The sequence below is a fragment of the Notolabrus celidotus genome, chromosome 6 (genome assembly GCF_009762535.1).
Source record: "Notolabrus celidotus isolate fNotCel1 chromosome 6, fNotCel1.pri, whole genome shotgun sequence".
Taxonomy (NCBI): Eukaryota; Metazoa; Chordata; class Actinopteri; order Labriformes; family Labridae; genus Notolabrus; species Notolabrus celidotus.
In genome coordinates, this window is record NC_048277.1 from 23,560,394 (window position 1) to 23,686,398 (window position 126,005).

General features: G+C 39.2%; 14 protein-coding genes and 1 non-coding gene across 38 annotated transcripts; 6 read left to right on the forward strand and 9 right to left on the reverse strand.

Moving 5' to 3' along the window:
* Positions 1-9,027: 9,027 nt before the first annotated feature.
* Positions 9,028-21,795, reverse strand: kif23 (kinesin family member 23). Of its 11 annotated transcripts, none has more exons than XM_034686354.1 (24): positions 21,644-21,795; positions 21,309-21,372; positions 21,050-21,178; positions 19,955-20,060; positions 19,686-19,822; positions 19,484-19,593; positions 19,236-19,406; positions 18,996-19,040; positions 17,536-17,648; positions 17,123-17,244; positions 16,926-17,028; positions 16,750-16,829; positions 16,524-16,643; positions 16,263-16,419; positions 15,046-15,207; positions 14,772-14,938; positions 14,499-14,672; positions 14,150-14,353; positions 13,574-13,927; positions 13,139-13,372; positions 11,740-11,828; positions 11,566-11,644; positions 11,286-11,356; positions 9,028-9,562 (listed from the first exon to the last, which is right to left on the reverse strand). In XM_034686354.1, exons 1-24 carry the CDS (start codon positions 21,655-21,657, stop codon positions 9,547-9,549), a joined length of 3,021 nt encoding a protein of 1,006 aa, XP_034542245.1. In that variant the 5' UTR covers positions 21,658-21,795; the 3' UTR covers positions 9,028-9,546. The 11 variants fall into 11 exon arrangements, with proteins under 11 accessions (XP_034542245.1, XP_034542247.1, XP_034542248.1 ...); XM_034686356.1 differs by having other exon boundaries at positions 13,574-13,906; positions 21,644-21,794; XM_034686357.1 differs by having other exon boundaries at positions 13,574-13,906; positions 16,269-16,419; positions 21,644-21,793.
* Positions 17,379-17,475, reverse strand: LOC117815152. Its single transcript, XR_004631730.1, has one exon. It is a non-coding gene; the product is annotated as a Z30 small nucleolar RNA (small nucleolar RNA).
* A 1,197-nt stretch (positions 21,796-22,992) lies between the features above and the next one.
* On the forward strand, positions 22,993-27,638 carry ddb2 (damage-specific DNA binding protein 2). 2 transcript variants are annotated; one of them, XM_034686365.1, is made up of 11 exons: positions 22,993-23,191; positions 23,284-23,423; positions 23,506-23,618; positions 24,669-24,860; positions 25,293-25,459; positions 25,802-25,901; positions 26,038-26,215; positions 26,514-26,659; positions 26,818-26,973; positions 27,058-27,103; positions 27,224-27,638. In XM_034686365.1, the coding sequence occupies exons 2-11, from the start codon at positions 23,291-23,293 to the stop codon at positions 27,550-27,552; spliced, it is 1,560 nt and encodes a 519-aa protein (XP_034542256.1). In that variant the 5' UTR covers positions 22,993-23,191; positions 23,284-23,290; the 3' UTR covers positions 27,553-27,638. The 2 variants fall into 2 exon arrangements, with proteins under 2 accessions (XP_034542256.1, XP_034542257.1); XM_034686366.1 differs by lacking the exon at positions 25,293-25,459 and adding an exon at positions 24,963-25,108 and having other exon boundaries at positions 23,011-23,191.
* A 57-nt stretch (positions 27,639-27,695) lies between these two features.
* LOC117814824 (protein FAM180B) lies at positions 27,696-30,455 on the reverse strand. Its single transcript, XM_034686368.1, has 4 exons — positions 30,272-30,455; positions 28,417-28,609; positions 28,201-28,256; positions 27,696-28,108 (listed from the first exon to the last, which is right to left on the reverse strand). Exons 2-4 carry the CDS (start codon positions 28,487-28,489, stop codon positions 27,761-27,763), a joined length of 477 nt encoding a protein of 158 aa, XP_034542259.1. The 5' UTR covers positions 28,490-28,609; positions 30,272-30,455; the 3' UTR covers positions 27,696-27,760.
* A 1,019-nt stretch (positions 30,456-31,474) lies between these two features.
* On the forward strand, positions 31,475-35,797 carry kbtbd4 (kelch repeat and BTB (POZ) domain containing 4). 2 transcript variants are annotated; one of them, XM_034686618.1, is made up of 5 exons: positions 31,475-31,654; positions 33,321-33,794; positions 33,869-34,010; positions 34,192-34,298; positions 34,395-35,797. In XM_034686618.1, exons 2-5 carry the CDS (start codon positions 33,333-33,335, stop codon positions 35,253-35,255), a joined length of 1,572 nt encoding a protein of 523 aa, XP_034542509.1. In that variant the 5' UTR covers positions 31,475-31,654; positions 33,321-33,332; the 3' UTR covers positions 35,256-35,797. The 2 variants fall into 2 exon arrangements, with proteins under 2 accessions (XP_034542509.1, XP_034542508.1); XM_034686617.1 differs by lacking the exon at positions 31,475-31,654 and adding an exon at positions 31,747-31,854.
* Positions 35,798-36,566: 769 nt separating this feature from the next.
* On the forward strand, positions 36,567-43,572 carry rapsn (receptor-associated protein of the synapse, 43kD). Its single transcript, XM_034684740.1, has 8 exons — positions 36,567-37,571; positions 38,275-38,613; positions 39,286-39,444; positions 40,332-40,430; positions 40,529-40,651; positions 40,751-40,804; positions 40,977-41,176; positions 41,351-43,572. The coding sequence occupies exons 1-8, from the start codon at positions 37,347-37,349 to the stop codon at positions 41,421-41,423; spliced, it is 1,272 nt and encodes a 423-aa protein (XP_034540631.1). The 5' UTR covers positions 36,567-37,346; the 3' UTR covers positions 41,424-43,572.
* Positions 43,573-43,872: 300 nt separating this feature from the next.
* Positions 43,873-48,895, forward strand: LOC117814563 (zinc-binding protein A33-like). Its single transcript, XM_034685960.1, has 6 exons — positions 43,873-44,265; positions 44,560-44,655; positions 44,855-45,085; positions 47,628-47,650; positions 47,727-47,845; positions 47,926-48,895. The coding sequence occupies exons 1-6, from the start codon at positions 43,873-43,875 to the stop codon at positions 48,474-48,476; spliced, it is 1,413 nt and encodes a 470-aa protein (XP_034541851.1). The 3' UTR covers positions 48,477-48,895.
* On the reverse strand, positions 48,622-60,434 carry ighmbp2 (immunoglobulin mu DNA binding protein 2). The gene is made up of 16 exons (XM_034685959.1): positions 60,218-60,434; positions 58,966-59,048; positions 57,270-57,439; positions 56,987-57,182; positions 56,793-56,890; positions 55,459-55,622; positions 55,145-55,345; positions 54,921-55,068; positions 54,656-54,830; positions 53,261-53,443; positions 53,050-53,168; positions 52,871-52,965; positions 51,960-52,083; positions 49,305-50,123; positions 49,011-49,210; positions 48,622-48,899 (listed from the first exon to the last, which is right to left on the reverse strand). Exons 2-16 carry the CDS (start codon positions 59,040-59,042, stop codon positions 48,705-48,707), a joined length of 2,964 nt encoding a protein of 987 aa, XP_034541850.1. The 5' UTR covers positions 59,043-59,048; positions 60,218-60,434; the 3' UTR covers positions 48,622-48,704.
* A 2,003-nt stretch (positions 60,435-62,437) lies between these two features.
* chid1 (chitinase domain containing 1) lies at positions 62,438-67,484 on the forward strand. The gene is made up of 12 exons (XM_034686495.1): positions 62,438-62,959; positions 63,179-63,322; positions 64,230-64,362; positions 64,621-64,665; positions 64,776-64,882; positions 64,970-65,031; positions 65,129-65,218; positions 65,322-65,423; positions 65,587-65,736; positions 66,538-66,618; positions 66,712-66,754; positions 66,856-67,484. The coding sequence occupies exons 1-12, from the start codon at positions 62,855-62,857 to the stop codon at positions 66,952-66,954; spliced, it is 1,161 nt and encodes a 386-aa protein (XP_034542386.1). The 5' UTR covers positions 62,438-62,854; the 3' UTR covers positions 66,955-67,484.
* gatd1 (glutamine amidotransferase like class 1 domain containing 1) lies at positions 66,804-70,285 on the reverse strand. Its single transcript, XM_034686498.1, has 7 exons — positions 70,103-70,285; positions 69,799-69,875; positions 68,471-68,576; positions 68,254-68,361; positions 68,072-68,163; positions 67,888-67,981; positions 66,804-67,796 (listed from the first exon to the last, which is right to left on the reverse strand). Exons 1-7 carry the CDS (start codon positions 70,149-70,151, stop codon positions 67,681-67,683), a joined length of 642 nt encoding a protein of 213 aa, XP_034542389.1. The 5' UTR covers positions 70,152-70,285; the 3' UTR covers positions 66,804-67,680.
* A 419-nt stretch (positions 70,286-70,704) lies between these two features.
* Positions 70,705-76,205, reverse strand: cd151 (CD151 molecule). Of its 2 annotated transcripts, XM_034686496.1 has the most exons (9): positions 75,914-76,205; positions 75,160-75,345; positions 74,921-75,005; positions 73,333-73,524; positions 72,606-72,680; positions 71,775-71,879; positions 71,508-71,663; positions 71,336-71,422; positions 70,705-71,202 (listed from the first exon to the last, which is right to left on the reverse strand). In XM_034686496.1, exons 3-9 carry the CDS (start codon positions 75,002-75,004, stop codon positions 71,143-71,145), a joined length of 759 nt encoding a protein of 252 aa, XP_034542387.1. In that variant the 5' UTR covers position 75,005; positions 75,160-75,345; positions 75,914-76,205; the 3' UTR covers positions 70,705-71,142. The 2 variants fall into 2 exon arrangements, with proteins under 2 accessions (XP_034542387.1, XP_034542388.1); XM_034686497.1 differs by lacking the exon at positions 75,160-75,345.
* A 24-nt stretch (positions 76,206-76,229) lies between these two features.
* Positions 76,230-88,576, reverse strand: cracr2b (calcium release activated channel regulator 2B). 4 transcript variants are annotated; one of them, XM_034686492.1, is made up of 19 exons: positions 88,240-88,576; positions 87,288-87,366; positions 83,548-83,801; positions 83,359-83,470; positions 83,111-83,255; positions 81,162-81,308; positions 80,957-81,047; positions 80,769-80,864; positions 80,498-80,685; positions 80,323-80,394; positions 80,128-80,182; positions 79,237-79,316; positions 79,020-79,140; positions 78,675-78,780; positions 78,501-78,582; positions 77,857-77,971; positions 77,102-77,203; positions 76,900-76,976; positions 76,230-76,536 (listed from the first exon to the last, which is right to left on the reverse strand). In XM_034686492.1, the coding sequence occupies exons 1-19, from the start codon at positions 88,240-88,242 to the stop codon at positions 76,452-76,454; spliced, it is 2,010 nt and encodes a 669-aa protein (XP_034542383.1). In that variant the 5' UTR covers positions 88,243-88,576; the 3' UTR covers positions 76,230-76,451. The 4 variants fall into 4 exon arrangements, with proteins under 4 accessions (XP_034542383.1, XP_034542382.1, XP_034542384.1 ...); XM_034686491.1 differs by having other exon boundaries at positions 78,675-78,801; XM_034686493.1 differs by lacking the exons at positions 87,288-87,366; positions 88,240-88,576 and adding an exon at positions 87,165-87,273 and having other exon boundaries at positions 78,675-78,801.
* tmem138 (transmembrane protein 138) lies at positions 88,235-91,283 on the forward strand. Of its 4 annotated transcripts, none has more exons than XM_034686499.1 (5): positions 88,235-88,394; positions 88,963-89,468; positions 90,107-90,278; positions 90,383-90,458; positions 90,556-91,283. In XM_034686499.1, exons 2-5 carry the CDS (start codon positions 89,341-89,343, stop codon positions 90,666-90,668), a joined length of 489 nt encoding a protein of 162 aa, XP_034542390.1. In that variant the 5' UTR covers positions 88,235-88,394; positions 88,963-89,340; the 3' UTR covers positions 90,669-91,283. The 4 variants fall into 4 exon arrangements, with proteins under 4 accessions (XP_034542390.1, XP_034542392.1, XP_034542393.1 ...); XM_034686501.1 differs by having other exon boundaries at positions 88,984-89,468; XM_034686502.1 differs by having other exon boundaries at positions 88,245-88,362.
* A 291-nt stretch (positions 91,284-91,574) lies between these two features.
* Positions 91,575-94,637, reverse strand: tmem258 (transmembrane protein 258). The gene is made up of 4 exons (XM_034686504.1): positions 94,504-94,637; positions 94,073-94,182; positions 91,812-91,940; positions 91,575-91,720 (listed from the first exon to the last, which is right to left on the reverse strand). Exons 1-3 carry the CDS (start codon positions 94,504-94,506, stop codon positions 91,814-91,816), a joined length of 240 nt encoding a protein of 79 aa, XP_034542395.1. The 5' UTR covers positions 94,507-94,637; the 3' UTR covers positions 91,575-91,720; positions 91,812-91,813.
* Positions 94,638-96,633: 1,996 nt separating this feature from the next.
* myrf (myelin regulatory factor) lies at positions 96,634-119,589 on the reverse strand. Of its 5 annotated transcripts, XM_034686485.1 has the most exons (27): positions 118,966-119,589; positions 113,444-113,487; positions 109,508-109,598; positions 109,061-109,372; positions 107,912-107,973; positions 107,050-107,269; positions 106,750-106,850; positions 106,472-106,586; positions 105,453-105,648; positions 105,277-105,353; positions 104,000-104,119; positions 103,794-103,899; positions 102,619-102,819; positions 102,243-102,351; positions 101,953-102,062; positions 101,712-101,872; positions 101,538-101,610; positions 101,358-101,440; positions 101,173-101,241; positions 100,685-100,752; positions 100,461-100,535; positions 100,145-100,375; positions 99,884-99,977; positions 99,577-99,639; positions 97,961-98,066; positions 97,737-97,811; positions 96,634-97,596 (listed from the first exon to the last, which is right to left on the reverse strand). In XM_034686485.1, the coding sequence occupies exons 2-27, from the start codon at positions 113,460-113,462 to the stop codon at positions 97,477-97,479; spliced, it is 3,057 nt and encodes a 1,018-aa protein (XP_034542376.1). In that variant the 5' UTR covers positions 113,463-113,487; positions 118,966-119,589; the 3' UTR covers positions 96,634-97,476. The 5 variants fall into 5 exon arrangements, with proteins under 5 accessions (XP_034542376.1, XP_034542374.1, XP_034542372.1 ...); XM_034686483.1 differs by lacking the exon at positions 113,444-113,487 and having other exon boundaries at positions 106,771-106,850; positions 118,966-119,588; XM_034686481.1 differs by lacking the exon at positions 113,444-113,487 and having other exon boundaries at positions 103,809-103,899; positions 118,966-119,588.
* Positions 119,590-126,005: the final 6,416 nt, after the last annotated feature.

Sequence of the window (126,005 nt, forward strand, 5' to 3'; positions counted from 1 at the left end):
TGTCACTGAGGTCGTTGTTGCTTTGCAAAACAAAGTACTGTCAAACTTGTTGGCAGAAGGAATAAAGGCTGGGGTTTTTTCGCCAAAGCCCATTTTTAATGTGCATGCAGGTATTAAAACCTTATCTTTGGTTACACATTGCAACTATAACCTTAACAGCTCTACCCAGCTTTAAAAAAGAAAACACACACACACACACACACACACACACAAAGATCACACAGGTAAGCAAACCTACTTGACAATACTCACCACTTGTAGGCTGACTCACTGACTTTATCACTCTCTATCTCTGTCTCTCACATATTTTATTTTTCAGCCTGTCTCTGAAATTAATCCCTGTTGAATTCATAGTCTACACAGTTTACAATGTATCACAAAATATATATTCATGTCAAGCACACTCATTTTTCTGAAATGCAAAATGTTACATTTTCCACAGTTGCATGACTCAACATCTGGTAGTGATAACACAAAATGACTTGAAAGTGTCTAAAACCTCAAGTTATAACTGAAGAATATTGCTGCTGTCAAGTGGATCTTGTTAAGTCATGAATTTGTGTCATAATTACAGGAAAGACTTGGCGTTCAGGTGATAACTGAATGGGAACACCATTACTAGGCACCCTTACATGAACAGATAAATATGTGAATTTAATCTAATGTTAGGAAAAGATGAGACCCCCTGGAAATATAACATTACATCTGCATGACCAAAGGAAGGTTGTATGGGCATTTCTGAAACACATCATTCAAAACATCATTAGGCATGTCACAACAGGTCAACTCAAGGCTTTCAATAGAACATTTGACTTACCATGTCATAAGAATACCATAGCAATGTGTATTCTCAGCTAACATTACAGTAATAGACAATATTTTGCCAATTTTTACAAAATAATGAGGCATTAGGCGATCAAAAAAATCATGTTTAGAAAACTCTATGTCTTAATAATAATAATAAATTTTATTTATAGGCGCCTTTCTGGACACCCAAGGTCACCTTACAACATAGCAATAATAAAAGCAACACTCAACAGTAAATAAATACATACATTAGAATAAAGAATACAATACTAGAAAAATGAAAGGGGAGGGGAAGTCATATCTTGTGATATTGGCTCGTGTAAATTAAATAGTAAGTCCATTTGAGAAAAACAGGGCTGCTGACATCATAAACTCAAAGGCTAAAACACAAAGGAAGAATCTTTAACTAGTGCAGTTAGCTAATAATACTTAGCTTTTTGAGGTAATGCTTAATTACTGAGGTAGGTACAGTATGTAGTTAGTCAGGCATGCTAACATTTGCACATATATATGACTAGTCAATTTTCATGACGTTTCTATAAGTCATCAGTCACATTTTTCCAACTGTTACACCTTGTTGAGTGCAGCTGTCTGGGTCAGGGCGAGCCATGTTTGTCAACCACAGAAAAGGGGAAGAACTGAATAAAAAGCTGCGGCTACAGATGGCAGTGCACCATCTTTTCTGCTTATGTGGCTTCATTTTATCCCTACAGGCCCTCGTGGTATTTTGAATTGCCCTGGGTTATGTATTCACTCGGTCATGTAAGCTAAATGAACCATCCATAATGTAAATGAGAAAGAAAGAGAGATTGAGAGAGAGACAGGGATGCAAATGCAGTGGAGCCCCTGGTGCTGGGAGGAAAGAGAAAGAGATGTCAGCATTTTCCCACATTTCACTTTCAAATGAGCCACAGCTGACTGGAGAGTAAGACCCGCTCACTGCTTATACCACAAAGTGCAATTACATACCAAAAGATTGAACAGTTAATGAATCTAAAATTCCTAAAATCAAAAATTTTCACTTTGTAATGTAAATATATCTGATTTGATATATTTCATCTTTGTCTTGGGTTCGCATGTGTAGAGATGACTCAACAGTGTCTGCTCCTTAATTTGCAGAGGTGCTGACTCTCTCTTACAGGCTGGCAGGAGTTATGTGCTTTTGTGTTTATTGTGTTTGAACTCCCACCCCCTCGTCCTTTATACCCACTTAGCAAACAAAGTCCCAAATGTGCTGTTTTCCCATTTAGGAGACGGAAAGCACTTCTGTAAATAGTCAATAGCTTTCCAGGGACATGGGTCATGTTTTGAGTGCAAAATAATCACTGTTGGAAATTCTTGTCTGCCTGTTAAGTCAAAACACAAGGTAACTGCACAAAAACATGGTTGCTGTCTGCACTCCATCTCAATTCAATCAGTAATTAAACGGCATATTTGCACTTGGCACTGCAAAACATGATGGAAGTTATTTTGTGTCCTCGATGAGAAATATTTTCTGGCATTTCGCTGCTTCCAAAGTGTTCCAGCCAATTTGATATTAGATAAATATTTGAGCTGGCATGCAATGAAGCGTATGTCAGACGAGCAAAAAGCATTGGCACTATGGATGCGTTTAGCTTCTCAAAGGGAGGAAAAAAGATGAGGGAGAGGCCTTGTCTGTTCTCTATTAGAGTCAACTCAGTTCTTCTACAAACAGACAGGATGCTAGCCAAACAAGCTTATTCAGGGGGGTTCTGTGTGGACCGTGTTAGCTCAGCAAATCCAGCTCCACAAACATGCTTCAAAGAATCCTGCTATCTCTGTGTAGCCTTTGATGTGGGTATTGATCATGCTGCGGTCTGTGAGAAAGAGGGAAGCAGTGGAGGTTTTTGTATTGTGTTCTGGCTCAGATTGAATAGATAATAGCAAAAACATGCACTCCCATCACGCCGCGCTGTGCTCAAGTTATGACAGCTGCACGACTCTTTTCTGGCTCTGAGGTGGATGCGATTAGGAGTGAAAAACAAGGGAGGAACAAATCAGATCATTTGCCCTAAGGACAGGTCACAAGGAATTATGGTTACCTCGGTGGAGGAGCCACATCCAAAAAGAGTCAAAACAAGAACTGACAGATAAAAGCACCACACCTTCAGGTCACAGAATTTACAGTCTGAGATTTTTTCCATCCATTTTTAAAAGCCTGAAGACTTTCTCGTCCTGCAAGGTCACCCTTGAAACACATTTTTTTCATACTTCCTGGCGTCGCACAACAGTGGCAGGAAAAGCAAGACAAACAAAAACAAAGCCAACACTTCCAGAATGACACAGTCACGCTGTATGCTATAGAAAGACAAACAAAGTCTGTTCTTCTTAGCGTGGTTAAAACAACCACCCACAGCCCTGCTCCTGTCTCACACTGAGACCATTAGTCACAATGATTTCTCTGCCAGCTGTCCTGGTGTTTGCTTAAGCTAGCCTCGCAGGCAGGTTGAGCCTCATTTGAATTCTCACTCCAGTTTATTAGGCATGCATTGGATCATTAGCATCCAGTAAGGCAGATGCAGATGTGCTCCTCAGGTAATGTTCGAATGCAAAAATTGGAGCAGCCATTAATCACCAGGATAAACACACCATGAAAATGGCATGCTCTGTGATTTCTCTGAACCCATGCTCATCGTGTGTTTTCGCTTTCCAGAACAACTGCCCTGCTAACCTCGTCGAGATCCAGGACTCTAATCTTATTTGTGCACATAGATGCTGTAATCTCAGACATGAACGTCGCAACCTAGCCATAACTAATCAATAAAATTACTCCGAAATGCACTGTCTAATTGGCCATAATTGGAAAGTGCAATGTGCAAGGTGGTGGGTAAAGTAAGCAGACTACCTTGAGATAAACAGCTATATGTGCATTGAAAAATGATTTTGTGTTGAGTTTGTGTATTAGGACGTGACTGAGCTTTATGCAGATATAATAGATCACGTGGCACTACTTCATGCTCTTCCAAATGCCACCTATGATTGTTCACAGATAAGCTGGAACCAGTGCGAGTAAATTTGCATGAAAGCATTGGCAGGAGAAAGGCTTCTCTCTGCAGCAAACAAGGACTCACAGATATCAGTTTAGCCACTCATTAAGAGGTGTTTTTAACGCTCGTTTATTTGTACTTGCAAGAAATGAAGCTGGAAGATTCATGCGATGTGAGAAAGTTGAGTCAGTCTCCACCACATAGTCATCGTACATCATCCTGCATTGTGCCATTGTCACTACAATCATTTCTGGCATCTCCTCTGCTTTCATTTCATCAGCAAACTGCTCCGAGCGCTGCTTAAATAATCAGCAAACTGCACGCAAAGCCTGCTTTCGCCATCGCGTTAACTAGATGAGATCAACAACTTGTAAAATAGAGAGTTGGATTTTTCTGTGAGGGACACATTGTGGTTACAACGAAAGTGAGTCAACGGAAATCGGTCATGGCATACTGTCACCACAGTAAGGACCCAGCCAGATAAAAAGTGCAGCCAAGCCACATATACTGGGCAGGGAGAATACACTCAACTGACAGCTGCAAGCACTTAGTCAGCCGCCAAGAACAAAAACAGCAAGGAAAAAACACTATTCAGCTCAATTTGGCGAAAATGAGCCTACAACAATGGCTTCCAATATTTTCAGTAAGAAATCAGTCATGTCTTGATTTGCTATTGTCAGAGGTCAACTTTCTCAGGGTTTTGAGTAACCACAACAACAATGAGTAGATGTTATGAGATGAAGTGCACAATGAAAGATCTTGCAACAATTTATCTAGGTTACAAAAAACTGCCTTATTGGCATAAAATGAAAGCAGGTAATATGACATATATGCCAGTCAGTGGATGGGATGAGCTGTTCTGAACCACTAACCACATGCACTTAAGTCCAAACATCAGATAAAAAATATATAAATAGATAGATACATAAATAAACTAAATAACTAAAAAACTAAACCAAGCTTAGCTAAACTAAACTCCTGGAGACTCTGCAAGTTTGTTACTCTTTGACCCATCTGCTCGTCACAGCCGTACCAGCAGGAAAGAGAGCGTGGGAGCTTTTACCTTTTATTAACAGTGAACACGGTGCCTCATGCCTCCACTGTGCCTTTTAGTATGCATTAAGGCAGAGGAGCATGAGGTGAGCTAGCAGTGAAGAGGAGCCGGGCAAAAAAAAAAAAAAGTGAGATGAGTCCCGAGAGGCTGAGAGACGGGCTGAATGACAATTGACTTGCTGTCAACACTCATCTGCATTCACATATCTTTGTGGGCCGACACGTTTAGCTGGCAGGCAGCCTCGGCCTTGACATATGAAGACGTGGTGTACAGACACCGCTCAGAGCTTTGATTTGCAAAGCTCCGCTCTCATGCAGTATTTACTTGTGTTTCCCACTAATTGACTTTCATTGTCCGGGATTGTTATCTCCGCCACTGAAAGGAAGCAGAAAACCTCGTAATGGGTTTTGGTTTAAAGGACAGCTGTGGTACTTGCCTCAACATGCCCTTCAAATCAGCAGCCATTCAGTTGTTATGATACAGCTTTGGAGGCAAGTGAAACCGCCACCATTCTTCAGATGCTCTCTAGAGCCAAGTATAGAGTGCTACTGGATAGAGTTACACTTTCATCACACCTATTTAAACTCATGGCCACTTTTCACAGGCTGATTCAGTACAGCGTGTTAATCATGTGAACAGAAACAGGTCATGAACCTGCTGCTCAAGACAAATGTATCAACTCAAAGCAGAGCATTTAATGCTGCTACAGTCATTTTGTTTCAACATATAATATATCCAAGTAATAAATGTGAACTGTGTCCGTCATGTTTACAGATCTACAGCAAGCAATCATCTTTGAATTTTCTGCCTGACAAGTTATGAATTTGGTTGTTGAAGCTACAAGAACACTCATACAATGTTGTTTTAAAACAGTCCAATACTTACATCAAGATGCATCAATATTTACTCTTGTATTTTAAGCATGTCCACAGAATAAGGTTGGTTCTAAAACACTGTTTAAATGCTTGAAATCATTTCTGCTTCTGTTAGTATGAATCAATTAAATCACTAATGTGAAGACTTTACAATGAATTTAAATGTTGATCATGTGATTTTATAATGGTAAGCAGACTAATATTAAGGTTTTAATGTGAATTAAAATGTTAAAAGTGGTAAAATGGTAAATGGACTTGTACTTATATAGTGATTTTCTAGTCTGTCTGACCACTCCAAGCGCTTATACACTACTCGTCACATTCACCCATTCACTCACTGATGTTAGAGGCTGCTATGTAGTGAGGGACCCTCAGTGTTAGCTAATCTCATTCGTTCACATTAACACACCTCTGAACAACAGTGTCTTGCTCAAGGACACTTCGGCATGTGACTGCCGGAGCTGTGATTGAACCGCCAACTCAACCGACTCTACTCACTGAGCCACAGACGCCCAAAAGTAGTGTAGTAATTAGATGCAGTTAGCAGAAAAATACTTGGTAGAAACAGAATATATTTAAGTTACCTGAATATAAAAAACTTTTTTTTTTGTTAACTTTATTTCTAGATAAGAGGGGATCCCCTTCCACGGAGGGTGCCATCTTACACTGCCATGTTTCTACAGTAGCCCAGAACAGACAAACTCGCAACACTGTATATATCTAAATTGTATTTTATCTTTATCTATTTTTATTTTATTTTACTTATTGAAACTTCTTCTTGATTGTACTTATGTCTGGGTTGCTGTAACAACTGAATTCCCCCCCCCCCCGGGGGATCAATAAAGTAATATTTTATCTTATCGTAACACGTGTTACTAGTTGGCCACGCAAAATGCACAAGTTGGAGGACAAAGATGAGAGTGGTTGTTTTGTGCGAAACAATTTGTATTGATGGTAAAAACTTGACATATGGAGGATCATACTTCTTGTCCACGAAGGAGACTAGTTTCACCAACGGGAGGAGTAAGCAAGGGAGCGTTTCCATCAAGAATCTTTGCCAGATATCGCCAAATACTACCCACTGTACCATAAAGTTCAATAATAATCCAACTTGCAAGAAGACCGATAAGAACACTGTTGTTATGGAAGCACTACCAGTAGTTTAATCAGAGGGAGTATTTTTTTCTTATATCAGTATAATAATCTTTAAATCTGTTATCTTGTTTGAATCTTTAGTTTTTAGATTATTAGAAGTATAATGTATAGGAAGCGGGTGGTTATGCAAGATAGAATCTGGTCAGTATGGACAAGACTGCTCATCTTTGTGTCTTACTCAGTCGAGATTTTATTTTGTATAACCCCCCACTCACTATACCTTATCCTTTACTTACTTAGAGTTTGAGGAAATGATTGCCTCATGAAGCGTTTTAGATTCATATAAGTATTTCATCCTGCCTGTGCCGAAAGGCAGCTTAAGACCTCTTTATCAGAACCATTCAAGCAAAGAGTCAATACAACACTGCAATTAGGCTTGCTCTTTTAAAATCTAAGATGCTCTAATTGACTGTGTATTCAAGTAGAACATCTAAATTCCCTCCAGCAAGTTTAATAACATTGATAAGCATAATGCATAATTATGAGATTGACACTCTGAAATGCAGAACGATGTCTGCTTGCTATAGATTTGTGTTAAAAGTGTTGGCTTTAAGACCTGGGTTTGTGCTTATCGCTCGCCTTTGACTTCAGTTTTCATTTATTTTCCTCAAGTGTCTCTTTGAATCTAGTAATGTTGATCAGGGGCTCAATGTGACTTTGATAATAACATCTTTATAATGCGCACGCCTTTGCCTGTGGAGGGCTCGCAGCGAGGAGCTGAGGATAATAGCGTGCTGCTGCACATCAAACAGAGCCTGGTCAAAAAGCAAAGCACTCCATATCTCATAGGAGTGAATTTAATGGCCACTGGTTGCTCCTGCCTCTTGACCCTCTCCAAGAGGCTCCATGTTAGTCACTCTCCAGTGCTTTCCAATTGAAACACAGCCAGACTGGTTTAGATTAGATTTCAACTGTCTACTCAATGCCTGGATGACTGTTCCACGAGCTCTGGCTGGTCATTAGAGTGGTGACGCTCTGTTGAAGTTTAAGAGATTGTGAAAGTGGACACAAACATTTGATAAAGTTGGAGGTTTCCAGCAGTTTTCATGGGGGTTTTCTTACACTCCTACTGTCTGTGGTCTGATTTGAACCATCATCAATAATTCAGTTTACTATGTGGAGCTAGAGCAGCAAAAAATACATAGTGGCTTAAGGTAACAAGGTAGAATGACTGTGGTACTGTATTTAAGTGTTATCTTATAATCATTATAGCTATTTTACCTTTCAACATATCCTCATTTTAGATGGTTGTTATCTTAAAATTCAACCTGCTACATTTAACAGACTGGTGTAGTTGTCAAGCTACTTTACACATCACATCTGGCATTAAGGCTTGTTTGAAGCGAATCAGTAAAGAGAGTATTTCATTGAACAGTTTATGTATAATATGCAAAAGCTTGCAAGCTATCATATCCAAGCCGCCAAACTAAGTCAACCCACTGCAGGGAGGGCCAAGCTACAGTCAGATGTTTTTCTGACTGGGACCCAGCTGACTTGACTTGAAGGCAGCCAACCAGACTAATTTAATATGGATTTATATACAAGGTGTCTTGTTTAACATAATGAATATCTAATCAAGCGTGAGCTCAGAAAAGCAATTTCTGCAAAGTAATTGAAAGCAGACTTTGTTTATATGACTGAGAGTATTGCTACACTCTTGGCACAGGACGGCCCAGAGCTCTAACTCAGCATTAAATCTTTTTCCAAACATTTTTTTCTGAATTGTTCAGTTTGTCCTTAAAGGCCTGTCAACTATTCTGCTGGGTGCAAAGGAGTGGTGATTGATTATTTTTAAAGCTGCACCTGAGTTCATAAACAACCGCAAAGAAACTACAACTTATCGCAGATGATACCTGATATCTGTTTGTGTTTAGTGATTTATTATGGAAGTAATTGTGGTCTTGGTAACATGTGAACAGATGAGTGTAGTATGATGGGTGCTGTCTTAGAGCTGAATTAGGATGCCTATGGCTTCTTGGTGTTCCTGCAGACCAATCCAAAGTCAGTGAAAGATTTTTCTGCTGTCCTGTGCTCCCATCTAGTGGTCTGACACTATTATAACAATAGTAAGTTATTGGAAACTTTGATGCACTGCACTGAGATTAAGTTGTCTATAAGCACAACAAACTGATGCAACAAAGGAATTTTATTCCTCAGTGTACTACTATGACAGGAGAGATCATATTTTGCAGTGATGGAAACATCATCATATGGAGAAAGACATTCACAGAGAACCAGATAATCATTCAAACTCTACTTGCAGCTCCATATTTAACCATTCAAGAGGAGAAAAACATGACACAGCCAACAAAAATCAGTGTTGTGGCAGCTTCACTATCTCTCCTAATGTGCCAAGTAACAAATGTGACTACCTTACACACAAATGTGCAAACACTCTTTTCAGCAGCAGACTACATGTTTGCTGCCATCTTTAACTGAATCAAACAACACTTTTTTTTCCTCTATTGGTTCCATAACAAACATATAAAATATAGTTTACAAAAAAGCTTTGGTAACCCATGTATAACATGTTTGCATATATAAAAAGCATGGAGAAGGTTTAAATATCATCACGAGAGCTAAATATAAAAAGAGTTCAGACTATTGCACAACAGCCAGGTGAGGGCAGACGGAGTGTCCGCTGCATTTAGGGTTTTCTGCGTCTGTAACAGAAGAAGAGAGTACATTTAAGCACATTGGGCCTCATTCACTAACAGTGCATACACACGAATATGTGCTTAAACCGTGCGTACGGACGTTAGAAGAACAAATCTGGAATTCATCAATATATTCTTACTTTAATTTATTCTTACACTGCGAACAAAACTACGACTCATTCAGACCATGCGTACACACAAATGATGAAGACCAACTTTCTCAGAAAATGTAAACACATACTCTTTTAACTAAATGCATGACACATTTAAACACAACACACAAATTCATTGTTCCTCAAATCAAAAATATTGAAATTATTTGACCTCGTAGATTTTAAAACTGCACAAATTGTGTGTAAGGCAAGGAAAATCTCCTTCCAGGAAATATTCAAAGATTGTTCTTTGAAAGAGAGGGGGGTTATAACTTAAGAGGGAAGTTAAGATTAAAGATGATGAGTGTTTGGACCACAAGGAAAAGTTTTTGTATTTCAATCTGTGGTGTAAAACTGTGGAACAGTCTCAATATGGAGCTACAGCAATGTTAGAACATAATCCAGTTCAAGAAGAGGTTTAAAGAAATGATTTTCGTGAGGTACAAGGAGGAAGACAAGTGTTGATAATCACAAGGGGTTTACTTTTGTTTGTCGGTGGAAATATAAAGATAATATATGAAGATTTGACTTGTGGGAGTGCACTAGTATAATGGCAGATAATAGTGAATAGAGGGGTAGGATTAGATAAGTTTTAACTTCTTCCTACTCCTTTTCACACATGTAAAGTAAATTGTTTCACTGCTTGCTAATATTGATTTTGTTTCTTTTGTATAACTGTTTCTTTTTTTTTTTTCTTGTATGTTTGTATGACTCTTTCTTCTTTTCTACTTGTATGCTTTTTTGGATTTTTACTTTTACATGTTCGAAATAAAGTCATCAAATCAAGTCAAATCAAATCAAACTACTTTCAGTAAAAGAAAAAAGCCTTTAATAGAATTCAATAATAAAAACGGTGAATTGACTAAATATATTACATAACCTTGAAATTTACACCTTTTAACCCTTATCAATACTTAGAATGTTGAATCTTAAATTAAATACTTGGTTTACAATTAAAAATATGACGACAATGTACACATTAAAAAAAACATGTTGATCACTCCCACAAACAGTGCCATGAATTAGCGCATCGGTTGCCAAAACCAGTTGATATACTGCTATTTAATCTAAATTCCATTTGTAACATTGCATATATCTAAATTGTATTATTATTTTTTTATTTTTTTTATTTTACTTACTGAAACTTCTTCTTGATTGTACTTATGTCTGGGTTGCTGTAACAACTGAATTCCCCCCCGGGGGATCAATAAAGTAATATCTTATCTTATCTTATTAGTTGGAGCCTATTGAAGCCTTAATACATTTTTTTTTATTTGCTTGAAGACATTCATTTTAAACAACAGCACTGTGGGGATGCGTTTGGAGGCAGGAGCTTTAAAGCTAGGGTTGGTAGTCGCGGAAAACTAGCATGAATTTGAATGTAGCATTTCCTCAAGACTCCGTCTGAGAACACAATTGGCTGGTACGCACCTGTTATGAATCTGACGTTGATTTTGCGTATGCACTTATTTTATGCACAGAGTACGAACATTTCTATGCATTTATTAGTGAATGAGGCCCATTGTACTGCAGTTAATGTTCTTCCTTAATGTGATCTGTAAATAATAGCAGCTTACTTGGTAATCCCATGATGCTCATAGCCAGGACCCATCTTTGATCCAGCTTTCATCTCCACAGCTACTGAGCACTGCACACAAAAAGACATACACAGGCCTTAAAAACATTATCGGAAGTATTTATCTAGTAATAATCTGAATCATGATGCGACAAAAAAGATGCATCAGCGACAGTACAATAAAGATAAACATTTCACAGGCATTGACAGAGACTTTACTATAAAGCAACAATATACCCTTATAGTAGTAAGTTGTAAATTAATCAATGTTGTCATCCTACCCTTGTTTCCACATCAGTCCACGCTCCATCCGTTGGAGCTCCATTAGCAGGTTTCCCCTCTGAGGATTTTCTTTTGCGGCTTCAGACACAAATGTAGAATAATAAGAGGGAAAGTTAGAACACCACAATAACTTCTGGCCAATGTGCAGCTAAAAACTTGTCATTGGCTGTTACCCAGGGACTGTAGTGAGCTCCTGTTTCAGTGTCTCAATGTCTGTAAACTGGACAGACTGCCCTCCTCCTCTGGTTCTAATCACCTCACCCTGAGGGGGAAAAATACAAGTGTGAGGAAATAACCAACATTAATAAACAGGAACATTACAAGGAGTGGTAGAGAGGGGGCCTAAATTCCTTCAAAGATATGTTCAGATACTTTGTGTAACTATATCAATTAATAAATTAATAAATGTCTGAGAATGAATTTTGAATTTTATAGTAGTTTGCTTCAAATCAATAACGCTAAAGGATCATTGTTAGTTCTTAATGACTTCATCCCAGACCCAAAATATACACCTGAAACCAAACTTAAAGCAGTGAAGAGCAAAAAAATGTAAAGAGATGGTTTTAAAATGATCCCAGAGTCTATCCCAGCTGTGATAATGTCAGGGAGCGCATGAATCACTAAAACAAATCTGCAGGTGCTCTGGCTCAGACAAACTGGAAGGCTTTTGAAGAGATGTTTTTAACCACTTTCCCAGACGCCATATTGTGTCATCAAACATACCCCTTCTAGTCCTCCTGGAAGAGCTGTGAGAGAATTTGTAATGCCGACAGTGAATCAGGTGAGTAATGTTACAAAGTTCTCCTACAGTGTCTTATTCACTCCCAGAGCTCTCCTGTGGTTTGGTGGGTGTTTGGGTTGTCATGAAATCTTTGACTCCTTCACAGTTGAGTCACTTTTTTATCAGTTTACTTGAACTCTTTTTACTGTAAATGTTAAACTTGCTCTTGTATACCGTAATTACATCTGTAACCACCTTCAAGGGTTGAATGGCGGTTAAAATTTGAGGCATGAGATTGTCTAAAAACATAAGCTGCAATTGTGAGAACATTTACTTTGTACAAGGTCTCTTATTCATTTCAAAAGTGTATTAGAAAAGAGAGATGACCTGTTCTTAAGGAGTAATTACCAACTTAAAAGGAGCAAGGTTATATGTACCTACTTATAAGTGCATTTTAAAGATAAAAACCCCTGTTCCCTGAGGCGATTTTGAGTGTAGGTTCCAAAAAGTACAAGTCAAACTTTCTCGTCAGATGAAGAGTTGTTGTGTAGCACCTTTCTTTTGCAGAACCCCAAAACAGCATGATTGCACATAGCAATCTGGACTATTAAATCATGTAACTAAAATGAGATTAAGACTCAAACACTGATGTGATCAAACATACACATGGCATCAATTACACACTGCAGAAGATGCAGTGATGGATACCTCACTCACGACTGATTTGTTACAACAAAAACCCAGAAACAGAAAAGCAAGGAGGTGACACCAAATGGATTCTAGGAAAAGATTTTGCTTTCTGATTTTTGTCTATTATAACCATGTGTTGAGTTTCCTCTTGTGTTCATTACCTTAATAAGTTTGGTCTCTATCTCGCCATCAGAGGCGACCTCTTGGTGTGTGAGCACATATCTGTCACACTTAGACAGGGCCTTCTCACTGGGTGCAGACACCTGGATAGCATTGGGAATGACAGGCTGCAACACTGTACCCAAGTCCAAGCTGGAGGAGGGCTTATGGTCCACCCACTTCTCCCCGCCAGCAGAGCGGGAGCGCCGGTGTAGCGGCCGCACAGGGGTCGTTGTCTGTTAGAATAGAAATGGAGAGATTTTTTAAAGCTAGGGTCCAAGGATTACTTCAAACACTCAAAGAAGTAGGTGTCAGTAACTTTGGAAGAACCATCATACTTCCCTAAACAGCAGAAGGACAAAAATCTGCACTACACTCAAGACTAAAAAGCCACTTCAAATTAAACTTGTGCTGCTCCCTGGAGCTAAATCACTGACCATGTAGCTTCTCTCAGTTATGTCTAGATCAATTGCTGGGGATCTGGCCTCTTCCTCCTCTCTACCAAAACACACAGCTCTCCTCCTGGCCCGGCTTGTTGAGGGGCCTGCAGGAGACTGGGTTCTCATGGGTGTACAGGGAGATTGATGGCCCTGCCTGCTGTCCTGGGCCTGCCGCTGCTCCCATGAAGAGATACAGCTAGCAACAGACCAAGAGCTACTAATGCTGCTGCTTTGGACAGGATTCATGTGAACCTCCTCAACTCTAGTGGCAATGACTGGCCCTGGCACTGGCACTGGTATTGGGCTGGCATGTGGACAATCAACAGGGCACTGGGGAGAAATGGTAAAGGACTGCAAACATGCATGATTAGACAGTAGAAAGAAATAAAAATAATTAAATGGAACCAATACCGCTGATGGAACAGGATTAGAGAACAATTTGTTACATTGGACAAACATTGTCTAACATCAGAATACTGAGTGTGTACGGATGGTAGGTTTACTATATTAAGGAAGAGACAAATGAATAATCAGCAGGGCAGAGGCTGTAGTAGCATACAGTCAACAACATACAGGGACAGGAGAGGGGGAGGCGGATCTCTTTGCAGGAAGTCGTTCCTCTCTGGAAGGCCGTTGTGGTTGTGTCTGACGTGGCGGAGGATCAGGGCGACCAGGAGTCTTGCTCTCTGTCACGATGGCCTTTAGCTGCTTCAGCTTCTCGTCTTTCACCCAGAGCTTGTTCTGCATCTGCAGCTGCATGGCATTAACGCGTCTGTCCTGCACAGCCAGAAAAGAACGTGTATGTGAAAGATCAGTTTGTTGACACTGATCACTGGGAAATAATATATTTAACAACCATGCCTTAAACATGCTGTTGAATACTACCCGAGCCAAAATCGGTGTCTTAATTGCGGTTACTCACACATTCTTTTTCCCACTTGTGCTGCGTGTCTGAGACCACGCCGTGCATGCGCTGCTCCATGCGCCTCTTCTCTGACTGCTCTTTATGCAGCCTCTGGTCTCGAGTTCCCAGCTCCTGCTGCAGTAAACGCTTGTCGTCCTCATAGATTTTAGTTGTTTTTTGCAGGATGTCGATCTGGAACAGAACCCCAAACGGGACAATCAAGACACTGAGCAACATACTGTATAGACAAAGAAGCAATCTGAATGATGCTGATGGTTCTGTGTCTCTCACCTTGTGTTCCTGCATTTTGGTTCTCTTTTCTAAGCGCTCAATCTCTGCCTTGTTGTTCTGGATGATTTTGTCCTTTTCCATCAGCTTCCCATTTTGTTCATGAATAAAATTGTCGTTGGAAATGAGATTACTGTCCAGTTCTTGAAGCATAGTCCTCATCGTGTTGGCTAAAATAACATGAAAGTAGAGACTGTGTAAGTGAAGATGAACAGTCAAACTCTTCCACTTTCTGATTTCCTTCTAAACTGAAAGGAGCTAAAATGTGAGTGGACACCTGTTTGATTGTACTCGTCGATCATTATCTGCCTGATCCTTTGTCTGTTCTGCAGAGATTCGATCAGTCTGGGCAGGGTGATGTCATCGTGAGGGTCAGTCAGCTCACAGGATGGTAGAGGTGGGAGGCTGTGCACCAAGTGGCTTATGATAGTTGGCACATCTATGGAAACAGAAAAAGTCAGTCAGCACAACTCGAAACTCTTTTTTTTCTGCGATACTCCAGCAGGATTGACAAGAGTGCATATACATGACTAAATGGGGGGGGGGGGGGGGGGGGTTAACAGCTTAAAGGGTAAAGGAAAAATGTAATTCCACGTTGGACGTGGGATAATCTGCAAAAACAGGTCAAACTGGCCACATTACATAAACAGCATCTCTGCTGCTGACAGGAAGAAGCTGAACAGACTGGTGAAGAAGGCCAGCTCTGTCCTGGGCTGCCCACTGGACCCTGTGGAGGTGGTAGCTGACACGAGGATGATAGCAAAGCTATCTTCTCTGATGGACAACACGCCACACCCCCTCCAGGAGACTTCACCAGCGGTGTCTCACGGAGAGATACTGCAGGTCTTTTCTTCCTGCAGTGGTCAGACTCTATAACTAATAATATATATATATATATGTTGTAAGATATGTTTATTTTTTACCTCTTTAATTTAATTGCTAATAACTTTTTAATAATTGATATTTTATAGGCTCTTGTTTGCTTTATACTCTTTTGCACTGTCTACTTTGCTGCTGTGACACTTAAATGTCCCTGATTGTGGGATGAATAAAGGACTATTTTATCTTATCTTATTAATACCACTGAACAAATTTAAGATTATCATAAAGAATGTGAGGCATGGGGTTGTTTTACTTGAAAGGCAGTGTATTTGAAAATATTTGGAAAGGCTGTAAGGTTGCTGCCTTGGCCAGGTCTCTTGAAAAAGAGTATTTTTTTTTTATCTCAATGAGACTTCTTGGTAAAAAATTCCATGAACCAGTGCAATAAAAGTGTACAATCCCAATGGGTTTTGGTTTGACATGTTTATGTAATTGATGTAACTAAATGTTTAAATTGTGTCTCCTATTTTATTGCTTGTTTTTATTATCACTAGAACAGTATATTTAAAATGTCTTATACACAGGAGTCCCTACAAAAATCAGCTTTATGTTCAATTTAGTCAGACATTAAGACTCTTTTAGCAAAATTGGCTTACACACTGCATAACTCACCCCTACCTGTTGGACCACGCTCCTCCAGCTTGCGAGTCAGCTCCTCTTTGAAGGCCTGGTTTCTTTGACGGCGGCCCGGTGTGAAGCCACAGATGGGCCTGTCCACTGGCCGAGCCACCTCCACCTCCTGGGTCATCTCGGCAAACCTCATCACCAGCTGGAAAAACAGAACACAAACCTTGTGTGTCAGATACAGAAAAGCAGTGAACATTTTAGTTCAAACTATGTAATGGACCTGAGAGAGCTGCTGAATGAACTTACCAATGTTTCCTCGTAGTCGTCTGCCTTGGGATTAACACAGACAACCATTCGGACTTTTCCCTCTCCGTCAAAATAGTTTTTGAACAGATGAGTTACTTTGGAGTCTCTGTAGGGAACCATCTAAAAGAGAGAAGTAACATTACTACACAAACATCGGACATGAATAAATGCACTGTTCTTATCACACATACAGTATGTAGGAGGTTTACAGTTTAGTTAGTCCTACCCTGTTTGTACCACACATCTGGTTCTCTCGAAGTATCTCAATGCACGTCCGCAGATTCAGCAAGGACTGGTTGATGTTACCTGCAAGTTAATAATAAGGTTTTATAAGGGTTAATATCACAGGAACTTCATTAACAGAGGGAGAGGGAAAGGAAAAAAAATAGTTGCTCAACCAACCTGCTTCGCGGATACGGGTGCCTTCTGCCCCTGTCCTTCCAGTGCGCTCACTTCCTGCCAAGTCCACCAGGCACAGCTGGCTCACACTCACCTGGTTTTTATCCTGACAAATAGGGTGAAACAGTTATTGTTTAAACTGGTGCTTATAATTAATCACAATTAATCATTCAGCAGCCATCTGGTCAGCTACAACAAACCTGGAGGATGTTGTCGCCATCTGCATCAAGAGGAGCCTGAGCCAGTTTGATGATGAACACACTGTGGGAGCGACTGGACTCTCGGTTCAGACGAGTGTTTGCAACCTTTCTCTTCTTCTGACCTGAAACAGAGTACAAGCAACTAATTTCAAACAATGCTTATTCATAGGTAGCATCTTAACAATCACATCTTATGAAAGTTTAACTACTTATATAGGCACATAGCTCCAAACAGATTAATTTAACTCCTACTGACATGCTCAGAGAGAAGATTAACACAGGTCATTTCCTGGTCAGAGCAGACCCGGGGGGCAGCAATACCAGGTCAGTCACATCTACAATCATCATCGCAGTGTTTCTCTTTATTCTATTTTATTCTGTTGTGATTTTAAAATGTAGATCTGACAACTTACCTTTCCAGAACACTTGGAACGCTTCCTCAGCAGACTTCACTTCCACCTCCATACAGCCTGCCACATACATGTTGTGGTTATGATCCTCTCTGAGGATTTTAGACTGAGGTGGTCTGCGTCGAGAAAATAACAGTTAGATACTGTAGATGTGAATTTTTATGCAACATTTAGTACCAAAGGTGGGGGTGGGGAAGGTACCAGCCATGGAAAATGATTAGAAAGTCAACAATCATGTGGTGCAGTGCAAAGCAACAAACAGCGGGTCGAGGGACATTCATGAGCATAGCCATGACAAAGACTACAAGCATCAGCAAGGGGATGTAATGATTTGTAGGACTAAACAGATACTCTCAAAACTGGAGACAGTAGCTGGTGAGGCCTGTGAACTGTCGTTCAATTCTCAGGTAGAGCTGGGTAATGAACATCAATTTTGTCTGTGCCCTGATTCAATGTGCCCGTAGCACAGATAGAGTGCCAAACTTTGGTAATGAATGCCTGGAGCCATTCATAACTCCTGTTATTTCATCTCAATTTATTTTCTTGAATTTGAATTGAACCTTCGTTTGACTGCAATTTGTTCGTGCACACTTCTTGTACAGTTGATAGGTTTTGAACACTTCCACCCCCTTGCTTTGGGACTGCTACTAATTTTTTTTTCATTACTCATTAACTATTTTGTTGTTATGATCAATTATTTGATACTAAAAAAATAGCTACACCCGAGTAGAAAAACTAAAATGGACATGGCATTCTTGCTTCACCCCATGATTTGGCATCTACATTAAAACTTAGAATTTATATCAACATTAGCAAAAGAATTATACCCAGCATAAGTCATGCATAACTTTTGTCGAATTTGTGATTTTGTTAAATGAGTTTCCTTAACATTTAGTAACTTTAGGCGTTTTTCGACTGCAGGAACTTTACCCCGGAACTAGGGACTTTACCGGTGAATTACAAGTGTTTAGATCAGAGGAACCAGGGTCTAAATTTAGTTCAGGGGTAGTTAATCTCCCCCTGAAAAGCCCCTGACCTTTTCAAAGGTCCTGGGACTTTCAGCTGAAGGTAACAGTGTTTGTGGAGTTAACACAGTTGTTGAAACACAGAGGGAGTTCCTGGGAATGCATACTAGTTCAGCTATTTATTAAGATTTCAAAAGATTATTTAATATACATTTTTTTCTCCATACGTCACTAGCCTGATTTGCACAATCTACCTGGGACTTCAGCCCGTGGTCGAAACGCAGACAACAATGGGGGCACAGAACCTTTTAGTTCAGGGTAGAGTAGTTCTGGTGGCTAAAAGACCTCGGAACTCTTGGTCAAAATGCACCTTTTGAACATGTCTCCAGTATTGATGAGGATCCATTCATAATCTAGATTGTGACTAAGAGGCAAAGTTCATCTAAAAATAGAAAACTAATCTGATGTTTGGTGTTCGAGTATTCACTGTTCACATACATGAACTCAGTGTTCTGGCGCACTGGTGTGCCTCCACCATTCCACCTAGTAAAAAGAAAAGACCATAATTTTGTCCTCCAGCTACTCTGACTAACATAAAAAAAACTCTGGAATCCACTACACTTTAAATATTATACTTCTACATCTGTCAGACTATTACACACTGTTAAAACATGTCTTTCAAATTTACATTTAAAAATGTGCAGTGGGATTGTTTTGTGGAAAGTTTCCTGAACTCACTTTGGTTTGATCGCATCTTCCTGATTTTCCTCCAGTAGATCGTAGATGTAGTTATTGTAGATTTCTATGTAGGACACAAAGATGCTGTAGCTGCTGTCCTCATCAATGCCATCTGCTTCAAAGTCTTCCTCTTGCTTTATCATGTCAGCAATTTCAGGATCGAACTTTTGTCTGAAATCAAAGAAGCAAAATGTCATATATCTTGATGTAACAGTTACACTGTCACAACTCACAGGACACAGACTTACCTGGAAGAAGTCTTTTGAACTGGTAAGTTGTTTTCTCGCCTTTGGCGCTCCAGCAAAGCATCTACTTCATTCTGGACCTCCATACCATTTTTGTCATCCGTCTTAAAAACCTTAAAAAAGAGGGTTGAATCTAATTACAAATCTAAAAGCATGATTAAATATTATTTTTTCAAAAGATGCGTCTCTTCCCTTAATCTCTTACATATCTCTTAGCCTGGTAAGGCCCTATGCTCTTAAAGATCATGTTGAGTGAGCGAGGAAGAAGACCCCCCTGGCCTGGAGAGCCAGTCATGGTGAAGGTCTTTCCGCTTCCTGTGACCCCATAGGTAAAAAGCAGGCCTACAATAAACAGAGAAGAGAGAGTCAACATCATAGAATAACCTCTCTGTGTAAATCAGCTCTTTTTTAAGTAGCAAAAGCCTAAAAATATAATCAATGTGGCATCCTTCCAGAGCTAGCCAGTGGTCTTACCATTTTTTCCATGGAGGAGGTCGTCGACAAGAGGTTTGGCCACGTGCTCAAACAGCTCGATCTGAGACACTGACACTCCAAATACTTTTTTGAAGGAATACTGGGTCTAAGAAGCAAAACAGATTAGTTGGAGCATTTAATGGAAAAATTCACATGGTGGAAAGTTGACATTGTATGTTGTGTTAACATACAGTATCTCACAAAAGTGAGTACACCCCTCACATTTCTTCTAAAGCTGATGCACAAGAAAGCCCGCAAACAGTTTGCTAAAGACAGCAGACTAAGTACATGGATTACTGGAACCATGTCTTGTGGTCTGATGAGACCAAGATAAACTTATTTGGTTCAGAAGATGTCAAGCGTGGGATGCGGCAACCAGGTGAGGAGTACAAAGACAAGTGTGTCTTGCCTACAGTCAAGCATGGTGGTGGGAGTGTCATGGTCTGGAGCTACATAAGTGCTGCCGGCACTGGGGAGCTACAGTTCATTGAGGGAACCATGAATGCCAACATGTACTGTGACATACTGAAGCAGAGCATGATCCCCTCCCTTCGGGAACTGGGCCACAGGGCAGTATTCTAAAATGATATCGACCCCAAACACACCTCCAAGACGGCCACTGCCTTGCTAAAGAAGCTGAGGGTGAAGGTGACAGAGTGGCCAAGCACGTCTCCAGACCTAAACCCTATTGAGCATCTGTGGGGCATCCTCAAATGGAAGGTGGAGGAGCGCAAGGTCTCGAACATCCACCAGCTCCTTGATGTCGTCATGGAGGAGTGGAAGAGGATTCCAGTAACAACCTGTGAAGCTCTGGTGAACTCCATGCCCAAGAGGGGGAAGGAGGTGCTGGAAAATAATGGTGGCCACACAAAATAGACACTTTGGGCCCAATTTGGACATTTTCACTTAGGGGTGTACTCACTTTTGTTGCTGGTTGTTTATACATTAATGGCTGTGTGTTGAGTTATTTTTAGGGGACAGTAAATTTACTGATTGATGATAATAATGTATATTTTCATATATCATTTTCCCAATAGGTGCTTTGATCATAAAGGGAAATTGCAAACACTACACAAGGGTTACTGGATGTGTTACCTCTTTGTACTCTCCATTTCGATTTGTTTTGAAGCCTTCAGGGGCGTGCAGCTGGATGGTGGAGCTGCTGATCACCTCAATGCAGCATTCCTCATCCCCCGCACCCAGGGGTCGTACACGGCAGTACACCTGAGGAAAGTAAATCAATCAAATATGCTCAACAATATGTTCATTCCCCCCTCCAGACGTTTTCATATAACATGCCGAAGGAAAGAATTGATTTGCTGGCTAATTCATCATCATCTCAAATGACACTCACTCCAACTGGGTCTTTCTGGTTGCTGGAGGGCTTTTTTGGAGGCCTTCGGGGGGTTTTACCCTTCCTAGAAAAAATAAAGTTCACAGTTCATGAGTACAGTCGCTACATTGTTTGTGTCAGCCTTTACATTGAGCCACGATGAATTAACAAAGCCACGGACTGGACGGATTCTTAGCCCCCGGCTAACGGTTAACGGTTAAGCTAACAAGTCCCTCCTTGTTTTGTTTCCATCTAAAGATGGTTAGCTTAAAACTTCAAGATGGTATAACACCAATATAATCGGCGTGTAGGTGTACTTCAATTTGTATCAAAATATACATTTTAACACTACTTACGCTTGTCGTATCATTGTAGCTCGTTGCACCTTTTAGTTTTCCTGTTCCTGAAATTTTGAACTTCCCTCCGCATCGAATCAGAGGACGCTGTTCAAAAGGGACCGGCAACAGCCAATCACATTTCACAACAACTGATCACGTGTTTCCGACTTCCGGGTTTCTATGGGAACTACAAAAATGCTAAATATGTTCATATCATACATAGCCAAACGATACATACATACATACTGATTGATTTTACTTAAAATACAGACAAATTATGAATAAAAATAGCAACATGGAGGCGTCATAGATCGTCTATGGTAGACGTGGTGACGATTACATCCTTTCCTTTTTTTTAAATAACGAGGGACAATTACAATTAATCATTTCTAATGAAAGAAATGGATTTTAGTTACCTATTCTGATTCAAATGTAATCTTCATAGGCTGTGTTTTCCCAATGCACTTTTTGAATTTGCCCAAACAAATTCCTTTCACCCATCTGACGTCAATTCGTAGTAGTCACATAAAAACACCAAAAATGGCGTCCGTAGGTTTTTTGGTTTTTTTTTTACTTTATTTTAGATGTACATAATAACCAATGGGTACATTCAGAAGGAGCATCATACATAAACAATCATTAAGGATAATCATTAAGGATGTTTTTTACATTCTATGGTAAGGACACAGAAACAAAACAGCTTTAGTTGTTAATTTAAGGCAAATGAGAAAACTATACATACATAGAAATAACTAATAATATAAGTTCAGAATCAGCTTTATTGGCCAGGTATGCTTGAACACACAAGGAATTGTTCTTTGGTAAACTTAATAATAATAATAATAATAATAATAATAATAATAATAATAATAATAATAATAATAATAACATTAATAACAATAATAATAATAATAACAGCAACTATAAACACAAAAGAATAACAAATAGGCATGACTAATATGTACAGACAAAAATAATATATGATATAAGTTGAGTAAGGAAAGGGAATAATTTTACAGTTCAGTGAGGAATTATTTTAGGGAATCGTATATTTTAAGTGCTTTTGCTCCTTTCATTATTTTCAATGATTTTAGTTATATTTGGAATTAATTTAGAAAACCAACACATTTTGGGGGAATATTTCACAGTTCTGTTTTTATGAATGAAGAATTTTTAGTGGCACAGGATTATGTTACAGCAGATTTCATCACTTTTTTTTTTCTAATATCAAACCGAAAGTTATGTCATTTATTGAAAGGGAAATTATAATGGATTTAATTTTTACTTTTAACCATTCATGGATATCAGACCAGAAGGTTGTCACAGTTTGGCATGAGAAGAAAACATGGTTCGTCGACTCAACTTCATTTTCACAAAGGGTACATAAATTGTCTGCTGAGTGTGTTGGTGGAAAAACACTTCCCCCTGCCGTCCACTTGCTGTGTCGAACACACCGGTTACAAAACATTGGCATTTTCAGCCACTAACACTCACGTGTACTGCTGCGTTATGCAAACACTGAAGTGAGCGCTCTGAAACTGCAGAACTGAACACCGTATATCAAAGGTAGGCATCTTTCTTTTACCTTATTGATGCAGACGATTATGTGTCGACTCCAGTCCCCTTGTAAGAGTTTAACTGAGTCGCCATTTTTTTAGGGAAGCAATGAAAAACAGACCGACGAAGTCAGATGCACTCGAATCAAAGAGTAAAGTGAAGAAGAGGACTAACCAGAACGCCCCATTAACTCTCTCCAAGAAGCTACGAGCCATAAAAGATGGAGAGACGTCCAAACAAGGTGAGGAGCTTTGACAGCTTGTTGACGCTTTAAATGCAATGTGGAAGTCATGACAGCTGAGTTTGATTGCCGTGTTTTACAGGGTCGCCCCCAGTTAAGTCTGCTGGAGTACAGAAGAGAAGCTGGCACGGGAGCATCCTACACTACATTTACAAGAGCACGTTGGGCCAAAGTCTGCACTCACAGATGAGACAGGTGAGACTGCTGCTCTCAGAGGGAGGAAGCACTGTGCAATAACAGACGATGCTATAGGTGTCTGTGAGGTTGGAATAATTCTTATCGTCCATCACTAGTGTACACCATCCTCTGCAAGTGTGCATGTTGTATATATTTTTAATATGCAAAAACATAAATTCATCTAATTAGGATGTAAAAAGATTCATAGGCAACATAAGCTGACACTTGTGTTCAGGAGTGTGTCCTAGTGTTGTAGTCAAGACCACAGTAACCAAGACCAAGACATGTCCGTGACCAGAGTGCACCGAGACCAAGACAAGACCAAGACATTTAGGGAACAAGACTGAGTCAAGACCAAGACCAATGCAGGGCAAGACCGAGACAAGACCAAGACCATATATATAAATGAAAAATCATCATGAGAATTAAAATAAAAGACTTCTGTTTATTTTATTTAGGTTTGCTTTAAATACAATTAACGGCAACAATAAGGTCGGCCGTAACAGGTTTGAGAAAGGGGGGGAGGGTTCTCTCTTATCACAGTAATGACAGGGACACGGAGAGCATCGGTGATGGTCTCAACCAGTTTTGATATAAAATACGGAGTCCGCCCAGTCCGAGACCGAGACAAGACCAGGCTTCTTTGATAACCCTACTGGGGCACTGACTAATCAAGGGGTGGTCTGAAGTGTGTGCATTTACACATGAATAAATAGCATTTCTTTATTCTAACATTTGAGTATATGTTGTTTTCCTCTAAATAATTTTTTACTCAAAGAAATAACTAAATAGAGTGGTAACATCTGCTTTTATAAAATATTAAAGAACTTAAAAAGAAAATATATGTTCAAAGCTATAATTTGCAGTATCATGCAGCAAAAGGACATTTTTCAAAATTTTCAAAACTTTCTGGACAAGACATATAACAATCATACCTGCTTACATAATTCCTGATGCCTCACTTCAGATAGCCTGTTTCCTTATTTTCAAAGTCAGGTCATCAGCTCAGTAATGTGTCTTGTGTGATGTTGTTGCCACTTGTACATTTAACCCTGTCGTCTCCTCCAGTGTCTTCAGGAGCCTTATGTCCGCTCGCTGTCTTCCTATCATTTCCACGGTGCCACCAGCCCCTTTGATCGCAGGATCACTTGTCTGGAGTGGCATCCAACTCACCCCACCACTCTGGCTGTGGGATCCAAGGGTGGCGACATCTACCTGTGGGACTATGAGGCACCTACAAAGAAAACATTTTTACAAGGGGTGGGTTTCTGCATGATAGTCTGGATTGTTTTACCACACAGTTGATGGTCTAACTATCTATATTTTTACTCTACAATACATTGTCATTGGTTCTCTGTGTAGATGGGGGCTGGAGACTCAGTTACAGACATGAAGTTTAACCAGTTAAATCCCACTCAGCTGTTCACCTCCTCTATTGCGGGTACCACAACCCTGCGAGATTTCAGTGGGAAAACTCTCACAGTGTTTGCCAGCACAGACACACTGAAGTAAGACTCAGACATGGCTGTTTGTTTGTTTGGTTTTTACCTAAAGTGAAAAGGGATTGTAGGTCAGACCAGCATCAGTCTTCTCACCAGGTGGCTCCTGATGGTTTACAGTTCAATGTTTGCATGGTAGTGAAGCACGAACAGCTGCCCTATGATAGGCCTGCTTTTGTGTTTGTGTGCACAGAGCGGAGCAGGAGACTTTATCGGAGAGATGAAGTTCTGCCCGACGGACCTTTCCAGAGTCTATGTGGCTTCTGGTCAGGGAACTTTGACCATGCAGAGCTTTGAGGGCCACACGCCCACACTTCTGTCCAGAACTCAAGACTGTGGCCATGATCATCACAATGTTTGGTGAGAAGACTGATGCTCAGGCCAGATATGCTGTGATCTTGTTACTGTTGTGGGAAAGTAAGAAATTCATGCATATATCTCCAAATTTTCTGCTTTTATTAAATGAGGGGGAAGCTTTTTTAATACAATCTGACATAGACAACTGATCTGGATCATTTGATGTTTCTTTTTAAGCCTGAGATTTGAAGCCTTCAGAGAAATCATTTAGGTTCTAGGGAATACATATACAGTATTTACCATTTTTTGTCATAGTTTTGCAGATTTATTTGATTTGTTTGATTTCTCTGTCATCTTCCTCTCTGTAATATTTGATGTATTCACTTTTTTCTCTGTTTGTTCCAGTTTCTGGTACTGCTGTGTAGATGTGTCGGTGAGCAGACAGATGCTTGTGACAGGAGACAATGTGGGACAGCTGTCACTGCTTAGTCTGGAGGGACAGAAGGTATGTGTCCATTCCCCAATGAACTGAAATATTCCAGCGCCCATGTTCTTCCATTCCTCTCTGTACTGTCTTTTTAAATTGATTCAGAAGCAGTGCACTTCATTCAGAATGTCTTGGTTCTGTTTTGACATTGTAGATTTTTAGCGAAAAGTTGCACAAAGCCAAAGTGACCCATGCTGAGTTCAACTCTCGCTGTGATTGGTTGTTGGCGACGGCCTCAGTCGACCACACGGTAAAGCTTTGGGACCTAAGAAACATCAAAGACAAGAAGAGCTTCCTCCATGACATGCCTCACGAGAGAGCTGTCAACTCAGGTAACAATTTCATGCTTGAATATTAGGTTTCAACTTCACATTTTTCCCCCAACTACTGATTTTATTTGAACCGTCAGTTTGCAAGCTCTGTGACTATTGGCAATGTAAATGAAATAAATGATGAATTAATTTCCACTTTGTTTAGCTTTCATAATTTATTTGATATAAAACTCCCTTTATTTGTAACAACAGACATCAGTCTACAGGGAGTTCAGTTTGTGCTCCAGTGTTTATGAACACAAATTGTTGAGAAAATCTGGATTCATTTGATAAAAATACAAATGTCCTCTCCTCTTAGCCTATTTCAACCCATTAGACTGCACCAAGCTGCTCACCACAGACCAGTACGACCAGATTCGAGTCTACTCGTCACCTGATTGGTCAAAGCCTCAGCATATCATCCAGCATCCTCACAGACAGTTTCAGCATCTCACACCCATTAAGGTTTGTTACTACTCCAGATATGTACATGTACACATCATGTCTGGGCTAACAACACAACTCAGTTTGATAGCAAAAAAACAAAACACATGCATCATCACATGTCAGCATGTTTAAAACCATTGAATGCTTACTTTTTTTGCATTGCCAATCCTCTACAGGCCACGTGGCACCCTGTCTATGACCTCATTGTGGCAGGCCGTTACCCCGATGACCGGGTTTGCCTTGGAGATGAGAGGACTGTCGACATCTTTGATTCCAATACAGCAGAGCTTGTCTATCAGCTGCAAGATCCCAATGCTGCAGGGATTAAAACTGTGAGTTTGTTTTTAAAGACACCATTACTACATTGAAAGATATGGAAACTGTACTAGTTAAACTTAATAAACGTTTATTTTCAGGTCAATAAATTTAATCCAATGGGTGATGTGCTTGGATCTGGAATGGGTAAGTTCTTCAGTGAACTTCATTGTGATAGATGTTTTGTTATCTGATAAGTTAGCTTAAACCAGATGTGTTCGAGGAAGTCAAATTGTCTCATTGAACTTTTTAAATGTCCACCCGCAGGTGTAACAGTGCTGGTCTGGGATAGAAACGAGTCCTTGATCAGTGATGAGAACACAGTGCAGAGTGAAAGTTCAGCGGAGGGTGTCAGAAGCCAGAGGAGGAGTCAGCCGCGCTCTAGCAGGGACAGAAGAGCTCCTGCTATGGATTCAAAGCTTAAAAAGAAGCTGGCTTCTCTTGAAGATTCAGAGACCAAAACCAAGACCAAGACCAAACAAAAAAAGCACAGATGCAGAAAAAGTGAAAGATGCAACAATGTGTTTGTTCTGTTTACTGTTTTTTGTTTCTCAAACATCAGGGATTGTTTGAATGTTCAAAACTGTTTTAGATAATCTTTGTAAACCAGTTAAACACTGGACCTCTGGTATGTTCTCACCAGTTTTCTGTATTATAATAATAAAACGTTTTTTAAATGAGATTAAGACCTTATTTAACAAACCTTTGACCCCACACACAAATACTAATACACGTTACATGAGGATTTAAGGAAAGCGATTTATTACTCACACCTTCACCTCACACAGAATGTCAGTGTTTGTATCAGTCATAACTGAAGAGGTTACTTCCACGTAGTTCATGAACTGTGACATTAGCCAGCTGGAGGAGCACTCCACCCCAGGCCTCCCTCTCCTCTCCTCCCTCCTTTTGCAAGGACCGGTGGGCGGAGTATACCATGCTCAGGACAAGACTCTCAAACTGATCCTGAGTCAGTGGCCTCTTCCTTGGACCTTCAAATGTGGTCACCATCTGCCTCATGGAGCTGAGACTTCTGGGAATGTTGTCATTGATCTGAGACAAGAAAGCTCGCCCCTGCCTCATCGATGCCAGCTCCTTATCGAGGAGGACAATGTTGTTGTCCCTGTCAAGCTCTACTCCACTCAGCAAGATCTGCATACATAATAGACAAAGAAATACTCGTCTCTTATTCTGCAAGAAAAAACGCAAGCAGACTTCTGTTAAATCTAACACAAGAAAAGTACCTCAAACATCAGGTTTGCATCAGAGACTGGGGCTTGATGTGTGTCTGCAGCAACATCTAAAGTAATAAATACCAAATGTTAAAGTGATATTATTTAAATAAATCAATGCAAATCAGATGCATGTGTCTACTTCACTAAAAGCGCAAATTCAACAGCGCATGCAGTAGTAACATGTTGCAATGCCAAAATGTCATTGCTGTTAAAAGATCTTCTTACCTTGCAGCACCTGATCAAACCAAAGCAACAAAATGACCTGAAGGCAGGTTATAAGTTGTATTTTCATGTTCATTCTTCTCTCTGTGATTAAGTCTGGATCATGCACATCATCCCTCCAGTCTCTCTTTTCCCTCACTCACTTTTGTGAGTCCAGGAAGGAGCAACTCAGTCGGAATACCTTGCATATTTCCTCCTTGGAAAAAAAGATCAAAAGCCAAGTTAGCTCTGCTGCAGAGCAGGGTTCAATATTTTAAAGAGTTTGGGACTTCTTATCCCAAACAGACCTTGGAACATTCAGACCACAATAGCATCAAACATTTTAGCCTTTATTTAAAAACAATCACACAAACATTTAGGCCATTGCATAAATTATACATTGCTGCCAGTTTATTTATGCAAAACAATACCAAAGGGAAACATCCATAAGGTCAATTTAAACTAACAAATGGTAAAGATCCTTCTCAACATTTATTTATTGTGAAATTTAATTTTTTAAATTGGATAGGATATTGATCAACATAACCTTTAAAATCCATGCAGTCAGTATAGATATTCACATTCAATTCTGTGGCAAAGTTATTATCTTTACCACATCATGCCCTGGAGTCTGTAATTTAACTAATTCTATTATAGGCTAACTCGGGGGTTCCCAAACTTTTCTGCCCGGGATCCCCAAAATATAGGTGCCAAAGACTCACGACCCCCACTGTACCTCAAAGTTATTTAATGTGGCTTCATTTAGCTGCTCTGCAGAAAATTGGCCTACCTATATGAGCATGTGTGTTTCCTGTGCCGTTATGAATTAACCTACTGCTACTGATGCTTTGATAATTAACTGTTCACTAACCCTAAACTTAGGAGTCATCTGGCAACAAAGAAAGGCAGAAAACTCATTACATTTTCTATTTTCAAGGTTTTATTTCAATGTTAAATACTATTTTTGTCTATATTCTTTACTATGATGGGTAAAATGTACTATTTTTAGATAACTTTTGTCATTCAACTTCTTTATTTGTTTCAGTATTTCTTTGTTCACCACAAGTTAACAAATTATATATAAGTAACACAAAACCAACAAAGAGAAGACAAAATAAATAAATACAAAAAATACAAAAATAATAATAATTAACAGTACAAACAAAAAGGAAGATAAACATGAGAAAACAAGGTAAATAAACACTGAAATTACTATTATTATTATTATTATTATTATTATTATTAATAATAATAATAATAATAATAATAATAATAATAATAATAATAATAATAAATATTCGTTTTTAGGTAAATAAAAAAAAGAATTCTGGAAGACATGTAACGACCCCCCATTTGCAAGAGTACCCTACTGCAGGCAAGATGGCGCCGCCACAACATCCACACCGGAAGTCCATACCGGAAGTCCATACCGGAAGTTACAAAGCTAAAAATGTTGCAATAACAATAACACCCACACCGGGAGTCCATACCGGAAGTTACAAAAATAAAAGCCTTCAAAAAAATAAAAGCCTTGAAAAACAGGAACGTGAACGCAAAATAAAAGCCTTCAAAAACACGTAGGTTTACGCGTAATTCTATGAACTTTTTTGCACTTACATTTTAATCGTATCAGTATTATTGACTAGTTGATTGACTCCAAAAGTGTATAGGCTGTTGAGAATTCAAGTTACTTAGAAGCCTGCACGAATCACTAAGTTATAGTGTTAACGTCTCAGCCATGCACAGCCTTTTGTTCCGAGTGTGTGTTGAAATACTTAAAGCTGATTATGATGCTGCCGTGATGACATCTGCATATGCCTCTCTTGTTTTGTCTGGGTCATATGTTATTTTATGTTGTGTTAGCCTGACTGTACCTCACCTGCCCACCAGTTCCCTGTGGTGTGTGTCCTGCCCATAGGTCCTGCCCCTGCACACCTGCTTCCCTTTGACTGATTCCCCCAGTGACCCCTCTTCCTTCCTGCACAGCTGTTCCCCACAGGTTCATTATGATAACTGTGCAGCGTGCAGGAGTCTCTTTCCATGGGGACTTGTCACATTATCTAAGTTTGCTGTAGTGTTTGTTCCAAATTACCTTGCATGCTGTCTGCCTATGTGATCACATGTATAGATTAATGAATGAATGAAATACAGATCCAGAGTAGATCCACAGTCACGAGAGAAGAGCAGAATGTTATCTATGGTGCAGGGGCGAGTGGAGGAGGAAAATGTAGAGGTGTGTGGTGACTGTTTCTTTTTTAACATAATTTGTAACACGTTACAATGACACAGTGACAGGGGTGTTCATTAACCACAAGAACAAACGGAGGGAATGGTTTCTCCTTCTATTTTGAGACATTAGATGGGCGTAAACACTCTGAGATTGTCAAACAGTTTTATTCAGATTGAATGCTTGATGCATGTACACCAATGTCTTAACAAGATCACTTTATTTGGCGTCCATGAAAACATTGAAGTTGGAACCTTCAATTAGAATGACTAGAAAAACTGCAAATGTATACATAGCTACTGTTTCTTTCCATCCAACCCCTACTTGAAATGTAGAATTATACTTTATTTTATGTTCTTTTAATGTTATATGTATGATGTCTTAACCCTTTTGTATTGATAATGTTGTACTTGAAAAAGAACAATGCACTTTTGCTATTACAAACTCCAAATCAACATAAAATATTAGGACTAAAATATTTCAACTTGAGGCACCACTGTCAGCCACTGATGATAGATGTACAGTACACATTTCTGGGGAGCCTCTGTTGTTTTTGTGGTGAATATAGATCTCTGTGTACAGCTTGAGTGTATTTTCCCTCTTACTTACAGTCTTTTCCTTCTCATCCCCTCCCCCCACACACACTAACACTCTACATTATTCTGTTCTTCATACACAGCGGGATCTCTCTCACTCACTCACTCTCTCTATCACAATTAGCTTTCTGCTAATTGATTTAGCAGCGACAGACTAATGCAATCAATACGCTACACGAAGAAGAAACTTCCAGTTCGAAGCATCCGGCATTGGGTAGAGAGGGGGTTAAAGAATCACTTCCGGTATGGACTTCCGGTATGGACTTCCGGTGTGGATGTTGTGGCGGCGCCATCTTGCCTGCAGTAGGGTGCCTCTCCCCATTTGTGTCTCGCGACCCCCCCAGGGGGTCCCGACCATAGACTGTAAAGACCATAGACTGTCCCGACCCACACTTTGGGAAGCCCTGGGCTAACTGATTTCTTTACTACATGATATCTCGTGAGTCAAGTGAAATACAGAAACATTACACGGATTTAAATGAGTTTTTCCATCTAACAACTGCAGTACCACCGCTTCACCACTAGGAGGCACTAGTTGATAGCATCGGGCCATTCCTGTCTGCGTCATAGCTGAGCGTTGAAAAAGTTTATTTACTTCCGGGTTCAGGTGCAGCTGAATGATAAAATAGTGGAGAAAAGGTAAACGTGCTTGCCATCTCGTTATTTATAAATCGTTGAAAAACTGTCGTGTCACTTAAAATCCTGCCGTTAACTACCAAAACGATGTAATGGTTGAATTTTCCCTCAAAAGAACGCAAGTCAGCCAGCTAGCTGATATGGATGCTAATACCAGCTAATCGTCACTATAAACAAAACATAGCCCGCGGTAGCAAAGCAGGACCAACCACGCATGTGAACTGCTGTAAGAACTCGGGTTGAGTGTTTATCTATTCTAACGCAGAAGTTAAATAAAGCTTAATAAGGCATCGCGAACGAGATCTCGATTTTCCTTTTTAAAGCATCCCAGGAACGACACTAGCATCCTCTGTTTATCTCTGTTTACATCAGTGTAATGTCAGTATTACCAAGCTCTTTTTTTCTGTCTGCTTCTAATGTACTGATTTAAACCCCCCTTGTTAGTCTTTATCTCTTTTAGTTGACATAAATGGGGTGGACATCTCTTTTGAAGCATCTGTGGGTATAGAGTAATAGTGTGAGAGTTAATACTAAAGCAATAAGAAAATACATCAGCTGCACAGATTTAACGGCAATATTTTTATTTTGAATATTCTGTTCAATTCACATGAGTATTAAAGGCAAGGCAAAGCAGCTTTACTTGTATATCGCATTTCATACACGAGGGCAACTCAATGTGCTTTACATTAAAACATTAAAAGCATTGGAAACATTCAGACAAGCATACAAGAGCACAATTAAAAAGACAAAAAATGAGCTGAGATAGGAAGCAGTGGCAAATAAAAAAGTCTTAATCTTGGATTTAAAAGAGGTGAGAGTTGGAGCAGACCTACAGCTTTCAGGGAGTGTGTTCGAGATATGTGGTGCTTAATGACTAAACACTGCTTCACCATGTTCCGTTCTGACTCTTGGGTCTGAAAGCAGACCAGTACCCGATGACCTCAGGTTGAGGTGGTTCATACAGTAGTAGCAGATCAGCAATGTATTTTGGGCCTAAACCATTCAGTGCTTTATAGACCATCAGCAGGATTTTAAAGTCTTTTCTCTGACAGACAGGAAGCCAGTGTAGAGATCTAAGAACTGGAGTGATGTGGTCTACTTTTTTGGTCCTTGTTAGGACTCGAGCAGCAGCATTCTGTATGAGCTGCAGCCGTCTGATGGACTTTTTAGGGAGTCCTGTAAAGACCCCGTTACAGTATCCTAGTCTGCTAAAGGTAAATGCATGGACAAGTTTTTCTGCATCCTGCTGAGACACAAGAGAACATGAGGGATCCCTATCGGAAAGTTTTATAATATTATATTATTTTTCCCAAAAAATGGTCACTTCCCATGTAAATGTATCAGATTTTTAACACTCCACTATCTGGTAGTTTCCACTACATCTTGAATTTAAATGAACAATATAGGTAGGAGTTAGTGAATGGTTTTCTAATGTAAATGCATGCTGCACGTTTCTGTCGCTTTCACAGGTGCGCAAAAAGATGGATTCAAGCGAGGACGGGGGCCTCAGTGTTGGGGGCTCAGTGGGAGAGGAGAACTACTTCCTTGGATACACCTTCACCGACCGCTCCCACTCCAGCCGTGTGGTGAAGAGCATCATGGATCTTTGTCTGGAGGATGGCTTGTTTGCTGATGTCACCATCACCGTGGACAGCAAAGAGTTTCACCTGCACAGGCTTGTGCTCTCTGCACAGAGCAGTTTCTTTCGCTCCATGTTCACCTCCAACCTCAAAGAGTCCCACAACCGTTCTATTGAGCTGAAGGATGTCGGTGCCACTGTCTTTCAGCTGCTGGTTGACTATATCTATCACGGTACGATTAAACTGAGGGTGGACGATCTGCAGGACACCTATGAGATGGCAGATATGTACCAGCTGACTGCGCTCTTTGAGGAATGCTCCCGTTTCCTCTCAAGGACAGTCGAGGTCAAGAACTGCCTCCAGGTGATTAACAAGTCTGACACTCTCTATAATGATTGTGTAGTTTCAGTTTTATAATTCCCAGTTTTTTTGCTCAGGTGATGTGGCTCGCGGACAGACACAGTGACCAGGAGTTGTATACTGCAGCTAAGCATTGTGCTAAAATCCACCTTACCCAGCTGCATCAGACTGAAGAATTTCAGAACCTGCCTCTCTGTCTGCTCTTGGACATCATCAAAGGTATCACCCATCGATTGCTTATCACAATTCTTTCTAACTAACTCTATGTTAACATGCATAGTCATAGTCCAGTAAACAGAAATAGACCTTTTACAGAGCCTCATTTTAGCTGAATGGTTAAGGCATTGAGCATCCCTTGCTTCTCACCGTCTCCCCTGGTTTTGTGTTTGTCTGTGTCCAGATGGAGTTCCGAGCTCCCAGAATCCAACCTTGGCCATCGAGTCATGGATAAACCACAACAAGGTGGAAAGAGAAGAGTTTTCTTGTATCCTTCAAGAAAATCTGAAGGTAACATTTTTTCAATCAAGGCTTAGTTTTTTTGTTAACAGTCTCACACTCATTTTGTATGTTTTACTCATATTTGACCCCCTCTCATGTCTTTAGGAAATAGGTGAGAACGTCCACATTTACCTGATTGGTAAAGAAGAGACGAGGACTCATTCCCTGGCTGTGTCACTTCACTGTGATGAGGACGATTCCATCAGCGTGAGTGGACAGAACAGTTTGTGTCATCAAATTACTGCGGCCTGTAAACATGGAGGTGACCTGTATGTGGTTGGGGGGTCCATCCCTCGCCGCATGTGGAAGTGCAACATGCACACCATGGACTGGGAGCGCTGCGCCCCACTGCCCAGAGACCGCTTACACCACACCATGGTCTCTGTCTCCACAGAGGACGCTATCTACTCGCTAGGAGGCAAGACACTACAGGACACTCTTTCAAATGCTGTCATCTTCTACACAGTGAAGGACAACATGTGGACAGAAACCAGCCAGCTGGACACTGCAGTGTCAGGGGCTGCTGGGGTTAACTTGGGAGGTACTATCTATCTGCTCGGAGGGGAAGAGAATGACATGGACTTCTTCACGAAGCCATCTCGACTTATTCAGTGCTTTGACACTGCCTCTCAGAAGTGTCAGATCAAACCTTACATGCTGCCGTTCGCTGGCTGCATGCACGCTGCGGTTCACATGGATGTTATCTTCATCGTGGCAGAGGGAGACTCCCTGGTGTGCTACAACCCTCTGCTGGAGAGCTTCACCCGCCTGCGCTTCCCAGAAGTGTGGAGCTGCGTTCCTTCATTGTGGAAGGTGGCCAGCTGTAATGGCTGCATTTACGTCTTCAGGGACAAATGTAAGAAAGGGGACGCAAACACATTGAAGTTTAACCCAGCTACATCTGTGGTCTCTGTCATCAGAGGGATAAAGATCCTCCTCACAAACTGGCAGTTTGTTCTGGCCTGAACTCTCTTCGGGATGTTCACAGTGTGGTCTTTGAAATCAGCACAGAGAATCAGGGAGGACTGCTGGATAACTGACCATGACTGTACTGTTCAAACATCCTGCCCTTTATTTGTTTACTTAACTTGTTTCTGACTTCATTATCAGAGCAGTAAATACAGCTCAGTGTGTGTGTGTGTGTGTGTGTGTGTGTGTGTGTGTGTGTGTGTGTGTGTGTGTGTGTGTGTGTGTGTGTGTGTGTGTGTGTGTGTGTGTGTGTGTGTGTGTGTGCCACTTTGTCGTCTCATTGTGAATCTCTTTAACACTTTGTAGTGATGCTGTAACCAGTGATGAAATAATCGACATTGTGTCCTGTGCACTGCTTTTTTTTTGATACGCATGAACAACTTTACTGAACATAAAACTCAGAAAATGTAATGATGTCAAACATGCATCAACATGTTTTCAGACTTTATAATCATTCCATTTCTTGTCCAAAGATTGTATTTTTTGATGTACATGTTCATGTTAAGATGTCAAATATACATGTATCACAGTAGCTACAAGTTCTGACTTTTTCTTTTGTACCTCGTGGTCCTTATAGATAGATAGATAGATAGATAGATAGATAGATAGATAGATAGATAGATAGATAGATACTTTATTCATCCCCAACAGGGGAAATTCGGGTGTCCAGCAGCATACAGTGTGTGCCATACACAACCAAGCACTCTCAAAGTCAGGCAGTACAGTAAATTCCATCAACAAGGTAAAGTGAATAAAATATGTTAAAAGCTACTATCAGTAGTATTAATAGAGTGCACACAAGCAAGATCCGTTGTAAAGTCTTATCGCCGCCAGGATGAACGACCTCCTGAACCTCTCAGTCCTTCAGCGCATGGAGAGGAGCTCCAAATATATTAACTCTGTCTTGATATTAAGTGTACTAGAAAGGATTTGGGAGCTTTCATTTGTGCAGTTTTACAGAAATGCACCTAGGAATGAACTTTGTTGCTGTTGAAATTTCCCCCAACAAAGACCCCTGACAGTATCTTTGTCTCAGTCGTACATCCTCTGAATGGTAGGTGGTATGTGTTGGTGCTAAAGGTGCCTGTTTTGTCCTTTGGGGGGAGAGGGGGGGGAGTGGAAGGAGAGAAAGCTACTACAAAGAGGCCAAAACTATGATCCCATTGATGTGTTGCAGGAGGCTGCGCAGCTGAAACCCAAACCCAGTAACATGTCAGACTTTGTGAACTATTCTAAGCATCAGTTGCTGACGCCAAGACAAGGGGTGGGGGCTTCTAGGGGCACATAAGCACCTCCATAAGAACTCCCAATAGGAACTGACGACCACTACGAAGCACCATCTGACGCGCTGTCCCTTACTGTTGGGCAATAAAGTTGTTTATAGCTCCTGTATCAGAGTTCTCCGTCCCACTTGTGTGAGCCTCCATTTGTGGATGTGTGGAGTTTTAATTCTCAATAGGGTTGCGATGTAAAAAATGTGTCGTGCAGTGTTTGGTCAGTGATTGAGGTTTGGTGTAAAGGTGGATCGTGAGGAGCTGAAGTGACCTTGGGACTGCTTGCTGAGGGCAGGACAGAATTCCTGAAGGGACACATGGTCTAGAGTGACAAGGCCATCTGCTGTAGCGCCAGCACTAGGAGGAAGGTGGAGGGGGCCTGGACACTGGGGGTGCTGAGAATTCCTTTCGCTGGGGTGTGGAGGGAGTAGGTATTCTGGGATATCGCTGCTAGCAGTCCGCTGAGAAACGTGTTTCTTTGGCATATTTGAAACGGAAATCCGAGGAAGAATTCTGAAACGCTCGATGCTCGGAGGGGATCATGCAGGGTTATATGTGGAAGGTATATTTCTGGCTGTAGAGCTCTCCACGCAGTGACTGGTGATAATGGTCCTGGTGTATTGCTGTTTTACTGGGGTGGATCCAGTTTCCTCTCCGTCTCAGCACAGCCGGAGCTGAGAGTGTGGGGTCTGGTAGGCCTTTCTGGCTCCGACCTCTCAGAGGATCATCTTCAAGGGATCTTCTTTGGAGTTGTGCTGTGCATGGCAAGGATCTATTTTCTTGCTGCCTCACTGAAATTGCATGGCCTAAACTGATGAATATTTTTATGAGGCGCCTAGCACCAGAGATGGGCCAGGACCAAACCAAGCAGCAGATAGAGAAGGGCCTGAGGTTGTACCAGTCCAACCAGACGGACAAAGCTCTGCATGTCTGGACAAAAGTGCTGGAGAAAACCTCTGATCCTGGAGGGAAGTTTCGGGTGTTGGGGTGTCTGATCACAGCTCACTCAGAAATGGGAAAATATAAAGATATGCTCAAGGTAAGCCTCCCAAAGAACAGTACGCCACATACTACAGCTGAATATAGCTCAGTTAACCAGATATGAGCAAAGCTTTGACTGCTTTTTGGCTAAATGTTTCTCCAAACACCTGTTCTGCCTTTGTGTATGAGTTTTACATTTTTCTTGCTTATGTATTTGTCACATTTCTGATCCTGTGATTTTGTGTTATGCAACCAGCAGTGTGTGTCTGCATGTGTGTGTATGTGTGTGTGAGGGAGAGAGAGAAGGAGGGAGAGAGAGGCTGAATGCTTTTAAATAACCCATCAATTGAATATGTCATCATATTGATTCAGGTCAGGTACAGTTCATCTTGCATCAGCGTTTTAACATTTCCTCCATGCCCAAGTGGTTATTGAACAATAGGAGGTCAGAGGTCACCCTCTTGGTTCCATTTACAGTGATCTTGACATGTATGGGTTAATTTGTGGCTTCCACACGATGCAGAGTAAATAAGTATCCTGCAACCTGAGTAACAGTGTGGGGTGTCTTGTTGACATAATCATCTTGTGTGGAGCAGCACCCACTCTCTTTCCCCCATCTCTAATGAGGGCTTCATAAATTAGAGGCCTCATGTTTTTGAAGAAATGCATTATTTTCCTTTTGGTTTGTCTCTTTGAATCTAACATCTATGTTTTCATTGACAATTTCCCTGCAAATGTCCTATCTCGCTCTGTGTTCGCAGTACGCCCTGGATCAGATAGACACAGCCAGGGAAATGGAAGACCCAGACTACCTGACAGAGGGCTACCTGAACTTGGCACGCAGCAATGAGAAGCTATGCGACTTTCAGAAAACAGTGTCCTACTGTAAGACCTGCTTAAACATGCAAGGTACCACCGTCAGCCTGCAGCTCAATGGCCAGGTGTGTCTCAGTATGGGCAACGCCTTCCTGGGCCTCAGTGTTTTCCAGAAAGCTCTGGAAAGCTACGAGAAGGCCCTGCGCTATGCACACAACAACGACGACAAGATGCTCGAGTGCAGAGTCTGCTGCAGTCTGGGGAACATCTACGTTCAACTTAAGGTGCTTGCTTTTTAATCATACTGATTACTATCATTTGAATGTGCTGCACTGAAAACACAACAGTCCAGTCTTTCTGTTACATTCAAATCTTGATATCAAAGATAGTCTGCCAAAATGACAACATTTCCAAGTTGTTAAATTCAAAACGCTTTCATCCCTTCAGATTTCTTTCGTATTTTATCTAGGCAAATCTTTCACTAGTTTGCACATGTGCCTTCATTACATAATCAATACTGTTGTTGCCAATGCATTTGCATAATATGACAACACTGCAGAGCATCTGAGCAAATATTATCATTGGTTGGCTCATGCAGTACTAGGCGTTGTAAAACAAGGGTGGAGTGAGTACGCTGGCTGGCTGGGGGCTTATGTAGTACCCTTGACACCAGAGATTTGTAAGAGTAATCCCTTGGCTTCCCAGGGAGGATTGGTTTCAATGGAATTGTGATGAAGTAGTGTTTGAAGAATGCACTCATATTTCAAGTCATTTTAAGAAGGAAAACACACAAAATGACATCTATCAAAACAAATGACACAGGTTAGAAAAAAAACGTCACAGAGTCAGATTTACAAACAAATGTGCATGTCAGTGGAATTTAAATAGGAAACTGCTATTTATGGACAATATCTGGACATCAGCGGTTCTTACTCATCAATAACCTCTGCCAACAGGACTATGAGAAGGCCCTGTTCTTTCCCTGCAAAGCAGCTGAGCTCGTCAATGACTACGGCAAAGGTTGGAGCCTCAAGTATCGAGCCATGAGCCAGTACCACATGTCTGTAGCCTACAGGAAACTAGAGCGCCTGCCAGACGCCATGGAGTGCTGTGAGGTATTGTTTTATAATCGTCCACCACATGATAACTGTCCTCAGAGACAAACTTATATAACTGTCTGCAGAATGTCATAGTTTTTGTTGCCTCACTAAGTTGTCGTCCCTCTTCGCCTTTCTGTTCTGATTTGGTCGCTGCAGATACAGTAGATGTTGTGCTGCTGACAGGTGCAGGCGCCAGTTGTTCTGTTGTACGAGGCCTCAGACCTCGACTAAAATATGCTCTCAGAGGCGGAGGTTTAAAGTGTTAATGAAGAGGGTGGCTTCAGTATTCGCCCTGTTCTAATTATGTACTGAGGGTGAAAAATAACTTGATGTCATTGCCTTGGAGTGCAGAAGTATAGTAACAAAACAGCGGGATGCATTTCATATTTATTGCATTTGCCAAACACATTTGGCCCAACAATTTACACATCTCCTCATATTTAGAATACCAGAGTACAAGGTGAAACAACAAATGTCTCATGTTTCACATTTCTCCTCTGGCTACTTTACATAAAAACATGCTGAAACTGAGGCATCACATCACTGACTTTCTGTTTCAAAAACTGGTTCAATTTATAAGAGCTACTAGTTTCACAGGAATTTCTTATCTTTGACTACTCCCATCATCAGTAAAATTAATAAAATAAGTACTATGTGTGGAAAGAAAAGTAAAAAATAAGGTAGCGTTAATAAGATCAGATGAACACCAGAAATAAATAGATAAATAGATTATTAATTTTTACAAGACTGCTGTTTCATGTCAAGTTATCTGCTACATATACCTGGCTAATTGGACAGTTTATTTCCCATCATCCTGTCCACAAGATCCAAAAATGACTTTCCATGATTTTATTTTCCATCACTGCATTTCAGCAGAGTCATTCTGTCTTTTACTTTCACAGGAATCTATGAAGATTGCTCTGCAGCACGGTGACCGTCCTCTGCAGGCTTTGTGCTTACTGAACTTTGCAGACATACACCGCTGCAGGCGAGACGTTGATGTAAGCTATCAGCCTTTATTTATTTTTCCTTTCTTTGTTTATTCCTCTTGCATCCATATTATATGGTGGGCTATATTCTATTTTCTTCGTCCACCCAGAAAGCATTCCCTCGATATGAGTCTGCTCTGGCTATCATTACTGAGATTGGAAATCGTCTTGGACAAACACAAGTCTACCTGGGAGTTGCAAAGTGTTGGCTTCAGCAGAAGGAATTTGACAAGGTGCCTATGATTTGATTTCAATCTCACAGGAGAAATATGGTCACATTTTTGTTGAATGTCATATTTATGACACACCCTCCTGCGCTGTTTATGTTCCAGGCTCTCGATTCCCTGCAGCGAGCACAGGAATTGGCAGATGGAATGGGAAACAAGGTAAAAAATGCTCCTCAAACATGTTGAGCAATCGACTATTAGTGGTTTACAGGATGATTAACAAATTAGAAAAACGGATCAGTTGTAATTATTTATAAATCATACAAAGAACCAAACAAAATCCTTACATGGTGTCATATTGTGTGTCTTTTTTTCTGATATCCATCTCAAGCTGTGCACGCTGAAGGTCCACTGCCTGTGTGAAGGGATTTATCGGAGCCGGGGGCAGCAGGAGGAGCTCAGAGAGCAGGTGGTGAAGTTCTTGCAGTGTGTGGAGGAGCTGGAGCTGTACTGCGGCATGTGTGGAGAGTCCATCGGGGACAGGGACCAAAAACTGCAGGCCTTACCCTGTTCCCACATCTTCCATCTCAAGTAGGCGCTCTTGAAATGTGTATTATTTCTGACACACAGACTTTAGATATCATAAACTATGGGGCACTTTAAATTTGATGCTCTTCACACATCACTTAAAATACGTTTATGTGGTAGTGAAATGTGTATTTTTAAATGAAGGCTATTCAACACCACTCTGTTTTGCCCCTGCAGGTGTCTGCAGACAAATGGGACAAAAGGTTGTCCTAAATGTTTTAAGTCCTCCATGAAGCCAGGATTCGTCTGATTGTAAGACTGTTTGTGCGTTGGATCTACAGACACAGCGTAAAGCTTCCCAGGCTGTTGACTGATCTCAGAGCAGCAGGCAGCCTCAAGATGAGCTGAAGATGAGTGAGGAGATGGCAGAGGAGGGAAATTCACTGCTCTGTGCGAGGGATGCTGAACTGAAGCAAAGTGTGTCAGAGTGCAACTCCGAGGACACATTAAAAGCAGCGTGATAGTGTACTTGGATGGGAGACCGCAGCTCAGTCTGAGAGTCACAGCTGACTGAGAAGGCATATCTGACAGTGGTACTTTTTAATATAAGCTGAGAAGAGAACTTTGTCGTCCCTAATGATGGGCAGTTTGTTGCAGAATATATATCTAAAGGGAAATGGACCGTTGATGGAGAATTTTTAACCAGTATTTCTTGTTTTATGCATAAAGGTTGTTCAGAGAAATCAAGAAGAAATGATCTTAGAGGGAAATATCCAAACATTTTAATAGTGATTTTGTTGTTTAACTTTTTACATAACTTCCACTTTTGCAGTACACATCATTTTCTGAGGTTTTTATCAGAGCAGAGCCATTTTTGACATTATCTGATTTAATATATATGCATATATTTATTACTGTATTCATGTACATTGTATCTAATGTTAATTTGTTTGACTTATTTGAGGTGTTTTATAAAACCTAAAACAAACTAAAGTCTCTTAACCATTCAAAACTAGTATGTCTTCACAGAACAGGTACATGCAGCTGTTTTTGTTGTTGTTGTTGTTGTTGTTGTTTTCTTGGTGACAAAAAGGAGCAGAAATAACTTGCAATTCATGTCTGGGAAAGTGCACTCTTAAGTCTGAGAAGTTAAGAGAGAAACTTGTTTGGAAAGGATCTACTTCGACCAATCACACACTTGTCAAATAATGATTTAGAATGGATACATGCAGTACGTTTTAGTGTAGTGTCTTCTTATATGTAGTCATATATACATATGCATTTACTGGTAGTATCTTATTATTCACTTTCAAAGGCATTGCTAATCTATGTGGATATTAAGCGCAAAACCAGTTATTGTTGCATGTTTTATTCTCAACGCCGAGCAACAAAGTTGGATTATATCAATCCATGTAACTGTGTATTTACTTATTTTGGAATAATTATAGTATTTCTTAATACTTAATACTCATTGGTTTAGCATTTGTATTCCTTATATATTTATTGATTTATTTTTAGGTATATTATGATTTTGGGGGGAAAAAATCATATAAATATCTTATCATATACAATTAGTGTACCTCAAAACATAATCCACTAAATTTCTAATTGTTGCTTCAGGCGCCAAAATGGAGTTCTTCTCTATTCTTGAAACAGGCTGATTTGAATGTGGACACCTCTTTATGAGCTAAAGCAATCTAAGACCAGAAGAGATAAGATGTATCACATTGTCAAAATGGGTTGCCAAAACTGACACAAATCAAAAGTTCCCCACTGGAGCTTTAAGTTCACCAAAGTACTTTTTCACGCAGCATAAAGGTGTAATGTTTGTTCAAGAAATTAATAATTGTTTGTTTCTGTAAGGGAAAAATCATATTTCCATTGTAATGAATACCCTATTAACATCAAACAGGACTTGATTTAAAATACGTCTCTCTTGCTCTCTATACGTCAGGTTGACAGAATGAGGAGAGAGAGACTAACACTGCACAAGCACTTACTCTATGTTTCTCATTTTGAGCACACATCTCTACCTGACCTCACTTCTGAACCACATCTGAGGTCTGTGCATCCAAACTAACAACGATTTACTGTCTGTTTACCTGTAAGTACAGTTTATGTTCATCTCTTGTAAAAGCATATGACTTTATCTACACTTTGTATTCTTGGTTCTGGGGTTTGAATAAGATATTTACTGAGAGTCCAGCCTCTCATCTTTAATGGTTTAAACTACCTCTGTTTTTGCCTCCTCCTCAGAGGATTAATGCAGTAGTAACACATTATTTAAATACATGTAGAGTTGTTATGTTTTTCTAGATATCATGTTGGTATATCCGTGATTTTAAAGATATAGACTTGGACGAAAATGCATTGTTAATATATTTATGCATTAAGTCAAAACATGTTACTGTGTCTAAATGGATACCTTAAATATGGAAAATAAAGTGCGCCAAAGTTAACAGTTGTGACTTTTCTCTGATGTCACTGCTGCCTCTTGTCTTTTTTTGAATATGCATTTATTTAGGTAACATAATGAAACTACATTTATCACAGGCTTAAAGTGAATGTTTGTCTTTTACTGTGACGACACAACACCAGATGACAGATTTAACACTCATTCATGAAACACTTGATGGTCTTTAACCAGTTGTACTAGTTTCCCAGCATTTACCATAAGTCTCAACCAAGCCTACAGTCACATACCTGAAGAGCAGGAAGAAAGGTTTCTTTTTCTCACCTTACAGGAACACTTCAACCTGATGGCAGCAACAAGTTCACACTCTGCCGAGGATCTACTTTGTCCTCTATGCAATGAGATTTATAGCGTTCCTGTTCTCCTAAATTGTGGCCACAATATCTGTAAAGTGTGTTTACAGAAAGACTCGGAATGGAAAAGATGCAGAGAATGTCCTGTGTGTGGTGTCAAGTCTGCTCCTGGGAGGCCTCCTATCAATTTGCAGCTAAAGATAGCTGTAGATGAATATCAAGTGCAGAGGATCCGCGGGACACCAGAGGTTTGTTGCATTCACACCGAGAGGCTGAATATTTTTTGTCACAACGATGAAGAGCCCATCTGTCTCGTCTGCCAAACATCAAGAAAGCACAAAGTTCACGAGTGCAGCCCGGTGGAAGAAGCAGCACGACAGAGAAAGGTATTGTTAAGTAAATCAAAAGAGGTAGTCACTTTACATTCACTCCAACACAAAGAATCTTGTTTTGGTGTTTTTATGTTTCTTCAAATAACTACTTGATCAATGAGTCTGTACAAAATTAGAAGTGTTAAAATCAGGAGAAATGTACAATGTATGTCTAAAAACTGTAAACATTTAAAATGGTAAAAATGTCAAAATAAACCTGAGATAAGTAACTAAAAATATGAAGATAATTATTTAATGACTTGTTTTAGCTTTAGACTGAAACTTGTGATTCTATTGTGAAAATTTCAGAAAGAAATTTCAGCCATGCTGGAGCCCTTGAAGAAGAAACTCAAAATGCTGAACAAGAAAAAGGAGCAGTGGGAAGAAACAAAGAACTACATACAGGTAAAAAGTCATCAGCTGTGTTGAGACTGTACCAATTGTCAGTGTCAACACAAAAAGTATGTAAGGGGAAATGTTAGCTATTTTAATTCCTGTGTCTTGTTAACTTCACACCTGGCTCTCAGAGAAAATCCTTCAACACAAGCCAATAAGCATTCCTGTTTTGTATGGCCAAAAATAACCTGCTCCTTCAACACCACAGACCCAGGCTACTCAATGTGAGAGAGCCATCAAGGAGGAGTTTGAGAAGCTACATCTCTTCCTTAAGGAGGAGGAAAACTCCAGACTGAAGGTGCTCAGACAGGAAGAGGAAGTGAAGAAGCAGGTGATGTGTAAGAAGCTGGGAAACATCAAGGACCAGATCAACAGCCTCTCTGCCACCATCAGTGATATAGAGAAAACACTCAGGGTGAATGATTTACCTTTTCTACAGGTATGCTACTGCCATTATTTATACATTTTACCTACACACTAACACCTAAACACAAAGCCATTTAAACTTACGCAATATCATCCTAATACCTGGAGACTATTTATTACTATTACTGAACTGGATAACTGAAGGGCTCTTATTAAGGGTGAGCATTGGCAAGAACTTCACGATACGATACGCATCACGATACTTGGGTCACGATACAATAGTATCTCGATATCACAATATTGTGATATGTTGAGATATTCTACACAGTTAACTAAGAAAAAAATAGAGATTGTGTATGTGTAAATCACACAATATTACTCAAAATTGAAAGGACAACTTAAGTCAAAACTATTTAATTGAAAACAACTTTTCCACTTTATTGTTTTTGAAATACTGAAGTCGTATTATAGTTCCAACTTGGCTAAAATATGAATTTTTATTTTTACAAAAAATCAATATTTAGAGTTGAAATATCAGTATTATATCGGAGGTCAAGGTATCGCGATATATTGCTGTATTGATATTTTTCACACCTCTAGCTCTTATACTACTTAAACCTCATAAGTGGTTGTGATCCAGGAACATGAAAATAAATCTTTTGAAACAAGACAAAAACTCAAAATTCAACAAAAATTGCCAGAACTGAGTTCATAGTTGAATTCATTTGATACTAAAAAGCCCTGTCAGACTATTAGGTGAAACTGAAAATATCCAGAAATGAAGCGTAAACAATTTTTAAGTGCAGATAAATGTTTGGTATTAATCATCCGACTGTACATACTTGTTTCTGTTTAGTCAAAACCTCACAACGGTACATTATCCCTAAAAACTCTACACGTCTACAGCCATGCTACCTGCTTATTAGTCATACACTCTGCCAAGGGCTACATACTTAAATCCACATACTAACAAGCCCATTGAAATGGTCCAACTCTGGGTCCAATGTTAGCAGACTGACCATCATAAAGTGCATCTGAGGCTGATTATCAAGACTTTGGCGGATTTCTTTAGGCATTCACCAAAATATTAGGCACAAGGAAAGTTTGACCTAACATCACTGGCTTTTCATTTAGGACATGTTCGCAACAAATCATGAAACATTTTTAATTATAATCATGCTACTTGCTATGGGGTGCCGGTAATAAAGTTGTGCACACTATTTCTCCACATTTAGCTCCAAAACGTCATTACAATGTAGAGTGTATTTTCAAAAGTCACTTTTTTTTAATCACATTTAGAGGAATATTTGTAATCTTCTTCACATTTAATTTTGTTGTTAAGTTAAAATCATTGTTAAATCCAAATGCTAAATAGAAATCTAAATGTTAAATGTTAAATCTAAATGCTAAATGTTGCTCCGCCTAAATATTTAGCTGATATGCGGCAGTGTAAATTTGCATATCGCAGAGCAACAATTAACATTTATATTTAACATTTAACCTTTATATTTATATTTAATATTCATATTTATATTTAACATTTATATTTATATTTAACATTCAGATGTATTGTTGAATATTTATATTTGTATTTACTATTTATATTTATATTAAGCATTTATATTTATATTTAACATTTATATTTATATTTAGCATTTATATTATATTTAGCATTTAGATTTATATTTAACATTTTGATTTATTGTTGAACATTTAGATTTAGATTTAGCATTTGGTTTTTATATTCATATTTATCTTTAACATTTAGATTTATCTTTAACATTTAGATTTATCTTTAACATTTAGATTTATCTTTAACATTTAGATTTATTGTTTAACATTTTGATTTATATTTAACATTTATATGTATATTTAACATTTATATTTACCTTTAAATTTATATTTATATTTAACATTTAGATTTATCGTTGAACATTTAATTTTAAATTTTTTCATTTGGATTTAACACAATTTTAACTTAATATATTTTTCACAACAAAATTAAATGTGCAGAAGATCACAAATATTCCTCTAAATGTGATTAAAAAAAAGTGACTTTTAAAAATTCACTCTACATTGTTATGACGTTTTGGAGCTAAATGTGGAGAAATGTTGCTGTTATTTTGTGTGCACAACTTTACAAACGGCACCCCATAACATACATGACTAAGTAAAATATGATGCTAGCCTACGTGATTTCAGACAATTAAATAGTTTGACTTTGGTGATGTACAATTTAAAAAAAAATTCTAACATGTTTTTACTCTTCATGTTGCTTTAATAATGTCTCTGTGCTACCACTTATTGAGATTGTTAATTGTGGAATAATTCGTTTTTTGATAACTTATCTTGAGGACCCTTAGCAGATTGGATGGTTTAACATAACTGTCTTTACAGAACCTTGACAATTGTTGTACTGTACAAGGCTTGTGGGACCATTTCTTAATTCTGAATAAAAGAGCTGCCTTGTAATTAAACTTTTATATAACTTTTAAATTATTTTGTGGTTATGAGCAGTGTGCTGATTGGAACTTCTACATGAAGTGTATTTTACTGTTCACTTCAAATTTTCTTTAATGATGTGTATTTATTCCATTTTCTATCTCTGGTTCAAGGACTACAAGGAAACAAAGAAAAGGTAAGTGGAAGCCACTTTCTGTTTGAATTAGCACTGTCTCATAGGACAACGTTTTGAATATTTACACATGTTCCAGAGTCAAAATCATCGTCCAAGAGCCAGAGTGTATCAGAGATATCTTGGTCAATTCTGCAAAACATTTGGGATTACTGAAGTACAAAGTCTGGAGGAAGATGGCTGATGTCATTAAACACGGTGGGTGAAGAGATGACATCCTTCGTTTATAATTAACTTTGAAGTATTCTCCTTGTATTGAACTTTGTCTACACTTTCAGTTCCTGTCACTCTGGATCCAAATACAGCCCAGTCCAACCTGAGGTTCTCTGAAGAGTTGACCTGTGTGCAGTACAGCAATCAGCAGCTCCTACCTGACAACCCTGAACGATGCACCAGCCGTGTGTGTGTGCTGGGGGCGACAGGTTTCACGTGGGGGAAGCACAGCTGGACCGTAGATGTGGGCCAGGGCAAAGACTGGTACATTGGAGTGGCCCTGGAGTCCATCAAAAGAAAGACTGCAGTCTTCCTCGACCCTGCAGAGGGATTCTGGGTGATAGGCCTGATGAACGGAGACTCGTACTGGGCTCAGACCTCGTCTCGTATTAAGCTTGTGTTGAAGCAGAAGCCTGAGAAGATTACTGTGAAAGTGGACTATGACAGAGGGAAAGTAGTCTTCATCAATGCCACTGACCTGACAACAATACACACATTCATTGATAGATTTACAGAGAGGATTTACCCCTATTTATCCCCTGGACTGTATGATGAGATCAAAAACTCCAGCCCACTGAAAATCTGTCCTCTGAACATACGGGTGGAGTTGGAATAGACTCACATGTGTTATGGACACAAGAAGAAACATGCTGTATAGTTTAAATATCATCAGTGTTTCTCAGGAACTTTAGTATCTAACTGTCAGATACTGTATTAAATGACAATACGGACACATATTTGATCAACAAACAAACTTACAATTCTGACTTAAAATTGTTTAATCTTTCAAAACACATTCTGCAATTCTGTACATTCTTTGAGGTTTTTGTTTTTTTAGGTGTTATTAACTGTCATCTTTGTTTTTGGGTCTCCTCTGTGACACCATATCCTTCAGTTTAGAGTCCAGTTTCCTTTGCAGATAGGCCTTTTTATTGGGGTCCATTGATTTGTCTTTCTTCCCACTCCCAGCATACAGAACGCCTTCTTTGCTTATTCTCATCCGAGCATGAGACTTGGCTTTATCTCCACAGCCGTGAACCTACAAAGGATTAAAAACATAACAGTGAAAAAAAACAAAACATTTTCAGCTGTCTTTTCTGGTGAAATATCAAAAACTATCCAAGTCTAACTGAGTCTGTTTCTGTCTTACCTCTGGGATATGATGACTGAGACAAAACTGTCTGCTGCAGAACAGACAAAGCTGTCCAAGTGTAAGCACAGAAGCTTTACACTTCACAAAGCTGCACACACTCTCTGCTTTCTTAACAGCATTGATGAGCTTGTCAAAGTCATCATCTGGAGCAGCTGCAGCAGCAATGTCACAGGCGCCTGCCTTCGTTCGGTTCTTTCCTTGAAGAAAAAAAAGAGAGAGAGGTCAAGTTAAAGTGTAGCAGAGAGGACACGTTTCAGAAACACTTGAATAATAGATGTTTCTTCAGCAAACCTTTTGCAGACTTTGACTTCTTTGATGACTGGCCCGGAGCTGGTAGGATGTTGCTCTGTTGCTTTTTCAGTTGAGCATTTTCTTCCCTTTTCTGCTGCTCCCTCTTCATTCGCTCCAAATGTAACCCTTTCAGGTCTAACTGAGGCTGACACGCCGGTTCTTGTGGGGGATTTGGGAGTTTTTCTTCTTCCTGAGCTTCTTCTGCTTCTTGTGTTAGCTCCTCTGCTTGTGTTGGCTCTAGGGGCCTTGAAACACTGATACACCTGTCTCTACCCTCGCCTTTACTCTCGTGCACAAGGCCCAGCTCTTCAGCGATCTGATGGACCAGCAGGCGGTCGTGAGAGTTAAACGAGGATGGAAACTGGAGTTCACTTTGATTTGAGTCCTTGAGAAAGTTTTCCACCTGTGCTCTGATCTCAGCTTTTCTGTTCAGCTTCTGTTCTTCCTCTTCCTCTGCTGTTCTGCCGGGGGTTGTGCGCTTCTTTGTAACACTACTTTCATTATCACTTGATGTTTTCAGTCCTTGCTTTGCTTTATTGGCAGGTTGCTGTTTAACTTTCTGTTTGGTAGAAACTGAGCTGCTGGAAGTGGTATTTGGCTTTGAGTCTTTGTGGTCGCGGGTGTGGTTCTGTGGCGCGATGTCCTGGATGTACTCGAATGCAGTTCTGACCTCCCCAAACTCAGTCATGTGACTAACGAGGGACTTCAGGAAGGGATGATTCTGGACAGTTTGTGTGTCACAAACCACAGTGATGTGACGTCTGGCACGGGTGACAGCCACATTAATCCTCCTGTCCTCTGCCAGAAATCCAACTTCCCCTAAAAACATAATGAAAAGTATAGAATGTAAAAGCTTTATACTACAGCTGATTCATCATGCCAAAATCATAATAAGGATTATTTCAGTCAGGATTGAGGATTGATGATTACACAACCACATCCTGGCTTCATGGGAATTTAGATGGATAGCAGATGGAACAACAAACACATTTTTTGTGAATGAGTCGTAGACGGTAAACAATACTCGGATCATTTTGTTGTCCTCTTTTTATTATTATTTGTATTTTATTCATATTTAGTCCACAATCTGCTTAAATCCAGGTAAGTGTTTCTAAAGAGGAACCAAAGAAACTTTAAATCTCTTCTTAAAACCCATTTTTACAGACTTGCTTTTATGTGATTTTATCTTCCTAACCACTTTTACTTCTATTTTATTATTTATTGTTTTAATTTATTTTTTCAATTTATTATTTAAATTTTCCTAATTTATCCTGAACACTTTTTTCTAATTTTCCCGATATGATGTTGTTCTCTTATTCTGAAAACCTCTTTTATTGTCCTTTTAAAAGTGACATATTATGCTCTTTTTCATCAAAATATATTGGTTTAAGAGGTCCCCAAAAGATGTCTTTAAAGTTTATTGTAAAAAAAAAAAGCACTTTTTTGGCATGCCTGTAAACCCCTCTTTTTCAGCCCTGCTCAGAACAGGCTGTCTTTAAATGAGAATGAGCTCTCTGACCACTCCCCCTCAGGAAGTGGATGTGGCCTCAGCTCTCCAGCACGTTGATCTAATGTTTACATGTTGGCTGAATATACACTCTGCTCACAGACCCGCGTTACTTCAATCCTCTGAATTTGATCCAGAATCTGAACCTGACAGAGAGGCGCCTGCAGCAGGACCTTTCTGAAGGATTGGTCACAGATTTAGTGTTTCTTGTTGTTTTATTTGTCAGTATGTAGACGTGTGTCTTGGTACACAGCTACTAATATGTAGCTATGTAGCTATGCTAACTAGCGCTAGCACTTTTCCATGAAAAATAAAAATCATCCACTAGATCTTCAAATCTGCAGACGTGGGGAGTAAAACCGACCTTTGTGTTTATTAAGACAGCCTACAACTAGCATGCCTCCCTCCTAAGCTCCTTGTTAGCACACATGTGTGCAGGTAATGAAAAACGGAGGAGGGGCTGAACAAGCTCCAAGCTCTGACTTCCGTTACAGACCGGATGATGTTGCGACGTATGAAAAACACTGAAAACTGAAACGGCTCGTTTCACACACATTTACAGTAAGGTGGAGAAATCAGAACAGGGGCAGAATGGATTTTTTTCATTTTCGGGGGGGTTTGTAGACATGCCAGGGACACATATTTCAGGTAGAGAACCATTAAAAAGTCGATTTTGCATGATATGTCACCTTTAAAGCTTTTATTTACTTATCCATTTTTATTTATTTATTTAATTTTGTATCCTTAAAAAAACTCTCAACAACGATTTACTGGTCCACTGTCCCACCACTTCATTCTGTTTAATTGACGTGCATCCCTTTTAATCTCTTGCGTTGCATTTTGTTTTGCATTGTTTATGTTCCTCCTCCCTGTCGTTTGAAATGTTTGCTATGTTAGTGAGCCATGCTTTGTTTGTCAAAGCACTTTGTAAACATTTGCTTTTAAAGAAGCTATATAAATAAAGTTATTATTATTATCATAGAGAGCACCACTGTAAAGTATGTGCTGGATTTATAACACAAAGCAAAGCGAGTATTATTGTAATTTGATTTTACTTATCTTGTTTTCATAGTTAAAACTGTGTCTGAAATATGGCGGTATGCTAAGGTAGAAAAACTGACAACTTGGCAACAAAAAGTAATATTTACCTTTTCTGTTGGATCGAACGAGTGACAACACCACAGCCTCTTTCTCTCTGCCCTGAAATCCATCCACTGACTTTATCTCCAGCTCGGGATGCCTCGCAGAGAGTCTCTGACGCAGAAGATCCACCTTCAAGAGATCAAAACTTTTAAATCTGCTTCCCTGAAGCTGCTCTCAAACAGCAGGATCAAGGTGCAATATTTACATTCGTGGACACACAAGACACACATCAATCTGCTTAAATGTCATTTCTCTTGTGCCTCTACAACACTGTGGCCAATGTGAAATCATACACTAGTGCAGGGGTTCCCAAACTTTACCATGCCAAGGCCCCCCAAACAGCATTAGCTGCTGGCTGGGGACCCCCTTTGAAAACCCACAGGCAATGCTTCAAAATATGTTTAGAAATATCAACTTTTAGAATGTATTTTCTTGCTTTTATTCACTTTCTATAATTATTACATTTGTTTAGCATTAGAAATTATTAACAAGCGTGTTGTAAAAATAATAATAATAATGAAAAAAATTCATTTAAAATTAGATTATTTTTTCCCCCTTTCCTCCACTTTTCTGATGCCCCCCTAGTGCCCCATGAAGGCCCCCACTTTGAAAACCAATGCACTAGTGCACCAATGTTATGCCAGTGTGGATGCAATGTGTAAGTACGAAGAAGTGATGACAGTGGAACTTGGTTATGACACTGTTGCAGACCTCAAAATGTGTGAGCAGCTTGGATTAATTCAAGTCCAAAAATTTTTCTTATTTAACTTAGCATTTCCAATTCTAGGATGCTAATTTATCGTTTGTTGCATAAAATGTGAATCTTTGATTTTAGATGTCAAAAATAACATTTTACATTATGGCTATAACACAATGCGATTTAGGATACATAACCTTCCTCAGATCAGTGACTTACTTGTAGATTGTATGGAGCAATAACAGCTATGTCCTTAGCTTTTAGTCCAGCGTCAATCAAAGCCTTTATGTGCAGATCAACAATGTCCACCTCACCTGATAATAAAGTAAACACACTGTTAAAACCCACCACACACTGACTGTAAAGAAACCATGCTTTGTTACATTAAACTGACCGACCTTGATTGCCTTTGGATTGCTCATCTGTGACCTCCATCTCACTCAGACCACAGCCTGCAGTGTCAATAAGAAGCAGAGGCGTACTGGTCTCTTCAACACTGGCGACTCCAGGTAGATCCCTTTTTACATCAGACACACAAACCGTTACTTTTAAAATCAACTGTCATCAAAATACAAGTGAGATACTCTTCATACCAAAGTTCTCACTCACTTTAACAAATGTGCCTCCACAGAGCTGTGAGCTGTCAGTCTTCCTTTGTACATCTCTTTAGAAGCCCACTCCATGATGGCGCTGTTCATGCGATACTGAACTGTGAGCATATGGACAACAGAGTCCCCAAACATCTGGATGAGTCTCTCCATGAGGCTGAGGGACAAGCCTTTAGAAGCAGCCCTGTGGAGCACAAATAAAGATGGTAATGAGCAGAAAATGCATGAACATAAAACAAGACTTTTGAAAAATTATTCCTTAATATGCTTCTGCAGAATTTGGTAAAGAGGAGTTTTACTATTCTGTCCATTCAGCTCAGAGCAGTCTACAACAGGAACTGAAGCTGTCTAGCCTGGTTCTCCTCTGGGATTCCAAAATCTGACAACTAATCTTGCCACTTTTATTCTTTTTTATGTTCTGTTATGTTCCACTTTGTTTATGTACTGATTGTGCTATGAGTCCTTCACTTTGTGCTGTTTTTGTGAGACCCTTGTATCAGTAACATTACCTGTAAATAGGCTTGATAAAAAGGGGAAATTATTGATGTACAAAAAACTTTAACTTTAACGACAGAAATTGAATTGAAACATTTCAGATTTAAAATAGGGTTGAAGAAAAAAACTCACAGGACACACGTTAGACATTGACTGTTATTTTTTTTAAAGAATATACTCTACCAGTCAAAAGTTTGGACACATCTTCTCATTCAATGGTTTTGATTTATTTTAATTATTTTTAACATTGTAGTTTAATACTGAAGACATCAAATCTGGTTTTGCCATAATATGGATTACAACAGTAGTCAGATAGGGCCATCCATTGTGTGCTAACCCTACCTCTGAACAACACAACTGATGGTCTCAAACACATTAAGAAGGCAAGTCATTCTACAAATGAACTCTTGACAAGGCTCATGTTAATTAGAAACCTCTCCAGGAGACCACTTCATGAAGCAGACTGAGAGAATACCAAGAGTGTGCAAAGCTGTCATGAAGGGAAAAGGGGGCTACTTTACAGAATCTAAAATATAAAACATACTCTGGTTTGTTTAACAATTTTTTGTTAATTAAATCATTCCATATATGTTCTTTCATAGTTTTGATGTATTTGGTATTAATCTACAGTGTTCAATAATTAAAATAAATACAAACCCTTTGCTCCTGTTTTAGCGTTTTATGGTTTGTTTTTAATTATTGTTTTATTGTTTTTATTGTTTTATTATCCTGTGTTTTAATTGTTTTTATGCGTTGTTTGTCTATTTATGTACTGCACACTGTTCTGGCTGTGGTCGTTTTAAAGTGCTTTATAAATAAAGTTGAGTTGAGTTGAGTTGAGAATGAGAAGGTGTTTCCAAACTTTTGACTGGTAGTGTATGCAGAGAAATCCCGCCCTTACGTTTGTGATTTGATTGTTGGTGGTAGCTGCTTGTAATCTCCTGCCAGAATACACTTGCGCGCTTTGAGCAGAGCAATCCAGCAGCTGCTCTCCAGGGCCTGAGCGCACTCGTCTATCACCACCCAATCAAAATGCTCCGTCGGCAGGAACTTCAGAGGGCCGTCATCACTTGCTCCTGCAGACACAGACAAGTGCTCTCTGATTGCCTTTCCTCTTCAGCACAACAAATGCAATCACATTTTATTCACTGGAGGGCATTACTGACCTGTGTTGGTTGACAAAACAACATCAGCACTTTTTAAGATTTGCGTGATGGCTGCTGCTTCCCTGGTCTTCAGTTCTTTTCTCAGCTCTCCTATTTCCCTTTTGAAGTTCCCCCTATCTCCTTTGTCCCTCATCTTCTTCATTCCCATCTTGAAAAAGAAAATCATATTATAAAACATTCAAAACAGCAGAAACTGCAGAAGAAGCACACATTCAAATACTTACAAAAGCTTTATCCATGTCTTTACGAATGTCAGCAATGATGTTTGCATTGTCACTCTGAGCAAGGATGGCGTCAAGTGAATGTTTCTGTATGGACTCCAGCAGCCTGGCAGGGTGACCCAGCCTCAGGACCTTGGCTTTGCACCGAGCTAACCTCTCCACTAAATTATCCACGGCCACGTTAGAGGGGGCACAGCACAGGACCTGAGTGAAAGCAGAACTCTGTTTAATCTGAGCTGATGCAAAGAGAACTGCAACTAAAAACAAAGCACAGTAAATCAATGTGAGAAAAAACAACACAAATCAGTTTCTGGCACCTTCTGGCCTTGTTTGACTGCCTGTAGGATGGTTTCGACCACTGTGGTGGTTTTGCCGGTGCCTGGTGGTCCATGAATCACAGCCAACTCTCTCTGAGACAGAGCAAAGGACACAGCATCCTTCTGGGAATCATCCAGGTTGGAGTTGAAAAATTCTACTTCATCTGTTGAAACATAAAAAAATACCCATGATCAGTCATTGTGGGATTTCTGCTGATTTGCAAGGTTTAAAATCTGTGTCATATATATATATAAAAAATATGCTGCATAGGGGAGAACGGGGTTGGTTGTCACACTCGTTATATCTTGCTACAAGAGGGCACTGTCTCTCAAATTGGGGTATGGACAATTCCAGAATTAGGATCAGAGCTCACCTACATAGTGTTCTCTGGAGTAAGACAGCTGAACTTGAGGTGAGAGGATTTTTTGTGTTTTTCATGTCAAATTGTAAATATTCAGCTCCTCAGTATTTTTCTTCTAGGCTTTTAAACGATGGGTTTATAACAAAACAAGTGTTACCCTTACAAAGTGTGAGGGGAAAGCTATAGTTTAGATTTTTATTAGCTAGCTAACTAGTTGTTAGATGGTTGATAGCCTTGATGCTAGGAAAAAATTCCAGTTGGGGTTAGTCGTCACATTCTCTTTGGGGTTGGTTGTCACATGTAACAACCAACCCCAATGTTGTCAAAATCATGCATGGTGAAATGAGTTGGAGTGTGCAGACCCTACATTTGCCATCCCTGTAACTCAGACAGTGACTGCATGTAGCCTAGATGAGTAGGCCGTTATTGTTAGGCCTATTTGTTTTGTTCTTTATGTTGTTATATAGGCTGGCCTAAAGATGTGTTTCCTGTTCATGTTCCTTGCTCATTTCATGTTAAAATGCATTAAGTTATGTTGGCCTATCACTTGTCAGTGCAATTAAACTTTCAAATTACTTTCTGCCTTCTTGCCTTTTTTAAAAGATTTTTCCCATTGAAATACCATTGTGACAACCAACCCCATAGTGTGTGACAACCAACCCCATAGTGTGTGACAACCATCCCCATCACGGGGATGGTTGTCACAATGTGTCAGAGTGTCTTTGACAGTTAATTGCCTCTTTGTTACAATGAGTTGGAAAATGAGAGGGATACACATTTCAAGTCAACACATTAAGCTTCAATTTAATGTAGGAATGACTATTGAAAGATGTTTTGATGATGAGCAATCATCAAAACAGTAAAAAGTGTGACAACCAACCCCGTTCTGCCCTACTTGTGTAAAATCCACCATCAATTACAGTTTCACAGAGCAGTTTCCATGATCATTTTCTTCTGTAAAACCTGACTTACTTGGCTGTGATTGAGAAGAAGGTGTTGTGTCTCCAAAAAGAACATTTATAAGATTGCCAGCTGGACCATTGGAGTATCCATTTAGTACATTCAGGGCCCTGCAAGCACAAAACACAGTGAAAATAAGTTATTCCACAGTCTAACACCTTACCTGCATGTGTTATTACAGTGACTACATTACAGATGTGACTCACTTTTTCATTCGTTTGTAAGTGACATCATTTGCCAACTTCAAGAGGTTGTAGAGAGCATCATCATCAAAGCTTGTGCCATCCTTTGAATCATCAAAAGCCACACTGATAGCAGCCTGGCTGACCCTTGTCACTAGTCCTGTGCCAATCTGTGAGGCTGCGGTGCATTCGCCAGTGTCATACAAGCCAACTATGTCCCCTGTTAGAAAAGATAGTGTTAGCATCAAATGAAGCAAAACACTTCAGTAATAGAACACATGAATAGAGCAGCCGACGTCTGTCTCACCAGGTCCAAAGCTGTTGCTTGGCAGAGATGAGAAACCAAGATGCTTTCTTGGCTCGAGAATGACAACTGTGCGACCATAGAGGCCTGTGGATTGACTTCCTATCTGCAGTTTCAGCAGGCAAACACCTTTAATTTGAAGATCCTTGAGAGAGCTGTTCTCCTGCCATATCCTGGAGGAACAGAACAAGACACATTTCATTTCATAGTGACACAGCTCTCACTACTGATATCTTAAGTAGTTTGTTGAAATACCATCAAAAGTTAAGGCCAAAGACACAATTCAAACTAATACTATAAATTATTAACAAGAAAGAAATTAAACATAGCGAGAACCTGGCTGTATACTTAGTTAACCCTAACTCTATACACCTGTGATGACATAGAGTGAGATTTTCTCCAGCCAGCACCCCTATTTGTACTTTCTACCAGGCATCTGATAAAGTTCTTTAGACCAGGGGTTCCAAAAGTGGGGGTTGGACCAGGTTTGGATATTTATTATTATTTATTTTTGTTTATTTACCTTGTTTTCTTAAGTTTATCTTCCTTTTTGTTTGAACTGTTTATTATTATTATTTATTTATTAGTATTATTGTATATTTTTTGTATTTATTAATTTTTTCTTCTCTTTGTTTTGTATTACTTATATATAATTTAATTTGTTATCTTGTAGTAAACAAAGAAATACAAAAAAAAAAATGCTATAAAAAGACAAAAGATATCTAAAAATAGTAAATTTTACCCATTATAGTAAAAACTATTGACAAAAATATTAGCTAAATTTAAATAAAACCTTGAAAATAGAACATGTAATGAGTTTTCTGTCTTTCTTTTTGTCAGATGACTCCTAAGTTTAGGGTTAGTGAACAGTTCATTATCAAAAGCATCAGTAGCAGTAGGTTGATTCATAAAGGCACAGGAAACACGGACACATGCTCATATAGGTAGGCAAATTTTCTCCAGACCAGCTTAATGAAGCCACATTAAATCACTTTGAGGGACAGTGGGGGTCGCGAGTCTTTGGCACCTACATTTTGGGGGTCATGGGCTGAAAAGTTTGGGAACCCCTGCTTTAGACTATCTTTATGAAGCTATAACTTTTAACTACAGAAACAAACATATATCAACCTGAATAAATATAAAGAAAAGAAGAATTACAACATCAGTTTGGGTGATATTCAACCATGGAATCTGATGTCTACCTTAACTTAGCACAATTGTATCTCTTTCTTATTGTGTATTATGTTGTAGCTTGTTTTTTCAACTTTGTGTACATGTGTAACCTTGTTTTTTTTAAATGGAATATTTTTGCAAATGCATGTCAAGGAAAAAAATACTTTCTACTCGTTTCACTAATCTATTGTAATCCTCAGAAAATAACTACATCACGTTCAGTGATGACTGGGAAATAACGTCATCAGAGTTATCAAAACTTAATTTTGCAGAACTCTGATTTATTGAAGCTTCCAGTACAAACTCCTGTTGCAGATTTAAAAAGATGTGTTTTTCTTGAGAGAGAGACGCTTTGGACCGGTGTTGTGGAAACAATTACATCCTGTGTTTTTGGAGCATGACCCTCACTAGAGGCTAACCCCACAATAACAGGTTATATTTCCCAAACTCCCTTGAACAGACTTTTTTTTTGGAATAAATTGCTTAACATTCCCTCTATATAATAAGTGGATGTTGTTTTACATACCTGGTCTCCTCTATTTCAGCCTCCCTCTCCTCCTGTAGGAGCTCGAGTGTCTTTGACACAAATTTTTCAACCGCCATTACTCACTAAAAAGAAGCCAGTCCAATATTAGTGTTAGAAACAGTGATCATAAAGACACGTCAGTTCTTCTTCACTTTAGATATCAGACACAGCAGATCCAAGTCATGATTTCAGCTTCTGTTAACTATTATTATACTTAGCATGCCAAACTTTTATTATGAAACTTGATGTTGTAAATCAGAGATAAGGAAGATTTGCAACAAGGATGCATTTCACAAGTGGCAGGATATAACTCATTGCACTCATTCATGCCCAGACTTGTACTTCAGTTGCATTTTCCATCGTATGCTGAGCCAACAAAATGTGATAAAACAGATTATTTTAAAGCGCAGTGAATAACACTACTTTTGTTTTGCCTGCAATATACTTTGAATGTTCTGTTACGCAAGCTTGGTTGTTTGAATACATGTCATAGCTCCATTAAGACAGTTCTCATTAGGGTTGCCAACTTTCTCACTACTAAATAATAAGGGACAGGTGCACGGTGCCATGGTGGTGTAAGCATGATGTGTGAATTCAGCGTGTATTCATATTCTGATTCAACTGGAAATGCAGAAAGTGTGTATAGTCCCTTTAATCCTTACTGTATCATTATGTAACCTCATATGAATAAACCTCAAAGAAACCACAATCTGGCTCTTTACATAAAAAAAAATGGAAAAGAAAAATAGAATGCAAAAGAGGAGTATGACTCAACAAATGGATACTGTTTGCTACTCTTGACTGACTCATAAGAGAGAAGTCCTTAAATGACAAGTCACAGTTTACAGATATTTAAAGTTCATTTTTGATCAGGTCTGTGCTGCATCTGTTACTTGAGTCTGACCATTTAATGGCCATCAAAAAGAAAATCCTCTGTGATTGGATGACAGGCGGTGTGATTGGCACCTGATCTAGGATCTGATCTGAGCTAGCATCTGTAGAGTGCAGTCTGCTGTATTTATAAGAGTTAATAATCAATATACGGGACAACTGAGGTTCCGGATGAAACAAACCAATTAAGCCCAATATACGGGATTTCCCGGCTAATACGGAACAGTTGGCAACCCTAATCAGCTCCATTTAGACAGTTCTCATGTGGTCCAGAAGCTCTGACATGTTAGCTTGCTAACAACATTGCTTTCCTATGATACAGATTAGAGCTAAAAGTGAGCAAGCGAGAAGTGACACTTACCCATAAACAGTATCTACGAACATACAGACCACGAAATGACAGCAAATGGTGTATGATCTCTTTTACAATATCTTCTGTGGCATATTTTATATCACTTGAAGGTATGTATAGGCATTGCAGTCTCTCTTTACTGTGCTAGCTTATTAGCATTCTGAGCTACACTGCCCCCTAGCTGCTCGGAGGACTTCCTCCTTCTTCTTCTTCTTTGGAGTTTATTGGCGGTTGGCAAACAGCTTATAGGTGCATTACCGCCACCAACTGGACTGGACTGTGGACCAGGAGATTCCAGTCAGAAAAATAATTGAATTAAATCAGACAAAACAAACAAAACACAACCCAACACAACCCAACAAAAAATACTAAATTTGTTTAACTAATCTACAATCATTTAGAAACTTAATAATTCCGTTGTATGACTGTCTTGAACAACCCTGCCAATGAAATATGGTTATGCTTTGACAGCTTCAAAAATTCAAAAAGGTCATTCCTCATAACACTGTATCTTATACAATTAAGTAAGACACGTTCCACTGTTTCAGGTTGATCACAATGTTCGCAGTTCCCCATTGGGTGCAAACTTATTCTATTTTCTTTTTATTGTGCCATAGAACATTGTCATTACAATTTCACAATATTCAAGATATAAGTACATAACAAGCAAAATACATTCTTCTGAGCTCTTTGAATACAAACTTATATCTACATTTTAGCCTCTATGGACTTGATTTCTCTTTTTGAGGCAAAACAAGAACTATAAACATCCAGAGAGAAAGCACTAAAAATAAAATAAATCAAGCAGTATCAGCACTAGGCCTAATAAACTTTTGAATAATACCAATAAAGTATTTCACCGACTTGTTTTTGAATGATGTGTACTTGCCTTCCCGTGTCCACATCATCCCAGTACTATAATAATAATGGATAATGTGCAATTTCCTAAACCCAAATACCTCTTCTCCCGACCTGACTGTATATATTTGTTTTTATATTATTATATATTTTTATTGTCTTTTATACATATTTTCTACCTGTTTTTATTTTATTTGTATTTATCTCATGCACCTTCAGGAGCAGCGCTTCTAATTTCATTGTACACCTGACAATGACAAACAAAGGCTGTTCTATTCTATTCTATTCCACTCTTGCCATATTGTGTGTGTCTGATATACCTTTCACATTGTTGTGTTTTTCAAAGCTGTGCTGTACCACAAATTGCCTCTTGGAGGACATTAAAGTTTTCTAATCTAATCTAATCTAATCTAATCTAATCTAATCTAATCTAGACAAATTAATTTCAAATTCTGGTATACATACACCAATTCCAACACAACCACTTGCGCTCTTAGATCCATCTGTATATATTTTAAAGGTGGCATATTATGCTCTTTTTCATCAAAATATATTGGTCTAAGAGGTCCCCAAAACATGTCTTTAAAGTTTATGCTCAAAAAAACAATTTGAAATCAGATTGTGGCATGCCTGTTTAGCCCTCTTTTTCAGCCCTGCTCAGAACAGGCTGTTTTCTCTGTGACCACGCCCCCTCAGGAAGTGGATGTGCCCTCAGCTCTCCAGCATGTTGATCTAATGTTTACATGTTGGCTGAATATACACAGCTGCTCACAGACCCGCGTTACTTCAACCCTCTGAATCTGATCCAGAATCTGATCCTAACGGAGAGGCGCCTGCAGCAGGACCTTTCTGAACGATTGGTCACAGATTTAGTGTTTCTTGTTGTTTTATTTGTCAGTATGTCGACGTGTGTCTTGGTACACAGCGACGAACATGTAGCTATGTGGCTATGCTAACTAGCGCTAGCACTTTTCCATGAAAAATAAAAATCATCCACTAGATCTTCAAATCTGCAGACATGGAGAGTAAAACCGACCTTTGTGTTTATTAAGACAGCCTACAACTGGCATGCCTCCCTCCTAAGCTCCTTGTTAGCACACATGTGTGCAGGGAATGAAAAACGGAGGAGTTGAGTTGTATTTTATACAGTCTATGGGCTGAACAAGCTCCGAGCTCTGACTTCCGTTACAGACCGGATGTCGTTGTGAGGTATGAAAAACACGGAAAACTGAAACGGCTCGTTTCAGCACACATTTAAAGAAAGGTGGAGAAATCAGAACAGGGGCAGAATGGATTTTTTTTTCATTTTCATGGGGTTTGTAGACATGCCAGGGGGAATATTTCAGGTAGAGAACCATTAAAAAGTCGATTTTGCACGATATGTCACCTTTAAGGTAACTATAATAATTGCCCCTCAGATACACACTTGTTTTCACTCCCCTCGTCACTCTCTCTAAAGCACACATTTTATTTTGAAAACCCTCCGGGCGGAAGTTGATGCAGCCTGGTTGACGCTTCAGAAACACGTTGAGCTAAGTTGTCAATCAAAGGGACAGTCAGAAACCCCGGTTGTTATGTGAAAATTCAGGATGTCTGTGACAGCAGAATGAACGAGGCGGTCTCTGCTCGGTTTTCTGTGTGATTTCAAACCACAGGAGGATATGCTGTGTTTTATCTCTCAGTATCTCGTTCAGGAAGGAAGCTCTTGCACTGGAAACCTGCAGACCTGAGCTAACCCATTTTTTATATACCTGCTTTACGACTATTTTAATTGCAATTTTTGGGGAAATGAGAGCGACATTATTCCTGCTGCACGCCATCACATGCTGCTGGTTGGTCGGTGGCACACTTTCAAAAACTGATGCAAAGAAGTCGCATAAAGCTGAGGCCGAGGTGAGTAACTTCAGGTCGTTTTCCTTTACCTGAAATGTGTGTGAGCTGTCAAGTCATGCATGTCCTCCCCTACCTGCATGCTTGTTTGTTTGTCACAGAACTGAATGAAATTTCCAGGATCAGTCAAAAGGGCTTCCTCATCTTTCATCTGTCCATTCATGATGATGTTTATCTGTCACAGTGTTTGACTTTGTTTCCCCTCTTGATCTCACTTTGCAGACCTCTCCAGCTGAGTTGTCTGTGTTGGAGAGAGGCCTTGTTGTATCAGACCCTCAATGGAAGGACATAGTGAAGGAGGAAAAGAGACACAGTGTCCACATCAAGAGAACATTTCAAGGACAGGTTCTTGGATATGTCACACCTGTAAGTCTGAAATCCAGAGATGACAAGGAAGAGGTCTTCTTTGTTAGTCTATTGTTCTCACATGCCTGTCTTTAAAGTTGGAAGACAAAAATGTATGGTATTCATATTATGCAGAAAATATAAGGAAGTCCAGCTGAAACTAACACGAGTCAAAGGGTTTCAAACTTGTTGTGCAAACTCACTATATGTGCTTTGCAAATAATCAAAATAAATCAATATCTAGCTAAAACATGATAAACTGGAGCTACAATATGAAAGAAAATCTGTCAATTGAAAGAAAATAGTTGCATTATTATTGTGTATAATCTTTACACATACATCTGTTTATTCAAAGTTCAATATAACAAAGGTCAAATTATTTACTTTCAGTCATGTCTAGAGCTCTGTACCATCACATTAAGGTACGCTGAGGAACAATTCTGAAGCAAAAAAACATAAGGCATATACAGTTTATCCATAATTTGCTTTTTAAATTAGTTCTTAATTATATAAATAATTGTTTTCTGCATGTCCTGAAAGAAATCCAGCTTTCAGGCTGCAGTCAGATGATGGTTTAAAGGTCTTAGGGTGAAGGACCTTTCATTTGACTAACCAGCATTTGGAAATATTGTCTCTTGTTCCAGGAATGGTGAAGGCATTTTTCACTAATTTCTCAAGTTTGAGACACAGAACAGCTTAGTGCATAATTAGAAAATAAACAGCAGATTAAATAACAAGAAAAAGAACTGCTACTTCTCGCCCTTAGCCTTAGAGGTTAGCCAGTGTGGCCATCTCATGGAGGTGTTTAAGAAAGAGCTTTTCTGGAAGGCCAGAAAGGAGAGGAAGATGATTGATTACTGAAAACATACAAAGCTTTTGTTGTTCTGCTGTATCTCTAAATTGAATATCTTTGTCCCTCATTCTCTAGTGGAACTCCCATGGATATGACATTGCCAAGATGTTTGGCTCTAAGCTGACATCAGTGTCTCCCGTGTGGCTTCAGCTCCGCCGGCGGGGACCTGAAACTTTTGACGTGACAGGCCTTCATGATCATGACCCAGGTAGAGGACTAAACCACTGACATTCAAGTGTTTATTCAGCTCTTTAAGAATATTTATTTTTCAGTTATTAAGTTTGAGCAAAAAAAAAAAATAAGATTAGCATCGTAGCACATTTAAAGGTTTATTAAACCACAACGTTTCAGTCTACTGGTGACAGTATCACTCTCAGTTGTGACAGCCTGCAGCTCTTTTTCGACACTAATTAAAGCTTCACCACGAGCCACATAGCTGCATAACAGGGTCCTTTTGTCTTCCCAGGCTGGGTCAAAGCTGTACGCAAGTCTAACAAAAAAGTCAGGATTGGTGAGTATATGTTCTTGTCCTTATACAAGCCAACCCTGTCCTGTAAGTCTGGGTCAGTGCATGTGCTTTCACATAAGACTCCATTCTTTGCTCATTTTCTTTCCCATCAGTGCCTCGGCTGTTATTTGACGGCTGGTCTTACCAGGATTACATGAGTGTTCTGGGGAGTGAAGATGAAATTGAGGAGCTGGGAAATGAGCTGGTGGATGTTGCAAAGGTAAATAAGTGTTGTGTTTAGGTTCAACTCCCTAGCAGCAGCTTTGTGTTTATCTTGCATCGGTCTAATGAAGCTGTGGCTTTGCAGACTGAAGGTTTTGATGGTTTCACGTTGGAGCTGTGGAGCCAGCTGGGAGGTAACAAAAGAAAGTGAGTTATACTGTCAACATGTCTGTTTTACAAATATGCCGATTATGGTGTGTTTTAGAAAACAAACAATCTGACATGTTCAATCTTCTCCACACAGGGAGCTTGCCCACATGGTGAAACACATATGCGAGACATTAAAGGATAAAAGATTAGACTGCATTCTCGTTATTCCACCTGCAGTGACAAGGTGACTGACAACAAACAGTTCAATCTCAGAGACAACCAGTGTTTGAAAAATGACAGAAAGGGTTTTAACTTCTCTCCTTTTGTTGTTTTTCCAACGTTAACAGTGCGGGGCAGCCAGGAATGTTTGGCAGGGAGGAGTTTGAGCATTTGGCCCCTGCAGTCGATGGATTTAGCCTCATGACATACGACTACTCCAGCGGTGCCAGGTGAGCATCACAGACAAGTGATGTGTATTGATTCATTGTGGTAGAAATGCATTTTTCTGTGGGGGTTATCAGTGGCAAAATTACAAATTAAAAACATGAATGAAGTCAGCTTGCCTTTTTTTTTTAGAATACCTTGTTTTCTTTTTCTTTTTTGTTTGGATAGAGCGGGCCCGAGCTCACCTCTGCCCTGGGTGAGAGACTGTGTCCTCCAGCTTGCACCCAATGCTCAGTGGAGGCAGAAGATCCTGCTCGGATTCAATTTGTATGGCCTTGATTTTGCAAGCCAGGGAACAGAACCAATCCTGGGGGGAAGGTACAATAACACACTGACTAATGATAGAATACTTTCAATACACACTTTGTAACTTGTTTTCAAAAAGTGCTATATAGATAATAATTATAATTACCCAAGCATTATAGAATAAGTTGGATATTTTTCAAACTCATGAGTAAAGATCATAAACCTGATGTGGAAGTTTAATAAAAAAAAAAAGAGTGCAAATAATTCCCTACAACTTAACCAAAACTCACAGCTTGGTAAGAGATTCAGGTGTTATGCTAGCTGTTGTTCATGTAGCCTTTAGCTATTGTCAGACATGCATTCGTAGTTAGCAGGCAATAGCTCAAATAAGTTAAGTAGCATCAATTGAGTAAAAAGATTACCTTTTGCTTCATACAGCTTTTTAATATCCTACATTTTTAAACCTGTGAACTGGCACTGATGTGTGTCATTGGTGGGGTTCTTTAAACCTCCAGTCAATTTATTTGATCTTATCTTTTTTTTTCTGAGTAACATAAAATGTTCTTGCTAAATAGGAAACAAAAATGTAGGGGAAGAGAAACACCCCTTCCTGTGTGAGTGGAGTTTGGTCTGGTTTGATTGACAGTGCTTTGGCAGCAATCGAACCAAATAAACTGACTCCCCTTTTTCTACTGAACGCCACCCTCATGATTACCATCAACTAAGAGAAATGACCAAAACTCTTCAAACTTTGGCAGAAATTGCAGAAAGGTTCTTTGTCATACAGTTTAAACATAAACAGGCAGGCTGATTGAGGAAAGCTGTCCGTAACATCCTTATCTCTGTCTTAAACTTGTCTCTGTTTGATCACAGGTACATCGAGATTTTGAGAGAACACCGACCAAAACACCTCTGGGATGAATTTTCAGGAGAGCATTACTTCAGTTATAAGAAGTACTGATTAACAACACTTAAGTTAACATTTAACGGCTAAAATAAGACACATTTTATAGCATGCCTCACCAAAACCTGTCACTTTCATTTCAGGAACAATGCAGTCAAGCATGTGGTGTACTATCCAACATTGAAGGTAAGTCTTTGCCACATTTCAGTTTATCTAGGAAAAGAACGTTATTTGATTTATGAGAGTGATGTTTTATTAGGGTTAACAATGTTTGAATTATTTTACAGTCAATCTACCAGCGGATCTCATTAGCGACTGAACTTGGAACAGGAATTTCCTTGTGGGAATTGGGACAAGGACTGGACTATTTCTATGATCTCCTATGAGAGATGGACTTGACAGTGGAAACAGAACACTTAATCATCAGCATTTTTTTTTCTTTTTGACAAGATGCATTCAGAAAAACCAAGAGCTGTATGCTGGTCTTACTTTGGGAGTGAGTGACATGTTCTCAAGTTGTTTAAGGGTTTTAAAATCAATGCAAACAAATCTGGGATTTGATGATTCAAGTGGTACAAGCAGTAGATAGTAGGTACTTCAGTATGTATACTCATGAATGTGATTGAAAGAATCAACTTGAACACTTCATTTAGAGTTCAGTAACATCTTCATTCAGCCACAGAAGGTGCATGACCATCAATATGTACAGTATGTGTAAGTCAAAATGAAGGGTTGTGTTGTTGTTCTGAGCCTTTCAGAGTTCACTCGCCTCAAACATCTTCTATTTAGCTCTCCATTTCAGAACTGAAGAGTCTGGTTTTGCTTGCTGAAGATGCATCCTTCTCCTGGTTTTCTTAAAACTGCATCTGAACCTAACATCCCAAGTTTTCTCTTTTTTTTTAAATTTTCAAATCAAGACGTTTGATTGTGTGTTTTTATTAAGTTCAGAACATGAGCATTGAGAAGGTGAGGTTGTATTTACAATGTTGCTAAACATATGTTCTGACCCAGAGTCTTCCAATATTCATCTGGGATGAATGTTTGTGTAATAACGTGAATATAAAGTTGGAACAACTCAGCAATTTAATTTCTGATTTGAACATGTTCTGTGTTTACTTTGAATTACAGAGCAGGATTAGATTATTTACAGCAAGTGAGGTTGACTGTGTATTCTGTCCAGTGATGAGGTGTCTGTCTACTACAACGTGCACTGCGTCTTCTGGACTTGCTGTAAAACAAAGACATACACAAAGGAGAGATTTAGAAATGCTGTTTAAGCATTTACCAAATTAGCATCAGTGCTCTGCAGGTCAGCTCACCTGTGTATGATCCTCCACTGTCTCTCACAAAGTCCTCCACGATTAAGGGCAGGTTTGCAAAGTCAGGCCTTCGCACCAGTTCAAACACTGATGGCTTTCAGCAAAAACAAAATCTGTTATTAGACACACAACACATAAGGTATCTGGATAAACTGACTTTATTTGAACTTTAAAAAAAACTAACCCCTGTTAAGCTGTAGCCACTGAAGATCCAACTCTGTCCTTCAGTGGCACAACATAGCCCGGACACTCCTTGTCCCACTGCACAAACCGGCTCTGCACGGACAAAAAACAACAACAACCTGTCTCCATTTCTCTATAAGGGACATACATATTACATTCCACCACTTTTAAAATCAGACTCACTCTGCTGGGAGATGAAGTGTGAGAGAATGCGGTGCAAAGAGCCACTGTGTGCCAGGTCATTCAGTGCTCCAGGGCAGTCTGGGATAAGCAGTGCCTGGTATCGAGCACCTGTAAAAGGGTCATCGTGACTTTAATGAGCAGAGTCCAAAAAAAAACCAACAGCACACATAAAAACACCCCCCAAAAAAAGAAAAGACTACCATATGGATATTCTCACCATCTATTGACTCCAGTTTAGCTGGTGTTGCGTATGGTTTCACATTGAAGTCCTGCACCCATCTAGCAGTGCTTTCATCCACACCGACAAAATCTATGGGCTTCCCCTGTAATAACACGACGTGAAGAAAGCAAAATTATAAACAAAAAGTTGATACATCAGATCCTTCAGATCCTTTGTTCAGATCCCCATTAGCTGCCACTAACACAGCAGCTACTCTTCTTGGGGTCTACATAAAACAAACATAAATATACATGAAATACAATAATACCTTTATTTGTATAGCACTTTTCAATACAAGTAACAAAGTGCTTCACAAAAATAATAAAAACACAATAAAAGCAGAGAAGCAATAAAAGCAAACAGACAGTAAAAGCAGAGATAAAACGTTAAAGGTTAAAATAAATTCACAAAATAAAAGCTTTACGATAAAAGTGTGTCTTGAGTAGTGAAATAAAATGAGGGACTGACTCTGCAAGTCTGATCTCCTCTGGCAGGCTGTTCCAGAGTGAAGAAGCCCGGACTGAGAAAGACCTGTCCCCTTTGGTTTTCAGCCGGGTCCTTGGAACAGTTAACAGAGCACTACCAGAGGACCTCAGACTGCGTCCAGGTTTGTAGGGGGATAAAAGCTCAGAGATACAGAGAGGGGCAAGTCCATTTAGTGCTGTAAAAGTCAGTAAAATAATCTTAAAATCAATCCTAAAATCAACAGGCAGCCAGTGTAGATGAGCTAAAATGGGGGGGATGTGGTCACATTTTTTAGTTCCTTTTGTTAGTTTAGTTTAGTTTATCCACACACATTATCACAAATATACATCTATATATATTCAGTGAACATTTCAAAATGGTCGGATGTGTGGAAAGGGGTGATCCCAAGGAAGCTATTTAAAGCTTTTAATAGGGGCCCCAATTTCCCACAAGTAAAGTGGCAACAGACAGGATACAACAACAACAACAACAACAACAACAACAACAACAGACATATAACAAACACACAACAGACAATCCCAATATTGTGGTTACATACATAAACTATTGGGTGCATTGATATGGTCAGTACATTAATCATACATTTCCAGAAGTTGTAATTTTAGCTTTTTCTTGAAGATGGAGATGGAATGTGACATTCCTGTTATGCTTGAGATCACCATTAAATATTTGGAAGTATCCTTTAAATACATTCCTTCATATGTTTATCATTGCACAGCTGGGAACACTTCAACATCTCAAATGTGTGTGTGTTGTTGAAGTGCTATTACACTGACACAGAGCTTGAAGTAGTAATATGAATGGCATGTTATTTAAAAGGTAGAAATAAGGTTGTTTACCCCTGGTGTGGCTGTCTGGAGGTTAAAGGCTGAGGTACAAAGGCTGAAGGACTGATGGAAAGACTTCGCCGACACCCCTGGAGGGACAAAAGACATCAGTTTAAAAACCTAGCTTGATCACTTTAAACGAGCTAACGTTAGCAAGACACGTTTAAGACAGTTACACAGTGGTAAAAATAAAATAGAATAACCAAGCTCATATTGAAACAAAACTGGCTAATGTAACTAAATACAACACTTTGCTTTATGTCATTTTAAATAACCGATAATACATCATCAATTGGTACAAAGTAAATGGACCCACCTTGAGCAGAGGCACTCGCCACTATCAAACAAGTTGGTTTCGCGGACATTTCAGTTATCTCTCTTCCCTCTGAATTAATTGTTTTAGATTTATTTCAAATGAATTGTAATGTATTTGTACCAATTCATGCAGGCAAAGTAAAAGAGGGAAGGAAGAACTGTCAGCTGACATCAACATCCGCTTGATAATTTCAGAATAAAAGCCTGCTGCTGTCTAACAGAGAAAACTACAACATGTTAAATTATATTTGAATGATAAATGCCAGGCATTTTTATTTGCTTTTCGTAATTCAAAAATATTTCGTCTGCACTTTAGAATTATGCATATGGTAAACATTCATTATAAAAACTAGATAAATAACATGGCATCCACTGATTGAAAATATAGTCACAGCATGCTCATATGTATCTGCTCTTAAACCCTCCTGTTATGTTCGTTTCTCTGGAACAGCAATAATGTTCCTGGGTCAATTTGACCCGGGGTATACTCAATCATCCAAAAGTGTCAGAAAACCAAAAAATCCTAATACACATTTTTTAAATCTAATTTTTAACTACATTACTAACCATTAAAATCAAGATTTAGTCCATTAGTGTTCTTTAATTCTCACAGATCATGGTTCAATGAGGATAAATCACTCGTTTTTCATTGAAATTACATGCTGTCACATGCTGTCCAGATTTTTTTATGCTGCATTCAGCTGGTTCGGAAGGCATATATAGACTTTAAAATAGACTTTAAAAAGGGTCAATTTGACCCGCAACATAACAGGAGGGTTAAACTATGTAATTGGTTACAGGATAGGTGTATAAGTAAATATATAAGTATATAATATTCCTGAAGCATGCAATAGCATTTGGCAGAAAATAAAAGTGCTGCCCAGCAGCAATATAGGTTTGCTAATGTTTGTACATTTTGAAAGCTATGGCATTATTCTAATTGGCAACTTCACAGCATCACAGTACAAGTTAAATAATTGGAGCTTTGAAATTAATCCAAAATGTACAATCAGTGATGTGGTGGCAGATTCCAGTCAAAAATCAGTATGGATCTTCTTTCAAATTTCGATAAAGGCAGCAAGTAAACATCATCCCCACAAGCTGAAAGAAAAAAGACATGAAAACCCTCTGAGTACACTGAACACAGAAGGAACAGGGATGACAGATGTACTTGTGAAATCTTGCACAAGATTAAAAGAGATGTTGATCATTTTCCGAGTTGGTAGAGGTTTACCTGTAAAAATGCAATCCCAATGCTCACTGCACCAAGGATATACAACTGGCTCAGGATAAACTCCTCTAGTTTCATAATGCAGCCTCCCTGGAATCAGCAGACAGGAGAAAAAACTAAATTCCTGACATAGTTAAAAGTGTCTATTACATTTACAATGGACAGCTCTACCTACCTCCACCTTGTATATGTTGGAGGGATGATCCCTGCGGCCACAGAGGTCACTGGGGGTTTTACAGCAGCTGTCAGGGACTAGCCGTTCATTGTCTGCAGCCTGGATCCACACACTGCCCATCCAGTCTGAAGAGTTGTGACTGCCACAACACTTAAACTGGGCAAGGAACCCAGGGCAGGGAGGGAAAAAGTGTAGTTTAATTGAAGTGAAAGAATATGGCTGTTAGTTGCCTGCCTGGGATTTATACATTTAGTGTCACTTCCACACCTCTTGTTGAAGTTTATCCACAGCTTGTGTGACACTTTCTTCTCCAGGAAGCTGGTATTTCTGCTGCATGGTCACCTGAAGGTTCTGTCTGAGGTCCTCGTCCAGCTGTGAGGCAGGAGAAGCACTTAAGTGATAGTGCAGGAAAATAATCTGTCACCTGCCAATCCCCTCCCATCAATAAAAATAGCCTGTGCTCAAGTTTCTCTCCTCCCTTGTAGCATTCTTAAGTACCTGTGCAATGCCTGCACATAACTCACAACATATGAGCATAGCTCCTCTCTGACCCCACCCACTGCTCCGCATGGATATAAAAATAAAAATAGTTTTGCTGCTTGACTGACAAAGTGCAAAGGGTGAAAGTAGACCATTTTATATCAGCCTGTTGGAGAAACAGTTTGATATGAAATGGATGAAGTGGCAGCAGATTACCTGGTAGCAGAGAGGGAAACACTGGAGATAAAGGAAGGGGAAGAAAGAGATGTGTGAGAGGGATGGAAAAACAGAACAAATGAAGAACATGCACAGAGAGGCATGCAGAAAAGATTTCACAACAGCAGCAAATGAGTTATTTCATGCATTGCAACTAAATTTGGAAGATGGAAAACAAGCTGTAGAGTTGACATGATGAAATATGCAATCTAATTCATGCAGCATGGAGAAGTCAGATTTTTAGAGTGCTGCAGTGAGGTTCAAACTCCAGATTAAGTCAAATGAGTCATTCACAGGGTTTAAGAATGTTATTGGAAAATAATAATGTTAAAAAAGGACATGTTAAGAACTAATAGTTGTCAAATACATAGCTACAAACATTTACAAACTCAATGACTTTACCTCTTGGTATTTAATGTAGGCCAGCACACCAGCAATGATTTCCAGCAGGAAAATACAGAGCAACAAGATCAAATACTAAGGAGGAGAGACGTAGAATAAGAAAATCACATGGCTTTAAATCAATGGAGGGAAAAAGTATAAATGCTCGCACATATCAGGTTTGGTTTCATTATGTTTCTATCCAAAATTACAACATTAAATCAGATTTTATATATGAAATCTGCATTGAAATAATGGGTGTGCATACAAAAGAAACAAACAAATAAGTTGTACTCTTGTGTGACTGACTGAATCGTGTTACAGGATGTTTTTCATTCAAGAGGTGGTGGTGAATTTAGACATAACGTCACAGGGTGTGGGCAGATTTGCTCCTGTATTACCTCCCCTCACTGTCTGTCTGTCTGCCTGTCTGTCTAACAGTCAATGCAGCCGCTTGTGATGCCCCTCATACCTCTGCCGTGAGCTGCACTCTAAATCTAAACTCTTAAAGACACACTCTGCAGGACTGCCTGTTATATCTGATAGTCATTCCTTTCTGACTTAATGTGAATGTAGGCAGATAGGAGAGGAGGTCAACAAGGATTAACTTACAGGTTGTGTGTGTGTATAAACAGGGCCTTGAAAATGTCCTTCTGTGTTTATGATTTCACATCATTAAATGGGGTTAATGCTAAAGTGGTGTGAGCTGAGGAGCATGAAAGTGTTAGGTGGGACTGAGCCAGCTCACCACTATCAAAAGACTCTTCATCTCTTTGAGAGTGGCACAGCAGCCGATGACCCCGGTCACGATCACAATGATTCCAGCAGCTATCAGGATATATGCTGAGGCGGAGTAGAAGCTGGAGTTGAGTAAACTGATGTAGTCACTCTTTTCCACCAGAGTCCACACTCCCACTGCCAGCACGGCTCCTCCTGCCAGCTGAAGGAACGCATCGTTATCAGCTCAACTTAAACCAGATGCTCCTATAAAGAATGCACCAGCTTCTTTTGAGTTGTTATAGCACAGACAGCGATGCAAACAAGACAACGCCTTATTCTTCCACTGTCAACTTTAAAAAAACATTGAGCTGACTTAATTTTTGTAATGTAATACATCAAAGTAAAGATAGCAACAACTGCAAGAAAATTAGAAGTGAAATGTCATGATGTAGATGAACCATACATGTCCCACATCTCTTAATTTTTCTCCTCTTTTTAACATCTACAACACAAAATTATACCACACACAAAGCCTACAGAAAGCTTTGGGGGGTAATACTCCTTTTGGGGGCTAAATATGAAAGAAACTAGCTGTTTTATCACCCATGATAAAGAGAGAGATGAGATCAAAGATTGTGCAAGCTGTGAAGTGCTTTTGCGGCTCTAGTGAGACATTTTTGGTTTGTGTTGATTTTGGTGCCCCTTTATTATAAGTGGTACATCTTGTCTTTTTGTTGACTTTGTCCTGTTTAACCCTCCTGTTATGTTCCGGGTCAGATTGACCCATTCCAAAGCTTAATTAGCATAATCAACATATAAAATAAAAATGGCTCATTTCATACATTTGCAACCCCCCCTGCATGTTTATATTACATAGATACTGTTCGTGGGTCAACTTGACCCGGCAGTCAAAGTGGAGGCTAAAAGGGGTCAGAAGTGTCAAATACTAAATGTTTCTTTGCAACTGTGTGACATATTCACCCCAATCAGGAACACACATGAAAAACGAGAGAGTTATCCTCATTGAACCATGATCTGAGAATTAAATAACACCATTGCACTAAATATGGATTTGAATGGTTAGCAATGGAGTTAATAATGACATTAACATTTTTTGGGTTCTGACACTTTTGGATAATTAAATATGCCCCGGATCAAGTTAACCCAGGTACATCATTGCTGTTCCTGAGAAACAAACATAACAGGAGGGTTAAGTAGTTCTTTATTCATATAAAAAAAAAAACATCCTACTGTCTTCTTACAGTCAAATGTATCACTCTTTGTGAGTCTTTGCTATGGATAATGTATACAAAGCGCCTGTTTCCACTGCATGCTGCTAATCACTTTGTCTGACCTCTACCCACTGCAGTGGGTTCAGACATTAGAAAATAACATTAAAGGAATACTCAATTTCTATCCTGATGTTTTGATTTACTTTTGCAGATCATAAAGATGCATCACTTTTTTTCTCAGTCTGTATCATTGCAAGCTGAAAGTTCATCACGGTAGCTTTAATTATCACAACTTATGGTATAAAAAAACACAAACTCCCCCTTTACAGATGGTTCTGTAGTCCTGCATACAAAACAAACTTTAACATTTTCTTGTTTACTCACCCAAAAAAGTATATTGAAGAGAAAAAGTAGATATTTTAGACAGATTGTCCCACAGCTGTGTGTTTTTTCAGCTGGAGCATCCATTCTGAAATATAAAAAATAACATATTAGTAGATCATACAAAACAGACAAATTTAAGAACTGAACATGAGATGCTCAGAGAGCAGTCACACCTTCAAACACTATTTTCATACTAAAGGGGAGATCATTATCATACAGCTCACTATGTTCATACTCACATGACAGACAGCTTAAGCCTATTATTGCAGTATCTGATTGAGACTAGTCTGTTATGCTATATTTCCTCTTTCAGTCTTCTTCAGTTCCAGTTTTGGTGAGAAAGGTGATTTACTGGGTGGAGTCCGAAAACAACCAGAGTATACATATGCTGTCCTGATGTGTTTTTAAAGATGCCTGTGTGTTACCTATATTAACAAAAAAAAAATTAGTAGACAATGTACACAACATGAAAGTGACTTTAACAGCAACAGAAGCTTAAAGATGAAATCAAATATGTTGAGGGGAAAACAGAGTTAACTACTTGAGTCACATGTCGTGCAGCAGACAGAAATATATGTCCCCCATCTCAGTAACTTAACCTGATCTTCTATCACTTTAACTTCTTACCTCGTGAATAAGTCTGTTTTTATCCAAGCTTAAACTGAACTTTCTTTACTTCTTCTTAAGAAGAGTTATGACTGAGCATCACGAGATGCAGATTTTTAAAATAGGTTTCATTGAACATCTCTCCCTATTTCAAAATTTGGAAACAGATCTGATAAGACCAATAAGAGAATACATAATAACTAAAAAATACCACCTTAAAATAGTTAGCACAAAAGTACAGTTGCTTTACAGCCATAAGAATGAGCTCTCTGTATGTAAAAGTGACTGAAAACAAAATCTCCCAATGTTCAGATTCAGAGTTATTTTTAACTCATTGTGTCATGGAAAAACTGCTTTCCCTTTCCGCTGAGACTAAAATACTCCTACCTGATTTTAGATGGTGGGCTCTGAAGGATGTAGATTATCGGGGTAATGTCTTCCCAGATCCAGCCGACCCCAGTGTCAAAGCACTGCTGTCTTTGAAGGTTAACTGCAACAGTGCACGTTCTCAGCTGACACTAAGACCCAAGCCTCCCACCCGAGAGTCTGAGCAGTCTGTCCTCTTTTGGCTCAACAGGCAGCTTGCCCCTGCACAGGCTTTGCACAGGACATGGCTGCCCCCAGCTGGTTTCTCACGCATATGATCTGCTGCAGAACTCAAACATAGTGTGTTACTCCTTCAAAGAAAAAAAAGACCAAGAAGTCCTCAAAATATATTTTATTGTTAAATAAAAGTAACATAACAACAAAAGAAAATTACAGAAGCTGCCTGTTCAACTTGTGCACAGAAAAATGCCACTTTTGAGATATAACTGACGTAGAAATCTTGAGTCAGTGTGTTCAATATTCCTCCAGCTGTCCCAACAAGGACATATAATCAAGGACCCATGGGGCTGACATCTGAGAGTTTCTTTTTCTTCATTGTTTATGTACAGCAGCTTCTTTGAACAGTGTCCTCCATCAGTAAAAGTGCATCCTCACATTGCCGATCATGCTTGAGAATCAACATCCTAAAACAAGACAATTATCATTGATGAGCTACATTAGTTTGAAGTTCTCATATCTGATCCTGCTGCTTTGCTCAATGTCAGGTTTGTTACAAAATAGGAGAATATAAAAATGCTGAGACTGTAAGTAGAGGAGTTATTGATTAACTGCGAGACATTTTGGAAATTAATTATTCATTCAAGTCATATCAAGCAAATATGCCATTATTTGCTTACAATGATAAATTAGTTTAGTAGTTTGCTAACGGACATACACACAGTGGCAAACTAAGCTGAAGAACAAACTCTCATCACAAAAGATACAAACATTAAGCAGGATCCAGATGATGTCATTGACTACAGTAAAAAAAAAAGGTAATGCCTCACCCAGCCAGACAAGTCATCAGCTCCTCCATGTTACACCCAGTTTTAGCACTACACTCGTAAAACAACGCTTGATGCTGCTGTTTAAACCAAGAAAGAAAACATGTTAATTTTCTCTCTGTAATTCAAATAGTGTTCAATATGCATTATGAGTAAATCACAGCAGAAAGTAGTTTGAATATTCAAATATGCTGTGAATACTTACCTCTGCTAGTCTTTGCCCCTCCTCTGTGGACACTTTTCTAGCTTCTGACAGGTCCAGCTTGTTGGCCAGCAGCATCAGCACGGCACTGTCATGCATCTTCTCCTGAGACACACACAAAACAGAATACGAAACAGACTCTAGTAAAGGTGCATTTCGACCAAGAGTTCCGGGGTCTTTTCAGCCTCAAGAACTACTTTCCCCTGAACTAAAAGGTTCCTGTGCCCCCATTGTTGTCTGCGTTTCGCCCGCGGGCTGAAGTCCCGGGTAGATTGTGCCAGGCCAGTGACGTATGGAGAAAAAAAATTATATTAAATCATATTTGAAATCTTAATAAAAAACTAAACTAGTATGCATTCACAGGAACTCCCTCTGTTTCAACAACTGTGTAAACTCCACAAACACTGTACAACCGAAAGTCCCAGGACCTTTGAGAAGTACTACCCCCCAAGCAGGGGCTTTTCAGGGGGGAGATTATCTACCCCTGAACTAAATCTAGACCCTGGTTCCTCCGGTCGAAACGCACGTAGTTCCGGGGTAAAGTTCCTGCAGTCGAAAAACGCCTCAAGTCTTAAAATTTGAAATAAATATTTTATAAATGATTGGGAAAATAAAGCGGAAGTAACAACCGAACTCAAAAAGAGGACAGAGAGTCCAGATTTATCAAAAAGACAGGGTGAGTACGTAATCTGTATGTGTATTCAAATAGAGACAAATTGTTTTGCATGTTTTTCCACCCAACCACCTGGGGAGCTTACCTTCACCGAGTCTATCCATTCTCTGACAGCCGTGAAGGAGGCAGACTGAGTGATGTCATACATGGCCAGGATGCCGTCAGCCTTTCTGTAGTACTGCTCAGTGATGCTGTGAAACCTGAACCCAAATTTTCAAACAAATGACTACAAAATAACCAACCGAATTCTGCAGCATCATGGTTGGTTAGTTAGTTTATTCTATTCATCGTGTCATGCATGCTGTTACTGCTGACACATTGAAAATAAATAAAGGGCACTAGGCAGGCAGAAAATCAAGCTGCATTTCTATTTATTCAGAGCAAAACACGGATGAAGGTTAAATCATTACATTATAGGATTGTGTAATAATGACACACAGGCAATTCCACAACAGGATTTTGTGGCTCTCAAAGGAACTATGAAGGTTTAGAAGGACTAACAAGCTTCCTTGTCTTGGTGCTCCAGTGCTGACTGTGCACATTTAAATTGTCCATTATGTTGCATACCTTTAGAGCAAAATGATCTCATCTCTACGCAAATTAATCTAATTGCAAAGATGTGAAATTTACAAACAGCAGCTCTGATATGCAGCAGCAATTAATCAAAATCTCAAATCGGGTATGATAATTTCACCCTTTTTTTGGAGAATATGCTGTATTGTATCTGACCTCTCCTGCCCTGCAGTGTCCCAAAGCTGCAGAGTGATGGTTGTAGAGCCCAGAGTTAGAGTCCTCATTTGGAAATCTATACCTAGAGACAACAGAAACACGTGTTTTCATACTTAACTTACCACAGAGAAACTTGAATAATTGTAAAACATTGACACTAAATGGAAATCTTACCCACAGTAGCTCTCATTCCACTCTGGAAGTGTCCTGTGCTGTAGTGCTGGATGAAGGAGGTCTTACCCACCCCTGAGTTTCCCAGGAATACCAGCTTGAATACACGCTGAGGAGTGATATTATTGCTCTAAAATTCAGGTAAAGGCACCAAACTTAGATGAGAGGTCTTTTTTCTTCACTTCCCAGAGGTTGCACATTTTACAGATCTGTTCTCCATCATTGCTGTGAAGCCTACAAAAGCCCCAGATTATCATCCTCTGCTGGGGCTGCTGCTGCTGTATTGATAACATAACAAATGGATTTGAGATTTTTGAGGTGTATTTGTAATATTCACTTGTTCCCTACCTGAGTTTGCACCTGTTCAACATTTTCACCCCTGACTCTACATGATGGCTGGTGTCTCTTAGATGAATTTGTCACCTCTTTGTCTTTGTCCTGCTCCCACTCATCAGATGAGCTCAGCTGTCTTCAGGAATCAATGAATACACAGAATTAGTTTCTTCCTCAGACAGCCTGCCTGGTGCTGCTGAGAAGATGATAATGTGACATGAGTCATACAAACCTTTTCAATGGCTTGTCTTGCTGTAAGTAGTTACCTATTATTGACCCTCTCTTCAGTAAAGGTTTTGTTACATTTGGACTCTGTAAGTTTTAGTTTGGAAGAAATTAGAAGCATAAAGATGAATTAATAATTATTTTCAAGTTATGAAAAATAACGCTTGATTCAGAAGGAGATAATTGGAAGATACATTTAAAAAGCAAAAATTGAGGATATAAGCAATTTTTAGTCTGCTGCAAAGCAATGCACTTATTTGATAATAAATCATTTGTTTTGTTACAGTACATAAGGTCCCTTAAATAAAATATTTTTTGTATTTTTAATACAAGTTATAAATCCTTTGTTCAGATCCCTGGGTGGGAGAGATTCTTGAGAGTTCAAATGTCCATGAAAGTTTAACAACTTTTGGAAACAAATGAATCACTTTGTTGTGAGTGGAATAAAGAGGAAGATTTCAAGAGATTGTCACTCTTCAATATATTTTTTAAGGATTTTATTAGTTTGGTCAATACTGACCCACTGTAACCCCCTCCATAAATAATAATGTGTACAGTATCAGTATGAATATATGAAAGACTATTCTCTTCAGGTTGACACAGGACAGAATAAATGTCCCTCTAACAAACTAATTCTACCAGAGACAAAACAAACAATGCTGACACTGAAAAATCCCACACAGTGTTGCTGACATTAACACAAGGTCAATCCCAAGTTGACCAAAGTGTAACAGCTGTCCACATAAATAATCATTGTCCAGAGGATGAAATAAAGCATGAAGTTATTCCAGGACTTAGCTCAGGTTGGATAAATCTGCTGCGTCCATGGAGAGCAAAGGTCTTCACTGAGGTAATAAGTTAATGGAAGAGTGGGGAGGACAGTGTGTCTGTGACTAACCCTCTTTTGGGTGTGCTGGGCGTCTTTCTCATCACGCAGCCTTTTGTTCATGTCCCTGAAATATAGACAGGAAATCATGTAGAAAAAACATGGCAGAGGTTGTGTATGTAAGCTAGATTTACATTCATTACTTCACATAAATAGTTGTCATCAGCACATGTTGAATATGAGCTGACTGCAGCTGTGAATACTGACCTTAACAGCTCCAGTTGTCTCATCAGACTACCCTTCTCTTTCTGCATGTTCGTTGACACCTTCATCACACTTCTATAGTAAAGAGAAGAGGAATGTTAAAGGACAGTTCAACTGTATCATTTCATGACTTACTTTATTAATAACCTGTGTTTTGTGCTGCTAGCCAGCCACTCACCTCTGTCTTGCCACTTGCTCCTGTGCATCATTCAGCTGCAGCAGACTGAGCTGAGCCAGAGCTTTCTGCAGCTGCTCTCTGCTGTTCTCCACCTGCTCCTGAAGCTGGATGTTGAGGCTTCGCAGCTGCTGGTTCTGCTGCTTAAAGTTGTCCTGTTCACAGCTAAGCTGCCGGACTCTGGTCTCCAGCTTTAGACAAAGACAGGTCCTGCTGAATCACTCTTTAAACCAAATCTTCAGATATAGAACATTAACACTGTTTATACTCCCACCTCTTTTTGTTTGTTGAGTGTATTCTCCAGGTCATGTTCTTTCATCTTCAGCTCCTCTTCAAGTTGTTGGCCCCTCTGTTTGCGTTTACTACTGTCCTGGATTTCACAAAACATTTTATCAAATGTTATTATGACGTTAACTTCTATTGAATAGAACAAAGGCTGGATTTGATAGCACACGTCTCTACCTGAGACAGCCTTATCTCTCTCTCCTCTCGGATTTGAGTTTCCATTTCCTCATACATGGAGCGAACAACCTGATCATGCTCACTCTCCCGCCTAAGACAGAGAAAACTCAGAGTCAACACAATCCCAGCACTCACAGTTGAATTATTTTTCATCAAACTGTAACATTTGCTCTAGATGCAGAGGACAGTATGAGGAATTTGGCACCTGCGTAGAGTTTGTTCGAGATTGTCCCTCTCTCTTATGGAGTCCTGTAAGTGGGACACAGTGTGGATCAGCACGTTTTCAAGGACACTCAGCAGCTCTGGTCTGTCTCTCTGGAGGTCACACCACAGAATGCAAAGGTCCTGCTGACTGACAGAAAAACACACAGCACAACATACAACTTTGGAAGTGAGACGGGACAGGGCAACTTTACATTACTGGTACTGGATATATCAGACATCTCTATTATGGTCATCAAAAAGTAAAATATCTTCAGTATATGCCTCTGTCCTAGAAAAACATGTTTTGCACGTTTTTTTTTAAAGAGCTTTAGATGAAGATTTTCATTATAAATATGCATCTTAATAGTGTGCAAAATGTTGTAACATGATAGTACTACATACTACATATTAGGGGTGACCCCAAATAGTTGAATATTCGACGATCTGGTCTGAAGAGCCTGAGTCGACTGCCAAACTCATAGTCGAACATCTGCATATGAAACAAGGATCATTCCATTCAAACTATGGGGGCGCTCATCAATGTCTAATTTTATAGACTCCTATTTTGATATAAATATAAACTTATACATACTTAATGTAATTCTGGAAATAGCTTTTGAAGTGTTTAATCTCCTTAAGGTGGTAATTAAATCTGCCCTGGTAATTAAAGGTGGACTCTCCCATATAGCAGGACCTGTGGAGCAGCGAAACCTCAGCTGGTCTTTAAATCTTTTTAGCTTCATAGCAGCTTTAAAAAGTGATGAAGATGAGGAGCAGCTTCATGAAGAGGGCTGTGAGATCAGGGATCACCAGACCACACAAAAACTGTACTGGGCTGCTGGAACGGTACCAAAAGAACGAGGATGGATACCCAAAGCTGAGAGGATTCTCTCCAAGGCAGGACTTACATATAATGTGGACCGAGAACATTTTTTCAGTTTGTCTTTTTAACAGTGTCATAATTTGGAGCAAATGCATCATGCAGTGTTTATTCAAAAAAAATTGCAATCTGTGTCCATTACATGGGTAGGATTAAATACTTTTTAACTTCTTCCTACTCACTTTTGCACATGTAAATTAAAATGTTTCAGTGCTTGTTGATGGACTTTTTTTATTTTATTTTTTATATTTTTTACTTTTTTGTTTTTATATTTTCTTTAACTTTATTTATATGTTCAAACTAAATACATCAAATCAAATCATTGAGTTTAAACGTACCATCAACCCACTTTCTTTCAGTTTATTCCTGCAAATATTACTTTACATCATGTAATACAGTGCCTTACTATCTTAGCTTATTTTAACTTGCTGCCTTCCTATCTTAGCTTACTTTATCTCACTTTAAATGCAAATTTTAATGGAATTTTTAATATATTCTAATTTTCCTTTTCTTTTCTGTTTTATTATATTTGTCTTTTTAATTGTGTTCTTTTATGCTTGTCTGAATGTTTCCAATGCTTTTAATGTTTTAATGTAAAGCAGATTGAGTTGCCCTCGTGTATGAAATGCGCTATACAAATAAAGCTGCCTTGCCTTGCCTTGCCTTGCCTTGCCTAATACATGAAAAGGTCATGTGTCTGCAACAATGAAATTATCTCAATCACTCTACAGTAGCTTGAAGATAAACATTTAGCTACCAGCTGATTAGAAACACACTGCATAAATGTTGCAGTCTCAAGAAACACATTTCCCATAAACCCCTCTGTTATGAGGGCTCAAGGTTCAGTTCATGAAAGGGAAGTATTGGTTTAAACTTTTGGCAACTCTGAAGGCTGCACTTTGTTGTGTAGTTAGTCATTAAATATCACTCTATTTTTGAAGGTGTTTCTGAAGTATTGTGCGACCCAGTTGTATTAATGAGGGTGAGCTTAATAAAGATACACGTCTGAATTAGAAATCGCTCTGTGGTAGACAGGCTTTGAAAGGACTAAGTTTGTGACAGCGACTTACTTTCTGAGGAGTCTGTCAGCGCCAAGCTCCATCAGTATGTTTACAAATCTAATTGCAGCAGGGTCCTGAGACCAGTCCACCTGGTCTGTGTCTAGTTCTTCTCCTTGATCAGGCTCTGTTGTGTCCTCCAGCCCCATCAACCCTCCTGGACCACACACAGGGAGAGAAGATGGCATTTATGAATGAAAGGTATTTATTTATTACCAAAGACGTAGCAGGAAATAAGAGGTGTAAAAGACTTCACTAACCGAGCCCTGTGTTGAACTCAATAGGAGTGAGGAAGCCGTTGCTCTGTCTATCCAAACTCTCAAACACGGTCTCCAGCTGTTCAGGTGACAGCGGCAGCTCCCCTTGTAGCCTCTGATCAGAACAAGACAGAAAGTTCAAGTCACTGCAGCCTGCTTTCATTCTTTGTTGTGCGCACTTCATCTGCTCACCTGCATGTCCCGCTTTGTGATGAACCCTTTCCCTTCCTTGTCACACAGAACAAACAGCTCCTTGGCCTTGCCCATGGTCTCAGCCTGTGGGCTTCCTGGCACCGCCTCTCTGGTGGTGGGTGACAGTGGGCTACGTCCCCGCCCTGGTAAGGGACTGCCAGGTGGTAAACCCCGGGTTCTGGGGCTCATTGGTACCGCCTCACCACTGCCCTGAGCCACCAGCACTTCTCCATCATGCAGCCAGTGAGACATCACTGCAGAGGGAGACAGGTTTGGATAGGTCTTGTATCATTCCTGTTACTTTTCAAGAGAATTATATAAGCTAAGTGATGGAGCAATTTATTAATCTGCAGCAAAATAATCTTGGTTGGTTTTGCCAAGAGTGCAAAACCTATAGATATTCAGTTTACATGCATTGAAACATGACAAAGAAAAGCAGAAAAGCTGATCATTTGAGAAGCTACACTTTGAAAATGGTTGGCAGTTTCTCACTACGTCTAGCTGAAAATATTCCAAAACATCCATTAGTAATCTGAAATCATAGATATAGTTTAGCTTAGCTTAGCTTAGTTTAGTTTAGTTTAGTTTAGTTTAGTTTAGTTTAGTTTAGTTATTATTCATCGTGTCATGCACCGAAAAGGTGCCAAGCCCATATGGACTTACAAGACACTACAAAAACAAAACAAAATAGGAGCAACAACACGAAGAGAAAAAAAAACATGAGAAGAAAAAGAAAAGAAAAAGAAAAAGAAAAAGAAAAAGAAAAAGAAAAAGAAAAAGAAAAAGAAGAGAGCAGTTACAATACTGCACATGTCCAACAATGACCTAAAGTAATTAAAAAACATATTTGACAGTGACAACAACTAAATCAGACAGAGTGTGCTCCTACGCTGCTGAACAGCATTTAACACACAAACTGAGCAAACTGGAGCACTTTGTGTGTAAACAGGTACTGAAGTCTATCTTCATCAGACATGCAAAACAAATCAGGACAGTTTTCTGATACACATTCAATTCAATAGACAGTCAATTATTCCTGATTCTTTTTAAAGAAAAATGTGAACCACACTCTAGTTACACTTTTTAAATGTAGAATTATTTTTTACTCGGATATCAAAGAAAAACACGTCACCATGGACAGGAGGTGGGGGGCATTAATTTTTTACTATTTTGCAATATTTCATAGTCTAAACATTTCATCAATAAGCCCATTTAAAAAGTAACAATATACACAAAAATATGAACAACAAACTAGTGTTAGTTTCAGCCACTATACTATTACTACTATTATTACTACTATCAAGGGCGTTGTAGTGGGGGGAAAAGTAGGACTGACTACCTAGGGCCCAAGTGGGGAGGGGGGCCCTTCATGGGCCTGAAATAAAATGTGTTTTCTAGTACATTTTTCTTTTGTTTTAACTGCAATAAGATAACTAAAATTGTCTGAATAAATAAACAGGCATTCAGAATTCCTTTCTGGAAAAAAGGGGAGACTCTGTTTACGTTTGGACTGCAGCTGTCTGTCAGCAGCAGGCAGCTCCTGGGGGGCTGAGTGGACAGCGGCTGCGGAACAGACCTTGAGCCTTGATCAATCAATGTGGATGCGTGATTAATAAGTTAAAATTGCATACAATGGGCTATTAGTGTGATTTAAACAGCTGCCTATGCATGAAAACACTTGTTATTGTCCTATTTCCATAGCATCTGGTGTGACTGAATCTGATTGAAAGTAAACTGTAGGTTTGTAGAGTTTTATTTGACTTCATGAGGTTAGATTATACCAAATAATGCCCCCTTGTTGTGAATCAACAAGTCACTTGGCTTCAAATAATCTTGTTTAAAGAGATGGACAGTCTGAAGGTCAATATTGTGTAGTTACATTCGGAGAAATTGTAAAAAAATAAAATGATATTGATATGTAGCTTAGATTTGAGTCAGTTAACCAGGATAGTTTTAAGCATATATTTTTGTTTAATGCAAATAAACCAGTATTATAGCAGCAATGTTATATTTTGTAGGGTTAGCTGTGGTGATGGGGAACACTGAGATATCTTTTCAGGGGGGGCAGAATTCCTGGCGACACCCCTGACTACTATACTATATGCCACCAACAGTCTCAGATATAATCAGACATTAACTCTACTTTCCTTATGAATCGGTAGAAACTTAAGATGTTCCCTCGAAGTGCCGCAAGGTATGGACCTCCCTTGTCAAACATGAGGTCTCGAACAAACTAGGTTGAGACCGCACATGCTATCTACAGCTGTTGTGATCAGCTGACACATATTTGCACTCAGTGAATTTGTGAGACGGTGTTAGGTATTTCTATCAATGATTTGTTATATTTCCAGGGAAGCCCAACATAAATGATTAGCCTCATGCAGCACAATCAATTATCCATAATGTTTATTTAGATAAGGAGAAGTTATATTACACTGTCACTGGTAGCGTCATAGACTGTGCACCAGGATGTGCAGAGGCTCAAAAACAGGATGGTGTCATGTGAGTTAGTGTGTACCTGAAGGGGAGGGTAGATAGCCTGAGGAGAGGAGATGCAAATCAAACATTTGCAGTTGTTTGCATTGTCAGAAAAACCACAATTGCAAACAAATTTCACTTTAGAAAACTACTGGGAAAAGTTGCTTCAGTATCCCTGTGAACGTTCGTAAAACAGTGATTTATGACAGGCAGAAGCCTCTCACGTAAATGGACTTGAAGTTAAATGACATTTATATTACACAGGGAGAACACATTAGATTCAAGGACAAACAGTGCTGTTTAAACAGAATCACACATGTATTAAAAGCAGTGCATAAGAATGATATCCCTTTGATTGGAGTCTACATGTTAAATTAAATATTGCCTCAGATTATTTTCTTCCCAGTCATGCTATTAATGAAAGAGTAACACCCAAGCCCAAAAAGTAAGTTCTGGTAATTGCTGTTAATATATGAAGCCTTTAAACCTTCCTTGTTACACAAGAGATATGCTGGGATCCTAGATAAGAGACTTCACTTTGTGTAAATATTCGAGTTAAGGATTTTAAAAGTTACAACAGACTTACAATAAGCCAACAGCCACACCAATAACAAATTACCTTACAACCCTAGTAAACTATTTAGCAAGGCTGGTCTGACATACAAGAGAAAGTGACAACAAACCTGTCAGTCACACTTTAAAAGGTCCAACACTTTCTGTGATAGAAGCCACCATGAGATCACCTCACTCAGCTTGGTTATGTGAGTTAGCTTTGAACATATGTTGCTTGAAACAATGTGCCAGCTCGAACGATACAAGTGAAAGGTAAACAAACGCAGATGTAGCAAAAAGTTTGGTCGAAAACCTGGAAGTGAAAACAACTTGTGGATGATATAGCTCAGCGTGGCCAGTCAACTGTGCAGCAATGTAGCTTACTGAAGTAACCAAAACAGAGCCAATGAAGTAAGGTTGCCCACATTTTCATTATTAATAAGACAGAGAAGGATACAACACAGCAGGTTTTTGTTGGTGCCAAAGCAGGGGGGGGGGGGAACAAATAAACACTGCCTCAATAGAAATAAATTCCATAAATTGCTGTTTTTTTTTTTTTATTGAAACAGCGAAGTTATACTACTCACCTACGCCGTAGTGCTGGCCTAAGGTGTCCAATACCTTTGTACACCTCACAGTTATTTCTTTAAAGGTATGTCCTGACTTCAACCGCAGGGTGGCAGTGAGGACCGCGTGCTGTCGAAACTTACCGTAATGGTAAATGTAGCCGGGCAGATGAAGACATCCTCTTCTGCACAACCTTTTTCTACGCCCATACAAAAGTTTCATCTGAAAGAAAATACACATTGATTGTAATCTATAACTACAGAAGAGGATTAGGGCCACCAGGATATATATATATAAAAAAAAAAAATGATGTGTATTTTTTTTTACCTTCATTTTTTTTTCTGAAAAAAAAGTCAGAATACTGAGAATAAAGTCAGAATTCCAGTGCAATACCTAATAACCATGTGCAATATTGTAATTTATTTCATAACATATTTTATTATTAGCCTATGTTCATCTACTACATTTGCACTCTGGCTTAGGCTAATTTTAACTTATTTCATGTCTTTAAAAATACTTCTACACCTTTCTTCGTACAGATAGTATTTTTTATTTCTATTTAGAATTTTTAAGGTTAGTTTTTATGTTTATATATTTATTGTCCTTACTGTCTTATTGTTAAGTACCAGTGTTCCATTCACCACATCAAATTGTGTGTGCGAGCTCACTTGGCAATAAAGTTTTCTTGAATCTGAAATTCTGACTTTAATCCACAGACTGTATAAAATAGCTTTAATCTCAGAATTCTGACTTTTTTCTCATAACAATAATAATAATAATAATAATAATAATAATAATAATTATTATTATTATTATTATTATTATTAATAATAATAATAATAATAATAATAATAATAATAATAACAACAATAATAATAATACTATAATAATAATAATAATAATAATAATAATAATAATAATAATAATAATAATAATAATATATATATATTTTTTAATGACCTTGTTTTTTTCCCCAGTGGCCCTAATCCTCTTCCATATATACCCACATGTGCCCCTGTATGTCATTTGGAAGTTATTTTTGATGAAAATTTCGACATCTTATACTTCTATGTTTACGGTAAGGAAAAGCGTTACCATGGAATTCGAGGAAATGCATCGTTAGCGCGGAAAAGCAGCAGCAGTGGCTCCAAGTGGTTAGCAGCAATTTAGGGGATAGATGGGGGATTTAGTCACTGTCGTTATTCTTCCTGTCCTTAGGTAACTTAATTTCATCACTCACATGTTTCCTGGTAAGTCAGTATATGTTTCTGGAAAGCTTACTTATGCAATGTTGTCATCGTAACTAAGCGTGCGTGGAGGGAGTACCTCGAAGTTAAAATCTGGACTGTGTTAGTGCCAACCAGAGGCTGTAAATAAGGTGCCAAAGTGTTTTGTTGTGGAATCAGAATTTTGGAAAAACTATCAGTACGTGGTATAACTTCCGTCTTGCAGATATCACTAGTCTTCACCAAACAGCAGCAGGCTAGCTTAGATTAACGAGAGAAAGGGAGTGTAACACCACAACAACACAACAAGGGACGGTGGCCGTGTAGGTGAAATTAATCTGTAATCCCTTCCTTGACCTCCCCATGCGAGCCTGTGTAACAGACTGACCATGTTGACCTTTCATAGTTACATAGGTGGGTGTACTGCTCGTATAGTTGGTTTAGGCAGACTTTAATTTCAACATGCAATTGATGTGGAGATATGGCTTCATACAAAAGTAAATGCGCTAACGAGAGGGTGAAAACAAATGCATCGTTTTTGTTCTGCTGTCTTTTTGTGTTTCAAATTGTAGATCCGCGTTTGTTTTCACAGATTAGCTCTTCATTCTTGCAGCACATGCGGACGAGGAGACTTTCCTCCTCAGAGATGTCAACATGCCGCACCTGAAGAGACTTTTAACGTCAAATTCTGTCTTGGATTTCCTGCAATCTTCATCATGCATTTTTTTTTAATGGAGAGTCAAACCCGAGTGAAGAGAACCCATAGCAAAAGAAGACTCAGATGGAAAGCTGTCTGTTTTTGACTATGTGAATGGACACGTTTTGAAGACTGATCTGACTTCTAAGAACTATGTAAAGACTGAATTAAGACTCTTCATCAACAAGCTACCTGTAAGTGTAAATAAATCCAGCTGAGGCACGGAGGTGGATAGACTGTGAAGCTTGGTGGTTTGCTGGACCATACCTGAAGATGCTTCAGTCTGGTAACTACTCTTTGGTGCTGCTGATCCAGCTGACACTTTTGGCCTATGACCTCTTTGTCAACTCCTTCAGTGAACTCCTGAGAGCAGCGCCTGTCATCCAACTAGTGCTTTTCATGTAAGTTGATGAACTTCAAACTGCAACAATTAGCATCACTCACTCAACCAACTACAAATATTTCCAGATGTTATTTTTATTTTTGATTGTTGTTTATTCAGTAAATGATCAAGTACAGAATACCTGTCTGATTTTATTTTAATGTCAGTACTAAATATAACTTCCTAATTAGTTTAGAATATATTTTAGATGACATATCCTCCTATTAATTGGAAAAAAATCTGAATTACTTTTATTATTTCAATGAAATAATCAACCATTTGATTAAATTGAAGAGATTAAGGAAAATGAAATGTTCAGTTCTCATTATAGGGAGTTTAATATGTGTTTAATTGATCAAATATCCCCTAAATAAAAGGAAAAGGCACAGAGCCCGACATGTAGATAAAGTACTTTTGATTTAATTATTTGGAATGACTGTTCATTTCAAGTTGATGTTTTTGTAACAAACACTAATGAAAACAGCTTTCTGTGAGCTCATATTACATCATTCATTTTTTGTTCACAAACCATTTACCGAAAATGATATCCCTTTTTATAATCCCAGATTTTTGATGTTTTATGAACCACAAGGTAACCTTGTTAGTAAATTAAGCTTGTTATTATTTATAATAAACCTGTAAAATCTCTGTCTACAGCATCCAGGACATTGCCATTTTATTCAATGTGATCATCATCCTGCTGATGATGTTCAACACGTACGTGTTCCAGGTTGGCCTGGTGTCCCTGCTGCTAGAAAGATTCAGGGCTCTGCTGATGTTCTCTTCTCTGTACCTGACTCTCAGCATCTGCTTCCACAGCTGGGTGATGGTAAGATCCCTCACACTGTTATTGAGGAAATATAAACAACTGTACAAAACTTTGATCCCTTAAAAGCGTACAGGTTTTTACAAGAACTTTTTTCCTACTTCCAGAACCTCAGGTGGCTCGGTTCAAACAGTTTCGTTTGGACAGATGGTCTTCAAGCCCTTTTTGTTTTCCAGCGAACAGGTACATGGTGGACTAATTCAGGGGTCCATTTACCAGCACAGCTCATGTATCTATAGCCTTTAGGGATCACTGAAAATCTTTTCTTCTTCCTCAACAGTGGCTGTGGTGTATTACTACTTATACAAACGAACAGCAGAGTACATGGGAGACCCCAGGCTGTACGAGGACTCTCTGTGGTTGCGAGAAGCCTTTGCCAGAGCTCGACAATGACGAACGAGTGGCTTTGAGAAGGACTTTAAAGGACCATCACCATGAATACATTTTTTTACTTTTTTTTGTTTTACATTGAGGAGATCATCACACTGTTCAACATATATATAACAAGCAAAGTGCTGATTATGAAAACTGATGGAACAGGTCAGGTGGATGAGACAGTCTCATGCACGGTATGTGTTTGCTGGCTCCTGTTAGCCAGGCAGTGAGCCAGTCAGATGGTTTAACATTGGCAAGCAAGTCATGGCAGTATTGTATTAATCAGGATTGGCTCTTGTAGCCTCTGTGGCCTTGTTAAATCCATTTGTGTTACAGACATAATGGAACAGAGTTTTATGTTACTGAGAAAACGTTGCAGATGCAGGTATTTTTGGATTAGAACTGTCTGATGTACCATTTGTAGAAAGTGTTGTCACATTATTTTATGAATGTCTTTTATTTTCTCTTAAGGAGGGAGCCTGTTGAGTTGTTTTGCCTTCTGTTGGGTTAGTGTTGTGCTTGTTTACATGGCAAACATACTTTTCATAAGCCATTTTTCATATGAACCCAGTTGTCTGAGCAGGGATCTTTGAATCGTCTTCCTGCTGTTTTTATTAAATAATCCTTCTCTAATCCTCGTGTAATCCTTCATCACTAGAGGGGCAAGTATTATCCCGGACACAAGGTGAAACAGACTGCTCTATTTTTAACATGGGGATTAATCAGGGATTGAGGTGTTAGTCGCCACTAGTAAAACATACCATAAATAGCTTTTAGTGGTTCAGAATAACCTTCTAATCTCAAGAACTGGACAGGTAAACTTACAGTGAACTTCTTGGTAGTTATTCCTTAAAACACTCATTAACATTCATACAACTATTTAACTCTATAGTTACAATCATTGGCTCACAAAGAAAGACAACAGAGTTTTACAAATCCCCTTTACTGGTGAAAAGAAAGCATCCACATGATCCCAAAATATTGTCAGTGCAGTCCAATTAAATCCAGTTTGTTTGTGTTTGCTGTTGTTCCACTGGAATGTCTTGTTTTTGTTAATCAGCCACCCCAAACTGCAAGAAACAAAAAGGAAAGAAGTTAAAAACTAAAAAACTCATCCAGTGATTAAAAATGAAAACAATTAGACTAATACAAATGTTTTACCTTCATACGTAAATTCCAACCCAGAGTAATAAGAAGAGCACACCAAAGCCCATGAAAAGTGACGCCACAAGGGAGATCAGCAGCTCTTTGTAGACGTCCCGGGTGTATTTTGTTGACGTCACCTCATATCTAATGAAAAGTTAAGGCTCAAAAAAACAAAACAAACACAACCAACAGTCATGCTCCGAGTTTGCAGGTCAAATGTCTCCCTCTATGAAGCTTATTTGGAAGTGTCTACAGTGCAAGTGTATCAGAGTTTACTTTATGCGGTTATCCTGCAATCATTAGATCACAGGATGGCCACACACAAATCACATTTACATAAAATCCACATTGGACAACCAAAAATAAGATAATCATTTTTGTGTTCAATAAAAAAAAGACTGATTTAATAGATTATAGTTCAAAAGTTTTCATCAGGTTACAAATCCCATGTCTAAATAAAAAACAGTCTAAGATTTTGGCTTGGTTCAAATCGATGATAGTTCAACAACTTAATTTTTTTTAGTTGAAATTTACCAATGATGGTGCCTTTATAGCTTTCCATTCATGTTAACCAGTTTATCATCATTGAGCAAAAGTCCCAATCTCGTGTCTTATATCATTCTGTGAGACGCTGAACTGTGTTGATATATAATATGGTGTTCACTGAGGCAAACGTTTCTGGTGGCACAGAATGTAATTTTGTGATGGAAAATGTGGACGATAAATATCTTAAATAACGGCTTATTGCACAAAAAAAACACGAATATGCAATTCTTATTAATTTAATGCTTTAAGCTAAAGCAGATGGCTTTTTAGTTTTCTAATAACAGGCAGTGTGGGGTACTATTTCTCTTACATCTCTTTATAGCAGGGGTGTCAAATATGCGGCCCGCGGGCCAAAACTTGCCCACCAGAGGTTCCTATCTGGCCCGCGGAATGACTTTGCTAAGTGAAAAAAATTACAATAAAAGAAAATAACTGCAATTTTTCAATAAAGGTAACTACTATTTCAAATTTGTCCTCTGGGGTCACATACAATCATAGTGCTGACGGAGTGAACCAAAACCTGAACACCGTTTTTTTCAGGGACTTTTTTCTCAAAGTGAGAAAATAGATTTCTTGCAGTTTGCATAATCCGGTTGAGATTCATAAAGACTTTTTAGAGCACTATAAGATGATCCACTAACTGCTAACTCTAGCACTACACCCCTACATACAACACTGTCCAGCAAGCAAACTGTTCATGCTGGAGCTGAGGGGTCCACAATAATCCACTTTACCTTCTTCATTATTATAATCTCTGTTCTTTTCAGTAAACAATACACTCTGTGTCAGGTGAATTGGTAACCGTGTGCTTGGTGTGTTCCCAGCAGGTTTCAGGGCTTAAAGAGTAAAATATTCGGCCCACTATGAGACTCATCATGGCATAAAATACAACAGCTGTTTATTTAGAAAGATAGTTCATTAAATGTGAACATTTTCAGAATGTACATGTACTTCTTTGCACTAATACAAAGGGAAAAATTTAGAGTTTTCGTTATTTATAGGGTATTATGATGTGATTTTACTAGTCCGGCCTGCTTCAGATCAACTTGGGCTGTATGTGGCCCCAGAACTGAAATGAGTTTGAAGCCCCTGCTTTTTAGTATACATGAGAGGCAGTTCAAAAATAATTGGGCATCTGACTGCTTGAACTGCTTGCCACTTTAAACATCAAGTACAAGATGTCTTCATGATTTTAATCTCGACAAACTTATAATAATGACTTGTTTACAGTGGATGGGCTACATCAAGGAAAGGGTGGTTTATGATCCTTAATTTCTCCTGTTCATTCCGGTTGCTCCTCTGCAGTGGCCTGACAGTCTCTGGCCCTTCCTTTCATATCCCCCTACAATACCGGTCGCAGTCTGAGATCCTCTGGCTGTGCTCTGCTAGCTGTTCCAAGGACCCGACTGAAAACCAAAGGGGACAGGGCTTTTTCAGTCAGGGCTCTTAGACTCTGGAACAGCCTGCCAGAGGGGATCAGACTTGCAGAATCAGTCCCTTCTTTCACGTCATTACTCAGGACACATTTTTACAGGAAAGCTTTTATTGTGTGATTTTATCTATTTTAACTCTGTTTTTAAGGGTCTGTTTTATAAGCTTCTTCTTGTTTTCATTGCCCACTGTGAAGCACTTTGTTCCCTGTTTTGAAAAGTACTATATAAATAAAATATTCTTAATATTATTATATCAATCAGCTACACCGTTAAGTAAAACAAGCAGTGAAAGGATACACGAAGAACCAGGCAGTGAAGAACATGCCGATGGCCAGAAGGACGACAGTTAGGTGAGGGAACACAGCCGGGTTCACCGGGCTGGTGTATCTGGTCATAGCCTCGAGTTCCTGCAGACACAACATGAAGAGAGTGTAGATACATACTGGTTAGAAAAGCTACATCACATTCAAAGAAGATCTAACTCCTCTATAACTGTCACCAAGACTTATCAACCCGTGCATAGCGTTTTATAAGAGAAACACTTTGAATTTCAACAGAGCAGCTACGAATTGACATGGGCAGCTAGCCTGCAGCTAAACTGTGCTACCGAATAAAGCACAATATCACAAATGATGCGCATTGTTTTGGTGATAACTTATAAATATAAGCTGCAGATCAATGTTAATTAAAGTTGAACCTGTATAAACGAGAAAACTCAGAAAACTTACCATTTGAGACGAAGTGGAGCTCCTGTTTCAATGGTCCAAGATGAAAAGGCCACGTACTGTCTAACGCTTCCGTGTTTCACGTGACGTAAGCGGACGTGAGCTGACGTATAGCTGAGACAAATTTTCCCCCAGTTTGGTCTGTCAGACTTTTCTTCCTCACGGCTTCCTTAATAATCTAGTTTTATTTCTACATGGGAAGTTTTCCCAACACATTTGCTGTAAGTTTAATAAATAAACACTAATTCTAGCATGGATTTTGCTAACATTCATTTGTGTTGTAAAGCTTCTTCAGTTCCAGTAGTACGTGATCCGACCTGAGAGGCGAAATTCAGGGTACACAATCACGATCAAGGGTTGGGGCTGTTTATAATAATAATAATATTAATAATGCATTTTATTTAAAGGCGCCTTTCTTAGCACTCAAGGTCACCGTACAGGGCAGAGTTTAAAAAAATAACAATATAAAAAATAGGCAGATAAAATCAAAAAGGTATGATACAGTGTAATTAATAAATACAAATAAAAGTAACAGTATAAGATGAAGTGCAGTGAAGAGGTGTAATCAGAGTGAATATGACAGTTTAAAAAGATGTGCTTTGAGATGTGATTTAAAAGTGGAAAGATAGTCGATGTTATGGATGTCTGGTGGGAGGGAGTTCCAGAGGCGGGGGTCAGACCGGCTGAAGGCTCTGGACCCCATGGTGGTTAAGGGGGCCGGTGGTGTAGAGGTGAATGGAAGAAGACCTGAGAGTGCGGCTGGGTGTGTTGATGTGGAGAAGTTCAGAGAGGTATGGAGGAGCGAGGTTTTGGAGGACCTTAAAGGTGAGGAGCAGGATCTTGAAATTGATGAGAGTTTAACCCCAGTGAAGCTGCTGAAGGACGGGACTGATGTGATTGATGGACGGGGACCTGATGATAATACGAGCAGCAGAGTTCTGGACCAGTTGGAGTTACTGGATGGATTTGAGACATAGAGAAGGAGACCAAATAGGAGGTTTTGGCTGCCATCTAATGGTCAGGATGAAGAATCTGAATCCCGAGCACAGACTGTACAAGAAAAAAAATCAAAGCCAACAGAAAATTCAATCAGACATTTATTTACTACATGCATTCAAAGTATTACAGCATATTTTGAACAAAATGCTTCACAAATGTAACGATAAAATGGGCTAAAAAAAGTAGTGATATTAGAGTATTTAACGTTTTCCTAATGTTGTGAAACTTTTCTTTCAACAAATAGTGCTAGAATTACTAATGTAATGTGTGCGTGTCTGTGTGTGTGTGCGCGCGCGCGCGTGTGTGTGTATGCTTATCAATCATCCCCATCATTAGATAATAGTTAATATATTACTGATGATACAAGAACAAACAACAACAAAAAAGATCAACTATAAAAACAATAAGATAAAACACATCACATAAAAAGGAGCACTGGTAGTAATAAAAAGAAGCCATACAGTTGAAGTAATACAGTTCTACCAGAGTATATGAAAACCATCTGGTGCACTGGATAGAGCAATAGTAGTTTATATGTACAGTGCAAAAAAGTGCTACAGTGGTTTCATTATGCTAGCTTGTGCATTATAAATAAGCTAAAATAGTACACTCTACCAATTGCAGTCATAACAATTATAGTCAAAGCATTGTAATGTTTCTTCATATTCTGATAAATTCCATAAAGTTTTGTCTGATGGCTGTTTTCCTATTTAATATTGATTTTACATTTGAGAAACACTTTTAATTTTTTTTCTGAATGCGTGCAAACAAATAAAGACTATAGATTTAAACACATTTCAAAAAAAAGATGACCAAAGTATTGTGGTGAGAGTAACTCAAGAAGGCCTTGAAAACAAGAAAGATTTAAAGAAGATAAAACATTTTACAAATCAGTTATCTCAAAAAACTGTTCACTGTATAATCTTAAATGTATAGACAAAGGAAAAATATGTGATATATTCAGAGAAAAGAATGTCCAGTGTATGAAATCTATCCATACCTCAAGGGTTCAAACTCTTAATCGCTTATGATAAATCCATTAAAGTGACCGTTCCAGGACTGAAGAAGCATTTGAGTTGCCTCTGAGCTGAGATGTATCATTTTAAAGAAAGGATTAGACGTGCACCTGAAATGTGAAATAACATTTAATGCTTAACCAGCATCCAGTTAGCAAAACACAGTGTCAGCTATTCCAGTGTTTCTTAAAATATTATCAGTGTGTGACTTGCTTTTTCACTATCAGATACTTAAAGCTTTCAGTGTTTTAATTTCTTTTCCAGTGATGTATTTCCAGTCATAGCACATGTCATCCAGTGAATCAGCAGAAATGAGAAAGACTTAGTCTTCAAATGTATGCCTTCATTCAAAGAGCATACTGCACGAGGATACAGCAGACAGTCTCTTCATGCAGTATCCAACACAATGATCCACTGTAGAGGCTCAGGATTTGCCAGTGTGCACTACTGAGGTATATTTTCAGTGCGAGATGCAATCATTCACTGAGGCCTTCAGCAGAAGCCATTTATCTTCCTCTAGCGTCAAAACTACTGAGACGTTTTTGTTTTCAGTTTGCTTTAAGATTGATTTATAAAGAAGAAAAAAACACAAAGATATGTCTTCTTCAGTATCTTAGCTTGGACTTCATTAGGAAACTTGAATTCTGCTGAAAAGTAATTATAGCTGTAGTGTAAGTATGAAAGATATAATGGCCAGTAATTAAATGAGCAATAAACTTAAGAGCAGTTAACAATGACACAATACAGTTTAAGTGAGCTAAAACATTTTCAGTGACAAAAAAACAGTGTTTCATATTCCAGTGATAACAGCAAAAAGAGATGTCTTAATGCATGTACATGAAGATTGGGATACCAGTGGGGAAGGTGTAATATAGTTGGTTCTGTATGAATATCTTTAAAAACAATGTACAATAAAGAGACAGATAAAATCCCATCATAACAGCGGACAAATGGAACCATTTCAGAAAATGTAACGGCACCAGGACACATCCTCTTCTTTTTCACACACAGCTGCTCTGAATGAGAAAATGGTAGTCAGAGTATGATGAGTTTCCCCTTCGGTGGCACAGCTCACTTTATCCTGTCAACGTGGAGATGAAAAAAATGTAATCAGTCATTAATCTGTTTAGACCAAGTGCACCATAACTGACCAGACAACACAGAGGAACTGTCTACAGTGTGTGAAAGGCTCTCTTATTGTAAAGGATCAATTATACTCACAGACAGGGAGACACGGAAATGATAGGTGATGTCCTGGAAAGACAGCACGGGCACGGACCAGAGATGATGAGTCCCTTAAAAAAGTGGAGAGTTTATAAAGAGGCGTGCATGGTGAAGCAAGCTGGGATAAATAATAATGTTGTTACAAGAACAGTAAAAGTCAGCTTCATAGGGACAAACTTATTGATTATATGATGGATCCTAATGAGTGTTTCATTATGTACCTTTGTTGATGTACTCTGTTCACCATTGAGCTCCGTCTCTGTGTGGTTAGGGCATAATCGCCCCTTTGTGGCGCCACATTGTCGTACCCACACACTGTTCTTGGACCTGCAATGCATTTAAAATGCTTAATGCCGCTTAGTCATCTGTTGTTTCTTAACAATTTTTTTTCTTCTGAAAAGCTGCTTGTTCTTTATGTATTTGCCAGGTTACATGGTTCTGCTCTCAAACATTTTTAGAAATATAAGTTTTTGCTTATGACAGTACACTCTGGGGGGAAGCTAAAATTACGTTCTTCAAGTTTGTTAGTTGTATGATCGAAAGATGTGGGACAAATTGTGTTCACCTCAACACTTCAGAGTAACATGAAACACTAAATAGATAGCAAAATTATACCAAATATGAATGAACATTAGTCCATATTTAAACTTGAGACAACAAATTTGAGAACCAGTGGTGGACAGTAATAAGTAAATTACTTAAGTGCATTTTTTGAGTATCTGTACTTTACTTGAGTATTATTTTTGGGGGGTACTTATTACTTTTACTCCACTACATTCAGAAGACAATTATTGTACTTTTGACTCCACTACATTTCTATCAATGCTTTAGTTACTCACTACTTTAGCTTTGAAGTCAGCTCATGAATTTGTGGAGCAAACACAGAGCAAATTTAACTCAGATCTGGCAGTTCATTTAGAGGTGGTAATGATGGCTACAATTCTCCACCTGAGCAGCCATGTCCAACATTCACTGTCCAACCTGAGAGAGCGTGTTGAGATACGTAACATTTGTTTCATTCCAGATGAACATTTCAAACTAAGTTTTCTGTGCTTGGAGTAACTTAGTTTCTGTTTTTATTTCATGGTATAGTTTTAGAGATTTCAAGTCATGTTTTCTAAATAAACATAATGTAACAGAATATACTCCTATGTAGGCTTGACTGCATTTATGTGTTTCGAGATTTTTGAAGAAGTACTTTGAATACTTAAGTATTTTTAAAAGCAAGTACTTCAGTACTTTAACTCAAGTAATAATCTGACAGAGCAACTTTCACTTGTATTGGAGTAATATTTGACCTGGGGTATCTATACTTTGACTTAAGCAATGAGGCTGTGTACTTTGTCCACTACTGTTGAGAACTCATTAGCTATGGTTAGATAAAACCTAATGTTAGCACTCAGCCACTTCATAGCTAACATAGTTTCATAACATGATACAATAGGAAAAGCTTAAATTCCTACGATGTGTTGTATGTATGTTAGCTAGCTGGTAGTCATGTTTCCTAGAATTTTGTTCAACGCAAGCTTCAGCTGTTGTACTGCAATAGTTAATGTTCAACAAATTATAAGCTGACAATGTCATTAGCTGCATCACTACTAGCTAGGAATTAACACCTTTTACTTTCTTATTTAGAATCACTGAGTGCTAACATTAGCTGTAACAATGCCTTAAAGGCTATTTATTAGTTAGATGTTTTCAAAGTGATCAAGAGTCAAAAAGAGTAAAAAAAGTTCTGAAATAGTAACCACTTGATAAAGTGTTACATCAAAGGAAAAATTGCCACCATGTATATAGTTTGAATTCCTAGTATACAGTTGTATATTAGTATACTCACATCATGTGGAAAGTAATCTGTGAGAAGGAGGAATTATTATTTCCAGTAAGTGATACTGTGTAGCTAAAATGGACAAAGAAAAACATCATCAAGATCAGACATGAGGACCTAAATTGAAATTTAAGTGTGTAATTGGAAAACAAAACAGATAAACTAAAGACTTGAGTTAAATAATAGTTCAGATGCTTTCACATGCTAACATAATATATCACTCTTTATCTGAATAACTTGGGATATAAATGCCCCTCCTTAATTTATCCTGTACAATTCCCACTCTAGACTAGTGGTGGTTATTTTAGGGGAATACCTGCAGCTTTCAGGTGTTGCACAACTTTGCGGTGTGATCTCTTGCTTTGTCTCCACGATTCGTAGACTAGTCAGAGAGGGAGATGACCTTCCACCTGAAAAGGAAAACTTCACACTGAGGATGCTACCCGCAGAATTCCACTTTACAGTATGTAGATAAGTTCTGTTTGCTGTTGTCAAACAAATGGCTTTATTGTATTAGTACACTGCATAGTATGTGTGTGGAGAAAGTACAGTGTCTAGGCTGCGTTTGTGGATTTACCCTTTGTGTACAGGCTGCGTTGTCTGCGTGAAGCTGGCTGCTGACCCACAGGCAGACGGTTGGCAGTTCCCACGCCATCAAGGTCTGTGGGTGCTGGTCTTTTTGACTTTGCAAAGTACAAAGGAGCTGAAGTGTGACTAAGACGGTTTCTACTGCGAGCCTCTTTGTCCATGAGTCTGGACTTAGCCTTCTTATTGATGGTGCTTGGTGTTGGGACCAGACTGCCTGAATCTAGAGAAAGAGCATTGAACTGTATTGAAGAAAAATGTATACTGGAGACCTTTTTAGTTTCATTCTGTCATTTTTTGCTTCTTACCTGGTGTGGACTCGTTGTTATTTAGTGTCAAAACTGTAGCTGATTGGTTGTTGATGGCTGTTGGTGAACAGCAGCCTGAAGTTGTGAGAAGTAGAGAAACGAATCAGATCTGAGCTAATTGTCTTTCCATTTACTAAACTGGAAGCCATCTTGTTGATTTTTGTACTTTTCATAACTACAAAAATGAGTTTGCTGCTCAGTCACGAGTGAGGATCTCTTCTAACCTGGAGCAGGTGCAGTGGTCGTTGGAGTATATTGACTCTTGCTTGAGGCACCCAGTGCGGCTCTGGACCTGCACCAATCAGACAGCGGGACAGGAGGCAGAGAGCATGCTTTAGTTGAAATAATGACACACTACAAACACTGAAGTTTCAGGTGTTTGGATTTACATAATGTTACTCGTGATCTCCCTCTATGTTGGGCAAAATAAACACCCAAATGCACAATCAGAGATAGGACTAAAAGAGCAGATAAGAGAATGACACAAGTAGCAAGAAAGGCAGGTGTTTGAAGCATACCATGGGCAGACAGGTGGACAGAAAGTTACAGTGGCAGTGAAGATAGGCATCCAAGAGATGTAGAGAACACAGGAGGGAAAATAGCTACAGAGGACAGGAATAGATTATAAAGAGAGGCATAAATACAGAAGTTGTAAAGTGATTTCTGTCACTGTAAAGTGAAAGTAAAGTGTCCCTCCCTTAAGAGCACATACCCATCTTTCTCTGTGATGTCTCCTCTGTGATGAAGAGTCAACACGTAAAGGATTGACATGGAAATGACGCTGTCAGAGGAGAGAAAAACACAATACATCATCGTCATGTCACTGCTGGACAGGATGAAGCCAAGTGTTTTGTTTACCCTCCCAGCCCTGCCTAAGCTCATTTGGCTCAGTCTAACCTGAAGGCCATGACAACGACCAGTGCCAGGATGGCTCCCTGCATGAACTTCTGGCTGATGCAGCCTTGATCTGAAGGCGAATTCTGCCAGAGAAAAAAACAGATTTACACTCGTCAATCCTGCTATTCACTTACTAAACAGTTTAAGATAGTTTTTAAATGCATCCTTATTCCCACACACCTTGCTTCCAGGTTTGGATGTCTTCTTCTTGAGTTGGCCGCTCCCTGTTCGGCTAAAATAGCTCCCTGATTGGCTAAAGGGCCAAGAAGAGGACATGTTGAATATTTCCAAACCATACAAGAAGTGTCTGCTCTGAAACCTTGATTTGAGTCCATTTCTGCTCACTGCTCTCACCTGACAGTGCTTCCACTCACTGTGCTCTTCATGCTGTCGAGACGACGCAGCTTGGCCAGTTTGCGGCTCCAACGCTCCAGTTCGTCTATTCGAGTCTCCAGGTTGTCTGTGAGCTTACAAAGCTCTTTTACCGCACCCACGTTCTCCATGAAGATGCGATCCTTTAAAATTAGAGGGACAGCTGTTTGCTCTGTAACTGGATTAATGTCTGTTTGTGCCATATATGTATGTGTGTTAGTACCTTGTTGACGACTAACAGGTTGGGAATAGTTTCTCCATTGGCACACACCACATCGCCCCCCTCCTTCACTGCTTCAGGTAAGATCTGCTGAACCTCCTGAGCAATCACTCCTGCAGGAGGATAGAACAAGTGCTGAAGTGAAAAATGGTAGTAGAAATGTGGCATGCATGGATTCAGGCCATAATAATGCACAAACAAAAGACAGAACAGTCATTACGACATTAAGATGACAGCATGGTTCACAGTGATCAACAACGTGATTTAATGGAGATTGTTATTTATGAGGTTACCAGTCTCTGCAGTGTTCTCTATGCCCACGGTGGCAGCAAATTCTGGCTTGTATTGATAATGGACCAGCCTCATCTGAGAAATCCGTTTCAAATTGTCTGTGGTGTCGACCTACACACAGACAGAATGACATCCATGCAGATGGTATGAAAACACAATGTCCACGTTGCAGGAGAAATGTTGGATCAAGTACAATGAGTAGACAAAACTCAAAGTTAAAGTGCACAACCCACTGTGCTGAGCATGAGCACTTTCGATGACATGATTCATGATGACAAGCACATGAGGCACACTATGACACACACTGACAGTTTGGAAACACACTTGCAAAAGCACACACGCATCCATACATAGAAACAAACTGGGTGTCATTCTCACCTCCTGGACATTTTCTTTGGCCCTGATGTCTGACGGATGAACCAGTGAGCCCATGACCTTCACATTGCCATGGACCACCAGGGCCTCATCCGGCCGGTCCGTGTTGATGCCGACTCTCCCGTGGTGGTAGACTGAGTCTGGCAGTTGGCCACGCTGCCACAGCACCTCATTGTCACTTTCAAACTGGCCGGGGTTTGATGCCTGTAACAGAGAGTCACAGGAGAGGGTGCACTCACACACAGGGGTTCGGATATGCCTTAAGGATGTACTGTACTGTACCTGGTCAAATAATTTCAATGTTTTTAAAGGAACAGTTTGACATTTTGGAAAAAATGCTAATTTGCTTTATCTTGTAGTGTTGTCGTCAGTTCAGATGAAACCCTACAAATTGCTCTGTGCTGCCCCCCAAAGATTCATAAAGAACTCCAATTTAAACAGAGAAAAATTGCATACACTGGCAATTTTTAAGGGAAGCTTTAGGAAGATTTTGCTGATTTCAATTGTGTTTGACATAAATGAGCGAACAGTCTCCACCTGCGTCCCATCTTTATGCTAAGGTAATCTAACTAGCTGCTACCTCTATCAACATAGGCCCAATGTAAGATACACTAATGAGGCAAGACAGCAAATTGGCATATTTTCAAAATGTGGAGAAAAATCACATAACACAAGATAAATATTTAAATAATCGACCGTTTGCACAACTGGACTTAATTTAATACCAATAATGGCCCTGAACACCATGTATCTCCAAATTTGGTTGTTTTAATGTCTCAGAACATCGTCGAGTAAAAAAATGATGTGATGTGTTCAGAAAGTCTCTTCACTTGTGACAGAAATGTATTTATTCAACACACACTGACTCATCCAAAAAGAAAACCACTGCAACAGAGCTGAAAACAATGTTGTGTTCTTAACTCTTAAAAGGTTGATATTTTGAAGACACATGGTTTCCACAGGTCGAGACATTATGTTTGTGTCATAGTTTGAACTTGAAGTGTAGTTGGAGAGTGCAGGGGGTCACAGACACACAGATAAAAGAAATGGAAAAACAGACGATGGAGAAGATGATGACATTTATGAAGTTATTTCAAAGTTCAGAAATGTTTGAACAGAGGACAAAAAGAAAGGTGTCACATTCACAGGGATATGATTGTTGTAGGAGGCAGACAGACATGGCCAGACGTTACCCTGACGATGATCCTCTCAGACACATGGGCAGCCACAGTGTAACTCTGACTGTGGGACTGAGCGTGCAGCGCCACCACCAGCATGAAATACCTACAAGGATCAACACATCAGGAGTAGATTCGAAAAATGGAGCTCACTTTCTATCAAAGTAAGTTGTATTTTTTTTTACATGTGATAGAAAGTGTTTCACCTCTGGTCTGGGTTTGGTTTGCCCTTCTTCCTCATGTTGTTTGCTGTGGTCTCACTAAAGTGGAGCCGCCCTACTGTCACCTTTGTGACCTGCTCTGATGGCAGGGTGACCCTAGAAGACATGTAACCACAAAGACATTACGATTATTTTGTTTTCTCTGTTAATATGGGGTTTAATGTGAGACATGTGCCAAGCTATAAAGTGTAAAATGAAAGCAACAAAAATCCCAAATCGAATAAAACATGAAAATAATCTCAGTGATGTCACCCTCCTCTGGTGTTATAAAGTTCAGAAATGGCAGTTAGCATATCTGAAATGCTAGACACAGTTCAAGAGGTGAGTTGAGGAAGGCCTTAGTCTCATTTGAAGCCTTGTATTAGCTACTGATAAACTTCTAGATACATTACTTCACCATAGAAGGACTGTAGGACTCTAATGACATCAGAAGTGCATTGGTTAGGGATTAGGGATTCACAGATCCAATCCTGGTATCCGATATCGGCTATATCGGACTCAAAAAGCTAGATCGGATATCGGTGACAAAGGGCCGATATATAGTGCGATCCATATGGCAGATCTATTCATCTCAGTTCTATGCTTTTCTGTGTTTACAACAGCCATGTGCGTCTCCTACATCATCAGCGCCGTCCGGTCTGCATTTTTGCCCGGTGGAGCATGATGGAGGATAACTACAGAGACTCTGCAGATTTAGGTGCAGATTTACGCTTCTTTTGCTAACAACTCCACCGGAAACTTGCAACATGTGCAGTGCAAATGTTTCGACGGATGGCGGTCGCACTGAAAAATATAATGGGAGCCCACAGGAAGAAGTTTACGTCAGCTGTAGCCTACTGCAAAGAAGCAAGAAACCTTCTATTAATGGATTCAAAGTGTGAAAAGACGGACAGGTTATTGGATTTAATTGTTCCGGATCCTTGAAATTAAGGGATTACCGCCTCTGGTTTAGCACTTGGAACCCAGGTACAGTTCACCATCAAATCAGAAAAGCCTAAAGTTGCCAAAACATGATTCTATCCACACATTAAGGAATAGAGATTGTTAAATCAATACCAGGATTGGGTCGGCTAGTATCGGTATCGGCAGATACCAAAACCCAGGTATCGATATCGGTATCGGGATCTAAAAAGTAGGATCGGTGCGTGCCTAGTTGAGATCTTATTGACCAGTAAGAACAAAGGAAGTTGTTGTGCATGAAAAGTCAATTTTAATGTGATTTGAAAAACTGTGACTCAATCTTTTAAAATAGTTAGACTCACAGCACTGGCTTGAAGGGCCTCTTGCTGCGGTCAGACTGTGACTGCTCCACACTGATGGACTGATTCATGGCCTCCACCTAGCAACGCAGAGAGATAGGATACAAACAAAATACACTGTAGAGGTTAGTGACTGTCTGAAAAGTTGAAGTACAGCTCATTCATTTTCCCTCACTCACCTTCACTCCGTTGAGTTTCAGATAGAAGCAGTCGATGGTCTGCAGGCCTTCATTTGTCTTTATGTACTTGGGATCTCCCAGCATGCCTACGTACACTGTGACCTGGAAGTGGTTCTTCTTCTGGCAAACGAAAGCATCATCAGCCAGAGAGAAGTTGAAGCCCTTGTCTGCATCAACACGGTAGGTTGGCGTTGGACTACAGACAAAAAAAAACAAAGATGAATGCGTTATGTGAACAGGAAGATTTGTTGTGAGAAAAACAGGAGGACAATTTGCTGTTTTTACCACCAGGGGGAGACTCTTTATTATGAGTGTTTATAAAGGGCTTCCAGATGTTTAAACCCCACGGAAGGATAAAAAATGATCTTTATAATCTCATATTATAATAATTATAAGAAATAAGTTTATTTTTATTCTTATATGAGGCATGGTAACACAGAAAAAGCAAGACTGACACCTTTATTATTGTCTTGCAATGCAAAATAAAAAGTAATTGACTCATGCGTGGGGCTCTTGGTCAGTTTTTGTGTGATGACTTTACAACACTGAGGACTGAGATCTTCTGTAAGGTGCAATAAATCTCATTTAGAACTGATACACATCCACTATGTTTTGTAGATGTTGTGTGCTAAAAGTAGTGATGAGCAACCAGGTGGTTTTGATAACATATCTGAAAGGTCATGTGAGTTCATTTTAACTTGCCTCCCTTTTTATAATTCTCTATTTTGGCATTGCAAAAGCAGCAGTAGGTGAACACTAATTTTTCCCTTCACCCCCTCCTCACGTTGTCTTTCTAGGCCGAAACCCTGCGCTCGTTCACTCCCTCGCACAGCTCACCTCTGAGGAATTTGTAGACCTCTGCGGCCCTGCCATTTCTCCGCCACTCCCACTGTGCACTTTGAATTATTCACTTAACCAATTATAACTTTTTTTTTCTCTTTTGGCTCTCTGCGCAGTGTTTTCACCCCCCAGTGATAGACCTCAAGATGTACAGATATGTCAAAGTGAATTCCACCCACAGCTCTTTGCAGTTTGCGTCATATAGTTGTGTCCACTTGTTCTGCTGGTGAGGCTGCCACTTGATGCACTGATAGTTTGGGTCCAGGTAGCTGTTATCGGCATCCTGCATCAAACCTGCGGTAAACCAAATATCAACACTTAATGCTTAAAAGGGGAAGGTTAAGAATGTTTCCAAGTATTCGGTGAAAGTTCTTAACTGTGTGACAGCTATAGGGGAGGTGAGAGCAGATGAGCGTGAGGTAGAGGAGGCGAAAAGAGAAGAAAGATGCCTGCCTACCTGGTTCTTGTTTGATGATACCTGTGAGGATTTGGGAATTGAGGGTGCTGTTGGGAGACTCTGAGTGCTTCCTCTTCTTGGCCTGGTGGACAGGGATGCCTCTTTTAGAAAAAATTGAAAAAAAGGTCAAAATTGTACCAATTAACTCCCTTTCCCATCATTCCTTTAGCTCAACACACACAGCAACACCTCTCATTAATCATGTTCTATCTCTGCTTTTCATTGGAGTAATACTATAACTTGACCCTGAGTGTTTTATAAATAAAGTGAAGTTTAGTTAAGTGTATAACCAAAACTCACTCCTGCCCCTGAGGATGCTGCAGCAGCTGATGGAGCATCTGTGTCTGCTGCATGTCTCCGCCTCCGCTTGTGGCTGGACCAATAGGATACTGGGATATCATTGGCTCAGGCTTCAGGTACATGTCCCGATGCATGCTGGAGTAGTGCCCGTGTGGTAGCGGTGGCGTTGGAGTCATGTGACACATATTCTCTGGTGTCATGGTTCTGATCATGTGAGGATCTAGAAGAGAGAAGTGTAATGTTGATTCCAATTAAATCATAGTTCAGATTTTTCGGCTCAGACTGCAGTTATTCTTTTTCCCTCTACCTCAAGGAAAGGTATTTTCCATTCTTTTAAACCAAAGAATTGTAGGAATGCATACCTGATAAGAATATTCCTCACCTCCACCACCACCTTTCTATTCATCAGAAACAGCACAGGTGTGTAAGCAGCTAGAGAATGTTGGGGTGTTACCCAACTTGTATTATTAAATGAGTGAAAATATGCTTGGCAACTGTTTGTGTACACACTTGTTATAAAAATCTAAAACTTTGGAAAATGTAGTTGTTAGAATTAATTTTCTGTTTAACAACTGACAGATACCAGATCAATTAAATGTATTGATTGGTTTGGACATGAGGCTGATTTTCTTTGTCTTTATGACCTACTCAATAACAATGAACTTATGATTAACAGATATCGACTCAGGCAGAGAAAAGACGATGACCCATACACACCTTGAACAACTCAGTGGTTTCCTCTGACTCAGATCAAGTGCGGTCCAGAAATTAAAGCACTGCTGTCTTCCTGTTACAATTGCCCTTTTCCGAGAGCTCTTTTTAAATATGCTTTCAGGAGTATTCTCACAGCTGTATTACTTACCATTCACCTGCTGAGGAGAATACGGCTCAGAGCTGGAGTCTGGGGGTGACTCGGGCAGTGTCCTAAAAACACAGGGAATTTGGGTCACAAATCAGAATCTGGATTCTTTACCCAGTAAGTTTGGTAAAAAACAAAAGTTTTTTGTGATGCTTTGGTGCTTATATAAAAATGACAATATGGCGTCTTGTTGGCCTAGCAGCCTTATGCACAGAGTCTATAGTCCTCATCGCAGCGGTCACTGGTTCGACTCCCAGCCTCGACCATTTGCTGCATGCCTTCCCCAACTCGCCACATTTCCTGTTTCTCTTCAGGTTTACTATCAATAAAGGCAAAAATGCCCCAAAATATAGTGGCAGTATATATAAAAAGACAATATAAAACATTTCCATATAACATATGTACAATAAGTATAATGAAAGAGCAAAATTCAACTTTTAAATTATAGAAATCCTTTGCTGTATGTCATTCCCCACTTTCTCTTCCACAGTTTCCAATATTCCCGACAGTCTGTGAACAGAGCTGCAGCCATAGTAACAGTCTATTATTTCTTGAGAGCAGACTGTTGTTATGAAGAACGGACCGTTGCCAGGAAATCAGCTCTGTTCACAGACTCTGGAGGACTAACTATAACCAAATCAATGCAAAACTGTAGGCTATGACAGCATGATCTACCAAATGTAGATGGCATATTAAATGAGCACTTCACAGAAGTGAAGTATGGGATACGTCTGCATATATACCAAGTCAGAGACTCAAACGGCTGTGAGGAAAAACTGAACCAGCTCCTGTGCTGATTCAAGCGGTCCTGTTCACCTTGTTTTACTTCACCATCAGTGATGTTTTATGTGAGTGGCACCTGACAAAGTCAGCTCATTTCAGGGAAGGCTCCAGAGTTAACTGTTTCTATGGACACAGCTGTATAATATGTGGGATAATTTATAGTGAGAGGGTTGTTACAGCGAAGGAACCCCTTCAGAGTGAGACAAGACCCCTCCACTTCACATCATGGTCCTGCTCACCCTTTCATGGTTCCAAACTAAGATAAATACCCACTCACTATATGTTATCCCTCATTTGGTATTGACTCATGCGTATGCTGTATGTTTTTCTTGCACTTTTATCCATCACCATCTGAGGTTGTATGCTCACCCTGGAGCGTAGTGGCCCCTGTGCTCAGGCTTGACGTGAACCTGCTGTTGCTGCTGCTGTTGCTGCTGCTGCTGTTGTTGTTGCTGCTGCTGCTGCTGCTGCTGCTGTCCCAGGCAGGAGTAGCTGTGTCGGAGGCCCAGGGATGGACCCGGCTGGTAGGCGTTCTGACAGTTAGGGGGCCCAGGCAGAGGGGCGCCTTGGCGTAGCGGAATAGGTGGGCTTACGCCACACACCAACCCCCCAGCTGAGGACACTCCTGCCTGGGGAGATGAGTAATTTGGTCCTGGAGCGCTGTGGACCTCTGAGAAACAGCTGGGAGAAAGAAGAGAAGAGAGAAAGAGGGATTAGCCTTATCAGAAAAAACAAATTCCTTTGTAACGACATGATCTGATTGGCTTGGTGCATGTTGTTTTGACGTTGCAGGGTCGGTTTGGAGTCCCTACTGACATGTCAGTGTTATCGTCCTCCTTGCTGATGTACTCTTCCAGGATACTGGTGTCGATGTTGGCTGGCTCCAGAGAGCTGGTAATATCATGACCTGTGGAGAAGGGAGGGTTGGGAACACAGAGGAGAGATGGAGAGCATCTGGGGATTAGCAAAGGGAATCTTTCAGCAACTCCACACGCTGCCACAACAGCTCTAGTTCCAACATAAGCTTATGTTGTAACAATTCCATGGAAGACTTATCTTATGGCATACGATCAACTCAGCTCAAGTTTTTTCTACATACTGGAAAAAACTTGATCAAACTGTATAAATAAATAATCAAAGAATAGAAAAGTTTTTGAAACACACACAAGGTCATGTAGAAAGAAGAACCATGATTTGAGAAGCAAAAGATTAAGGTTACATGAGTGACCAGCACTCTAAATATGTGATAGTGGTCGACATTACGGATCACACTGATGATTCAGTGCCTCTGATTGGTTACACATATAAACAGGAATCTCTTGCTAGTTTACCACCAAATGTTTTACATGAAAATGTAGTTGATTTTCAAGTTATTTCATAATTCCCTAATGCCCCCTTTACTTCACCTCAGGGTCATTTTCACCCTTTGATAGCCAAAGCCTCACAAATCCCAAACACATGACCCCACTTAATCTGTAAAACACCAACAAGCATGCATATATTTAGAAAGAGTAAATCACTTCACATAAACCAGCATGTCCTATTGTACATGGTGCTTCGACACAGAAGAGTTATATGAAAGAAAGAGACACATTTTCTTCAAAGCTGCTCATTGTTGTTCCAAAATGCAAATGCAGGACAGAGTGAGAGTGCGAGAGGAGAGGGGGAGCAGGACGGAGGGGGTGAGGCAGAGGGTAAGGACCTGGTATAAAGTGGGTGGGCAGGCAACCCCAGTCTTCCTCCTTCACTCTCTTTCTCACACAAACACACACACACACACACACACACACACACACACACACACACACACACACTTTCTCTGATGATTAAGCAGCCACTCGGTTGGGAATGTGAGGAATTTTTGTGTTAGCATTGAAAAAAAAAATCTCCTTTTCCCTCATTTTTGTTTTTTACTTGCGCCTTGCTCTTCACCAGCTGCCAAAGACAAATGTCACATATAGAGGACATTATATCACAATGTTTGTTTCTTAGTGCAATAAATACGATTAGAATGGCCATATCATCTCATGTTGTCCAATCAAAAAGCAGACTGGACAACAAATAGCAACGTTTAAAACATCAATAACTAGTCCCACAAGCCAAAGCACCTGTCTCCAGAGCCAAATCAGAAACACCCTAAATTCTTTTGTCCAACATCATAAATTCTGGATTAACCGTAGTTTTGGATGAAACCTCTATTTTTTCCTCAAATTGGCTATCCTTGCTGGATAGAAACAGATGGATTATGTCTCCTAATACGTGCCAGTACGAGGGGAGACAAGCAGGATGGTTCCCCTGAAATAAGTTCCAGATGTGCACCCCACCCAAAGAGGCAGTAAATTTAAGCTGGCAGGCCTGATAACAAAAAGTAAAGGGGGTTGGGGGGGAGGGGGTAGATAGATGGAAGTGGGGGGGGGGGGGGGGCTGGAAAAAAAAGTTTGATGTCCAAGGTTGGGAATGGAAAAACCCACAGAGTGAACAACAGTGGACAGAATATGGATCCAGACATCTGAGTGTCCAAGAGGACGAGCAGAGCTGAAGTCAGGAGGGGCAGGAGGTCAAGGCCACGACTGAAAATGAAGAACAAGCTGAAAACCAAGGTTCACCTGATCAATGTTTAACCGATACCTTTTTTTAGATTACTTCTTAAATTTAAGAACATTAACTGGATTACGATGTGACTACTTTGGTAAACATACGCATAAACCAAAGATCTGATCTTATGAGAAAAAGCTGTAGGCTAACTTTAAAAAAAAAAAGCTATCTCACAGCTTTAAACGATGGCTATTGGGTGAAGTCCTTTAGTAAATTTGAGATTTATGATTTTCGCTACTATAAATACACTGACCTAACCTGACATGAGTTAATCACTAGAATTAACCGTAAATCCAAAAGATTTGTAGAATAACTGAAACCTGATTTTCCTTGGCAGCAGAAACAAAAGAAAATTGAACAATAAATTATCATTTAAGTTAATATGACAACTAGACAATAGCTTATATTCTTAAAAACCCTAAAAACAGAGCAACTTTAAGTCTGGTTACCAGGCCAGACTAAGACCAATAATTAGCTGCTTTTATCTCCAGTTCAGTCACTACCAACTCCTCAATTCTTAGAATACTTCAAGTTTGCTTTGACAACTCACCTGGCTCTGGCTGCTAAATGATCCTCATGTTCAACAGCTAATTGCAATAACAAAAATAGTAATTGGCATATGGCCTGTAATTTTCTAACCACCTGCAATGTATGAAAAATGATTTGACAAACTAATTTATCAAACTCTAAGTGGACTTCGGAAAACTTAAACCAAAAGTGGAATTCTAACATGCCCAAATTGCCAAGACTGAAGGAAAGTTATAGGGAATGCTGTCCTTTACTGTCCTTGGATAAAGATGCATAGATTGACTGTAACCTTGAAATCACTGACTTGAGTTTAAATCAGTAAATTGCTGTGAACTGGATGTGTACATTTCTCTGCTTCAATGTTTGTCTCTGTCCAGCTGTGTTCAACAAGGAACAGTGAAATGATTGTCAGTCCAACTTCGATACAGACTGGCCTTTTCAGAGATTAGGGGCTGAGAGGGGAGTGTGTGTAAGCATACTTGTGTGTGCGTGTGTGTGCGTGTGTGTGCGTGTGTGTGCGTGTGTGTGTGTGTGTGTGTGTCTGTGTGTGTGTGTGTGTGTGTGTGTGTGTGTGTGTGTGTGTGTGTGTGTGTGCGCGTGTGTGTGTGAGTGTGTGCGCGTGCTTGTTTGTATGTGTGTGCGCGTTATGCCACCATTTCAATGCCTGGTTTGTCAGCAGAGTAATAATCTAAAATGAACACAAACAGAGAGCTGAGTGTGAGAGTGCCTATTAAACATGCTTTGACTTATATCAGTCAATCCAATGGACAGCTTTTCCTTTTCTTGACACTTTTTTTTTTTTAAATCACACAGAGGTGCATAATGTAGTTTCCTTCACTGCATGTTGTGGGATATATTGCTGAAGCCATGGCCCTGCAGTAAAAGACTTTGAAGGAATTTAAAAAGTAAAAAAAAAAAAAAAACGTTTTAAAGAACTGAAATTTACTCTTATTTTTATGTCCATTTGATGTTTGCATGCACTCACAAGTGTGTTAATAATTAAACACTTTCAGAGGAGGAACAAAGTCCATTATATGTTAGAGCACAACATTTGTTGCACATCCACAACACATACACATGCTGTGATTTCTGAGGTATAAAACATCCAATTACAAACTTAGATCACAATCAAAAAACAAGTTTCAACAAAATTAAAACTGAAAGCATCTACAAAAGTTAGTGTCTACCTTAAATCGACAGGTGGCATTCATTCTAGATCTCAAAGCACAGAGATAACATCCAATGAAAAGCCTCTTTTGAAAACGTTCTCTATTAATCTGTTTTCCCAGTAGTTCCTTGATTAGAGTATGACACTCAAATTCACTGTTAACTTCTATGTCATCCATGTAAGAGAGCAAAAAAATCACTCAGCTTCTCTACAAGATTCTTCACAGTCTATGACTACAGACTCAAAAAGTGAAAGAAAAGATTGTGTCTAAAGCATAAAACAGCAATGACAAGTAGCCAGAGAGTTATAGAAACTTCTACCAGTTTTTAAAGACAGGGTTATATTAGTTAAGAAAGTGTAAAGCATCTCTACAACACACATTAATTAAGAGATGAAAGACCCTCATCAGGTGGAGACCAGCAAATCTAAAGAGGAGCAAAGCGTTCAGAGCGGCAGAGTACCTGCGCGTAGCCAAAGCATGTTGATGTCCTTGAGATGAAAGCACCTGAAACAGAAGATGAGAAGACAAATTCCTCTCTATTTTTCACATGTTTCCCGACTCGGGCGAAAAGACTTTCTTCTGTAGACCTGAGAGTCACAGACTAGGGTAACGAATGTGTGTGTATGGTGTGTGTGTGTGTGTGTGTGTGTGTGTGTGTGTGTGTGAGTGTGCATATTGCGTTAGTGTGTGTGAGCAAGGCTCGGAGAGCGTTATAATAAGGATTATTCCTCAGTCATGAGAAAGAGCTGTACCAGGCTACCACACACAGAACTTGTCGCACACAAGCACTGGTCGCACCGGTGGACCTGGCTCAGGAGATTACCAGGAGCGACAAGGCTGGGTCGGGGACATGAAGTGAGATAGAAAAAAAAACTTTGGATAAGTTTTAGACAGAATGACGGCATGGCAAGGGAGAAAATGAAGAAAAAGATATCTAGGACAAAGAAGTAGTGGATGGAATCCGAGTAAAGGAAGCAAGAGAGAGACAGGAACAAATTAAAAGGAGAAAAGAAAGGAAATTTGACTGAAAATGCTCAGAATTCAGAATTGTGATAGAAAATATGCTCATAAAAAATGTGTTTTTGTTTTACTATTCTAATAGTCACAAGGTTCCTCACAAGGAACTAAGGATGCAGACAACCATCCCATAATGCCTCTAAACTGCACACTACATTTGTCTCTTTCATAACAGATTCACTTTTAATTACTACACATATAAGAACAGAAAAAATGTGAAATTAATCTCAACCACAAACAACATTCACCAGCTGAGGATTACTCTGCTGGCAGTCAGCACTGATGGGAGTGAGGCACGACAATGAAAAAGTAAAACCTACTCGTAAGCTGTGTAAGCTTGGCTGCTCAAAAACAATACATTCTTCTGACCCACTTCACTGCTAAACCTGTAAATCAGATGAAATGTCCAACCTGTTTCACCCAGGTTCTTCAAGATGGACCACAGCCATGATTTACATCTACTGTGGGAGTACAGCTGGACTTATTAAGAATTTTGGTATGATAGCATGGGCGATGATGATGTTTACCCTTCAAGGCAGTATGACGTAGGAATCTGATTAATTCACCCCTGAAGTTTGGTTTCAGGTTGATACAATTTTAACACAGCTTAAAAAAGCACTTCAAATGAACGAGTTTTAGCCACATTATCAAAAGCCTTTACAACCACTTATCCTGTAACAAGAATACAGCTGATATACGTTTGGCTGTAACTGTGTATTCTGACTGTTATCACAGAAACTCAGTGACAAAGCAGCTAAATAATCAGTGCTTTACTTTCCCCCTTACACTTGAAAATATCAATAATCATTGTGTGCACTGTCTTAAAGTTTGTAATAAAGGAGTCATAGATTCCTAGTAATAGAGGTTTTATCAATATTTTCAACAAGTGTGCCATGGTAAAATGTCAAAGGAGCATTCCTGTCTACTTTTAGAATGAACTGATCAGTTTTGTGGTCTATGTTCTAATATTCAACTCCACCATTAGCTTAACTGTTAAAACTTGTATTTGTGACCTAATACCCCTATTGTTTAACACCAGCACTGCTGTGTCCCGTTAATCAGCTGTTCTCATCTTTCATTACACTTCATGGAAGTTACTATGTGACTTGGCACATTCATAAATAACTACTGTATCCATCTGAATCGCACTGTTCTTCATACTGTGTATGTTTAAATAACCTGGTGCAATTTTTTATCGTGCAATAACTTACCTTATCTATTCATCAGATAGAAGTGTACATAGTGTGTATATATCTGTAATAGTTGCCATATTTTATTTTATTTTACTTTATTTATTTTTTATTTTTTTATTTTTTATTTTTTTATTTTATTATATTTTACCCTTGTTATTGCTATTATTACTGTTATTATATTTTTTAACTATGTTAGAACATTGTTGTATTCCCCTGTCCCGTGTTGTAAGCTGCTGTAACGATAGAAATTTCCCCCAACGGGGGACAAATAAAGTATATCTTATCTATATCCTAGAAATAATTAAGATAACAACAGGGACTGACATTACCTGAGTCTAACCATAGACTGTATAAAATATGGACGTAGGATCCGTGACGCCACCCATCTGTTCCTGAGCGCTGTTTTGAAGCCAATCGACAGCGGCAGCCATATTGGAAATGTGGAACTCAACCAGGCAGAGTGTGACGTAAAGGGGCAGGTCAGTCATGTCCTTATTTGGGAAAAAACTCGTAATCTTAATACCTTCTGAACCATCACGTTAGAAAAAAATTCACCCCCCGTACAGTGTGTGCCGATAGAGAGATTAGCTACGTAGAGCCAAGCCGTTTTTTGAACCAGGCGGTAAACGTTTTTATTAATGCTGTAAAGGTCGTCTTTTTTGAATTGGTGTCTATGTGGTTTCCGGTATTTCTGCAGCCAGCCTCAGATGATTCTTGATGAACTGCAGTTTATAACACTTCTGCATGGGCTTAATAGTTTGAGACAGGAGGTTGACGCTTGGGTCTGACCTATTCTTTCTTCCTGCTAAATTAGCCAACATTAGCATGCTAACATGCTTAACTAAGAGAGTCTTAACAATTTGCACATTAACTAGCTAAACATCTGCATTATTGCTATTTAGCTTTCTGGCTAAATAGATTTGTTGAAGTTGAAATGTTTCTGCAAACTGAACACTGCTGGGGTTTTTTTACTTATGGTTGGACAAAACAACTAAGAAGACATTTACTGTTAGCCTGACTCTAAGGGAAACGGTTATGTGCGGCTGTTACATCTGGTGAAGGCAACTTTGGGGAGACTAACTTGACCCGGCTAGGTTTTGAAACTTACTCAAAATTAGCAAATCCTTTCCCTCAAAAATAAATTAAATGCACTGACATGAACTTCCTCTGACATTTTTGTGACTAGCTATCTGCTCATGTCCAGTCAGTGCATGTTTAGTGTACCAGTGTTGTCAATTAGCGCAGCATAAGGAACAGGTTTACACGTCTGTAAGAAGTTAGCTTAATTTTTCTTTCATTTAGAGCATTTTATTCAATGATTGCTCTTCAGATGCAAACAAATTTCAACAAATGTAAAAATAAAAATAAAAAACTTAGAGCCCTGTTTCTAATATGAATGGGTATTTTAGTATTTTATCCAAAGTGTCTAAAGTAAGTACAGCCGCATGCCTGATTTCTATTTCTGCACTGAATGGAGGCTTCAGTGTAAATTCAATACAAATATATGAGTCAGAGCTTACAGAGCCCTTACTCTGACTGTCGACTCTTATTTTATCACAGCGGCCTAGATTAGTGCACTGTGCCTTAAGGACATGGTGCTAATAATAAAAGGCAATATGAGTAACTTTGTAATAAAGTGCTTGGTTGACTTAGAATAAGACATTATAAAAAATAACCCAACATGTAGCAACAAATGTTGTGATTCTTTGTCGATCCCAACGTGTCTCTTTGAGTGTGTGAGTGAATGTTTGTTGTCTAGGTGAGTCAGAGATGAGAAGGTCAAGTTTTTTTGGGGGGGGTTAGTTGGGTTTCTTTCAACAGCCCAGTCTCTCCACCCTGAGTCTGCACAATCTCACCTCCTCACCCAGTCTGCTCACTCTCACTCTAATGGAGTCAGAGAGATGGAGAGGCAGGAGAAGACAAAATACTGAGGAGAAACACCAGTCTCACCTCATTGTGTTTTAACAGCCCATAAGGCTATGCCAGGAATGTACACTGTGCATTAGTGTGAATGTATACATATTCCACTAATCCGATTAAAACACTACCAGTGCCAAAATCCATTAAAGTGCTGTTTGTACCCTTTCTTGTCTTATGTTGAGAGCTTGGCTTGCTGTGTGTCTTTAGACTGAGCATCAACATGGTGTGTCTTACTATGTTCAGATTATTGCTTTCATCGGTTTATTTTGATTTTACTTGCTTTTTATCTTATGTTTTCCGTTTTAGGAATTCTATCTAGTTAGTCTGGAGGGAGTATGTTTCGGGGTGGGGGGTTATTTGTTGTTTTGTATTTAGTATGTCATTTGTGTGTTTCTTTGTTCAAAGAAAAAGTAAAATGTGTAAACTTCTAATTTTGGATGTGACTGTTTTTCTATGTGAAAATCAATGAACAAAGTTTAAAAAAAAAAAAAAAAGTGCTGTTTGTGTGCCTCTGTGTGAGTCTGTGTTTTTTTTTTGGGATGGCTTGAACAGAGACAATGATTGACTCATTATCTTGTAAACAAAAGCAAAGACTTATGTGTTTTACTTACTGTCATTTATCTTAACTGAGGTAGATTGCCTTAACTGTAATCTTAGTGAGATAAAAGTAGAAGTTCTAACATCAGCACGGTGAGTTTTATGAAAGAACAAGCTAAATAGGAAAACATGCATTTCAGGCAGCACCTACATTAAACCTCTCATGGACAAGTTGACATTTTAGTCCAAGCAAAAGTGGCTGAAATAAAGCCAAAGAAAGAACATCTCTCTTACTCCCAAAGCAAGAATGTAAACACACTAAATTCCTGTCAAAATGGCAAGGAGCCTCTGACAGTCATTGATGGCTGTGTATATTTAAGTCAACACTGTGTGTACACTATAATAAAGTGTGAAGTCTCTCGACAGATAACTTCTTACACAATAGCTGCTGTGTGCTTTTTAATGTGCGCTTGACATATCTTGGAAAAGTGGACTACTTTCTTAAAAAATATGATTTTTTGTAAAGCTGTAAATCACAGAGCGCTGGGAAAAACTCTCAGATCTGCTGTCTGTTGTATATGATATTCTCAAATTGTCAGAATGAACTGATGATAATGCACATCTCAAAACACTGTTTGTGTATACTTTCCAGACAAAGACCCTCAAATAGTTGTAATTTTCTGAGGCTAATTTACCACTGTTTTTTTGCACTGATTTTGTTTTTTAGACCTATACTTGTGATTGCCTGCCATGATGATAAAACACTAGTTCACCTTTAAAATCCAATTGCTGTCTTTCACACATCACGTCTGCCTCTAACACACACAATGTGCCCCTGCACCCTTGCAAAACACACCATTTATCTTGACTTAAATTCCTGCAGCCTTCCAGCCCTCAACCCCCAACCTCCACCACCTCGTTTTTTTTTTCTTTCTGAGGATTCCCCGTTCAACTTGATCTGTTACCCATCAGCAGCACTTTTGCTCTCCATACCTGTCAACCCTCCTGTCTTGTTTTCATCTTAATGTTTTGAGATAGGCTAATGGGGAAAGTTAGAATGAGCTCGTATTAAAGTTTTGAAAACCCACCTAAAACCACAAGTGCAATGAGCTGTTCTTAATGTGATGATTACCACCTGCCACCTGTGGTGCATCATACTCAGACTTAACTATACAACACTAAACAACTAACACAACACATTACGTTTTGTTTTCTTAACTTAAAGCTTATTTAGACGCTAAACATTTTTAAATGAGGAATCCTTCGCACAATTTGAATATCGTTTTGATAAAGTTGTTTTCACTAAATGTCTTACCTTCAAAAAACCTCTGTAACGCTTCTGTTTCATCTACCACGTCCATCCTAGCGGGTCCCACATAAAAAATCCATGAAAGTCTCCCCTAGTCCGAACGAAACTGATTCGGATCGGGGAAACTTTCACATGCGCATCACGGAATCCAGATGATTTACTTTTACTTAGCTACTTTGTTCTTCTTGGTTCACGTCAACATAAATCCATTTCTTCAAAATAGAGAAAATATCCCTCTTGAACAACTTGACGTCCTTTGCTGATGACGCTGTATGTTTAGGGGGCTTCAACTTTCGATTAGGGTGCCAAAAACATCCACGACAATGATAACGTAGAATAACCTTTCTTAATGCGCACCTTCACGTCAGCCCCCACGAGGTTCACAAGTTTAACTTTACTTCGGGAAAACTGTCGTCATTCTGTCGTAAAGTGGAAAAACAGGGAAATAAAAGTCTTATCGAACCAAAAAGTATGCGTAAAAGTTGCTTAACTTGACTCAGTCCTCTTGTGTTCCTCCTCGTCCTCCTCTGCCTCTCGGACAGGATGTGAGCAGAGTTGGAGGAGAGGAGCAGCTGCAGCAGGTGAGGGATGTGCAACACGCTGCTGCAATGAAAAGGCATCGATGCGAGGGCGCATGTTTCTCATTTACTCAACAAAAAGTTTCTGATTCACTTTCATTTTCAACGAAAGTCTTTACAACTTGCAAAACACTGCACACAATAGTCGAGTATAGTAGTCAAGTATTTTGATAATAATTGTAACCCCTTTTCAAGCTAATTGCAGAATATGTGCTGATTACAGCTTTTCAACAATGGTAATCTGTTACGTTTGTTTGTCATGTATCACTTAAAAAATGAAATGTCTTTGGGACTTTTGGAGGAAAAATCAACCAGTATAAAGATATTTCATAAAGCAGAAGAAAGTTGAGTTTGGCGTTTTTCCTACTTTTTACATTTTTATGTCAACAATTATGGAAGTCATTGATTTTGATGCAATAATTGTGAGTCGCTTCCTTTCTTTTTATATTATAGCCTATCTGGCTTGATACATGAGTTTTTTGCTCTATTGAAAAGGTTAACAATAGGAATATTTTCATCATGCAGCTACTTTCTGTAAAACATGAATATTTAAAATGGAATTCTCTTTGCTTACTGTATTTAATCTCCTAGATATGATAAGTCTACTGTACGTGTTTCCCTCCTCAAAGAGGATTCCCTCCCCCTTTGAGGATCTTCCCTTTAGTTCCTTATAGTTCTCTTAAGAGCTCTATTTTTATTTAGCATATAGGATCAAACAAAAGATGGTGGATCTGTGAAACTGGAGGCTTTCTAACTCAGATCTGTGATATGGTGGTTGTAGAAACAAAGGGAACATTTACTTTAGTTTAACAAAGATATTTCATTTAAAATCACGTGAGGATGCCTGCAATCTAACAAATTCAAAATAATGTCACGATGAACTGTCAATTTCAGCTTGAACATGATCTGATTCATGGTTCCAGATATACATTTTTCTCTTTATCCCTGCTCCAGCGGTATAAACTATATACTTAGAAAGCATCAACATATATGTTTTAATGACTTGTGTTCAATTCCCCCTGCTTAAACAACCAAACAGCGACAAGCGTGTTTTGTGTCAAAGCTTCCCAAGAGGAGGATTTGAGGGAATGATCCATTTCTCTAAACCTTATCAGCTGCATCCCACCCCCCCTTATAACAATGCCACTGTGTGCAGCCTTGACGCCCATCCTACGCCCCCCCCTCACCCACATGTGAGATGCTGTTGTGTTGTCTTGTTCCCCCACAGCTGGAGCATCTCCCTCTGCACCCCTCCACCCCTCTGCTTTTCCTCCATTCAACCCAAACAACGCCTCCGTTATTTCAGTCACACTATGCAGATTGTTTCAGAGGACAAGCAAGAAAGAGAAACAGATAGAGGCTGCAGGGGACAATGAAACAGCTGGCTGAGCCAAAGCAGTTCATTTTGGTTTTCTATATTTCTTATCTCATGTAGCTCTGTAACTGCATGTGTGTGGATATGTGTATGAGTGTGCAGCCCACTTGTACTGCCTGTTGTGTAGATATAAACCCTGTTAACAAAGTCAAATTATTTGGACTTCCCTTCTATTTGCGACAATGAGATAGCCTCAAGGTTAACTGTTAATTTTAAGGATTGAGTTTACGGTTAGGGTGAGGTGAAGGTTTAAAGAAAGTTTCCAGGAAATAACTAAAGTCGAACAATATCCTTCTCCTAATCGACAAAATAAGTTTGGATAATGCTGAAGTTTTCTGAAGAAATTGTAAACACATGTCAAAAACTATCTGATACTTCAGACATATAAACCTCCACCACATTACTTTTGTGTACAGTACTAAACAGCAACAACTTAAAGCCACATTGATAGATGTTTTATTTCCTTACAAACAGCTGAAAGCACCAGAACAGAGGTTCTAATTTACAAGTTAGAAATCTGTCCGCCTATTTGTAAGTTCAGCTTACATGAAACAACATTTTCATTCAAATTTCAAGAGATATCTCTATATATTGAGATACATACTGTATATACTGTCCATCTCCAGAGAAAACTATCTGCTTTATGGCTGCTCCACAGCTAATTTTTTTAGCTAACTCATCTGTGCAGGCCAGAAACTCAATGTGACCTAGCCAAGTATATTGAGAAGATAAGATTTCAAGTCTGTCCGGAACAATTTAACAAATGGGTTAACTTTGAAATATTACTGAAGTTGTGTAACTTACAGTTACATTTAGTTTTAAGTGCATTTCTCACTGATGAAATAACTGGCTTACATGCCAGCCCATCAGAAAATAAGCTACATTACAAGGCATGTCAAATCACTTTGCACACAACATATAGAGTCATTTTAGCTCCTGAAGATATTATTTTACTATTTGACAGTCATACATATTATTTTAAACAACTTTAAGAAAAGAAATTATTAATGTGAGACCTGGCATTCGTCAAATCAGTCATTTTAGAGCTTGTATTAGATGTAGAGGCCTCTCTACACCTGTATGTTCTGGGTCAACCAAGGGAATGTGATCCATACTTTTTAAATTGCCATAATGAACTATAAAAAAGATATACATTTAAAAAGATAAGCGCTCTGACATGGCATAGTGGTATAATGGTTTTCCCTGCTGCCTCAGAAAGATGGTTGTAGGATTGAAGCTTGATCTGGGTTTAAAGTCCTGCTGGGGCCATCCAGTGGAGAGCATGAATGTTCTGAAAGCTTAACAGTGCTTTTAGAAGGCCATGTTGTACAACAAAGTCCATCGTTCTTACTTCTGCCTCATAGCAATATGGTACTGTGTTCAAATCCCAGACTTCCAGTGTGGAGCTTGAATGCTCTGTCTTCTTTTCTATAGACGATACTTTGAATAACAGCAAAAATATACAAGTAGTTACTAAACCTACACTCAAATGGGCCTTACAAGACAGCAGGGTAGTGTGGTTTTTATCAATGCTACCTCACAGAAAGATGGTTCTGGGTTTGAACCCTGGCTGACGCCTTTAAGTGTGAAGCTGGAATTTTCTTGAAGCTTAACTTTACTTCTGAATGACTGCAATATGTCATATAAGTGTGGTGGTTTGCACTGCCACCCTACAGCAAGATGATTCTGGGTTCAAATCCCAGCCAGGGCATTACAATGTGTGGGCTTGGATTTAGGTTTTGAAATAACCACAATGTAGTGGGGGGAAAAATACACAACAGCATGTAAGCCCTGCAAAGAAGCCAGTGGTGTTGTGGTGAGCATTAATGCCTCACAGTGAGCATAGTCCAGGTTCAAATCCTGATAAGCGTCTTGTCATGTGGGGATACAATGTTACTAACTTGAGAACAGTCACCAAACAGCACTCTAACGCAGACAAACCAGAACAAGTAAGTCCTCCAAAGCTGCAGCTTGGTGTCGTGGTTAGCACCAACAGCTCACAGTGAGCAGGTTCTGGGTTTGAATCTCAACAGGGACCTCTTTTCTTAAGCTAACACTTTTGCATCCAATCACTGGAGAATACAGCATACATTTGAATCACTACAACATACAGGAAAGTATGTGTTGGTTGCATGTTTAGAGAGAGAACTAAGGGCAAGGCAGAGAAAGTCAAGGTGAGGAACCCATGGCCAGCAGGCACCAGTGCTTCAAACTCAGGCTGGGGCCTACCCTTTGTGGAGCAAGAGTGTTCTGGCTTTCTCTAATAGGAATTTGGACCATTATTTTGAACTACCAGAATGTTTTTGTAAGTTAATAAATCTTTACAAGTGAGGACTGCAGGGAAGTGTGTTGGTGCAATGGTTAGCACTGCTTCCTTGTAGCAAGCTGGTTCAAGGTTCAAAACACAGGCCAAAGCCTACCCCGTATGGAGCAAGAGCGTTCTGGCTTTTTACTGGTATGTAGGCCATCATTTTAAACTAGAATGTCCTTGAAAGTGTCCAAATAATTGAGTGCATTCGGTAAAGATAAGATGAGGAATTGATACGTCACATGATCTTATCTGCAATAGTAGGAGTACAAAACAAAATATAGCCTGAATCAAAAAATGTACTTCCTTATCTGCCATTAAAAATCATCATGATCGTGTGACTCCTATGTTATCCCTGATAGGTAGAAAATGGTGGTTTTACAACTCTCCCCATGTTACAACCCTATCTGGTCTCCCATAAAACTATACAACTTTTACAACTTATTTATCTGAAAAGATCAGAGGGTAACGGTCTAGGGTCTATGTCTCCAGATTTCATCAGCTATATGTTACACCAGGTATATCAGCTATACTAGGTCAGTTATTTTTCATTATAAATGTTCTAGGCCATTAATGAGAGATGAGATCTCAAACACTCTTTTGGTCACTTGCAAAAAAATAAAAATAGATCAGCAGGTTGATTTACAAAAGCAAGTGTAATATGAAGACAACATGCTTTAATATCACATGAAGAGACCGGCCTACATTTAAAGTTCCATTGTTTTGATTGGCAAGATATACCATAGTAATTACCCTCTCTTACGCATGTTTCAAAATGCTGGACTGCACTGAGCTTTCCTTTTGTCTATGCTTTTGTTCGAATAATAAAAGCCCTTGTTATCTTTAGGACTTGTCTGAATTATTGATGTGGTTTGTGTTCATTTAATGATACTGTATACCTAGGACAATGACATCAGATCACAAATTTTCCTCCCAGGATGAATCTAGGGAGACTGATCAGAAAAACTGGATGTCCTGTACGGGAGGCAGAGGACTGAAACACAAACACAGTGGATACAAACTCATAAAAAATCCTGAACTTTATGAGTCATTCTTTTAAAATTGCTCTTTAAATATTTACCTGGTCCACTTGGATTTTGGTTCATGTATGAGATGTTGAAGTTTTTTCAGGTGCAGTAAAAACAGACATTAAATATGGTCTTCTTTGTGTCTTTCTGGACTACTCTTCACATTTATCCATATGATTCTGCAGCCTCTCTGCTCTTATTTGGTAAAACTAGATATAAAAGAAATGTTGTCTTTAAATAGTTTGATTATTTGTAAGGTTAAGGCTATTGGTTTGGTAAACTATGTATACAACTGAGCTATATCATACTTAAATATTGGAACTGTTGGTTAAGTTTCCTGTGTGCTTTGAGGATCTTTCTGGGAAGTCAGGCTCCTTAGTGGGAGATACATTTTAAGCCATACTTCATTCAATAATTTCACACATTCTTCTGTGAATTTCATTCCACATGTGTCAGAAACTAAAATTACAATGATATGGTGTTGCTATGGATTGTTTATGTCTCAATGCCCAACATTTTTTTGTCATGTCAAAGTGATTCATTCTTTAACCAGTAGAGGGCAGTGTTGTTCTGATAAGATGTGACTGGGAACATCAGTGTTGCCATTTACAAAAGGAAATATTTCAGAACTTTAAGAGTTGCATGACTCAGGTCATGATGAGTCTGGCCACACCTTAAAAAACGTGCACATAACCTTTAGATAAACCTATTGAAGTGTACAGTCCTTTCATCTAGTCTCTAATCTCCTGCGTAATACTATATAATTTTGAAATAGCACATGTAATAACATTTTAGGCTGGGATGTTATGGTTTAGTTTTGCTCTTAAAATGTTCAGTGTACATATTGGATGTAAGATTAGCATTGATCCTGTGCACTTTACACATTCAGGGTTAAATCTCAGAGAAGGCTATATTGTTATTTTTGTGACCATTAGTAACATCCTGACACTCATTCTTCAAACAGGTGATTTTTCAGCACTGACAGCTAAAGTTAATAATTAAACCTAGTGGCAAGGTTTCCTATGTAACCGCTGTCATAACAAATCACATCTTGGAAGGCCTGTGCTTGAGCAACAGCTGAGGAGAATCCACAGTTAAACACTTTAAGTCAAGCCAATATGTGTAGAAGATTGATGTAGATTTTCCTCATTCAATCCCTTTGTAGATGGTATTGTTTTTTTCAAATTCACTTTTGTTCAGTATGATACTTCAAAAATGATTGTTCAGTGAATATAAACCCAGAAAAAGTGCATCATCTTATTGATTTTCTTCTCACGGACAGTACTCTCCAGCTGCTCTGAGAGTGTTCATTCTTAGCAGGTAGTGACATTGAAACCTGGGCAGTGTTCCACATTGTTGCTCCTCTTTCATTCACCCTGCTTATTCCAACTAGCTCAGACCAGTCCCTGCTCTTCTGCACAAAGCGAAACATGTGGAAATGAAACAAATCCATGACTGAGCTTGCATTTTAAGTATTTCTAGGCTATTTCACTTGTAATTATTTTACAAGGATTTTATGGACATGCTTTTGTTGAAGGGTTCTGTATTTCACCGGGCTATCTAATTAAAGATCTGTATGTAGGTCACATGCTTTTAAGCAGTGTTTGCAAACCCTATGTGAGGATGCTCTTGAAGTCGATTGGACAAACCAGTGAGCCTCTAAATCAATAAACAAAGAGAGAAAAAAATTTCTGTTACCATAAATAGGTTAATTCTTTTGACCTTTTTCTTCTCTACATTATTTTAAAAATTCAAAA

Excerpts from the sequence above, each read along its gene's own strand:
- tmem258 (XM_034686504.1), bottom strand. Across the intron at positions 91,941-94,072 it reads TTCACTGCCTGGTTCTTCGT|ATATGAGGTGACGTCAACAA; the intron begins GTATCCTTTCAC and ends ACTTTTCATTAG.
- kif23 (XM_034686354.1), bottom strand. Across the intron at positions 21,179-21,308 it reads ACCAGAAAGACCCAGTTGGA|GTGTACTGCCGTGTACGACC; the intron begins GTGAGTGTCATT and ends TACTTTCCTCAG. Across the intron at positions 19,407-19,483 it reads GTTCAAAAGACTTCTTCCAG|ACAAAAGTTCGATCCTGAAA; the intron begins GTAAGTCTGTGT and ends CTTTGATTTCAG.
- tmem138 (XM_034686499.1), top strand. The coding sequence starts at position 89,341 with ATGCTTCAGTCTGGTAACTACTCTTTGGTGCTGCTGATCCAGCTGACA. Across the intron at positions 89,469-90,106 it reads ATCCAACTAGTGCTTTTCAT|CATCCAGGACATTGCCATTT; the intron begins GTAAGTTGATGA and ends CTCTGTCTACAG. Across the intron at positions 90,459-90,555 it reads TTTTGTTTTCCAGCGAACAG|TGGCTGTGGTGTATTACTAC; the intron begins GTACATGGTGGA and ends CTTCCTCAACAG.
- ighmbp2 (XM_034685959.1), bottom strand. The coding sequence starts at position 59,042 with ATGGCGGTTGAAAAATTTGTGTCAAAGACACTCGAGCTCCTACAGGAG. Across the intron at positions 52,966-53,049 it reads GCAATCCAAAGGCAATCAAG|GTGAGGTGGACATTGTTGAT; the intron begins GTCGGTCAGTTT and ends CTTTATTATCAG. Across the intron at positions 52,084-52,870 it reads TTGCTCCATACAATCTACAA|GTGGATCTTCTGCGTCAGAG; the intron begins GTAAGTCACTGA and ends GATCTCTTGAAG.
- kbtbd4 (XM_034686618.1), top strand. The coding sequence starts at position 33,333 with ATGGATTCAAGCGAGGACGGGGGCCTCAGTGTTGGGGGCTCAGTGGGA. Across the intron at positions 33,795-33,868 it reads AGGTCAAGAACTGCCTCCAG|GTGATGTGGCTCGCGGACAG; the intron begins GTGATTAACAAG and ends TTTTTTGCTCAG. Across the intron at positions 34,299-34,394 it reads TCCTTCAAGAAAATCTGAAG|GAAATAGGTGAGAACGTCCA; the intron begins GTAACATTTTTT and ends TCATGTCTTTAG.
- LOC117814563 (XM_034685960.1), top strand. The coding sequence starts at position 43,873 with ATGGCAGCAACAAGTTCACACTCTGCCGAGGATCTACTTTGTCCTCTA. Across the intron at positions 47,651-47,726 it reads TACAAGGAAACAAAGAAAAG|AGTCAAAATCATCGTCCAAG; the intron begins GTAAGTGGAAGC and ends CACATGTTCCAG. Across the intron at positions 47,846-47,925 it reads GGCTGATGTCATTAAACACG|TTCCTGTCACTCTGGATCCA; the intron begins GTGGGTGAAGAG and ends CTACACTTTCAG.
- cracr2b (XM_034686491.1), bottom strand. Across the intron at positions 80,865-80,956 it reads GAGAGATAAGGCTGTCTCAG|GACAGTAGTAAACGCAAACA; the intron begins GTAGAGACGTGT and ends TGTGAAATCCAG. Across the intron at positions 80,686-80,768 it reads CACTCAACAAACAAAAAGAG|CTGGAGACCAGAGTCCGGCA; the intron begins GTGGGAGTATAA and ends CTTTGTCTAAAG.
- rapsn (XM_034684740.1), top strand. The coding sequence starts at position 37,347 with ATGAATATTTTTATGAGGCGCCTAGCACCAGAGATGGGCCAGGACCAA. Across the intron at positions 39,445-40,331 it reads ACGCCATGGAGTGCTGTGAG|GAATCTATGAAGATTGCTCT; the intron begins GTATTGTTTTAT and ends TTACTTTCACAG. Across the intron at positions 40,805-40,976 it reads CAGATGGAATGGGAAACAAG|CTGTGCACGCTGAAGGTCCA; the intron begins GTAAAAAATGCT and ends ATCCATCTCAAG.
- myrf (XM_034686481.1), bottom strand. The coding sequence starts at position 119,011 with ATGGACGTGGTAGATGAAACAGAAGCGTTACAGAGGTTTTTTGAAG. Across the intron at positions 104,120-105,276 it reads AGGCCCTTCAAGCCAGTGCT|GTCTTCTAGGGTCACCCTGC; the intron begins GTGAGTCTAACT and ends TTGTGGTTACAT. Across the intron at positions 101,873-101,952 it reads ACCTGTTAGTCGTCAACAAG|GATCGCATCTTCATGGAGAA; the intron begins GTACTAACACAC and ends CTAATTTTAAAG.
- gatd1 (XM_034686498.1), bottom strand. The coding sequence starts at position 70,151 with ATGTCCGCGAAACCAACTTGTTTGATAGTGGCGAGTGCCTCTGCTCAA. Across the intron at positions 68,577-69,798 it reads TCCAGACAGCCACACCAGGG|GGGAAGCCCATAGATTTTGT; the intron begins GTAAACAACCTT and ends GTGTTATTACAG. Across the intron at positions 68,362-68,470 it reads TAAACTGGAGTCAATAGATG|GTGCTCGATACCAGGCACTG; the intron begins GTGAGAATATCC and ends ACCCTTTTACAG.
- LOC117814824 (XM_034686368.1), bottom strand. The coding sequence starts at position 28,489 with ATGAACATGAAAATACAACTTATAACCTGCCTTCAGGTCATTTTGTTG. Across the intron at positions 28,257-28,416 it reads GTTTGATCAGGTGCTGCAAG|ATGTTGCTGCAGACACACAT; the intron begins GTAAGAAGATCT and ends TTATTACTTTAG. Across the intron at positions 28,109-28,200 it reads ATGCAAACCTGATGTTTGAG|ATCTTGCTGAGTGGAGTAGA; the intron begins GTACTTTTCTTG and ends TTATGTATGCAG.
- chid1 (XM_034686495.1), top strand. The coding sequence starts at position 62,855 with ATGAGAGCGACATTATTCCTGCTGCACGCCATCACATGCTGCTGGTTG. Across the intron at positions 65,219-65,321 it reads ATTCCACCTGCAGTGACAAG|TGCGGGGCAGCCAGGAATGT; the intron begins GTGACTGACAAC and ends CAACGTTAACAG. Across the intron at positions 66,755-66,855 it reads TGTACTATCCAACATTGAAG|TCAATCTACCAGCGGATCTC; the intron begins GTAAGTCTTTGC and ends ATTATTTTACAG.
- cd151 (XM_034686497.1), bottom strand. The coding sequence starts at position 75,004 with ATGGATGCTCCAGCTGAAAAAACACACAGCTGTGGGACAATCTGTCTA. Across the intron at positions 71,664-71,774 it reads TGGATAAACTTCAACAAGAG|TTTAAGTGTTGTGGCAGTCA; the intron begins GTGTGGAAGTGA and ends TTCCTTGCCCAG. Across the intron at positions 71,203-71,335 it reads TTGGGATTGCATTTTTACAG|CTTGTGGGGATGATGTTTAC; the intron begins GTAAACCTCTAC and ends TTTTTCTTTCAG.
- ddb2 (XM_034686365.1), top strand. The coding sequence starts at position 23,291 with ATGAAAAACAGACCGACGAAGTCAGATGCACTCGAATCAAAGAGTAAA. Across the intron at positions 23,424-23,505 it reads TGGAGAGACGTCCAAACAAG|GGTCGCCCCCAGTTAAGTCT; the intron begins GTGAGGAGCTTT and ends CGTGTTTTACAG. Across the intron at positions 27,104-27,223 it reads TGTGCTTGGATCTGGAATGG|GTGTAACAGTGCTGGTCTGG; the intron begins GTAAGTTCTTCA and ends GTCCACCCGCAG.